Source organism: Durio zibethinus, chromosome 3 (genome assembly GCF_047325235.1).
Source record: "Durio zibethinus cultivar Kanyao isolate XHJ-2024 chromosome 3, ASM4732523v1, whole genome shotgun sequence".
Taxonomy (NCBI): domain Eukaryota; kingdom Viridiplantae; phylum Streptophyta; class Magnoliopsida; order Malvales; family Malvaceae; genus Durio; species Durio zibethinus.
In genome coordinates, this window is record NC_143164.1 from 5,038,965 (window position 1) to 5,169,893 (window position 130,929).

At 33.0% G+C, this 130,929-nt stretch overlaps 10 protein-coding genes, 3 long non-coding RNA genes and 4 pseudogenes across 20 annotated transcripts; 8 read left to right on the forward strand and 9 right to left on the reverse strand.

Moving 5' to 3' along the window:
* Positions 1–1,301: 1,301 nt before the first annotated feature.
* On the forward strand, positions 1,302–3,708 carry LOC111281608 (uncharacterized). Of its 2 annotated transcripts, none has more exons than XR_016340846.1 (4): positions 1,302–1,414; positions 2,022–2,133; positions 2,522–2,607; positions 3,123–3,708. It is a non-coding gene; the product is annotated as an uncharacterized LOC111281608 (long non-coding RNA). The 2 variants fall into 2 exon arrangements; XR_002689133.2 differs by lacking the exon at positions 1,302–1,414 and adding an exon at positions 1,786–1,917.
* On the reverse strand, positions 2,983–6,912 carry LOC111281517 (amino acid permease 6-like). Its single transcript, XM_022869275.2, has 7 exons — positions 6,437–6,912; positions 6,083–6,316; positions 5,726–5,819; positions 5,368–5,582; positions 5,070–5,212; positions 3,664–3,891; positions 2,983–3,568 (listed from the first exon to the last, which is right to left on the reverse strand). Exons 1-7 carry the CDS (start codon positions 6,534–6,536, stop codon positions 3,143–3,145), a joined length of 1,440 nt encoding a protein of 479 aa, XP_022725010.2. The 5' UTR covers positions 6,537–6,912; the 3' UTR covers positions 2,983–3,142.
* Positions 6,913–12,383: 5,471 nt separating this feature from the next.
* LOC111281709 (xylulose kinase 2-like) lies at positions 12,384–17,990 on the forward strand. The gene is made up of 11 exons (XM_022869373.2): positions 12,384–12,660; positions 13,071–13,725; positions 13,879–13,967; positions 14,366–14,430; positions 15,469–15,524; positions 16,309–16,429; positions 16,507–16,581; positions 16,665–16,718; positions 17,043–17,137; positions 17,227–17,401; positions 17,587–17,990. Exons 1-11 carry the CDS (start codon positions 12,602–12,604, stop codon positions 17,814–17,816), a joined length of 1,674 nt encoding a protein of 557 aa, XP_022725108.2. The 5' UTR covers positions 12,384–12,601; the 3' UTR covers positions 17,817–17,990.
* Positions 17,991–18,195: 205 nt separating this feature from the next.
* LOC111281785 (tubulin alpha-1 chain) lies at positions 18,196–20,215 on the reverse strand. Its single transcript, XM_022869493.2, has 3 exons — positions 20,021–20,215; positions 19,125–19,730; positions 18,196–19,021 (listed from the first exon to the last, which is right to left on the reverse strand). Exons 1-3 carry the CDS (start codon positions 20,111–20,113, stop codon positions 18,365–18,367), a joined length of 1,356 nt encoding a protein of 451 aa, XP_022725228.1. The 5' UTR covers positions 20,114–20,215; the 3' UTR covers positions 18,196–18,364.
* Positions 20,216–30,838: 10,623 nt separating this feature from the next.
* LOC149519567 (uncharacterized) lies at positions 30,839–39,602 on the forward strand. Of its 3 annotated transcripts, none has more exons than XR_016340849.1 (7): positions 30,839–31,050; positions 31,699–31,806; positions 34,451–36,994; positions 37,096–37,222; positions 38,341–38,480; positions 38,767–38,841; positions 38,948–39,602. It is a non-coding gene; the product is annotated as an uncharacterized LOC149519567 (long non-coding RNA). The 3 variants fall into 3 exon arrangements; XR_016340850.1 differs by having other exon boundaries at positions 38,777–38,841; XR_016340848.1 differs by lacking the exon at positions 38,767–38,841 and having other exon boundaries at positions 38,948–39,597.
* LOC111281847 (receptor protein-tyrosine kinase CEPR1-like) lies at positions 33,180–36,761 on the reverse strand (annotated as a pseudogene). Its single transcript, XR_016340847.1, has 2 exons — positions 34,295–36,761; positions 33,180–33,848 (listed from the first exon to the last, which is right to left on the reverse strand). The product of XR_016340847.1 is annotated as a receptor protein-tyrosine kinase CEPR1-like (transcript).
* A 794-nt stretch (positions 39,603–40,396) lies between the features above and the next one.
* LOC111281904 (receptor-like protein kinase 7) lies at positions 40,397–43,853 on the reverse strand. Its single transcript, XM_022869735.2, has 2 exons — positions 41,194–43,853; positions 40,397–41,024 (listed from the first exon to the last, which is right to left on the reverse strand). The coding sequence occupies exons 1-2, from the start codon at positions 43,751–43,753 to the stop codon at positions 40,636–40,638; spliced, it is 2,949 nt and encodes a 982-aa protein (XP_022725470.2). The 5' UTR covers positions 43,754–43,853; the 3' UTR covers positions 40,397–40,635.
* An 8,009-nt stretch (positions 43,854–51,862) lies between these two features.
* On the reverse strand, positions 51,863–54,838 carry LOC111299650 (protein ZW2-like; annotated as a pseudogene).
* Positions 54,590–62,644, forward strand: LOC111282037 (sucrose transport protein SUC4-like; annotated as a pseudogene). Its single transcript, XR_016340851.1, has 4 exons — positions 54,590–55,603; positions 56,495–57,241; positions 61,952–62,016; positions 62,125–62,644. The product of XR_016340851.1 is annotated as a sucrose transport protein SUC4-like (transcript).
* A 1,030-nt stretch (positions 62,645–63,674) lies between these two features.
* Positions 63,675–67,251, reverse strand: LOC111299658 (receptor-like protein kinase 7). The gene is made up of 2 exons (XM_022894989.2): positions 64,402–67,251; positions 63,675–64,232 (listed from the first exon to the last, which is right to left on the reverse strand). The coding sequence occupies exons 1-2, from the start codon at positions 66,959–66,961 to the stop codon at positions 63,844–63,846; spliced, it is 2,949 nt and encodes a 982-aa protein (XP_022750724.2). The 5' UTR covers positions 66,962–67,251; the 3' UTR covers positions 63,675–63,843.
* A 9,090-nt stretch (positions 67,252–76,341) lies between these two features.
* Positions 76,342–80,709, forward strand: LOC111281969 (sucrose transport protein SUC4-like). The gene is made up of 5 exons (XM_022869850.2): positions 76,342–77,322; positions 78,305–79,053; positions 79,495–79,558; positions 79,655–79,698; positions 80,386–80,709. The coding sequence occupies exons 1-5, from the start codon at positions 76,803–76,805 to the stop codon at positions 80,542–80,544; spliced, it is 1,536 nt and encodes a 511-aa protein (XP_022725585.2). The 5' UTR covers positions 76,342–76,802; the 3' UTR covers positions 80,545–80,709.
* Positions 80,710–84,474: 3,765 nt separating this feature from the next.
* On the forward strand, positions 84,475–86,818 carry LOC111301356 (protein DETOXIFICATION 48-like). The gene is made up of 2 exons (XM_022896958.2): positions 84,475–84,998; positions 85,134–86,818. Exons 1-2 carry the CDS (start codon positions 84,870–84,872, stop codon positions 86,667–86,669), a joined length of 1,665 nt encoding a protein of 554 aa, XP_022752693.2. The 5' UTR covers positions 84,475–84,869; the 3' UTR covers positions 86,670–86,818.
* A 13,786-nt stretch (positions 86,819–100,604) lies between these two features.
* On the forward strand, positions 100,605–102,860 carry LOC111282106 (putative beta-1,4-xylosyltransferase IRX9H pseudogene; annotated as a pseudogene). Its single transcript, XR_016335862.1, has 3 exons — positions 100,605–100,634; positions 101,190–101,903; positions 102,428–102,860. The product of XR_016335862.1 is annotated as a putative beta-1,4-xylosyltransferase IRX9H pseudogene (transcript).
* A 16,322-nt stretch (positions 102,861–119,182) lies between these two features.
* LOC149519568 (uncharacterized) lies at positions 119,183–120,002 on the reverse strand. 2 transcript variants are annotated; one of them, XR_016340853.1, is made up of 2 exons: positions 119,659–120,002; positions 119,183–119,557 (listed from the first exon to the last, which is right to left on the reverse strand). It is a non-coding gene; the product is annotated as an uncharacterized LOC149519568 (long non-coding RNA). The 2 variants fall into 2 exon arrangements; XR_016340852.1 differs by having other exon boundaries at positions 119,415–119,581; positions 119,659–119,998.
* Positions 120,003–120,140: 138 nt separating this feature from the next.
* On the forward strand, positions 120,141–121,920 carry LOC111282269 (ubiquitin-fold modifier-conjugating enzyme 1). Its single transcript, XM_022870317.2, has 3 exons — positions 120,141–120,612; positions 120,690–120,751; positions 121,618–121,920. The coding sequence occupies exons 1-3, from the start codon at positions 120,280–120,282 to the stop codon at positions 121,745–121,747; spliced, it is 525 nt and encodes a 174-aa protein (XP_022726052.1). The 5' UTR covers positions 120,141–120,279; the 3' UTR covers positions 121,748–121,920.
* Positions 121,921–124,382: 2,462 nt separating this feature from the next.
* Positions 124,383–126,916, reverse strand: LOC149519569 (putative disease resistance protein RGA3). Its single transcript, XM_089758219.1, has 2 exons — positions 126,795–126,916; positions 124,383–126,629 (listed from the first exon to the last, which is right to left on the reverse strand). Exons 1-2 carry the CDS (start codon positions 126,832–126,834, stop codon positions 125,797–125,799), a joined length of 873 nt encoding a protein of 290 aa, XP_089614345.1. The 5' UTR covers positions 126,835–126,916; the 3' UTR covers positions 124,383–125,796.
* A 29-nt stretch (positions 126,917–126,945) lies between these two features.
* Positions 126,946–128,052, reverse strand: LOC111299664 (putative disease resistance protein RGA3). The gene has a single exon (XM_022894997.1). The coding sequence runs from the start codon at positions 128,050–128,052 to the stop codon at positions 126,946–126,948; it is 1,107 nt and encodes a 368-aa protein (XP_022750732.1).
* Positions 128,053–130,929: the final 2,877 nt, after the last annotated feature.

The window sequence follows — 130,929 nt, forward strand, 5'->3', positions numbered from 1 at the left end:
CGATAACTGACAAGTGACCAGCACTGTCACCAAAACAAGGTCAAAGGACGTCAAAGGTATTGCCTGGGGAGTGTCATGACAATCAAATAAACAGAGTATAAACAAACAGGATGAAACAGGAGGTTAAGGGAGACAGGGGAAACATGTAAGCTTGAAGGGAAGTTGGAGTATCGAGTTAAATGTTAAATATGTTACCTGTTCATGTAGGTTTTATCTTTTGTATCTTAAAGGTAGGGTTGGGAACGGTCGGGCAGGGGTGAGATATTATTTTAATATTTGATTATGATTTTATATATGTGTATAATTCAAATTTAATATAAGATTCATAAAATTTTATTTTTTATATAAATTACACCTTTTTTTTTTCTTTATATCCTTGAATCTGGAGCTAAAATAAATGACGTGCATTTGGACACCAAAATCAGAGAAGGGTTAATAGAAATTATATCTTAATTATATAAATATAGTATTTTTATTAAATTAATATCTTAAATTAGGATACTAAATAATAATTTTATTAATATATATGTGTGTATATAGATATAAATTTAAATAAATAATAAAATATATATTTTATATTGGCTTGAGACATAATACCTTAAAATTTGTCTTCAATCCAATCTCAAATTTTATTTTATTTTAATATTTGATCCGTTGTAGGCCTAATATTAGATTTTTAAAAGTTTTTATTAGATTGGAATGGATCAAAATTCATTAGAAATGCACATTCAATTGAATTTGATGTCACTAAAGTTAAGTGATATTAACTCAAATAATGAAATTATTTAAAGACCTAAATAAAGAAGTAACAACATTAATATAAAATTAGAGACAATTAAGTAAGTTTATATTAAAAAAATTATGCACACATCTAACATCATCCAACTTTTTTTTACTCATATAGGGGCTGTGCAGAAGCAAGTATTTATAATGGTAATTACTCAAGCAAGTAACAATTTATTTAATGATTCGAGCAATAATTCAATGTGTATAGTTTGAATTTATATTTCTAAAAAAAAATTTATAGTTTTAAGTTTTAAAATAATTTATAAATTCGTAATCCAATTAAGCAAATATGTGTTTCTAATTGAAATATAAAATCAAAGGCTATCTAAGTAATTCTAGAAGTTTAAAGATTTTGAACCTTTATATTAGTTTTTAAAAAATATTTTTTATTTAAAAAAAATTTCATTGACATGGGCTTGGCTAAGTGAGCTCATAACATCCTTTAAAAGGGGCCCAATAAACCTAGCCCATCCAACGTCACAACAATAAAAACAGTAGTACGGAAACCAATTCCTGGGATTCCGAGAAACTCTTGTTTCTGTTATCATTCTAAATCCTCATTGTCGCCGAAACTGTCAGTAAGTTGATTTTCTTTTTGGGTTTTGCTCCTTGAATTATCGAATAAACGGTGAGTTCTTTTCGTCCTTCAATTGCTTAATTATACTATCGTTTTTAATGTTTGTTATTGTTATGAGTTAGTTGTTAGAGTTTGTTTCTTTGTTCTATACTTTGAACGGGAGCTACATGAATTTTAAGTTTTGAATGTAGTGTTAAAGGGTCCCAAAAGCTCGAATTCCCAGTTATTTTGAGTAAATGATTTGGCCCTAGAATGTCGAACTTAAAGAATCCATGGATTAGAAAGCTATGACTTGCTCTTCACCATTGATATGGTATGTTCTAGATTCATTCCAAAATATGCAATGTGAGTTTTAAGATGAGACAATGGGTTATTGGGAGAGGTGGAATGGAAGTGATACTGGTTTTAAAATCACTTTTGCAGATTTCTGATGCAAAAATTACAATTACTGAACCCACGCCTTCGGCGACTGAAACTGCAATTATAATATCTGGAACACCAGAGCAAACGCATTTGTGATGAGTGAGACAGAATCTGATTGACCTATAATACAAGTAAATTTGGCCATTGAAACTGGTCATATTTGATGCTTGGTACAATTCTGCTTGATATATTTACTACATGTTTTATTACTGATTTTTCTAATTATTATATCAAGGTTTTTGGAGGAACTGATTTGATGTATGATCCTTGTTCTGCTGCTAAAACTCATCAAATGATTTGAAGATCATGCTGCTTGCAGAATGCCAGGATTCTGACTTAACAGTTTTGTGAGCATGCTGAAACTTATTTGAAATTAGCTAGGGAATGATTTCATACTTTGCAGATTAATTAGTCCCATATGTAAAGCCTTCCTCTTCAATCTCACAGCAGGATCTTTACTAGTGATCAATTTGTACTTCGTTCTTTGATGGTTGAGAAGAAAGGAAACTGTTTTTGATTTGCATAAACATTTGGATTCAGTGAGGTTTCAATGACTGTGAATACATAAATACTATTTAATAACATTCTCGCACATTATCAAGCATTGTCACTTGTTTTGTTGCATTTTGATGTCATATAACTGAGGCAATTGTTAGCTATATATACAATAGAGATTAGAGAACATTTGGCATTTTGATTTTACCTTGATAAATACTTATTATTATACTGTTTCAGATGGTGCTGTTTGCCGATGGTACTGCTGTAACAAAAACATGGTTAATGCATCCGAGTCTATAAGAGTTTGATTCCATGTTGACCTGGTACAATCAGCTTTCCCTTGATCATCTGTTGTTGAGTATGAATTCTTTGTTGGAGTTAACTACTTTGTCCTGTATAATAGTAAAAGTACTTATCTATAATTAAAAATGATGTGCATTTTAATCCTTGTATTCTCTAACTTCCTTTCAATTAAGGACAAACTTAAATGCGCTTATATGTTGATGACATGTGGCATTGATCATTGACATATTCTTAATGTGGTAATTCAAATGTTATCTTTATCACATGATGTTGCATATAACCTGAGTTTAAACCTTTGAGAACTATATAGTGCATCGTTGACTTTGCTAGATCTGTCACCCATTTTGAATGGTGCTTTAGAACTGCTTTTGTTATTTACAGTATGGTAGCATCAATAGCAGAAATTTTGTCTTAATATTATCTTTCAGAGGGTAACACAATACAAGCAGTTTTCCATTTGCAATATAGAAGAAAAGAGAACAAATTACAGTTTCCACTAATTCTTTCTTATTGAACAATGTTACATATTTCACAGAGCAAAGCTGTAGGCAAGGATCATTCCTGAATCTGAAAGGGCTTGTATGCTTTGAGGCTTTGAATCAGTCCTTGAACAGATCCAGCGGCAGCAATGAGTGATACTATCAAGCAGACCCAGCTCAGTATTTTCAGCCACATCCACCTGAACGAGTACTTGGGCATTTTCGTTTGTGCAATGTGCATCTCTATTGGAAAGTAGACTGTTAATGGCCAAAACGAGCCTGCTCCAATAAGACCCAAGAAATCGTTGAAGAAAGGAAATATCATGGCCACCACGGCTGTCAAAATAACGTATGCTGTCCTCCATACCAACCTGAATAAGTTGATATAGTAAACACCATACAATGGAACATCAACAGCATGTTCACTTGTAATGAACTTGTTATCAGGCCACTGTCTGGAGCACCAGCCCTCGACGAACCCGAATAATGGTTGGGCAAAAACCTGGATGTATTTCAATCATGTCAGGCCAAGGTCGTCAATGAATTGAACTTGTATCATGCCATATACATATATTTTGTCAGGATTTGAGATTTTACCTGGTATGCACCAATAAGATGAACGGCAATGCAGATGTTGGCAAAGTCGATCAACCAAAAGGGTTCATAGAAACCGAACCCTGTAAGGAAATTTCCTGGTGCATCGTTTCCGAATGCTGCATATCCAACAAGGCCGCAAAGTACATAGAATGTAGTGGTTGTTGAGACACCAATGCCAGTTGCTCTCTTCATCGATTTGTTCTCTGGTGGGCTGGATTTGATCGTGTCCTGAAATCATAAAGTTCCATATTCCTTAGAAAAAAAAAGTGATTCTCTTTTGAGATGGGACAAAACAAATGAAACTCAACCAGATTCGATGTCACAATCCGACGCTAACAGGTTCATGATAATTCATAGCGCATTAAAAAAGGATGGTCGACAAACGAAGATTGATTCAACAGAATACAACTTGAGCTTTCACTTCTTTCTTTTTGACAAAAAGCCAACAGAATCAGTGGCCCAAATTCTGAAAACACTATGGTCCATAGGAATCTTTGTAACTCGTCATCCTACCGTAAGCAAAATCAAAACCCACAAAAAGAAACTGCTCTTTTTCACCAAGCTTCTTTGATTTATTAAATTTGATAATTCTCCCAAGGCCTCCATCTCTGAAAGTTCATGCTGAAAATGCAACTTGCCTCTGGCTTTTGGTCCCCACATTTCAGGACGGCCACCAAAATGCATTGTCAAGTTTTTAAGTCATTGCCCTTGTTATTTCTTTTCAAGATTCTTACACTTGTAATTTCATATGATACGTTCTTGGATAGACGTGGAAGTAGTATATAAATCTAAATCAAAATACCTAAAAAATCATTATGATTTTTAAAGAGTTTTCTTTATGTGTAAGAATCTGGAAAAATGAGAGACAACCCTCCGAGAATTATTTTTGAACTACCACTATTTCTTGCCAACATTTAATCAGGCACACATTCAACTTCCATACATTTTATCACATGAACATGTTCTATTCCATTTTTATTTTAAAGTATTTACCTATGCTAATAGTAACAAGCAAAAAACATGCTCTAATAATGCTACCTACATATACCAGCACAATTTATGCATATATCTACCTACATATTATACAAGCATAAATACATTTTTCAAACTTGATACTTGATTTAGTTGATATATGCAATTGTTCTTAAAAAATAATATTTAATAACTTTAAAATTTAAATCTTAACACTTACAATCTCTATTATCCTTAAATTATGACTTTCTCTATAAAAATATGCATTAATAATGCATATGTATATATACATATATATATGTATATGCATACATAAATATTGTTATGTTATGTGTATACTTTGTTATACAAATATTTGGTTATGACCTCCTCTATAGAATATATGTATGTATACTTGGTTATATGTGTGTGTATACACTCACGCGTATACTTGCCTGAATCTCAACGAGGACGGTGGAGTAAGCGTAGGCAAAGGCAATGTCCCCGATAGCTTGGAATGTCCTCCAAACCTTTTCAGATCCTGACACGTCCACCCCTACTGTCACTCCAGTTAACGTTGTCCTTACATGCTCCCCACCTTGATGTTTGTTCACGGAACAATATTTAGATTTAGATGAAATTCAAGTTACTCAAATCAAATAAATAAAACAGAAACGAAATTAATTAATGATTTTTCTGTTATTTTTTGTGGATATGCGAGCATTTCTGTCTTTCTGGTCAGCTGTTAATTACCTGCAACTTTGGCTATGGAGAGTCCAAGACCGATGGAAGAATAAGTGAAAGACATGATGGCTGCAAGGATTGAGAGCCATGAAAGCTTGTGGAAATTTGGGATTTGGCTGAGAACGATCTGGGTGCAAGCAAAGATGATCATGAATGGATAGTTTGATGTTTGGCACTTCACGTGATGGCCATGCATGTGGAAGCAATTTGACCTTTTGACGGCGCTGATTACGAAGGAGATAGCAGACAACAAAAGAACAATTAATAAAATCATTGTCATGTCACTATAAATTTCAACGATTTAGTCGAAAGGTATGAGAATTTCAAACTTGAAAGTTTCGAATTCCGGTTTGTTGTCCATACTTACACCATGCTAATTGATGCTGTGATAGTGTAACCAACGGTTATTCCAACAAGATTTCCATACTGAGCCAATCCACAGAGCTGGACCTTTCTTCCTCCTGGAAAAACCAAAAACAGGAAACATTGAATTTGATGTTTCATTAATCATCCTGACAGAAACCCTGTTGGATTTTGTGATTGAATTGAATTTGATGTTTCATTAAAATTGAGTTTGTTTGACTCAAAAATTCAATAAAGGAGTGTTTTCTAGGAACTGTAAACAGGCTAAAGAGGTTAGCTGTACGAATCAAAAATGGTAAACAATCACTTATATAGTAGAGAAAGTACTAATGTGAAGATTAACTGCTGATATATTTAGTACCTAAGTAAGCTCTAACAGCATCCATGTAGGTGTAGTTTCTCTTCCCATGGACAGGATCAGGAGCCCTGTAGGAATCAGCAAGGAGGGTAGAGGTGAAGTAGGTGATGAAGGAGAAAGCCATGAGAACAGCTGATCCAGCCACCCAACCCAACTGGGCAATAGCCCATGCAAGAGATAGCACTCCAGAGCCAATCACGGCAGTAATAATATGAGCGCTTGCAGTAAGCCAAGTCCCTTCAAATCAAATTGAAAACCACATCAAAAGAAATTTATAACATAGCCCCATAAAACATGCAAAAGAAGGATAATAATTAATAAGCATTTCAGGGGGGGGGGGGGCGAATAAGTCACTACCAGTTCTTTTGACTCGACCATCATCATCTAAGTTCTTGTGGATATCGCCATTCTCATAATCTCCAGTGTTTTGCTCAATGAACATGCTGGTCTTCTGCATCTCTCTGGCTATCCCTGCCTCTCTTTCTCAAGCTGCCTGAACTGTTCAAGTTGAAATGGTTAGTGAGTAAGAGGAGGAAGTGGGGCAGTAATAAAGAAAGTAGGATGTTGAAGGGAAGGTCAAACGGCAGGGTTGGTTTGTGGCAAATGTCCAAACAGGGTAGAGCTTGGAAATAAATGAAGAGGAAAGAAAAATAAAACTGGCTTTTAAGCTCTATAAGAAATGATAAGGAATTCAGAGATAAAGCCAGCATTTATAAGCTTGGTTGGAGCCTGGGGAGTGGAATTATTTAAAGGGTTTTGGGCACAATCGATGGTCATCGTTTGTGCTTTGTATACCGGCTGTCCCCACACTTTGGTTTTGTAAAATATGCATTACATTGTAACCATCCATTGTGATATTTCAAAGCTAACCACCAAAGAATCTGGTTTTGACCATGCCACTCTTTGGTCTTTTTTTCCATTTTTTTTCTTCTTTGCTAAGTTGGATGCTAGCAACTTTTCCCAAAGACACTGAGGAGCACATGTAATTATAAATTTCATTGACCCCTCCACATGCAATGGTGGTGAGTATCAGATTCAGGCTAACTTCATTTTTTTTATGCGTTAAGTGCTTAAAGTAATGGTCCTAAATCGCAATGTATGCTTCCATGAGGTTTTTGGTGAATCATTGCTGCACATCTTGACTCCCAAGTGATCTAATAATGTTAATAATTATAATATCATCTACAAATTCATTTTTGAACCGACTTGCATTAATAAAACATTCTACCACTACAATGTGAAGATCAGAAGAAACGATTACAATAATAATGGATCCTTATCACAATTATTATTGTACTAGGGAGTCGGCCCCAATGTTGGAGGGAGAGTAAACTATGTTTGCTTTTCATATAAGTTGGATCCAATAGAATTTCTTGCTTTATTTTATTTTATTTTAGTCTAGCTCTTTTCCAAGTATGCTACTCACATTAACCATGGAATTTGGCAACCTTTCAGCACAACCGCGAACCGTGCTTGTAATGGGGGGCTCTCGATAAATCATAAGTTCCATGACTTTGTTTTTTTGATAGGGGCCTGCTTTCACATCTCATAGGAGACAACACATTAAAGCGTGTGGCCTGGTCTTACATCCCCTACAGTGATACCCTTACTTTCTTATTGTAATGGCAAGCTTCCAAATCATGGCCCCTTTTCTGATATTTCTTGATACAGTCCCTAACTGGCTAAATTCCCTAATTCCTAACTCTGGATATATATTTTTTTCTCAATAATATGATTAGGGTTATCCCAAGTTTTATCTGAATCTTAAGAGCGCATGCATTTCGTTTCCATAATCTTACATATTTTGATTAGAAAAAAAAAATTAAAAAGGTCTATACTTGGCTCAGATAATTCATTTAGCTTTGAAAATTTTGTTAATTTGAGACAAGATGTTATTGAAAATTCAGTCCTTGTACTAAGGCAATAACAGTAAAGGAACTTTCATTGCCTGATGATTTGGTTGGCAATTTCAACATTCCAGATAATCAAAGCTGATGAATTAAACAAAGGATATATGCAAGAGAAAAGATACTTTCCCTATCAACGTAACAAGGAGAAAACACATTAAAAACCATACGCTAGAAATTGTAGGCAAGATGTTATAAATCAATGTCTGAATTCTCAAAGTTGCAAATATTCTTCCAAGGGACAATGCTTTGAAACCAGAACATTAAAAATATGATCCGAAACTAATCAGAAAACGACAGGCTGTTATTATTGACTCCAGCTTTGCTTACTTCAAGTTGAGAAGTTAACAGATGGTAATACACTGGAAAATTAGTACTATTGGTTGGAATATATTATGGTGTCACTGGTCGCCTCGTCACTGTTGTCGCTAATTGCAGCCATTTTCAGAGATTGACCTTGGACAAGATCTCTGAAACAGTGCTCTTCCTTTTGTGCTCAGTCCTTTTTCTTTTCCATTCTTCTTTATTTCTTCGTGTTCACACATGTGAGGAACGAACCACTTCTTTGTTTTTAGCATACGTACGGGAGCATGGATCAATTCAAGTTCAATTATTGACATCAGTATTTGAATGAAATGAAAATGGTTGAAACTATAAGTGGAATTTTGGATTCTCAAGGCTGAAATCGGTTGACTTCATTGACTCATTGCTTTGGTCTTGCATTCACAACTAAAAAACGTCTAGTTTTTCACTTGAAGTCTTGACATGTTGGACTTGACCTAAAACTTGCCAGGTGCATGAACAAAATGCATTGGTTTAAACACAAAACATTTCACTAAATAGTGATTTTGTTTCAGTCTTCCTCAATTCAATACCTTCTAGGCATATTCGTTGCCACCTCTATCAACCGCCACTAAGATTGTAATAATTGGGCCTTTTTTGCAAGTCACATTCATTCATCTTAACTGGTACTTTTCACACTTATAGCACGCGCAAGTTGGTTCAATCTTCAATGGAACAATTATCCAAAGACATCTGAAAACCACGATGTCTTCGAAATTTTCAATATTGACAGCTCTCCAAATTGCAAGAATTAGACAAATTTTGAGGTCTCGACAAAGGGTGGGAATCACCAAGGTCAATAAAACCTGATAAAGAAAATAATAAGGGATCTTAAAAAAAAAAAAAAAGAACAGATAGATAGAGCTGGGGTTGTAAAAGGTCAATTAGATGACAAAGAATAATAGCCGGAGCTGAACACTAGTGATGTTCAGTGTACGTTACCATCGGCATTCGGCAGCTTATGGCTTTTGCATAAAGGAATGGCAAAAAAAAGATGGATACCCTTTAACTGACGTGCATTCTTGGATTGTGACTGCAACATTTTGAGGTCACGAGCTAGCTTGCTTCTAACCCCAATCTGACCACCTTGTTTTCTGTCCTAACGATGAACAAAAAAACCTTGCAGGCATATTGAATGTCAAGAAGTGATTTAAAGATTAACCGATTAACATTTTTATTCATATGTTATTAAAGTCCCATTTGGATGAACGAAACAATGTAATTAAATAAAAATTTTAATTTAATTAATTTATATAATTACTTAAAAATTTTATTTAATAAATTTATAATTTAAATTTTAACATAAACAACTTTTTATCTTCACTTTTAAAAAAAAAAATTAGCCGGGACCAGCTTTACAGTGACATGTCTCAGTTGTGTTATCAATTTTCACGTTGTTCACATCAACTTTATGTCATTCTAAGTACCAATTCAATCCACTCAAAGTCCAAGTCACAGCAGGGTGTTTCGTGGATATATATGCATGCACAGGAGCATTCTCAGTTTGTGTGGTGAATCAAAGCCTTTGCTTTTAGATGGATGATTGTGAATGATGAGAGAGACGAAAAGATGCCAAAAGCCTTTTATTATTTTGTATAACCTCACTGACATCAAAATTTTTTAACCGAAAAAATTAAAGATCGATGAATTCTACTCCTTGGAAGCAAGTGCGGAAGAACAAATTCTCATGTCTAGGTCCTCAGACTGAAGCACTGACAAAAAAAAAAAAACACACACACACGCGCGCGCACACGTAAAAAAGAACCTTTTGCGTATACAAGGACTAGTTCGAGATGATTCTAAAATTTGTGTTAGTGTGGGAATAAGATGAAACCCAATCCTTCATATGCTTTTGCTTTAATTTTTTTTTCCTTCCTAAATTGTTTATCACATATCTCCTTGGGTGCTTCTGCTTGTAGACATGATCCTGGATCTCATTGGCATCTTTCCTCTTTTTTTCTTATTAATATTATGTTCTTCAAGAGAGTTAGTGCCAATCAGCTCGAGACCTAATTTTTAAATCAGTATGGAAAATTTTCTTTAAACACTTGGTGTCTAAGTTAGGACAATAACTTAACAGGTAGTAGCAACTTGTTTGAAGAGTCAGGTAACAGAAATTCTGTATATCTTAAACATGAATCTGACAATCTTGGAGATATCATATACTTCCCATGAGCCTAACAAATTTTCGCACATGAAAAGATCAAATCCCTTCGATTTTTCCTATTTGATACATGCAAAATTTAAGTTTGTTAGAGTAAATTTTTTAAAATGCGATTATAGGTATATTATTTTGTCTACGATTTAAAAAGTGAATTCCTTCGTATCAATCTTGTGTACTTATAAATTTAATTTTAAAATATTTCCTAAAAAGATCGAATTTTGTGAATATAAAATTTTTATTCTTAATTTTAAGTTATATAACGAAAGAATATATAAAATTTCACGTTTTCTGAATTATAAATTCAAAATACCTTAAAAATTTTAAAAAAAAAAAAAAAAAAAAACTTTGTTGATCCTTGATTTAAACAAGACTAAATTTCCATCCAAGCTTGAGTTTTTTACCTTATTAGTAGTTAATTTCTAGAGCAGACCTACCAAGCCCATCGATCTTGAGAAAGGGTCCATGGAGACAAAAATAGAATGGCCTCCAATCTCAGCCATAGCTTTGAGCCTACATTTTTTCCAAATAAACCTCAGCCCTCAGTCCCAATTGCCCGCTTTTCTGTTTGGTAGACAAATACCTAGGAAATGTCCCCCAAGTTTGTTACATAAATATATTGACTTGTGAATAATATATCTTCATTTTGGCTCATTGTTAGCCTTTGTTTGAGGAGGATGCTGGATTTTGTTACTTCGGAGTGAAAACTAAAGAGGGATGCAAGATTTGTAGATACTTGATTACATATGTTACGACGTCTTGGGTTGTTAATTGGTTTGAATAATAAAAGTGTACAAGCAAGGAAGTCACCAGATGCAAAGCCACACCGGGCAGAAGTATAGCCGGCGGTCATGTCGGACACTGTCCGGGAGATTGCAATTTACATCCCTAGCTTTCATAATCCTGATCTTGCAGCAAGGGTATGGGCCATTTTTGTATTGTCTGTTTATTTTGAACTGTGCATATCATCCTTCTTATGTTTCTTGTGTACTTTGATGGTATCAACTTGAGATTACTATGAGATGGGACAACAAGGAGCATGCGTCTATAGGAATGCCTGTGAGAGTTGTGCAATATGATGGTAATTTGTTGAAATTATAGTACCATTTTCTTCTAACGCTCATTATCCATTTGCCTCCATTCCATTCTTTAAAATATAATAATTCTCATAAGGTTAGAGATCAAGTTAATGGAATTTTGCAATTTGTTATTGATATGCAAAGGTCGCATGACCCTACTCAAATCGAGGTCCATCACAATATTCAAGGAACTTAATTATTATTTTTTGTTTCAATTTTTTAATAATAAAATAATTATAAAAATTATATTATAAAAATAAATCTTTAAAAGATTAAATCACACGTTTTAATATGAAAGTTTTCCAAGTAAAAGATTTAAAACAATCGATTGCATTTGCCACCCTAACTAGTGAATCCAATCATAGAAAATACCACCTCAAACCACCATTTTCCTAGAGTTACAAAAAATATTGGCCAACATACTATTTATCACAGAAAAAAACATTAACACTGAAACTACTTGTTATTTTTTATAATAGTAATACGTGAACATTAATAATCAACTGATGCAAGAATAGTGTGGCAAATTCCTAAAATGTACAAGTAGTCCATATTTTAATCTTAAGGAGTAATTAAATTTAATTAAACTTAAGCTTAAGGGGTAATTAAATTTAATATCTATAAAAAAATTACTTAATAAACCAATACAGATATGCTGAGGTGGCATAACCTTATCGGCGAGGCGAACTGACAAAGCCTTTCTGGCCGAACCGCATTTAACGTCAACTAGAATTCCGTTATCAATAGGTTTCTGTTTGGTCAAAGTTTGACTAAAATTCAACAGAAAAATTAATTCGTGTTGGATAATGATGATTGGACAAACTTTTCAACTCTCCGAAATCTTTTACACGACAAAAATATCCCGTACCCTTATCTACCATATGGTTGGAAGTGCATTTTGGTGCAAACTTCTTGGAGAGGCTCTTTCCCGTTTTAATTACCTTTTCTATTCAACTAAAACACCAGAGTCAAGCTTGCATTGCCGCTTCCTCTTGATTTCGCTTGACCATTGGGTTGCTTTTTGTTTTCAAATATGGCAGATTTATCTCTTCCTAATGATGCTCTGTTCCTTGGATTTGACAGCTCTACTCAGTAACTCTCTCTTTATCTTCTTTTAGTTTCATGATCCAATGTCACTAAGCAAAAACCAAAAATACCCATTTAGCCTTGTTGTGTTTTCTGCTCTTATAATGTTCAAAAAACCTTTTTTTTTTTTTTTAAATTAAAAGGTTGAACCTTTGAGGCTGTTATGATCAAGGTTTAATCTTAAGCCAAAACTATAAACACCCATTTAACCAAATTGCATATTTGTTCTTTTTATGCTGTAAAGAGACTGATTTTTTGTAAGCTTTTATGATCAGGGTTTAATGCATATGCAATTGATTTTGGTTGATATTTTGTTATTCTTGAGAATTCTGTTATTTAAAAAATTAGAATCTATTTACAATGAATTGAAAATTTGAGATGCGCCTTGATCTTTAATTTTTCCCCCTTGTGTAAAGGTCGTTGAAGGCAACTGTTTTGGACTCCAATCTCGTTATTGTTGCTTCAGAGCTAGTTAACTTTGACTCTGATTTGCCTCATTACAAGACCAGGGATGGAGTTTATAGAGACTCTTCTGTTAATGGAAGAATTGTTTCACCCACCATAATGTGGGTGGAGGCTTTGGATCTCATTCTTCAAAGACTATCTAAATCCAATTTGGATTTTGGGAAAATTGCTGCCGTTTCTGGTAGTGGACAGCAACATGGCAGTGTTTATTGGAAGAATGGCAGTTCTGCATTATTATCATCATTGGACCCCAAGAAGCCATTAGTTGATCAGCTTGGCAATGCCTTTTCTGTTAATGAATCACCTATATGGATGGACTGCAGCACCACAGCTCAGTGTAGGGAAATAGAGAAAGCTGTTGGAGGTGCATTGGAATTGTCTAAAATTACTGGTTCTCGTGCTAACGAGAGATATACAGGACCACAAATTCGGAAGATATTTGAGACACAACCAGTAGTTTATAAGAATACTGAGAGGATCTCTCTTGTTAGCTCTTTCATGGCATGTCTATTTATAGGGGCATACGCTTGTATTGATGAAACTGATGGTGCGGGGATGAATTTGATGGATATAAAGCAAAGGGTTTGGTCTAAAGTTGCATTAGAGGTTTGATTGGCTTGCTATCCAAATGCTTTTTTTTTTGTGGTTTCTTAATCCCTGACTCTTGTTAATTGAATTTCTTATGTTAAGGATGTTATTTTCAGTTTTTTAAGCCCTTTGTGGAATTGATGATATTGTTAAACTTCAACTTTGTTGCAGGCTACAGCTCCGGGTTTGGAGGAAAAGCTTGGAAAGCTAGCTCCTGCTCATGCTGTTGCTGGTTCTATAGCTTCATATTTTGTGGAGAGGTTAGTAGAATATTGCGTGCTAAAAGTTTGCCTTTGTTGACCTGTTGCTAACATTTCAACATGATGTTGGGTTGAATTCCATATTAAATTTATACCATTTGCATCGTCTGCTATACATGCTTCCTTGTAGCGATGAATACCACTCTACTTTTAGATGTATTCAGTACTTCAAATTGTTAGTGCTTAAGTCTGTATATTGGTAAAGCATTTGCATCTATGTATCTAATAGTGGGCAGTGGTTGTGTACTTCATTTAGACAAGCTCTTAACAGTAAATGGTGGCATATGTTCCCCTCAGCATGCTATGATGATAATCAAAATACCTTGTTGTGTGTTGATGCATGTGCATGTGTATCTATAGGTATAGAGACAGCATGACACTCATTAATGTCTTTTCAGGTTTAACTTCAATAAGAATTGTCTGGTGGTTCAGTGGTCTGGAGACAATCCTAACAGTTTAGCAGGTCCATGACTCTCTTGTTCTATTATAAATTGAATTTTTTATAAGATTGTTATCTGGTTACTCAATTATGCTCTGCTTTGCTAATCAATCCCTAATGTTCTAGTACATTAGTGGTACTCCTTCCTAACATGTATTTTTAATTAATTTAAGAACTATTATTCTGTCCTCTCAAAATTTTAATCTATTACTTTAAGGTGAAGACGTGTAAACGAATGTTTGAATACCTCTATTTTGAAAGCTCAGATCTTGTCTTCAATTTACAAACTCTCCATATTGTTTGATGGTCTTTGGAGTGAAAACAGCCAGACAAATGTATGCACATGTACCCAGTATGCACATCTGACTCAATGCAACATCATAGTTCAAAACATTAATATGATGTGTGTAGATAATATGTTTAATTAAGAACTCAGGTAATGGTGGCAGAAAAGTAACAATAGAAGAAAAATAAAAGCTTCCTTTCTTCTCACTTTCCTTCCTTCCAAATGGAACCTTAAAGATTCATCAGGTATAATGGGTGGAGATAATATGATTAATTAAGAATTCAGGTAATGGTGGGAGAAAAATAACAATAGATGAAAAATAAATAGATAATTGTAACAGACTAAATTATCTCATTCTGTTATTGACAATGTAGGAAGGATGGGATCTTATTTTGTAGAGAATTCACTCCAATGCTTGTTTGCCTTAAATGAGCTAGCTTATTCATGACATATGAACTTCAGTTCCAACTTTAACACAAAATCAATATTTTGTGAAAGTAGTCTCTTCCTCATTTGTTGATTGAGTTTTGTTGTCAATTTATGCTAGTTTCTTGGGGTGGAAATGTTGAATCTATTTTATGACAGAATTAAGCATTTTTCTTGTCTTTACAAGTCCTCGAAAGCTCTATCTTGATTTGGTTGCTAATACATTCATTGGTTTATCTCCCCAGCCAACAGAAAATGAAAGGAATTAGCATTTATTGCATAACTTTGTGCAGAACATTGTAGTTCTTTTGGTTGTAGGTTTTCATCAATTAAAAACTTTTGGGTTGCAGGTTTAACCCTAAACACTCCTGGGGATCTTGCAATCAGCTTGGGTACCAGCGACACTGTAAGTGCTCTTTATGCCTCTTTATTTGATCAGTAACAATCTCCATGCTTGCTCTCATTCTTGGAAAAGCCATAAGAAACATCATTGAACCTTTTAGTGCGTTTAAGTCACATGTCTTGTCTACAAAGATTCCTATGTGAAAATTTAAGTTGTGGTTCCTACTTCACAGAGTGCATGTCTCAGTCTTCCTTGAAGTTTTTGCTTGCTTTCGTCTATGATAATACCACTTACTGGGAGTGTTCTTTTGTTGGAAGAGTTTTTCAGGGTTCTGATTGCATGTATTACTGGTAACAATCTTTTCCTTCATGTTTCTTGTGTTTCTTTGTTTTCAGGAAGCTTCTAAAACTTTTCAATATGTTTTGCATTGACATAAATTCTTCCTTTGGAAATTGTCAAATTGTTCTGCACTAAAGAATTTTTTTTCCTTTTTTCCTTGAACAAATTGAACTTTAAGCACTACAAGCTCTTGTTTCTTTTATCACCAAGAACATATTCTGGAACCATCTAACACACGGATCAAATAACATTTAGCACTGGAACTGGTTTTCTCTTTGAGAACTTTGATTTCCTTTTTTGTAATATATTTCAGTTTTCCTCACTAGGTGCATTTTGCAAGGCTTGCAAGTTCTCATTGTTTAGTCTACTGTGCAAATGAATTCAGATGTTATTCTATGCATGTTTGGGACAGCAATTTCCCATTGTTCAACTTGATTCTCATTGCAAATGAACTTGCAAGGTTTGAAAGTTCTCATTGTTTAACTTTATCTGCCCATCCTTGTTTCAGGTCTTTGGGATCACTAAGGACCCTCAACCAAGTTTGGAAGGACATGTTTTCCCAAATCCTGTTGATACAGAAGGCTACATGGTTATGTTGGTCTACAAAAATGGGTCTCTGACACGTGAAGGTCTCAGAAATTCCTTCCTATTTGTTTGAGATTAAGCTGGTTTTTCTTTATCTAACATGGCCTCCATGTTAATTTAGATGTACGGAATCGCTATGCTGAGAAATCTTGGGATGTTTTTAACAAGTATCTGGAGCAAACTCCTCCACTAAATGGTCGGTAAATATGTTCTTCTAATGACGTTTCATGTATATGAAAGTTATTTGTTCTTTATTTCTCATTCTAGTTTCTGCAACAGGTGGGAAGATAGGTTTCTATTACAAGGAGCATGAGATTCTTCCTCCTTTGCCTGGTGGGTTTCAACTTTTTCATTCTTGCATTTTTAAGGTTTCAGTAACGAGATCACCTGTTGAATGAATTGTTTAATTCCATAGTTATTTTGCTACTAATACATGAAGGTTATTAGTTGGCCTGCACTCCAGTCAATTGAATGCTGGAATTCACATGAACAAGATAGGAAATTTTTATGATGGGATAACTTTATATAGTGATCACATGCAACCTGGAATGAAGCATATTTTCATGATAATTTATATTGCTGAGCAATCTTCAACCTGCTCAAGTTTGCATATTTCCCAAGCCAAATAATCATCTAAAAGCTTTTTTGCGGATTCAGTTGGCTTCCATCACTACCTTCTTGAAAATTTCACTGGTGAGACTCTGGATGGCTTGAATGAACAAGAAGTGCTAGAATTTGATCCTCCTTCCGAGGTAATTATTACTCACGAAATAATTTGGTGTTATATACTAATGACTTTCTACTATAGCTCTTTTTTGAAAAGCAATGGATTTATTTGCAGGTCCGTGCCTTGATTGAGGGCCAATTTCTCTCAATGCGTGCTCATGCAGAAAGATTTGGAATGCCATCTCCTCCAAAACGAATCATTGCTACTGGTGGAGCATCAGCAAATCAAAGCATTCTGAGCTCAATTGCATCCATTTTTGGCTGTGATATTTATACTGTCCGGAGACCTGGTATGTCGTTGCAATATTTGTCATCTGCACTTGTTTGCAATAAATTATATCTAGTTTGAACCTTTCTTAAGCCCATGAACTCAGCCATTCTCATTTTTTGTAATATCATGGTTTAGAGCTGTACCGGCTCCGAAATGTATAGCACATAACTTACCTGATTTCCTTGCACTTTGTTACTTTGACAGACTCAGCTTCTCTAGGAGCTGCATTGAGGGCTGCACATGGTTGGCTGTGCAGCAAGAAAGGCAGTTTTGTGCCAATCTCATCTATGTATAAGGACTTGGAGAGGACATCCCTGAGCTGTAAGCTCTCAATGGCTGCTGGAGACCAGAATCTGGTTTCCAAGTATGCCTTACTGATGAAGAAGAGAATCGAAATAGAGAACCGCCTTGTCCAAAAGTTGGGCCGTTATTAGAGTCCAGACGTAAATGAGGTGTGAGAAAAGCTTATGGCAGCTTTGTGTACAAAAGTTGGGCCGTGATTAATAGAAGGTATTTTATCTTTCGGCTTACATGTGTGCCTCAGGGACTTAAGGCTCAGTTTAATATAATACTTAAAAAAAGTCATCCACTATGCATTTTCATTTAAATTGATCCATGTCATAATTTAAATATAATTATTATATTAAGTATGAAATTCATAATTTAAATATTACATTAAATATTTTTAAATTTTATATATCATATTAAATATTTATTATAAATTAGTAATAACTCGTAACATTAACTCTTTCATTTATTATTGAAATTAATTGATCTATGTCTGCAAACTTAAAACAAAGGGAATTTCTCATATAGTAAAGCCTTAACTTTTATTCATTAAAAATACCATGAACTGGATATATAACCCGAAGGTACCAAGAACAATTCCAGTTCCACCACCAAGTCTGATAACAAGCACCCAAAGAAACAAGAAAAAAACATCACAGTAGCAAACATATGAAGGTACTTCTGCCCTCAATACTCAATACTCATCACCCTCATCCCCTTCATCTCCTTCAGCAGACTCTGCACCAACCTCCTCGTAATCTTTTTCCAGTGCGGCTAGATCCTCACGAGCCTCAGAGAACTCTCCTTCCTCCATGCCCTCGCCAACATACCAGTGCACAAAGGCACGTTTGGCATACATGAGATCAAATTTGTGGTCAATGCGGGAAAACACTTCTGCAACGCTGGTTGAGTTGGATATCATGCAGACAGCCCTCTGCACCTTGGCAAGATCTCCTCCTGGAACAACAGTCGGTGGCTGGTAGTTGATACCACACTTAAATCCAGTAGGGCACCAATCGACAAATTGGATTGTGCGCTTGGTCTTGATGGTGGCTACAGCTGCATTCACATCTTTGGGTACCACATCACCTCGGTACATGAGGCAGCAAGCCATGTACTTTCCATGGCGTGGGTCACATTTGGCCATCATGGAAGAGGGCTCAAAAGCACTGTTGGTGATCTCAGCCACTGATAGTTGCTCATGGTAAGCCTTCTCAGCTGAAATAACAGGGGCATAGGAGGAAAGCATGAAATGGATCCTGGGGTAAGGGACAAGGTTAGTCTGGAACTCAGTCACATCCACATTCAGGGCTCCATCAAACCTCAAAGAAGCAGTAAGAGATGAGATAACCTGAAACATACATGCCAAAACACCACGGCTATTAACAATGATCATTTCTTTTGTAATATAAAAGACTAGAATTTTTGTAAGAATTCTTATCATTAGTCCTTACCTGGGAAACAAGGCGGTTAAGATTGGTATAAGTGGGCCTTTCAATATCCAGAGAACGCCGGCAGATGTCATATATGGCTTCATTGTCAAGAAGCACAGCAACATCAGTGTGCTCAAGGAGTGAATGAGTGGACAGAACACTGTTGTAAGGCTCTACAACAGATGTAGAAACCTGAGGTGAAGGATAGACAGTGAAACCAAGCTTTGACTTCTTTCCATAGTCAACAGAGAGACGCTCCAAGAGAAGGGACCCAAGACCAGAACCAGTACCACCTCCAACAGCATTGAAAACCAAGAAACCTTGGAGCCCAGTACAGTTATCAGCAAGCTTTCGGATACGATCCAAGCAGAGATCAACAATCTCTTTTCCAATTGTATAATGTCCACGAGCGAAATTGTTGGCAGCATCTTCTTTGCCACTGATGAGTTGCTCAGGGTGGAAAAGCTGGCGGTACGTTCCAGTCCTCACTTCATCGATAACAGTAGGCTCCAGATCAACAAATATAGCGCGAGGGACATGCTTTCCAGCACCAGTTTCGCTGAAAAAGGTGTTGAAAGCATCGTCTCCTCCACCAACAGTCTTATCACTTGGCATTTGGCCATCAGGCTGAAAATAGAAATTAAAAAAAAAATCTAAATTTAGAATAAAATATTACCACAATAATCCACATTTCAGACCCTAGATCTCTCCTAAATGATCTAACATGAGGGAAACCTTTCGGCTAATATTTCAATTGGTTCAGATCTGTTTACATAATAAGCTCTATTACAATTTACAACAACAGAAATCTAATTACGCAATAAATTCAAATATAATCGAAACAAATCACAATGTTGAAAGATCTAAAACAAAGACGAGGAAATGAAATCAATAATTCCAGAAAAATGAAAACCTACCTGAATACCATGCTCGAGACAGTAAAGTTCCCAGCAAGCATTGCCGACCTGAATACCGGCTTGACCGATGTGAATCGAAATGCACTCTCTCATTTTTCTTTGAGATTCAAAAAACCAAAGCAAATTCTCAGAAAATGAAAGGAAAAGAAAATTTTTGTTAAACGGTGGCGTGTATCAAGACGCCTATTCGGATACGGGAGTCGGAAATCTTTGGAGGGGTTTATATAGTGGGGAAGATGGGAAGATGGCAAAAAAAATTGTGGTTGGACAAACTAGAGTTAGTTAACCGTGATTAATGATGACAGCAAGAAGCGGGTTGTCGTCAATTTTAAGCCAATGCCAGCCTGGTTTCTCTAACCAGCTATTTTTAATCATGGTTAATGTAACTCCCGCTTATTTTGAAATTTGAATTTGGAATCACGAAAAAGGGCTCGGGATTTGTTGAAATCACAGAAGTGGGTTTGATTTTTGTGCCATTGATTACGTACAGGGGAAGGGTGGTTTAGTCAAAAGGGAGGAACATGCGCATGTTGGTGGGTTGGTGGGCTATCTATCAAGCAAGAGTGGATTTAACGTTCCTATCAGTTGCCAAATAGCTCTCATGTCTCGACATTCTTGCCCTCTTTCCTTGCTTTTCCATCTTGCTTAATACTAATAAACTTTAAAAAAGTTGAACTAATTATGATGTGTTACAAATTAGATATTTCAGTAAATCAGGTCAAAGTTGAATTATTTTGAGTTTGAGTTGTTGATTTTTTTAATGAAATGGGCAAAACACAACCAATATGATTTTATTATGCAAACTAATCAGATCAGGTCAAATTTTGATTGTTTCAAGTTTAAGTTAGACTTGTTTTTAATTAGATCGAGCACTAACAAAACACAACCAATAACATTTTATTGTGTAAGAAAATTTCAACTAGTATAAGTATTAATTACATGATTAGGAGTTTAAACAAAGATTAATGGGCAAGATCTTTAATTGCAATAACAGTAATTATTTTTAGGAATAATGATTCAAATCTCATAAGAGATTTGTTTGAGATTAGTTAGATAGTGCTCGATGAATAAGAAAACTTGTAAAAAAAGAATTTTAAGAGAAAAAAGATTCTTAATAGGTAAGTTTGACTTGTAAAAAAAAAATTCTAAAAAGAAATCGTTTTTTAATATGCAAGTTTGTATACTTATAAATAGATGAAGTTTTTACAGAGCTAAGTATGAGAAAAATATATAATAGAGTTATAAGATTTTATAAGATAAAAACCTTATAAGACTACAAGAGATTTACGTCTTATAAGTATGTATGTTTGTAAGTTTATGAGTGGACTATTTGTATGTTTGTGACTGGACTAGAAGAAACTGAGATGATTCACATAAATATGATGTATGGTTGCATATAGATATGTGTTTATTTATGTTAAAAATGTACGAATGAGTTTGTATTTATTTTGATTGAGAATACTGCATATGACTAAAAGAGATTGAGATGATCTATAGGTATTAGTTATGAATGTTTGATTTGATTGTATATTTATAATTCTACATAACTAGTGGATCTTGTTTCTTATCTATGGATGTAGGTTTGTTAGACTGAACCACATTAAATTATTATCTCTTATGTGATTGATTGATTAATTATTTGATTTTACTTTTGCTAGTATGATTAGATTGAGGCTTTTGGCATAACAAGTGATTTAGAGCTGTGGTAATCTCCAACAAGTGATATCAAAGCTGTCGCAATCCTAACAAGTAGTATCATAGGGTTTTAATCGACGGAGCACTCAAAAAAATGTTGATGGATCAAGAAGAAAATCCAAGTCAAGAAACAGAGATTATAATGAAGTAAAATATTATTATTGTTGTGAAAAAAAAAAGACATATCCAAGCACGCTGCAAGAAGCTAAGAAAGGATATAGCTACTTTCAAAAGGGCGAATGATAAAAAAAATTGGATAAAGAAAAAAGTGATAGTGCTACTATTTATGCTTAATGATGATGATATCATTCTGACGACTTGAAGGATATGGCTGCTTTTAAAATGACGAATAGGGAGAAAAAATTAAATGAAGAAAAGAGTGATATTGTTGCTGTTGTATTTGATGATGATGATGATGTTGTTTTGACAACTTATGTGAATGAGACTCGGACTTTGAAAAGTGATAAAAATTGAGTTTTGAATTCAACTACTACAATCCATGTTTGTAATGATAAAAGTTGCTTTGTAAAGTTGAAAGAGAATGAAAAGTATAAGGATATTATGGTTGTCAATAATGAAAAAGGTGTAGATTCAAGGCATTGCAAAGTGTTTACCTTAGATCTCATAATTATATTGTTAAAATGCTTCATCATGTAAGGTATGTATCGAGGTGTAACTACAATTTAATTGTTTTAGGTGAGTTAGCTTCTGAGAGATACACATATTATGGTAGTAATGATTGGTTGAAAGTATATAAGAATGGTAGTATGATTTTACAAAGGAATAGAGTAAAAAAATCACTTGTACATACCTGATAGAGGCCTAGTTGTTAGGATTCCTATGATGAAATAAAAGAAAAAAGGCAAACGTATTAGCTTTGCAGATATTGTTGAAGTGTTTAACGATTTAAGTAAAGAAAAAATTTGTTGAGATTTGTCTTTAATCTCATAATCTCACATCAAAAGTTTAGTAAATGTATAAAGAATTTCACCCTGTTTTAGTTTGATAATCCTAAATAGTTAGACATCAAGAGAATAACTAAGTAAGTAGGCTATTATAAATGTGTAATTGAATTTTGAGTTAAGTTTTGAGTTAGGAGTTTTATGATAACTTTTCTCACTCCAAAAATCTTATAGTTGTAAAGATTTATTTGTTAGTGAATTAAATTTAGAGTAAACCATTTTGAGTTAGACCGAAACAAATATATTTGTATATTTTTATTCTTATTTTGAGCTTATTATTTTGTGTCTGTATGCTGCGTGTACGTGTTGATTTCTTAACAAGTGGTATCCAACAATTGGAATTAAAGTGAAAAGTTTGGGACACGAGAAGAGGTAAAACTAGAGGAGCTCAATTCAAGAAAGAGTTTGAATCTATGCTTTTATCAATCAATTTGTGTGAAACATGAAGACACCTAAGAGAAGATGATCGTGAGACTTCAATTGCAAATGAAGTCAAGCATGTCTAACATGAAAACAAATTATTTGATGAAATTTGAGTGAAAGTAAAGATTATTGAGAATAGTGACTCAAATTTTATAAAAGATTTGTTTGAAATTTGCTATATATTACTTGATGGATAAAAAAACTTGTAGAAAAATAATTATAAAAAAAAAATAATTCTTAATAGGTAATTTTATATGCTTATAAATTGATGGTGTTTCTATAAGATTAGGTACAAAAAAAAGATATAAGAAAATTGTAAAACTACTAAAGATTTATGTCTTATGGATATGCATATCTGTATGTTTGTGAGTTGATTAAAAAATACTAAGATAATCCATATAAGTATGGTGCATAAGAACATATGAGTATGTGTTTGTTTGAGTTGAGAATAATCTATAAGAATAAAAAAATTAAAAAAATCTATGGATATTAATTAAAAGTGTTTAATTTGATTATATATTTATAATTCTCTACAACTAATAAATCTTATTATCATCTGTTGATGTAAATCTGTTAAACCAAATCACATTAACTTGTTATCTCTTGTGTGATTGATTGATTAATTATTTAATTTTACTTCTTCTAATGTGATTGGATTCAAGTTTTTGGCCTAATAATTATAATGTTTGGTTTGAAGAGAATGTAAGAAAAGGTAAACGATCAAAAGGCAGCTGCAGCTCGCCCATCACTCCAATAATTCCATTTCTCATAAATAGTTTTCAGACAATTTCTCTTTGTTCCCTGTACAAAATGCATGCCGAACAACAGACAACATCATGTTATTCAAAGTTTTGCCGCCTTCTCTGAAGTACATTCATGTCCTACATATGAAGATGTTATCCCATTGGCCAAAAGCTAAGCATCTAATCCAGCAAACTCAGGCTACATCCAAAATACATGTGTATAATGGAAGAAATCTTTGAATTTGAATAAGCAACAAAGCTAAGCTTCGAGACAATGGCATTAAAAAGATTCTGACCATGTCAAGACTGAAATGATAACAGGCAGTAGAAAAGTACATAGCAATCCATTAACAAGACGCTGAATAGAAGGCGATGTTGCTAAATGTAATCAAAGTCTAGGCAAGAAACGTAATCGGTATAAATTTCCCCAGGGAAAATTCTTTAAGGATAAAACTAAGTATCATTAATGTTATAGCAGTAAGTAAACTTGGTAAAAATGAGAAAAGGTTGGGACAAGAAGTTCAGACAAAGTCCCGGGGTTAGGGTTTTACAGACTACAGAATCACATTAGTGCACTTGGTTAGGCTTGATAACAGGAAAACATTTAGGTCCATTAGCTGAGATTTAAGTCTACCAGAATGATCTCAGTGCAAACTTGATAAGGAAAAGTCAATAATGATTTCAAGCTGCATATAGGGCAAGGAAAGAGTAGTATTGGCTTCTAACTTAAGAAGTAATCGCCAGTAAATTGTTAACGTATATAAGTGGCAAAACAATACTTATGCATGATACTACATGACTTCGAACTTCACCCAGTTTGAAATCTAACTTCCAATCAAAATGCACATGCCTAACATGCCAGGAAAATGAGAATGCTAGACTAAGATCATGCAACTGAAAGCCTGCAAAAGAAACAATATCAGAAGAAGTTCAAACCTAGATAACAAATCTAAATAATAAGAGAAACCAATCAAATATTTGCATAAGCAAGAGTATAAACAAGCCATTAAGTATAATCATAGGATATTGGAGTAAATTACTTCCCAAAGTGAAAGCATTACAAGTTTGGATGCTACATTGTTTAGCAGACAGATTAACTCAACATGTTGTTAGATCCAGAGATGGCTGAAGGTACATGCATTAAAAAACATTCACCAGAGTGTCTTATTCCAACAGAACTCAAGGAATTATCAAGTAATAAGCAAAATAGGAGATATTCATGACATGAAGGACAAAGGCAAACGTATATTAAGTTGATAATTACATTGGAAAGGGGAATTTTTTAGGGGAACTACTGCAGATTTACTTTGATTAGTTACAGGAAACAATATACATGTATCTTTTGATTAATAAGAAACAAATGCAATCGTGAGTTAACATAAAGTAGCATGGGGACACATCACATGACCAAATCCATGATTTAATTAAAGAACCGTCCTCATTCAGCAGACATGGTTCTCCAAGCCTTTTGTCATTAGATCTTTATATAAAGCCAGCATGAAAAATTGCTCTAAGGAAGCATTGTTGCACATGGTTTCTAAAAGAGAAGTTTGGAACGAGTTCCGACTTCCAACCTATGTACCGATATATCTCAAACAAAATCTAACTATGAATGAGGAAAACATTCAGTTATTGCAATAAGTAGACTTGTTCACAGGATTTTCTGGAAACCTAGGTAAGTTGGTTTCATATCCAAATGCCAAACTTGGTTTCATATACAATCGCCAAACATCCATCGGTCCATGAGTGTGTAAAGAGTATGTTGCACAGTTTGATAGTAAAAGACAGTATTCCGTATACCAACAACATACTGCATTGAGAGATGAATATGTTATGTTTGATACAATATAAATAGGATTGTCAAATCTGAAAGCATACATAACTTGAGAAGATTGATCAGATTCACTCATGTCATTTGCAGAAATCAACCAATGCAAATCTTATCTCAACATTATTTACTTAAGATGGTAACATGAATTAGGGAGGAAGCTCACTTACATATCTTTTCATCTTTTCTTGACACAAAACCTTGTCAAATCTATCATATATATAATGTGACAAGGGAACTGGCAAGCCAGCCAGCATCTCCATAGTTTTCATTTATCAAATCATTATTGCATTGTAAAACAACAAGGAAGGCACTCAAATTTTAAATCCCAATAATGCTTCAATATAAAATCAACACATTAAAACGGATCACATTAGTATCCTAAAACTCATAATTGATAAACTAATTGTTCCCCTTTTGCTAATAGAGAATCCAACATGAAGACACACCAATAATATACATATCAAAGACTAAAAGAAATGTTTAAAATAGCCAGGCTTATTACAAGCATTCCAGTTGCCCCCCCCCCCCCCCCCCTTCCACTCCTCTGTAATTAATTTTCCATAGACCAATGAAATACTGAAAGAATGAAGTCAAATGCAGCAATGAAACTAAAGATACGAACAAATTTCTAAATGCCATTAAAGGCAAAATGGAATCATTCCATCCTGGAGCGGCTTCCGCATTTCAAAGACCCTTACCACTTTTTCTTCACTGAAAATCTAGAAAAATACATTGGAATCACCTACATTTCCCATATAGTTCATCTAGCAAGTAAATACTTGAAAAATAAAATATAAAATGCAAGAAATAGAATTAAAAAAATGTTGGCATAATAAAAATAGATAAACTATAACTCTATATTTATAGAAGCAAAGTCAATCTACGGGAAAACGGGAAAAACATACATCATCACCATCATGGCCATTAAATACATTAAAACAAAGGATAAAATTTCACAAACATGTGAAAAAAAAAAAACAATAATAACAATGTCATGAAAAATTCTTCTCAATCCCACCGTCCTCTTCCTCTGCAATACAATGTATGATAATGAATGCCGATGATTGATGATGAACCATATGCTCCTCCAACATTTAAGTCTCATCAGAAAAAAACCTCAAAAAAAAAAAAAACTAAAAAGGGATGTGAGGTTTTTTTTTTTTTTAGCAAGAAAGAAACTATGTACAAAAATATTTACATATATTTATATTTGCCTGGCTCCATCCTGTCTGCCTTTTTGCACGCAATAGGGAAAGGAGTTGTTTTACACAGGGAGAAACAGAGTTACATTGCACTCTCTCTCATCTGTGAATGCACGAAAATGACCTTCGATTTACAAAGGTGTGGAGAGAAGGTGCCTCGTGAAGACCAAGTGTAGCTTGGTCATTGAAGCTCTCAACAGCCATTACAATAACAGGTTTAAGGTTTTCCTGCTGGGTTTAAGGAAAAAAAACAAAAAAAAAAAAAGAAAGAAAGAAACAGCTCTTTCCTCGCTTTGAGGTTGTCTGTTTTTTTTTTTTCCAGAGAGAGACGTGAAAGGAGGATGAAGGCTAATATGAATGGAAAGAAAGTGGGGCTCATGTCTAAAATGGGAACTTCAATGTAGCTTAAAAGAAAAGGGCAGGCATTTTTTGGGGTTCTAAAAATGCCGGTGAAAAGCCATTTTCAACTTTATCTTTGTTCTTCTTCTGGTAAGACTCACCGTTTTGTCTCTCAAACATTTTCCTCTCTCTTTCTGATGTAATAATATTAACCTTTTTTTTCTTTTAGAAGGAAAAACTTTGAAACCTTTGTATAAAATTCATGAAAAATGTAAATTATAGCAAAAAGAAATGAAAAATAGGAAGAAATGGTACGCCACAGCAGCTGATTGGTGGGGATGATGATGATAAAGATGAACGAAGCCAAGCATCAGTGATGCAGTCACAGTTACAGCCTCTCTAGTAGGGCAGAGGGGCACATAGCAAGGCAGCACCGGTTGTGTTTTTTCACTGCAAAGTGACGTACCCTGTTTTTCTTTTAAGGGTGTCAGCAAATTAGGGGGTCTGTTCGGCCATGCACTTATTATCTTCCGTCCTCCATTTACAGTGTATCTGCAAAATGCAAAAGAAACAGTAATGAAACTTTGTACCAGAGCATTTCAATTTGCACAACAGTTGATAATAATATAAAATATTACACTTTTTCTCTTACTTATTTTTCATTTTTTTCTACGACACCATATGAACTCAATGGGCAGTTTTAAACGAAAATATGATATGAAAATAAAAATATTATATAAAATTATATATAAATTTAACACATGTTAAATCAAGTGATATATAAAATTCAAAGTCATGTCATAAAATTTTTTTTTAATGAAATGATTTTTATTATATTAAAAATTAAATTCAAATTTTGTTGATAATTATTTTTAGAATCATTTTGAATATATAATTTATAATCATTTATTTTAAGTTATTAAATATGATATTTTATTTTAATTTAAAAATTAAATAATATATCTATTTTAAATTTTTTCTTAAAAAAAATTAAAGATAAAATTCACATATACATTTATATCTGAAATGAAAAACGATACAAATATAATAATTATTAAACAAATAAATTAATATAAGAACTATTTTTTAGTAATATTTAAAATTTGAATTTAAAGTTAAACAACAAATTATACATTAAAAAAAAAAGGATTTTCCTATGGATTTTTTTGGGAAATCAATCTTACAAGAGACAAAGAGAAGAAAAACGTGTGGGGGCCATCAAAGATCCCCCCCGCAGAATTATTGTCCAAAGTTGCAGATTTGGTCTGTTTGTTGTCTGTTTGAAATATTAAGAAATGACAAAGCTGTATGTCAGAAAAAACAATTTGTGAACGTTGTATTTGTCACCAAAACTACTTCACCATGAAAAAAATTTTGCATACATTCAAAGAAACAAGGATGACAAGAGGAAAGGGAAAGAGTAGATTGTAGTTAATTAAAGTGTTAACTGAAAACGTAGTAAATGTTGGGTATTGAGCAGTGAGAAAGTGAAGAGTGGAATGGGGAAAGGAAAGGAAAAGAAAGGAGAGGAAAAGCTGTTCTGCCTCCAACGTCACTGATGTGTGACCTTAAAAGAAGTCCAGTTAGTCATCCTCGTCTTCTTCTTCTTCTTCTTCTTCTTCTCCCAGCCAAAGGGGAGGCCGGTCCTAATCAACCAAAAACCAGACAGCAACTTTTTCTAGATATATTCCAACGGTTTAAGGCTTCAAAAAGAATGGGAACATGTAATCCGACAAAAGAATTCCTGCGTCACAAGTGCCCACCATTTCTCTAATTGCCAAAGGCTTTTTCACAAGAAAAGTTTAACTTTCCTTGGTTTGTTTGTTTCTGAGTTAATATGTGAGATATGGTTTTTATAACAAAAAAATTCAAAAATAGGTATTGGAATTTTAATTTTTTAAATATTTTGTAGTAAAAATAATTATGTGATAAATAATGATCAATAAAATATATCATATTTCATAATATTATTAATTTTTTTTTGTCACATTAACTTATCATTAATAAAATTAATAAGTGGGACAAAATGTTTTATGAATATGAAATTCTGATATTTAATATTGAAAATTTTAATATATGTATTAAATTGTGAAAATGGCATTGTTTCAAGGACTAAATCATACATTAACCCTTTGTTTATTTTTTTCTTTTATAATTTTTCAATTGCTAGCATGATAATAATAATAACAATAATAATAATAAAAAGAGCTAAAGTGTTTTCAATTCCTTAAAGTTATGCTGTTTTTGGATGAGACTTTGATTGTTCTTGTAGGTTTTTTTTTTTTTTTTTTAATATGAACAACGTAAAAAATTATATATGAAAATGGATTTTTGCTAATAAGTGTGAGGTTATTTCATTTTAATATATAATTTAAGATAATATTTTTCAATAAACATGGTAGTTTTTTTAATAAAAAAAATTAAAATTTAAGTTTACTGATTAAAAATGATTATATGAATTAATCTATTTAAGTTATAAGTGTAATAAATATAATAATTAAAGTTAATAATTTGATTTTTAATGATTTGAAAAAATAATTACTTACAATAATAATCTTAAAGAGTGCTAATCCAAAAACTTATAAACTAAATTTCCTTTCATTTTCCTTTTTTTTTTTTTTTTCTTTCCCCAATAATTTATTTACATTCGAAATTGTTCTAATGGAGACTTCAACAATTTGTATTTGTTTTACTTGTATGTCCAAACCGCAAGGATACATGGGTGTCTGTTTTTCAATTTTTTTTTTCTATTTTCCTTTTTACCACCGAATTTCATTAGAAAAATAGGTTATTGGATTTTATTAATGCCCAATCAATTTAATTTTGCAACAAGAGAAATAATTTACTAACTTAATTGTGTTCTTAAATATTTTTTACATATAAAGAAAAAAAAAACAAAATTACTTCTCCAAAATAATAATAACAAAAAGGGTGTTCATCACAAGATGTTTAAAATAATGAAATTCAAGAACTCGAAATTTAATCAAGTTGGTTCGTGAATTATGTAATCATTTTTAAGAGATTATATTTAGTAATTTTAATATTTAAATTTTAATATTTGTAATTTTTTTTTTATCTTAAACTATCATCTCACTGGTTAAAAAAAAAGCTAAAAGATAAAAAAAAAAATTTTCAAACAAAAATTAAATAATCATTTGAGTTTTTATATTTTATTGTAACCAATTAAGCTCTTATTTTATTTATTTTCATTAATTGAATTCTTATTAAATGAAAATTAATTAGTTGTTAATATCAACTTTCATCTAATCGATAGTTTAATTAAGGTGAAAATAAATATTTAAGTATTCACTTAGATAAAAATATATATGTTTAAAAATTTAACTGATCAAAAATAAAAAATTCAAAACTTGAGAAATTATAATAAAAATATTAAAAACTTAAATAATTATTAAAATTTTATTACAGGTTTTTTTTTTTTTTTACGCTTTCGCCAAAATAATGAAACTTAAAGAAATTCATTTTCCAATCCATCAAAGTAGTTCGAAACTTGGGCTTAGGCCATAAATTTATAACTTTTGGGCCTTTCAACTTCAGGCTCAGCTTCTGGCCCAAAAATCTTCAGGCTTCTCACATATAATACGTTGAAAAGAAACCTAGAAATCGGCAAAAATGAAAAAGCAAAGCCGATTAAAGTTGGATCCATTCATGATCTTATTGTTATGCTATCCAACCAAGAAGAAAATCCAACATCCCTTCAATTTGGACAAACGAAACCCCTTCAATTCTCAAAAAACCCATCAAACATACCTCAGGAAAATTTCCTATTAAATGGTTGATTGCTTGTCCTCCAAGGTTCTTCGTTGATATTTACCAGGTCTGATTTTCTTTTTCCCCTTTTGTCTCATTTTATCTGGTTTTAAATGTAATTGAGTATTTGATAATATGTATCATGTTTTACTTTTCATGTTTCTTATCAAACCCATGATTTCTTTTTCTTTTCTTTTTGTGATTGCTAAACTGGAACATGTGAGATTGCACTTCCACATTTTGTAGCATGCCATTGACACCTCCATAGAAGTTAATACTACAATAACATGACCCAGTTACATTGCCATCATGCCATGGATGTACCTGGATCAAATGTAATATCTTATTTCAACTGTTTGGGACACTGCTTGAAAGGAACCTCAACCCCTTTCAAATGTGAACTCTATTACTCTTTCAACGGAGGGAAAGTAAATGTCACTTTGTCAGTCTATCTCTTCCTTTTTTTCATGAAAAACATTGTAAAGTGCCCAGCCCTGTTAAGCCACTTCAACACCACCATTTCTACACCATGGAGCACATTCACTGCACGATCAGATTACTACTAGCACGTTGTCAAGTTTGCTTTATGTAATTAGTGCCTTTGTTTTTGTGTTGCAATCAATCATTTCCGTCATCATCTACCTTTTTTTTTCTTTTGCTATTGTCAATTGTTTACCCAACTTACCAATTTACTTTCGCTAATTTATCATTTCAGGCACAGAGTGGCAACTCAACTCAGCAATCCATCATTGTGAAAACAGGCATCGTCTCATAGTTGCTGATAATTTTATTCGCTACTTGATTCAGTAAAAGTCATCATTAGGTACTTTTCCCCCCCTTTTTTTGTGGGATAAAACCTTTCTAGAATCTGTATTTTTTAGAAGAATTCATGTAGTTTTTGACTTCAAAGATCCTTGATTTGAATGAATATGCACTGTTTTGTATGACTGGTGTTTATCTTTTGCTTCCTGTATTGTACTGAAGGAGAGGATATCTCTTTCCTGGAAAGCAGCTTCTTATACCATGGCCTAGCTTTGCTTCTTTTTTATCCTTTTCTTTGATTGGAATAACCAAACTTGCTTTGATACCCTGTCTTTTTGGTCGAGTACAATTCCATTGATCATAGCTTTCCACTTTTCTATATGGACTCTCCACCATGCTCAAAAGAAAATATTTTACTCCAATGAATCTCATTCTTCTTTGGGGACCCCGCAAACCACTCACAAAGTTGATACAACACAACTCAATTGCCAAGTACATACACACGCATTTTTGCATTCATTGATGCAAATAACTCAATGATTTCTAGGACATGATCTAATTACTATAGCAGTGTACTATTACTTTTTCATGATGTTTCTTTAATTGGTTTTTTTTTTTTTTTGGGTGAGGGATAATTTGTACTCTAGAAGTTAGATCTTTATCTTTGAATGTAGAGGTATGATTATCGTTTAGGATATGTTTGAATCACAATATTCATGAACTATTAGAAATCGATTTTCAAACTAAAGACAAGAACCCTATTTTTCTGTAGGCAAACGGATTGATGCTTGTTATACAAGAAAATTAATCAAGTTATTTTTTTCTCAAAGAATATTGATAAATTATTATAGGTTGAAACTTGAATCTAAAGTTGCCTAGCAGCTGAGAAACTTGTTATTAAGATATTAAGATGATCTTTCATAGAAAAATGGAGAAATCCTGTTTCTCCATCAAAATACCTTTAATAAATAAAGGATTCTCCAACTTGGGATGGATGTTAATGGTTTACTATCTATGGTGAAGCAAGCATGGAGTCTTTGAATTCTTAATGCATTATGCTTCAACTAAATAATGAAAACTTGCAAAGAAAAATCAGAAACAGTAAAAAAGCAAAAAAATTGTAAGGGCTTCTGTGTCTTGTCTGTCTTTTAGTTGCATGTAGAGACAAAGATGCTCCTCAATCAATCAAGCTAATCCATCTTCTCTCAATGGATAGCTTGGAGGGAGTGGACCTGACCAGGAGAATCATGCCTACATTTTTATAATCAGAATCAGGAACCCCACTTCAGAGCAAAAAAGAAAGCCTACTAGAAATCACATCTTCGCATCCTTCACGTTGCACCTTTTCTTTTGAAGTGTTCTTTTCTCTAGATCACTCTCAAGCAAAAAAAAAAAGGAAAAAGGAAACCAAAGATAAAGAGGAGAAAACAAAGCTATGCAATGATTCCATACAGATGCTGTGCGTTACCATAAAGCAGTTACACTTATTGAACTCCTTAGGTCATTACATGAGCTAAAAACAAAACAAAAAAGAAGAAAAAGAGAGACAGAGAATCTACGAGCCACTTATCAGCAAAATTTAAGAAAAAGAAAAAACAAAGAGCTTAAATTGTTCTTTATGATTGGTCTCTCAATATTTTTGGAGACCCTACTGCTCTGTAGAAGCTTTGTTACCTCACCTAAAACTCTATCATATACCACTGATCTAATCATACTTCTGATTGGCTCTTTATTTTTGTGACATTGATGCTTCTTTGGTCTTATTTGAGCACTTGCAAGAATCTAATCTGCAAGGGTCTGCCTCAATCAACAGCTGAACGACCTCATTCATGGTTGGACGTTGGGATGGATTCCTGCATGTACAACGCAAGGCAATTCTAAGAACCTGAATCATCTCATCCCTAAATGACCATGACAACTGCTTGTCTAAGGCCTCCATAACCCCTTGCTTTGTATTCAGCTTTGTTGAAACCCAATATACAATATCCTTGTTCTCTCCAAAATCTGCCTCCACCGGTTTCTTCCCAGTTATTAGTTCCATCAACACCACTCCAAAACTGTAGACATCACACTTGGTTGTTGCTTTATTTGAATATGCATATTCTGTCAAAGCCATCAATTACATTTAGTTAAACATTTTAAGCAAACAAAAAACTAGATTTATATCACTTAAAAAAAAAAAAAACTAGATTTATATGAACTAACAAGATGTACATGATAGCTCACAGCTTTTCTATTTAACATGCATATATATGACTATTTATTGGATAAATAGTCACCCTATATTTAGGATAGTTATTAATTTGTAGGGTCTCTACTGGATAAATTAATCAGAAGCCACCCTACTTAGGAAGTTAATATGGCAATCTAGTACTAATATTAAACTACAGACATAAAATGTTAAATAGAACTCATATTGGACCTAGCAAAGAGCAGTAATATAATCAGCATGTAAACTCAAAGTCAAAACAGAATAAAGTTTTAAGGAAGAGTGTTTGTTTTGTAAATGAAAATATTTTAATTGAAATCAAATTGAATCAGAATATTACCAGGGGCCAAGTAACCATAGGTGCCTGCTATGACAGTAGTGGTAGAATCTTTCCCTCTAGTTTGCAAAACCTTGGCTATGCCAAAATCTGCAACTTTGGGTTGGTAATTGACATCCAGTAGGATGTTTGTTGACTTGATGTCTCTGTGAATAATAGGTGGCAGCAGATCATGGTGAAGGTATACCAAGCCCTGTGCAACTCCAAGTGCAATCTGATGTCTAATTGGCCAATCCAGATGGAGTGGTCCCCTGTGAAGAGCATTCCAAAGGTTTCCATTCGGCATGTACTCATAAACCAACAGTTTACAATCAAAATTTGAGAAGTAGCTATATAGCTTGACTATGTTCTTGTGCCTTATGCTTCCAAGGGTCTCAACCTCAGTCTTCAAGCCTTTGTCAAAAATCAACTGATCTTCTGTAGCTGCGTGTTTTGCTGTTCTGCTCCACAGCTTCTTCACTGCAACAACCTCTCCACTTCGCAATTCAATTCTATACACCGTGCCAGATCCTCCATGGCCCACAATGTTCTTATCAACCATTGCTTCAAGGATCTCATGTTGGTCAAAGCATATTCTATGGAAGCTCTTCATGGCATATGAAAGGAATGATGAAGACAAGGTCTCATCATGTTCCATTACAGCTCTTTGTTTACTAAAATGCCTTTTCAAAAACAGGAGAGCTCCAATAGTAATGACAATGACTGAAATTATGATTGCCCACACAGAATTTAGCTTCTTTTGGTTGTAAGTGTGTGAGCATATGGGGAAATTTTGAACATAGACTGGAACACAAAGACCTGGATTGCCTGAAAAGCTTTCCATCAACCCTCCTTTAATCAATGAGAGAGGAATTGGCCCAGAAAGTTCATTGTTTGAAAAGTTGATGGAGTTAGGCAACAAGTCACTGAGACTCTCAGGGATATTCCCAGTCAAGCTATTGTTGGAAAGATCAAGAACATTGAGAGATTTCAGCGAAGAAAGTGAGCTGGGTATAGAAGAACTGAGCTTGTTAGCTTGCAACATCAGTAAATTTAGATTCTTTAGATTGCCAATCTCTGAAGGTATTGAACCGGACAAGAGATTGTTACTGAGATCAATCTTCACCAGGTTGATAGCTCGAGAGATTTCAGGGGGTAGAACACCTGACATCTTATTGTTTTGCATGAACAGTTCGGATAAGTTCCTAGCATTTTCAACTGAATTTGGAAAAGGACCCGTAAAATTATTGTCAGCCAAGTCAATGATTGAAACATGAGGAAGACCTAGAAGTCCTTCTGGTATCGAGCCCTCCAAATAGTTATTACTAACTCGAAACCGTATAAGAGACTTGCAGTTTGCATAACTTTCAGGTAACTTCCCAGAGAACTTGTTATCTAAGAGAAGCAAATACAGCAATTTACCTCCTCGACAAACCTCTGTTGGCAATGAACCAGATAGATTGTTCTCTGACAAGTCCATACCAACCATAGGTGATGACTGCCCCATATTTTGTGGAAGTTGTCCTGATAGGAAATTTCCATAGAGTGAGAGCATGGTTAAGGTTGTTGAGTCTGCAATAACACCTGGGATTTCTCCTGCAAGACTGTTATTATAAAGCTGCAGGACTCCAAGTTTGGGAAGTCGACATATAGAGTCTGGAATGCTCCCACTCAACTGATTGACTGACATGTCCAAGTCTCTGAGCTCTGTCAGGTTTCCTAGTTCCTCTGGTATTGTGCCCGATAAGTGCTGGTTGTAATATAGCTCAAGCTGCTGCAAGTTTTTAAGCAAACCAAGCTCCTTAGGAATCTGACCTGAAAGGAAATTTCCACTCAATTCTAGATCAACAAGTGATGTCATGTTTCCTATAGATGCTGGGATTCGACCATACAACATGCAAGTCGTGAAGACCATAACTTTGAGCTTTGTGAGCCTGGAGATGTTCTTCGGAAGTTGCCATAAGTTTAATTGATCATTTTCATTGAAGTAGAACTCCTCAAGATTGGTAAGATTAGTTATCGACATGGGGAAGTCACCTGTAAAGAGGTTGTATGACAAGTCAAGTACACATAAAGATGTCATTTTTGAGAAATCCGGAACTGTTGCTCTTAGGTATATAGAACTCATATTGAACTCTTCCAAAAGAGAGCAGTTAACGATGCCGTTAAGAAAGTTGCCACGGAGATTGTTGCGGCTGATATCAAGAACACGCAACTCTGGCAGATAAGAGCATACATCAACTGGAAAATTGCCGGAGAGTGACCAGCCTGAGATGTTAATAGTTTCAACACACCCTTGATTGTTGCAAGCAACTCCTGTGAAATTGCAATAAGTTTTCCCTCCACTCACATCCCAATCAGACAAGGCCTTTCCCGATAGAGAGGCTTTCATGATGGTGAAGAACTGCGACTGATCGTGTCTTACAGCTTGACAAGAATAGAACACAAAAATAAGCAACACTAGAAAGAGAAAATTAGCTTTTGGTGCCATTTCATAGAAAAGGAAACAGAAAACGGGGGAAAAAAAGAGAAAAGGCTTATGTTAAAAAGATAAAAAGAGGTGGTAGTTAAGGGGTTGTTGAGAGAAGAAGGTGGAGAAGAGAGAATATAAATGAGTTGATTGAGGGGATCATTGACTGCAGCAGTAATAAGCCTCGACTATAAAAAAAAGAAAAAAGAAAAAAAAGCAGGTTCTCGCTGTATTTCTTAGAGTTATGGAAAGAGGTGTGTTGTGTGCATATCTTTTCCATAAAGAGGCTTTTTTCTATGTTTATACCCCACTAGCTCACATAGAGGAATAACATCCATGTTTCTACTTTATACAGATTAGATGTTAGAATAATCTGCTACAGGATCCTGATCACCACATGTCCTCTCGATCAGAACGCTCTTGATGTGATCTGTCCTGCTTTCTCTTGGATGGTCATAGCCCAAAAGTTCTACAAGCTGCAGGTATGTTACCAATATTGCCACTTACATCAGCACACTAATTTTATTTAAGCATGACCATGGGTACAATGTTTCCGATGTATTTTTGTAATCAAAAGCAAATTGCATTTCTGGCATTACATGACAGATATCATGATTCCCCTATGCTGTCCGTGGTTCAATAATATAGAAACATAAATTATTTTATAGGGTCCTATATACATGCCGTCAGCTCTTTGCTTGCGGAAGATAATGTTAATGTCATGGTTTCATCTCATGAAACAAGGGGCATTTGCTCTCAGCCTCTGACGTGTGAGATTCATATATACATATAGTTTGCATCATCTTGATACGTATAGGAGTTTGGAAATATACTTAAAGATATACAAAATATATTTGAACCTAATTTGATCATGATTTGTTATCAGTTATCTGACCTGGACTTGGATTTGATTCTGGTCTTCCTTCCAATACCTTGTATATGTTCCTGCTGCACATTTTTATCAATTACTTATAGACTTCCACCTTGTCATAGAACCGAATTCTAATGAATAAAAAGATATCTACTGTTTTTCTTTATCCATGATTCCTTTTGGTTTCTGACCTGACTATGACACAAGTTTACACTTACCCAATTGGCTAAGCATCCTCATTTTCTTCTCTGAACCAAAGCTGTCAAAAAAGTATACTTCGAATCTTAATTGCAGCTCAACCCATCAGCTGTACCATGGTTGACTACCAATTTTCATCAACCAGATTATCCTGGTTTCTGTATGGAAAAAAAAAAAAAGCCAAGAATCATTTGTTTTCAAATGAAATATTGTTCGGTTGACCTTGTTGAGCCAATGGAATGTTGGCATCCAACTTTGGACTTAAACCTGCCACCAAGTGCATCAAAATTGTTTATATTTTACTCATTTCCTTATTTTTCATTCCTCCTGGTAAAAGCACAGAGAATTAGAAAATTCTTTTCCGGGATAAAGGTGGATAAGTTGGGGAATAATCTATTCTATTATATAATCTTGTTGGAGAATTTGCATTATACAAGGCAGGACCATGTTAGAAATTAATTGTTTAAGTGATATTTATTAGACTTAATTAAGGTATAGAAGGAGTACAGTAATGCAATTTTTGCTTGCCAGGGGACCACCATTACTGAAACTTGTCTGGATCGGATCAAGTTAAAGTACCAAAGAATTTCAAGTACGCTTCCACTTGCATTTCAATATTTCATGAAAATGTGAATGAAAGGATTCAAAGGAAAAGGGAAAGCTGGAAAATGGTATGAGAATGAGAACTATGCAAGATCCTTTTAACCTTTTATAGTTATTTTTTTTTCTTGGCCTGATTCGAACCTCCAGGAACCATTGTTGTGGAAAGCTAAACATGGGATCAAGCTGAGAAACAACAAAAATATTCCCTCATTAGATGAAACTTATGTCTAACTAAAAAAAATCTATGGATGATAATCTTTCTTAATAAAAATTGGGGTTTGGATTAGATATCTTGTCTTCAACTTAACTAGAAAAGTAGTACAGTTACCAATAGTTTAATTAGGTTAATTTCAGTTTTTTGCAGGTAGGTGATATAAAGTTACCTTGATAGTCACTCAACCCTTACAAGATGACAAAATATTTGCAAATGTATGGAAATTAAGTTGGACTCTTGACAAGCTTATAAATCATGTTAGTGGGAAACTTTTTGGATGAGCTTAGGATTTTTATTCATTTTTTTTTTCTCATTTTTCAGAGCCAGGATGTGAGAATAAACTAATGTGCTGACTTCCTTGAAGTCCATATTTGGTTGAGCAGCATTTGTGAATCTGTGTTGGATAGACTAAGAGATGTGCTCTATGATGAAGAGCAAAAGCAAAAGATGTCCACTCTCCAGTCCTCAAAATGTATTTGCTGCAATCTGACTTGGCAATTCCTCTTAAGCTGCTTTTCTCTCCTTTCTTTTTTTTCTTTTCTTTTCTTTGATCACATTTTCTTTTGGAGAAGCAAACATTGGTAATTGGTAACTGCAAAATTAAATTCCTATCCTATTTGTATAATCATCTCCTTTATTAAAGAGGGGAGAATAAGATTATTCCTTGGAAGGTCAATTCTTTTCTCAATTTTCAGGCATTATCATTTGTTAATTTCCATAGTATAGAATAGGTTTCTGGTTTGCCCTATGAGTCGATTTATAATCATTGTCATGTTTTATTAAATTGAACAAGTGTCTGCCATTAATGTAATTCAAAGCTTTTATGTGAATCAACACATTCATGTGTTATTAGACAATTATTATTGGTTCAGCCACTTTACTATTTTTTTTATAAAATATATTTTGGTTAGTGGTCAAGGGTGATATAAGATGTAGTGAAGTTCTGACTGTGAATTTTTTTGGTTAGTATCTAGGCCCATATCCTTTTTTAGATTATTATTGTAGCCCATAATAACCATAAATTAGTGACTTTGTTTGTGTCCAGCAAATGACAATTGAAAATCTTGTCTAAATGGGCTGAAGTCTGGCTGTTTTTTTCTTGAACATGGGGGGCTTCAACTTATCCAAAACCCAATCCTGGCCTACCTATTTTTCTTTTTCATTTTCCCCTTTTTCCAGATTGCTTGGGGGTAAAAGGGTTTCTAATTGCAAGTTGAAACTATCTGTTAGAAAATGGTGATGGCAACGAGACTAGTTCAGTAGGATGTCCAATCCATCCTAATTTTATTAAGAATCATTTATTATTATAAGGGTTTAGGATGATTTTGGTCTTTTGGAGTTTTAACACTATGGCCAGAACCTATTTAAATAACTTTGAACAAACAAGTATGGTTGGGCCTTTGATAAATCAAGCTAAGGCTTCAAGAATAATTACGTTTGCTCTTGCTTGATCGGTCAGCCAAAAGTTCTTGCCATCCGACATTGCTTTCTGTTGACTTCACAACAATTTTCAGATATTTGAACTCCTTATGAATTAGCGTTCTTTAGATTGTGTTCATGGCATTGTCACTGGCTTCTAATAATTGGATTAAATCTCCCATCTATGGATAGCTAGAGCAAAAATTGATCTTGACGAAATTTAACAAATCTTGCTCAGCTTCAAGATCTGATGAATCAAATTGTTTCAGAGCAGAACAAGGATCAATTTCCATTTCCAGGGTTGATCAGACCAATGGTATGTTATTATCTCATTTCCCGGGCAAGATTAAGTTGAAGAAACTGGCATTTCCTGCCTCATATTTTTATTTCTAAACGAGGTAGGCACCTATAAATTTTCCTTTGCGGATTAGCCGCCATTGTGAAGGTCAAAGATCACAAAGCATAACAGCTTACAGGCTCTGGCTAATAACTTTACAACTGATCACAAGCTGATCAAAATACCTAATATGTTACAAAAATGCTACTACAATGTTACAATATTACAAGGTTTATAACTGTAGATTGAATTTCTATGCAGAATCCATTCCTGCTGCTTCCTTTTTCTTCTGGTCACCGTCCTTACTGATAACAATGCCGACCAATTTGCATGGTTCAGCCTCTTCCAGCATTTGAACCACGGTTCTCATGGTGGGTCTAAGGGCCGGCAGCGTGGTCGTGCACGAAATGGCAATTCTCAACACCTTGACAGCATCTTCTTTGAAAGCATCTGGAATTCTTGGGTCCACTATACCTAAAACACTCTGTTTCTTCTTTATTTTGCTGCAGACCCAAGTCACTATGTCATTATTGTCTCCATACTCTGGTTCAATTGGTCTCTTTCCACTCACTAGCTCCATTAATACCACTCCAAAGCTGTATACATCGCTTTTCTCGTTAACTTTGTAGGTGTAACCATATTCTGCAGAATTAACATTTTATTATTAACAAACAGAATCTATAAAAATAATCTCCTAATCAATGCTTCATTTGGATGCTTAAAGACAGATTCCACCATAATTTGGTTAATATTTCTTAATTCTCATAAATCAAAGGGAACCTGAAAGAATAAACAGTAAAAAGCAACTTACCAGGAGCTATGTAGCCGTGGGTGCCTGCAATGACATGGGTGGAGTCTTTAACACCATTGGCCTGAACAATCTTGGCGAGTCCAAAATCAGCAATCCTAGGCTTCAAAAACTCATCCAGCAATATGTTACTAGATTTGACATCCCGGTGGATCACCGGCCTCTCGCATCCATGATGAAGGTATTCTAGTCCTTTAGCTGCCCCAACGGCAATCTCATACCTAGTATCCCAATCAAGCTCCATTTTCTTACTCGAATGCAACAGATCCCACAAGCTCCCGTTAGGCAAGTACTCGTACACCAACAAGCTTGAGTCTTCACTAGTAATGCTGCAGTAAAGCTTCACCACGTTGACATGTCTTATTGAGCTCAATGTCTGCACCTCCGCGTCAAATTCCTTTGCCTTACCATCACGATTGCTTAGGATTGGAGTACTACTCCGGCTTTTTCTGCGGCCATGAGAATCTGTATTCCATATATGTTTCACAGCAAGTTCTACACCATTAGAAAGCATTACTTTATATACATTTCCGGACCCTCCTTTTCCAATCAGATTCTCTTGCTTGACGGAATCAAGAATCTCATCTTCAGTGAAAGATAGCACATGGAAAGACTTAAAATCCCAAGATTCTTTCTTCAAAGAACGGTCGTGGTCTTTTTCTGTTCTCCTTAAATATAAGAAATATCCAAGCGAAGCAAGCAAGATCGTTGCACCTAGAGCGAAACAAATTATAAGCGTACGTACATCTTTAGACATGCCAGAATCTGTTGGACATTGCTTGAAAGATCTGATAGTTGAACTGCAAAGGCCAGGGTTTCCGGTCAAGCTACCATTATATGCTTCAATGGAGAGAGACTGTGGTATAGGACCAGTTAACTGATTATAGGATAGATCAAAAAGGTTCAGCTTGAGGGACGACAAGCTCTCTGGAATTTTACCAGAAAGTTCATTTCGAGACAAATTTAGAGAGTTCAATGTCGGCAAAGATCCCAAAGATGAAGGAATTTCGCCAGAAAGAGAATTGTTAGCCATGTTTATGTTACTGATGGAAGTACAAGAACCTAATGACTCTGATATAGAACCAGATAATCTGTTGTTGTTCAATTTAAGACTGTTCAATCTTTTGAGTTCCCCAATTCCCTGAGGGATTTTCCCAGAAATCTGATTGTTATTTAGCTCAATTCTAACCAAAGATGTAGCTTCTGAAATCTCTTCTGGCAACTCACCTGATAACCGATTGCTTTCTGCGGACATTATTCCAATCTCTTTTGCATTCTTGATATCAGATGTAATTGGACCTTCAAATTGATTGAAAGAAATGTCAATAATATCCACTTTCGGTAATCCCCATAATCCAGCAGGAACTATGCCTGAAAGCGAGTTGTTACTGACTCTAAACCGCTTTAAAGTGGTACAACTTGCGTAAGTCATCGGAATTGCACCGGTGAGCCTGTTCTGAAGCATAAGAAGCCCTCTCATGGTTCCTTTCTTGCACATGTCTGGAGGAATTGGACCAGTTAAAAAGTTTTCTGATACATCGATGTAGTCGAAATCAGCCCAAGAACCTAGCTTTTGAGGCAGAGGACCGGTCAACATGTTGTTGTAGAGAGACAGATTCGCCAGTTTTTTGAATTGACCCAACTCGGGTGGTACTTCTCCTGTAAACTTGTTCCCAAAGAGTTGCAGACTTACCAGGTTGGTCAAATACCTCACTTCTGAGATATCTCCTTCAAGATGGTTGGTTGAGGCATCGAAATACTCTAGTTTTGACAGATTTCTCAATCCAACTGGAAGTTTTCCTGTTAATTCATTGAAGTAAAGCTCAAGCTGCCAGAGATTGTGAAGCTTTCCAATCTCCACCGGAATTTCTCCAGATAAATAATTGTGTTGGAGCTCTAAATCTCTAAGCTCAGTGAGATCGCCAATTGCTGGAGGAATCTTCCCTTCAATGCTGCAATTCGCCAAATAAAGCCAATTCAGTTTCTTTAGCTTCAAAATCTGATTAGGAAACGCAGTTCGGTCGAAAAGGTTGTCCCCGAGGCTCAAAACAGCAAGATTGGTCATGTTTTCAAGTGATTTCCATGGAAAAGGACCAGAAAATCCGCTGCCATTTAAATAAAGGAATTGTAATTCGTTGAGTGCAGATATATCAGGAAATGAACCCGTAAAAAGATTGCTCCGAAGATCCAAATATTGAAGCTTTACACAATTACTCAAATCTTCAGTGATTGCACCATACAATAAATTGTACCCCAAGGAAAGCTTATCCAAGGATTGAAGCTGGCAAATTGAATCCAAAGGAAGAACACCCGTCAGCTTCTGACTTGAAAGCTCGATTTCCTTAACCGACCCCTCTGCGTTGCAAGTGATTCCGTTGAAGCCGCAAACAGAATTGGCAGCCTTCCATGAATCAAAAACATTGGTACTGCTTGATTTATCAAGAGCTGATTTCAGGCTCAGCAATATCTGAAGTTCATCAGATTTTACGAAACAAGGTAAGCAAAAACAGAACAGGAGATATAAAGAGAGCAAGATTCGCCGTCGTAAGCAGGCGTTTGACATGCCGGAAGTTAACAGACGAGAAAGGGGTAACTTTTCTTGAAAGGGTTCTCTTCTAATTAAGTGGACTCAAAGTAGCGAAGACTTTAAGAAAGATTGTGGAGGATAAGGACCGAAATCCCTGGTCGCTAGAAAGGAAAATTGACTTTTTACAAGGATGGCATTTCTTTTTTTTTTTTGTGTTACAAAAGTCATTGTTTTGCAGTAAAATTCTAAAAACAATGGCAAAATCCCATTTGTTTGGAACAGGAAAAGTTGTGTCTGATCGCTGTTCATTTATTCATATCATGTTACCTTTTTATTTTTCCTGCTATCTATTCATGTTACCTTCAACCATGTAAAGGTTTTTTTTTTCAACATGAGGTCAGGAGTCACCCGCCCGTTTCTTTATATTTTCAAACTCAAAGCAACTTTATTTATTTGCATTTAAGATTCTGGTCATGTGTCCCCGGCACCAATGGGGATTGCCCTTAGCAAAACATGTAGTGTCAATATTATTATTATGACGTGGTAGACCTGGAGACAGGAGAGTGGACGAAGCACGGAAATTCATCAGGCTGCCGACGTTGACTTTCTTTTTTAAAAAGTGGCAGGGTCTACCAAAAAAACCACGTCGATAATGTTTAGTTGGGGAGTTTTCTGAGACTCTTATCATGCGCGTGGGCATACGTCCTATCATTACTGCCTGTCCTGCCTCCTGACCGGATATCTCATTGACAAGACAACGCTTCTATCCATTTTCGACGAAGATTTGATACATTGAATCTCTCTCTTTCGCTGCTGATTGATGGACTCGTTTTTCTAGAGGGCGGTGTGTTTTAATATTTTACATGTGCCGTCGTCTAAATAAAAACAAAATAAAAATTATCGCTGTCTATTAATTTTATATAATTCATGTATTAAAATATTTTAAATATTTCATTTAAATTTCCTTTAGTTAATATTTTTTAGTATTTATTTTTTATTTTATAGTAATAAGTTCACTTTACATGAGTTTTACTGTTGAGTGATGAAAAATGAATAATTTGATATCAGCACGAATTGGAATAATTGTGGTGCTAATTTTATATTAAATTGGATAAATTATGAATTTTTATTATATTTACATCACATCTACTTATTTTGTAATAAATATTTAAAATATAAAAAATTTTTATTTTACATTCATATTATTATGTAAAACACAAAATATAATTTATAATTTTTATTAAATTTATTTATAATTTATATAAAATTTTAAATTATATCATTATATTTTTTTATCATATTTTAATTATATTTAAAATTATTATATTTTATATTTATATGTTATTATTTTTATCGTGTTTACATTCTAATAAAGTAAACGAAGCGCAGACCATGACCATGAGAAATTGAGAATCTAAAAATTCAGTGTCTTCCCGAGCGCAACGAAGATGCTTAGATAATTTGTATTATTGTATTATATTTTATATTAAATTTAATTTTAAATATAATATAAATAATTTTAATTTAAATACGATATGAACATATGAATCATATAAATAATATAAATATAAATATAATATATTTATTATATATATTACACATAAAATCATATAATTAATATATTTTAAATTAATTAATATTCAACTAATATAATACGATATAATATAATTAATACGATTATATATAAATAATAAATTAAAATTATTTATTTATTTAAATAATATAAAATAATATGATACAATTAACATGATTATATATAAATAATATGATTGATACGATTGTTTTATTTATTTAAATAAAAAATATTATTAAAATTAGTATTTAAATAAAAATTATTTAAAAATTAAATATTTATAACATATTTAAACATCAAAATATTATGATAAATATGATTATTAAATTATTTTTTGAAATAAATTAAAATAAAATTTAAAATTTTTTATGTTATAAATAATATCATATTTTAAACATATTATTATAATTTAACATAAAATATAATATAAATAATATCATATTTTAATTACTTTGACACAGTTAAAATATAAAATATAATTACATTAAATTTATATATAATTTTTTTCATATAATTTCTATATAATATCGTGAGATCTCATTGTTCATCTTTAATTAGGGTGACAGTCAAAGCGCCCTGAGGCCGCTTCCACAAAAACTGGGATGCCCTCACTTCTACGCACAGGAGGGGAACAGGATTCTTAATTCTACCAATATTAAGGGATTAAAGTGATAATTAAGATTGAAACTTCCTTTTTACCTACTTTCGTTTCTCTTTAATCGGTCTCAATTTTTACTGCAATTTAAAGATTTAAACAGCTTGATATATTTATATTTGAAATTTTATTAAGTTAATTTTTATTATTAGTTTTAAAAGATGGTATTTAATAATTTTAAATTTTAATATTTATAACTTTTTTCAAGTTATAAATTTTTTTGTAAAAATAAACTAAATATATTTCTAACTTAAAAAAAAAAAAAGCTCTGATACAAAAATATTTTAAGATATTATGTGAACAAATTGCTTTTTTTTTTTTTTATAGAAAAAAGGTTAGGAAGCTGAACTCGAGCTAAGGCCTGACGCAGACCAGAGAATTTAATAAGTAGAAGCACCAAATTTCCATGCAATTAAACATTATAATATTGGGTTGTAAGAAGACTAGCTAATTAAATTTCTTGGGTTTAGGATTTATTTAATCTCAAAATAGCATGTCATTGCCATAGCCAGTTACTATTTCTGAAGAGGCAATGCTGTTCAAAGAGTTTATATGATTAACCCTCCTCTCTTTATTCTCATGGCAGATGGTGGAATCATGGTTGGTCCCAAAATGACATGTATATTAAATACAATAAGATAAATGAGACAAAAATAATCTGCTATCAAATAAATAATTAATATTTTACTTGAATATTATCGAATTTCAAATAAATAATTATCAATAAAAGAATGATGCAATTGATAAATTTATTTATTTTTATAATAAATAATTTTAAATTTAAATTTAATCGATATGTATTAACATAAATTTTAAATACATAAATTTTATAATTTATGATACATTTTATTTTAACAAGAAAAATTGAACAAACTTTTATATGAAGTTTTTTATATCAAAATAAATAAATAAAAATGACATCAGTGATAAGTCAGGTATCTTCGTGATCTCATTCACATTAGGACCACTTAATAAGATTGATGATAAAATGCAGGTAACTGTCAGCCTGTCACTTTTAATTTTGTCTATATCAAGAATCACGAGATTAATATCAAAATTAAAATTAATTTCTAATTTACTGCTTCTGTTTCTTTGCTAAAAATTGAGGCAGCATAAATTTCTGGTGCAAAGGTTTCTCTAATTGTCACTAATATTGTTGATCCCTCTAATGATAACATCTGCTATCCACATGTAGGCCTCGATAGTTGTTACCCCATTTTGATTCAGATTGATTCTGGTGGGTATTCTCTGAACTTGATCAATCTCAATCCTGAAATTACCTTCGTTTTTCACTTTCCATTCCTGCTTTCTTTCATGTGTTCAAGACACAAAATGATGCTACAATCCTAAAGATGGCAACCGGGATTTTTCCCTTCGTTTCGATTCCTATGGTTTAGGGTTTCATCAGAGTTGAAACTCAATCGAATACAACAAAAAATTCAACAAGGGCTCATGAATGTGACTCATGTATTTATAAACAGATATGATAATTTAAAATATGATACAGTAATACGATATAAATATAATATAAAAATATAAAAATAATATAATTTAAAATTTTTATAATAATTATATATAAATTTAATAAATATATATTTATATCGACATGAATTATAATACATATTTTTTATTAAAAAAATTTTAAATTTTAATATTTTATATGATAAATACACAAATTATTGGATTTATTTATAAGAAGAGAAGAAATCCAAGTTTCATTTTTCATCGGTAATTGCCATGATGATCATGTTCGACGTGGGCTCAGCCATTGAAACCGGTAAGAAACTACCAAAATTTGAATATAATTGATCATCGATATTCCTTCCTAGCTAACCTTGTTTCCTATGTCTTCTGCTGCTTTTTCTTCTTTGCTAGTCAACTTTGCATCACTCTTCGTGCAGGCCTTTTAGCCAAACAAATGTCCTTGGGTACTTGATTTTGTTTGAATCAATTGGCACCACAAGGCCCGATTTTGTTTCCTAGCTTGCGAAACTGAATCATCAAAGTAGCACCTTTTGATTACTTTATGCAACTCGTTTTTTGTCTTACCTTGCTATTACTTTGGAATATATGATTTAATTCCATTGTCGGTTGCTTTAAACGTGCCAATTTAAAACAATTATTTTTTAAAGTCATCGTCAAATTGCCCTTTTTTTTTTTTTTTGAAAAATGTTAATCGGTGCCTAATAGCACACTAGTTAAAGTGATAATTAGAGAAAAAAAAGTGTATGCAAAATTCTTTCTTTAAATAGTGTTTTAATTATAAGCATTCATTAATCGGATTTTTTTTAATTTTCCATTATTCTCTAATTATTAACAAAGTTAATTAATCATTGGAAAGTAATTAATCAAGAGCGAGTGAAAATTGGAAATGAAAATAGTTTTTTCTGTAAGTAATCAATGTTTCTGGGTTTGTTTAGTTCGTAGGACGAAGAGATGACTGATTCAATTGGTCAGTCTGTTTTGTAGGAGACCCAAGATGTCAATGCCTCTATGACTTGCGAACAGGGACCTTTGAATAGTAGAGGAGACAGCATTCAAGCTCTCAAGGAAAATCTTTAAAATAAAATAAAAAAAAAAGCATTCAACCTACTAATGCATAATTGACAATTATACGAATTTTTTATTATTAAAACACTTAGCAGCAGTGCTTTATATTTTGCATAAAGTTTCCCAATTGCCGATACAAAAAAGCTTCAATCGAGATTTAATTTAAATGAATAATGAGATTGATTTTAATAAAATTAAAAAAAATAATAAAAATATTATAATTATGATTTAAAAAAATTAATATTAAATAAAATTTATTAAAATTAATATTTAAATTTAATTAATGATACAATAAATTCAATTATATCATATTTACATACGTGTGGAATCAAACTAAAGCTTAGAAAAAAGCATTGAAACCTTAAAGAATACATATGATCATCAGATTTTCTAGTCTTGATCAAAGCCAAAATATGCCAGCAAAGCCAAGGATATCTACAATTAAAGAAGAAAAAGAGAAGAAAGGGACAGCACAAAATACCAGGATGATCATTCTGAATATCCAGGATATATTTAATCTGTTATCCTTATAAAGAGAAACACAAACATCAATGATCTCAAATCAAACGAAAGGTCGGTACAATTTTCCATTCTTTTTCACATTTTGCCTACACTTTCACCTGTCTCCCATCCATAAGATCACAGTCAGATGGGCTTCCACTTCCAACACTTTTTCTACCGACTACAAGGAGAGGGAAAAAAAAAGGTGTTCCTGAGTCGTGACCTGGCCATTGATTGTGGCCTGATAAATGGGTCTTTTTTTTTCTTTTTTTTTTTTTTGACACCATGCAATCTATAAACTATAAGCAATAATTCAAGTGCATGTTACTGAACTGTTTCCAACTTTTACCTCTACTTTGGCCTATTTTTTTCTTTCTTTTTGCAGATATTTAAAGGAGCTTTAATATATCCAAATGTTCTACAAAATAACTCTATAATTGTTGCTCTAACAACTAATTTTAAAACAGTCAATTCGGTGTCGAGCTGTTTCTTTAATGATTTAAATATCTTTTTTTCCACTTTTTTTTCCTGTCATTTTCATGTTGATTAGAGTAGCCTCAGGAATTATGGCAGCAAATAGTTAAAATACTACAATCCTTCCACATTTGTGAGAGATCATCTGTGAAGAACTTTATCCAAGGCCACTGGGACCGTTTTTTCGTCAAGAGACGTCATCAATATCCAAACGATGAACTATTCATCAACAGTTTGAGCGTTGAAGTTTGATACATGGCTCATAATTCACCATAAAATTTGCCAGAAGCCCATAACCCTCATGTGGCTCATTTATGATATATCCATACACTATTGACTTCTTATTTAGTTTCTTGCATCTCTAAAACATTTTAAAAACGTCATAATAATTCCACATTGATCACTCATCTCTCATGCATTTATTAGAATCCATTTATCTTATCTGGATTGAGAATTTTTTTCCATTGAAGACTGATTATTTTAGATTCATTTGGTCAAGAAAATGTTGAAATATACTCTAGCGAGAGGATAGAGAAGGAATTTATTTATATAGTCTAAAATTAATTTAATTTTATACAATTTTATATTTTTTTATCAGATTTATATTTTATTAATTTGACTGTTGAATTTTATATTTTATTCACATAAATCATGTATGTTAAATTTAAAGTTAATTAAAAATGTTTAAATATTTGTTTGATAATAATAAAATTTTAATAGTTAATATATATAAAAAATACTATTCTAAAAGGAAATTATAAAAATATCGAATCAAATGTGCAGGACAAATACAAATAAATTATTAAATTTGTAAAAATTTTAATCGTACATGAAATTACACAAAAAAATGTAAAACTGTTTGTTTTATAACGGTGTAATTACATCGTCTCTCATTTAAGGATATAATCGAGTCGAGTCGATACAGTAAGAAGCTCCAGTTTGAGTTCGACTCACAACTCAAAGTTCGATACTCGCCTTGAACTCGATTGAATTTTATTTTTCAAATTCGAGCTCGATTCGTAATAAAATTCGAGTTACTCGAGCTCGTTCGATTAAGCTCGATTAATATGTGAAAATAAGCTCGATTCATATACTCGACAATAATTCGATTATTTATGTTGAGTTCGAATTCGAATTTGAACTCGAAATATTTTATTAATTAAAATAATAAAAATATATGTAAATATAAAAGCTCGATTAGGTTCGTTAGTTATTCGAGTCGGATATAAAAATATTTGAATTCAGTTCGATCGATAAATCGAGCAACTCGAGCTCGAGCTCAACTCGATAATAATCGAACCGAATTCAAGTTTTCTTCGAATTGAACCTGAATAATTTACGAGTACTAATTTATAATTTATACCCCTACTTTCATCTAATTAATATATAAAAATATAAAAATGTCAATATATATATAATATTATATAGTCACCATCCAAAATTGACTACAAAATCCATATCATTGGTGCAAACATTCTGCAATAGTAACTTAGTCAACATTCAGTGTTTCATTATAATAGCAGCTGTTATATAGTCACCATCGAAATTTGACTATAACATTCATATAATTAGTGCAAATGCACAATAACAATTTAATCACCATTCAATGTTCCATTATAAGAGTAGCAGAAACATGCAAAATTCTTTCGAAAATGACTTGAATATCACAAAATAATTATGTAAACTAAAAAACTTTTAATACCAAAAAAAAAAAAAAAAAAAACAGAGGATATCACGTGATCTATTGATATATTATTTAATTTTTACTTTTAATGATTAAGATTTAAATTTTAACAATTTCAAATAAATATAACAGAAGTATCATTAATTATGTTAAAAAATGCAAGGCTTTGGATGTTAGAGTTAATTTAGAACTCTACCTTTGGCAATAGTTTGGAATATATTAATAAGTTGAAAGGCATTTTAATGCTAATAGAATTGTTATAATTCAATTATTCAAATTTAAGATCAATTCGATCTTGATTGAAACGAAACTTTATAAAAAAGAAAAATATTAACTTACTTTTTTAACTTTTAATAACTTAATTGTTTTATTCAACTATTAAACAGTTTATATTTGATATATTGTTAATGTATAACTTTTTTACATTATTAATAAATTAAATTATGATAATTCAATAATGAAACATATAAGATAATAATATCTTATTAATAAGTATTTTTTTCAAAATACGGAGGAGTGCCGTTTTGAAGGCATCTATGCAGATCGGGCTGCAGTGATCGGGCTCCCAAATGAGCTATATGACTGCTTGGTGCTTGCATTTTGGTAAAGATCAATCTTACATCAAGCAAGGGACAAGGAGATCAGGACATACAATCTTTGTAAGTGGGCTCAAATCTTGGAGCTGAAAATAAATTCGCTCTGAGTCCTAAATGAGGTATGACTACCAACCAGCAGAGATCCCATGGGCTTTGTTCACACTTCTTTAAGCCCACAAGTATTACTGTCGAGGACATCGGCCGAGAGTTTGTGATTCCTGTGGGTTTGTGATGATTGTTTGTTAACTATGTGAACCAAAATAGGAGGGGAAAATGGAAACAAAGTTGATGTAAAATCCTAGTCCAAACAAACAGAAGCCATTGTCATAATATAGCAAATCACAAGTAAACAGAGCACAAACTTGCACCCCATATTATCATTTTGGCAGCAGTCTTTGATTTCAGGACAGTAGTCCTGATCCATACTTATTCAACCACTGCAAGACGAAAAAAAGGCTTTAAAATTCATTATTACAAATACTGACAAAGTAAATGAAGGCAGACTCTAGAAATAACAGAGTAATTAAATAGAAAGTTCCAGGACTCCCTGCAGGCTGATCATTCCAATCCTGTTGCTCTCTGTTGGTCTTTTTGTAAACCCCAGTTTCTTACTTTAAGCTGAAACTCAGCTGAAGCAGCTGGAAACTTCACTGTCTGGATTGGACTCAGTATCTCAATTACCTTCCTTACAGTGGAGCCTCGGAGTTTATCAGCTCTCTCCAGTGTCCTTAGCATCCTGCCCTTAAGTGTCTCCATTGCCGACTCAAGCTCTAACGCCTCGCCATCTTTCAGACTCCCAAAACGCCTAGCCAGGTTCAACAGCGGAGGAATTACCACGCTCTCTTGAATCGTCGTCATTGCTTCTGTCAACTTTCGTTCTCTCTTCTTTTCTCGTATTTAGCTCGCTCGATGTTTTCTTCTCGTTCAGGGGTTAAGTCCATTACTGAGTTGGCCAGTATTTTAAAGAGTAAGAATGGTTTGATTTTGAACCCACCAACCCAGAGGAGAGGCTTCTCGAAAGAACTCAACCATGGAGGAGAGTCGAAGAGAAACACCTCTTCTTTCGATGCCCTGGATTTCTCTTCTAAGTACTGTTCGTAGTGAGACAAGACTTCTTGAACCAAGCTTCCCTGCTGTTCGATTTCGTGCCCGTCCTGGGATGTGAGTGCTTGGACAAGCTGTTCAAGGAAGTTTTCCTGACGAATGGGCCAACCATTGAAGACAACAAGAAGAGTAAGAAAATTTTGGATTTTCTCCAGGACTAAGCATTTGGAACGCTTAGTGGAACAAAAAAAATTGTGAAATTGTAATATCTTATTAATGGAACAATTTCTTTGCCTCTTGTTGTGCCTACGAAACGCGAGGCAACAAGAGTGGCCTTTTTCCAGGAAAGGCCGGAAGGGTCTGTGGGAACAAATGAGGTCTCAAAAGGTTTCATTTACTTCTTAAGTACTGGGCTACAATGAAAGAAATCAAAGAACAAATGAAAATGAAGGTCTAGGCTCCAAAATGGGCCTTGCTATTGGACAATACCAAAGAAGTAAATGTCAGGCCACCAGCAAATCAATGGATAAATTAGTCAAATAATACAAAAAAAAATTAATTATGTTAATAATTATATTGAAATTTAAAATATCAAAAAATAAAAATATTAAATATTAATAAAATAATATACAAAAACTTGGCTATTTCCCTTTGGACAAAACCACAAATAAGAACCTACTTATCCTTAATTAATGAACTTAAGTAAATAATAATAATAATTATTATTATTTAATTAACTTGATGTAACGAGTTAATTATTAATTAATTAATTAATTAAAGTAATTACCTTTGAGTGTGTTGAAGAGAAAGACAGTGACCAAAAGTAGGGACCCCAGGACTAATTATACCGACAGGAAAGATACAAGCCAAAAGGCAGCCTCAAATCATGTTGCCATATCAAAACGTTTATTAATGTATTAAAAAAGCAATGATTAATATTAGTAGTACCACATAGCTTTATAATTCATGAACAGACAAAGGCAGATAGAAATGGAAGGGAAAGTTAGAATTATAGGCCATTCTAAAACGACAAACCGAATAACAAGAAAAATGAAGCAATCCTTTGGGTGTGCTTGGGAAATAAGCATGAGCACTTTATTTTAACTTTAACAATTAAAGACGTAAGCGATTTATGATTTATTTATTTTAAAATATTATTTATTAAAATTTAATATATAATATAGACAAATAAATATTAATTATGTTCGTAAATTATTTGTGTTTATATTTTAAATCTAAAAGCACTAAATATGAATACATTTTATTATATTTGTGATTTAGTTAATTAATTAATTATAAAATATTATTTGTAATCATTTTATTAAATTTAATAAATAAATATAAGACAAAAGAGTTAAAAAGTTATCAAATAAAAATTAAATAATTATCTAAATTTTTTATATTTTATTAAAATTTTATTTTTAATCAATTAAAGTCTTAAATATTTATTTTTATTCAATTAAATTTTTTATTAAATAAAAATAACTAATTATTTTTTCTTTACTAAAAATAAATATTTTAAAACTTAATTGATTGCAAAAAAAAATGAATGATTATTAAATTTTAATTCAAAAAATATTTTTTTCTTTTTACCAAAATATAAAGGAACAGAAATAAAACATGTCGACGTACTGTTTGTTCCCTCTACACCGCCGATAACAACCCGAAAGCCAAAATAGAATGAGCTATTTAAAAATAATAATAATAAATTAAGAACACATGCTAAAAGAGCAAAAGTGACCCGACCTATGGGGAGTGGGGGACACCTAACCAAACCTCCCAACTCAAACGACCTTGCATGAAAGGGAAATCATTAATTATTGAAATTTGCTTCCGTTTTTCTCTAAAATGACCATGTTGTTTTGCATTTTTAAAGGGATAAATGAGTACTGACCGACACCTTATTATACCAGAGAACTTGGCAGTTGCTTCATGGTACCGTCCAAAACAACATAAATACGTGATCCGATAGTTGCCCTCCAAATGTACTTAAAATTTCCAATTCAGGCAATCTCCTAATATCTAGTTTCTGTTCATCATTCATGCGTGGCTTTCTTTGTAATTTTCTTCAATTCTAATGTCGTTTTTATTTCTTCGTTGATTTTTTCGTCACACTGTCTAACATGCCAGTCTTCTTTTCCACTCTCTCAACGGGAACCGCCACCTCTCTCGATGGAAAACTCAAATTTTCAACGATCGGATAGCCAAATAATCCGGTTTTAGAGAGAGAAACAGGAACGGTTATAGAGAGAGAAAGAAAGAAAGAATCGTGAAATTCAAAGGGAAGGGATGGCGATTTCCGAAGCAGACCGCCAACGAGCGAGAGGGAGACCTCCAGGGTCGTCTGCAACTCGACCGGCTACTCGACTGCCTGTTCGAGCTAGAGTTACACTCCGGCAGCTGCTTCGAGTCGCCTCCGTGGCTTGTGGGATACAATTCGGGTGGGCCTTACAGCTCTCTCTCTTGATACCTTACGTTCAAGAGCTAGGAATACCTGACAAGTGGGCCAGCATCATATGGCTTTGCGGCCCGCTTTCGGGCCTCCTGGTGCAGCTTCTGGTGGGCCACATGAGCGACCGATGCACCAGCCGGTTCGGTCGTTGCCGACCTTTTATCGTATCTGGTGCAGTTTCGATTATCGTTGCCGTTTTGATCATCGGTCACTCCTCCGATCTCGGGTGGCTGTTCGGAGATAGAGGAGGCTATCGGCCGAGAGCTATCTTGGCGTTTGTTTTCGGGTTCTGGATTCTTGATGTTGCTAATAACATGACTCAAGGTCCTTGTAGAGCTCTTCTTGCTGATCTTACTGGTTAGTTTTTTCCCCCTTTTTTTGCATTTTTTATAGAATCATATAAAACCCTAGATGACATGATCGTTCAGTTTGTTGGACCATTTGATTGGTTCAATTGAGTTTTGGTAGGTTTTCAAATGCAATGTTACCAATCTAGGGTCTTATTAAATTGAGCTTGATCAGATCATTTAACTATAATTTTTATCACTCCATTTCCTTAATGAATGAATAACCTTCCCAGATTGTTTAGCATTTATATGATATTTATGCTAATCCGATTGTTTCCACTCCACATTTTTGGCAATCATAGGTAATGCATTGTAAGTGCCTAAGGTTTATTAGATGATAAAGATACCCACTACTAATTACAACTCCTGCAATTTCATGAAGTAGTTTGCAAATTTTTTTTGAACTATGCATAAAAGATTCATCTATTAGTTTTTGTTTATTCCTTTATGACATAGTAATTATCACAAAATTACCATTTTAAGAGATAAATCTTTACATTTAAAATTTCTTATGTAATATTTCTTAGAATGTGATTGTCTGATCACGGAGTCAAACTTCTCTGTCAAAAAGTTTTCCATAGGTTATCCTTGTAATTGGCACCTGAGATTATACTGCAAAATTTCATGATAATAATACCTAAGGTTCCTTCACATAGAATAAATAAAGAAACTTGATACTGTGCTTGCCAGTTTGCAATTCTAATCTGAAAGCACGTGAAATTATTTCTTTACATGTTTTGCCATGTAAATCAACACACAAACGAATTAAAATTACAATGGTGGGGTTTTTTCTATTGTCAAATAACAGTAAAAAATTGTGTCTACAACTGTTTGATGTATAAATATAAAAATCATGAAACCAGCTTCAAATTGACATTATCTTCTTTCACTCTTATGTTAGGAAAGGATCATCGAAGAACCCGAGTGGCAAATGCTTACTTCTCTCTATTCATGGCTGTCGGCAATGTTCTTGGCTTTGCAACAGGATCGTACAGTGGTTGGTTTAAGGTTCTTCCATTACCATGACAGCGGCCTGTGATGTTGACTGTGCAAATCTCAAGTCTGCTTTCTTTCTAGATATTATTTTTATTGCAATTACAACATATCTAAGCGTTTTAGCTGCTAAGGAAGTGCCACTAGGTTCATGTGTTAGATCTACACCCTTTCACGAAGAGGGGCCTGAACAGTCAGGTGGCCATGCTGAAGAAGCTTTTCTATAGGAATTATTTGGAACATTTAGATATTTCTCAGGGCCTATATGGATAATCTTGTCTGTTACTGCACTGAATTGGATTGGATGGTTCCCTTTTCTTCTCTTTGATACTGACTGGATGGGTCGAGAGATCTATGGTGGTCAGCCAAATGAAGGGGGGAATTATAATGCTGGGGTCAGAATGGGCGCATTGGATTGATGTTGAATTCAGTTGTTCTGGGAATTACATCAGTGCTTATGGAGAAGCTTTGTAGCAAATGGGGAGCTGGTTTTGTCTGGGGAGTTTCAAACATTCTCATGGCGCTGTGCATTCTCTCAATGCTTATTCTATCATATGTGGCAAATCATATGAATTATATTGGCCATGATCTACCCCCAGATGACATTTTGATTGCTGCACTAGTGATTTTTTCCATCCTTGGTGTTCCATTGGCGGTAAGCTGCTCTCTTTCTCCTACAGAAAATTATTTGATCTTTTAATTGAATTTGTCGAGAATAAAAGGCATGGAGATAGTAGTTATTTTCTCCACCTGGACTATATGTAATCAACATCTGGCTACTCTGCATCGGCATTCGGAAGATTACTGTTTAACCAATCTTAACTTGGTGATCTTCTTGGTTCAAAGCATAAAACATCATCAATCTAGTCGCATGAAAGTACTAAAACATTGATCCTATTGACTGTAATTTAATGATCAATTTTATTTGCTAGACAGTCAGATCTTAAAACAGGCCCAAACTGTGGCAGGGCCTGAGGTTAGCCTGGTTCTGCTAATGTTCCAATCAATCTTCCCTCTAGAACTAACCCTGAATTTCTTTTGAATAAGATACCTCTCCTAGGATTGGCCTTCAAATAGTGCAATATACGGTAGATAGCCTGTAGGTGCACTTCTTTAGGACCATGCATAAATTGACTTACCACACTCACAGCATATGCTATATCAGGTCTAGTATGTGAGAGATAAATGAGTCTTCCAACTAATCTTTGGTACATCTCTCTATTTACAGCAGCATCTTCATTAGCTTCTCCAATTTTATGATTAGGATCTATAGGGGTATTTGTAGGTTTACATGCAAGCTTCCCAGTTTCCTTCAGAAGATCCATCACATATTTCTGTTGTGAGATGAAAATACTATACCGTGAGTGAGCTACTTCAATTCCTAGGAAGTACTTCAATCTCCCTAGCTCTTTTATCTCAAATTCTCTAGCCAAACACTGTTTTAGAGATTCTCGCTCTTTTTCATCATCTTTAGTTACAATTATATCATCAACATACACTAATAGAACTGTGACTCTCCCTGAATCAGAGTGCTTGATAAACAATGTGTGATCTCCTTGACTCTGTTTATATCCCATTGCTAGCATCACTTTGGCAAATCTCTTGAACCAAGCTTTAGGAGACTGTTTAAGGCCATATAAAGCTTTTTTTAACCTGCATACTTTGTTTGCTTCTAGATGACCTCCAAATCCCGGTGGAACCTTCATATATATTTCTTCTTCCAAATCACCATGTAGAAAAGCATTCTTTACATCAAATTGTTGAAGCTGCAAACAAAATCCTAACTGTATTCATCTTGGCAACTGGAGCAAAGGTTTCTTGGTAATCCACTCCATAAGTTTGAGTGTAGCCCTTAGCCACTAACCTGGCTTTATACCTTTCAACAGTACCATTTGCCTTGTATTTTACAGTGAAAACCCATTTACATCCCACTGGATTTTTTTCTTTAGGCAACTCTACCAGTTCTCATGTCTGATTTTTCTCTAAGGCCTCCATTTCTATTTTCATGGCTTGCCTCTATTTCTCATTGGATAATGCCTCGGATAATGTAGTTGGAATAGAAATAGTGTTTAGGCTCACAAGAAAATTTTTGTGGGATGGTGAGAATTTTTCAAATGACACAAAATGAGAGATTGGGTATAGTGGATGCTTGGTACATTCTCTGGTTCCTTTCCTAATGGCAATAGGCAGATCATAATCACTAGTTATAGTTTTAAAAGATTCATGCTCACTAGTTATAGGGTGTAAATGTTGAAGAAGGGGGCAAATCAAGCAAAAAGAAGTCTTTATCTTTATCTTCTATGAATGAAATCCCCCTTGAAGATAAGGTTGAGTAAAGAACGGTTTATTTTCTTCAAAAGTGACGTCTGCAAGCACTTAAAATTTTTTGTTAGGAGGATGATAGCACTTATATCCTTTTTGAGTTGAAGAATACCTTACAAAAATATACTTAATCGCTCTTGGATCCAACTTTCCCCTGTTATGACTGTGAACATGAACAAATGATGTACAACCAAATATCCTAGGTGTGAGATTGTTTGTGGTATTGAGGTTGGGATAAAATTGTGAGAGTAGTTCCATAGGAGTTTTAAATCCCAAAACCCTTGAAGGTAATCTATTTATAATATGTGTGGCAGTGAGAACAGCTTTCCCCCAGTAAAATTTAGGTACATTTGCTTGAAAAAGAAAGGCTCAGGTTGTGGCTAGTAAATGGCTGTTTTTCCTCTCTGTCACTCCATTCTGCTGTGGAGTATTAACACGATAACTCATGGATAATCCCCTCTTTTTGGAAATTGGTAGATAGACTCTGGTTGAAGTAGTCTCTTGCATTATCAGACCTAAATCTCTTGATTCTCACTCCAAATTGATTTTGCATCATGTTTTGGAAACTTAAAAATACACTATTCACATCTGATTTGGATTTAAGTAAAAAACCCAAGAGATCCTGGTACAATCATCTATGAATGAAACAAACCATCTCGCATCAGAAATATTAGGAATTGTAGAGGGACCTCAAATGTCACTATGAATCAAGTAAAAGGGAGTAGAACTTCTTTTGTTACTGATTGGAAAAGACACATGTCTATGCTTTGCAAGTTCGCAAACATCACAATGAAAATTTTCGACATTTAATCCTTTGAACAAGGAAGGAAACATGTTTCTCAAGGTTCCAAAAGAAGGATGTCCAAGACAAAAATGATAAAGCTAGATTTTGTCTTTATTGGAAGATTTTTCAGAAAGAAATGACAAAGATAAACTATTCTTGATACTACTTGTGTTATCTAATGTCTTAAGATAGTATAGTCCATCCTTCCCCTTAGCAAGTCCAATCATCTTTCCCGAACTCTGGTCCTGAAATTCACAATAAGAGTGATAAAAAGTTACTTTGCAATTCATATCTCTGGTAAGTTTTTGTATAGATATCAGATTAGTAGACAATCCAGGAACATGAAGAACATTTTTTTGAACAAACGAAGGATTAACTTGAACATCTCCTAATCCTGCCACTGTGGTAAGTGAACCATCTGCAACAACAATTTTCTTATTACTAGGACACAGGTTATATGTACTAAACTTTTGTGAGGAATGTGTCATGTGGTCTGTGGCTCCTGAGTCAATGACCCAAAAACTCCGAATAGGCTTAGCCGAGACATTTAATCGATGAGAACTGGAAGCTTTACCTGAACTAAAAACCTTACCCAAAGAGCATACCACAGTAGGCTTTTCAAGGATTTTCAATAAGTTTCTCAGCTTTTCAATCTCTTTCCTATCAAACTCTCCTTGTTTCTGAGACATCTGTAGTACTTTAGTGATTTTTTCAGTTAACATTTTCTCAAATTGGGTGGTAGTGATATCTTTTTTTGAAAGGGTTCGGCAATGAAGGCCTAAAAAAGTCAGCAATAAAGGCTGAAAATTTTGCTTCCCAAGAAGAGCCTAAAGCTCTGATACCATGTGGAAAAACTAATAAATAAATCAGTGTGAAAACTGAATGTATGTTGGAAAACTGTTTATTGAGAATTATACAAAAATCTTAGGTTTATATACAACTAACTAGGGGAAACTAAATCTTCCTAAAAAACTAATCTTATAATTGAGGGATTGTCTATTCTAATTTTAGGGATACAAATACTTAATTTTAGAAATACAAATATAAATATACAGATTACAATATTACAACCAGCTGTAAATAAGCGTTTTCCCACAATTTGTTATCAGTTATCTGACCTGGACTTGGATTTGATTCTGGTCTTCCTTCCAATACCTGGTATATGTTCCTGCTGCACATTTTTATCAATTACTTACAGACTTCCACCTTGTCATAGAACCGAATTCTAATGAATAAAAAGATATCTATTGTTTTTCTTTATCCCTGATTCCTTTTGGTTTCTGACCTGACTATGACACAAGTTGACACTTACCCAATTGGCCAAGCATCCTCATTTTCTTCTCTGAACCAAAGCTGTCAAAAAAGTATACTTCGAATCTTAATTGCAACTCAACCCATCAGCAGTACCATGGTTGACTACCAATTTTCATCAACCAGATTGTTCTGGTTTCTATATGAAAAAAAAAAAAAAAAAAGTCCAAGAATCATTTGTTTTCAAATGAAATATTGTTCGGTTGACCTTGTTGAGCCAATGGAATGTTGGCATCCAACTTTGGACTTAAACCTGCCACCAAGTGCATCAAAATTGTTTATATTTTACTCATTTCCTTATTTTTCATTCCTCCTGGTAAAAGCACGGAGGATTAGAAAATTCTTTTCCCGGATAAAGGTGGATAAGTTGGGGAATAATCTATTCTATTATATAATCTTGTTGGAGAATTTGCATTATACAAGGTAGGACCATGTTAGAAATTAATTGTTTAAGTGATATTTATTAGAGTTAACTAAGGTATAGAAGGAGTACAGTAATGCAATTTTTGCTTGCCAGGGGACCACCATTACTGAAACTTGTCTGGATCGGATCAAGTTAAAGTACCAAAGAATTTCAAGTATGCTTCCACTTGCATTTCAATATTTCATGAAAATGTGAATGAAAGGATTCAAAGGAAAAAGGAAATGCTGGAAAATGGTATGAGAACCATGCAAGATCCTTTTAACCTTTTATAGTTATTTTTTTTTCTTGGCCTGATTTGAACCTCCAGGAACCATTGTTGTGGAAAGCTAAACATGGAATCAAACTGAGAAACAACAAAAATATTCCCTCATCAGATGAAACTTATGGCTAATAAAAAAAAATCTATGGATGATAATCTTTCTTAATAAAAATTGGGGTTTGGATTAGATATCTTGTCTTCAACTTAACTAGAAAAGTAGTACAGTTACCAATGGTTTAATTAGGTTAATTTCAGTTTTTTGCAGGTAGGTGATATAAAGTTACCTTGATAGTCACTCAACCCTTACAAGATGACAAAATATTTGCAAATGTATGGAAATTAAGTTGGGACTCTTGACAAGCTTATAAATCATGTTAGTGGGAAATTTTTTGGATGAGCTTAGGATTTTTATTCAGTATTTTTTTTCTCATTTTTCAGAGCCAGGATCTGAGAATAAACTAATGTGCTGAGTTCCTTGGAAGTCCATATGTGGTTGAGCAGCATTTGTGAATCTGTGTCGGATAGACTAAGAGATGTGCTCAATGATGAAGAGCAAAAGCAAAAGACGTCCACTCTCTACTCCCCAAAATGTATTTGCTGCAATCTGGCTTGGCAAATCCTCTTAAGCTGCTTTTCTCTCCTTTCTTTTTTTCTTGTCTTTTCATTTATCACATTTTCTTTTGAAGAAGCAAACATAGATAATTGGTAACTGCAAAATTAAATTCCTATCCTATTTGTATAATCATCTTCTTTATTAAAGAGGGGAGAATAAGATTATTTCTTGGAAGGTCAATTCTTTTCTCAATTTTCAGGCATTATCATTTGTTAATTTCCATAGTATAAAATAGGGTTTTGGTTTGCCCTATGAGTCAATTTATAATCATTTTCATGTTTTATTAAATTGAACAAGTGTCTGCCATTAATGTAATTAAAAGCTTTTATGTGCATCAACACATTCATGTTTTATTAGACAATTATTATTGGTTCAGCCACTTTACTATTTTCTTATAAAATATATTTTGGTTAGTGGTCAAGGGTGATGGCAAATCCTTCTAGATATAAGATATAGTGAAGTTCTGACTGAATTTTTTCGGTTAATATCTAGGCCCATAACCTTTTTTAGATAATTATTGTAGCCCATAATAACCATAAATTAGTGACTTTGTTTGTGTCCAGCAAATAACAATTGAAAATCTTGTCTAAATGGGCTGAAGTCTGGCTGTCTTTTTTCTTGAACATGGGGGGCTTCAACTTTTCCAAAACCCAATCCTGGCCTACCTATTTTTCATTTTCATTTTCCGCCTTTTCAGATTGCTTGGGGTAAAAGGGTTTCTGATTGCAAGTTGAAAACTATCTGTTAGAAAATGGTGATGGCAACGAGACTAGTTCAGTAGGATGTCCAATTCATCCTAATTTTATTAAGAATCATTTATTATTGTAAGGGTTTAGGATGATTTTGGTCTTTTGGAGTTTTAACACTATGGCCAGAACCTATTTAAATAACCTTGAACAAACAAGTATGGTTGAGCCTTTGATAAATCAAGCTAAGGCTTCAAGAATAATTACGTTTGCTCTTGCTTGATTGGTCAGCCAAAAGTTCTTGCCATCCGAAATTGCTTTCTGTTGACTTCACAACATTTTTCAGATATTTGGACTCCTTAAGAATTAGTGTTCTTTAGATTGTGTTCAAGGCATTGTTACTGGCTTCTAATAAGTGGATTAAATCTCCCATATATGGATAGCTAGAGCAAAAATTGATCTTGACGAAATTTAACAAATCTTGCTCTGCTTCAAGATCTGATGAATCAAATTGTTTCAGAGCACAAGAAGGATCAATTTCCATTTCCAGGGTTGATCAGACCAATAGTATGTTATTATCTCATTTCCCTGGCAAGATTTAGTTGAAGAAATTGGCATTTTCTTGCCTCATATTTCTATTTCTAAACGAGATAGGCACCTATAAATTTTTCCTTGCAGATTAGCCGCCATTATGGAAAAATTTTTTTGCTATAGTCAAAGATTAAAAAGCATAACAGCTTACAGGCTCTGGCTAATAACTTTACAACTGATCACAAGCTGATCAAAACAGCTAATATGTTACAAAAATGCTACTACAATGTTACAATATTTCAAGGTTTATAACTGTAGATTGAATTTCTACGCAGAATCCATTGCTGCTGCTTCCTTTTTCTTCTGGTCACCGTCCTTACAGATAACAATGCCGACCAATTTGCATGGTTCAGCCTCTTCCAGCATTTGAACCACGGTTCTCATGGTGGGTCTAAGGGCAGGCAGCTTGGTCGTGCACGAAATGGCAATTCTCAACACTTTGACAGCATCTTCTTTGAAAGCATCTGGAATTCTTGGGTCCACTATACCTAAAACACTCTGTTTCTTCTTTATTTTGCTGCAGACCCAAGTCACCATGTCATTACTGTCTCCATACTCTGGTTCAATTGGTCTCTTTCCACTCACTAGCTCCATTAATACCACTCCAAAGCTGTACACATCGCTTTTCTCGTTGACTTTGTAGGTGTAACCATATTCTGCAGAATTAACATTTTATTATTAACAAACAGAATCTATAAAAATAATCTCCTAATCAATGCTTCATTTGGATGCTTAAAGACAGATTCCACCAGAATTTGGTTAATATTTCTTAATTCTCATCAATCAAAGGGAACCTGAAAGAATAAACAGTAAAAAGTAACTTACCAGGAGCTATGTAGCCGTGGGTGCCTGCAATGACATGGGTGGAGTCTTTAAAACCATTGGCCTGAACAATCTTGGCGAGTCCAAAATCAGCAATCCTAGGCTTCAAAAACTCATCCAGCAATATGTTACTAGATTTGACATCCCGGTGGATCACCGGCCTCTCGCATCCATGATGAAGGTACTCTAGTCCCTTAGCTGCCCCAACGGCAATCTCATACCTAGAATCCCAATCAAGCTCCATTTTCTTACTCGTATGCAACAGATCCCACAAGCTCCCGTTAGGCAAGTACTCGTACACCAACAAGCTTGAGTCTTCACTAGTAATGCTGCAGTAAAGCTTCACCACGTTGACATGTCTTATTGAGCTCAATGTCTGCACCTCCGCGTCAAATTCCTTTGCCTTACCATCACGATTGCTTAGGATTGGAGTACTACTCCGGCTTTTTCCGCGGCCATGAGAATCTGTATTCCATATATGTTTCACAGCAAGTTCTACACCATTAGAAAGCATTACTTTATATACATTTCCAGACCCTCCTTTTCCAATCAGATTCTCTTGCTTGACGGAATCAAGAATCTCATCTTCAGTGAAAGATAGCATATGGAAAGACTTAAAATCCCAAGATTCTTTCTTCAAAGAACGGTCGTGGTCTTTTTCTCTTCTCCTTAAATATAAGAAATATCCAAGCGAAGCAAGCAAGATCGTTGCACCTAGAGCGAAACAAATTATAAGCGTACGGGCATCTTTAGACATGCCAGAATCTGGTGAACATTGCTTGAAAGATCTGATAGTTGAACTGCAAAGGCCAGGGTTTCCGGTCAAGCTACCATTATATGCTTCAATGGAGAGAGACTGTGGTATAGGACCAGTTAACTGATTACAGGATAGATCAAAAAGGTTCAGCTTGAGGGACGACAAGCTCTCTGGAATTTTACCAGAAAGTTCATTTCGAGACAAATTTAGAGAGTTCAATGTCGGCAAAGATCCCAAAGATGAAGGAATTTCGCCAGAAAGAGAATTGTTAGCCATGTTTATGTTACTGATGGAAGTAAAAGAACCTAATGACTCTGGTATAGAACCAGATAATCTGTTGTTGTTCAATTTAAGACTGTTCAATCTTTTCAGTTCCCCAATTCCCTGAGGGATTTTTCCAGAAATCAGATTGTTATTTAGCTCAATTCTAACCAAAGATGTAGCTTCTGAAATCTCTTCTGGCAACTCACCTGATAACCGATTGCATTCTGCGGACATTATTGCAATCTCTTTTGCATTCTTGATATCAGAAGTAATTGAACCTTCAAATTGATTGAAAGAAATGTCAATAATATCCACTTTCGGTAATCCCCATATTCCAGCAGGAACTATGCCTGAAAGCGAGTTGTTACCAACTCTAAACCGCTTTAAAGTGGTACAACTTGCGTAAGTCGTCGGAATTGCACCGGTAAGCCTGTTCTGACGCATAAGAAGCCCTCTCATGGTTCCTTTCTTGCACATGTCTGGAGGAATTGGACCAGTTAAAAAGTTTTCTGATACATCGATGTAGTCGAAATCAGCCCAAGAACCTAGCTTTTGAGGCAGAGGACCAGTCAACATGTTGTTGTAGAGAGACAGATTCGCCAGTTTTTTTAATTGACCCAACTCGGGTGGTACTTCTCCTGTAAACTTGTTCCCAAAGAGGTGCAGACTTACCAGGTTGGTCAAATACCTCACTTCTGAGATATCTCCTTCAAGATGGTTGGTTGAGGCATCGAAATACTCTAGTTTTGACAGATTTCTCAATCCAACTGGAAGTTTTCCTGTTAATTCATTTAAGTAAAGCTCAAGCTGCCAGAGATTGTGAAGCTTTCCAATCTCCACCGGAATTTCTCCAGATAAATAATTGTATTGGAGCTCTAAATCTCTAAGCTCAGTGAGATCGCCAATTGCTGGAGGAATCTTCCCCTCAATGCTGCAATTCGCCAAATAAAGCCAATTCAGTTTCTTTAGCTTCAAAATCTGATTAGGAAACGGAGTTCGGTCGAAAAGGTTGTCCCCGAGGCTCAAAACAGCAAGATTGGTCATGTTTTCAAGTGATTTCCATGGAAAAGGGCCAGAAAATCCGCTGCCATTTAAATAAAGGTATTGTAATTCGCTGAGAGCAGATATATCAGGAAATGAACCCGTAAAAAGATTGCTCCGAAGATCCAAATATTGAAGCTTTACACAATTACTCAAATCTTCAGTGATTGCACCATACAATAAATTGTACCCCAAGGAAAGCTTATCTAAGGATTGAAGCTGGCAAATTAAATCCAAAGGAAGAACACCCGTCAGCTTCTGACTTGAAAACTTGATTTCCTTAACCGACCCCTCTGCGTTGCAAGTGATTCCGTTGAAGCCGCAAACAGAATTGGCAGCCTTCCATGAATCAAAAACATTGTTACTGCTTGATTTATCAAGAGCTGATTTCAGGCTCAGCAATATTTGAAGTTCATCAGATTTTACGAAACAAGGTAAGCATAAACAGAACAGGAGATATAAAGAGAGCAAGATTTGCCGTCGAAAGCAGGCGTTTGACATGCCGGAGGTTTGAAACAGACGAGAAAAGGGTAACTTTTCCTGAAAGGGTTCTCTTCTAATTAAGTGGACTCAAAGTAGCGAAGACTCTTAAGAAAGATTGTGGAGGATAAGGACCGAAATCCCTGGTAGCTAGAAAGGAAAATTGACTGTTTACAAGGGTGGCATTTATTTTTTAATTTTCTGTTACAAAAGTCATTGTTTTGCAGTAAAATTCTAAAAACAATGGCAAAATCCCATTTGTTTGGAACAGGAAAAGTTCTGTCTGATCGCTGTTCATTTATTCACATCATGTTACCTTTTTATTTTTCCTGCTATTTATTCATGTTACCTTCAACCATGTAAAGATTTTTTTTTTCAACATGAGGTCAGGAGTCACCCGCCCGTTTCTTTATATTTTCAACCTCAAAGCAACTTTCTTTATTTGCATTTAAGATTCTGGTCACGTGTCCCCGGCACCAATGGGGATTGCACTTAGCAAAACATGTAGTGTCAATATTATAATTGTGACGTGGTAGAGCTGGAGACAGGAGAGTCGAAGAAGCACGGAAATTCACCAGGCTGCCGACGTTGACTTTCTTTTTTAAAAAGTATCAGGGTCTACAAAAAAACCACGTGGACAAAGTTTAGTTGGGGAGTTATCTGAGACTCTTATCATGCGCGTGGGCATACGTCCTATCATTACTGCCTGTCTGCGTCCTGACCAGATATCTCATTGACAAGCCAACGCTTCTATCCATTTTCGACGAAGATTTGATACATTGAATCTCTCTTTCGCTGCTGATTGATGGACTCGTTTTCTAGAGGGAGGTGTGTTCTAATATTTTACATGTGCCGTCCTCTAAATAAAAACAAAATAAAAATTATCGATGTCTATTAATTTTATATAATTCATGTATTAAAATATTATAAATATTTCATTTAAATTTCCCTTAGTTAATATTTTTTAGTATTTATTTTTTATTTTATAGTAATCAGTTCACTTTACATGAGTTTTACTTTTGAGTGATGAAAAATGAATAATTTGATATCAGCACGAATTGGAATAATTGTGGTGCTAATTTTATATTAAATTGGATAAATTATGAATTTTTATTATATTTATATCACATCTACTTATTTTGTAATAAATATATAAAATATAAAAAATTATTATTTTACATTCATATTATTATGTAAAACACAAAATATAATTTATAATTTATATTAAATTTATTTATAATTTATATAAAATTTTAAATTATATCATTATATTTTTTTGTCATATTTTAATTATATTTAAAATTATTATATTTTATATTTATATGTTATTATTTTTATCATGTTTACATTCTAATAAAGTAAACGAAGTGTAGACCATGACGATGAGAAATTGAGAATCTAAAAATTCAGCGTCTTCCCGAGCGCAACGAAGATGCTTAGATAATTTGTATTATTATATTATATTTTATATTAAATATAATTTTAAATATAATATAAATAATTTTAATTTAAATGTGATACGAACAAATGAATCATATAAATAATTTAAATATAAATATAATATATTTATTATATATATTATACATAAAATCATATGATAAATATATTTAAAATTAATTAATATTTAACTAACATAACACGATATAATACAATTAATATAATTATATATAAATAATAAATTAAAAATAATTAATTATTCAAATAATATAATATAATATGATATAATTAATATGATTATATATAAATAACATGATTAGATATGATTATTTTATTTATTTAAACAAAAAATATTATTAAAATTAATATTTAAATAAAAATTATTTAAAAATTAAATATTTATAATATATTTAAACATCAAAATATTATAATAAATATAATTATTAAATTATTTTTTAAAATAAATTTTAAAGTTTTTTATGTTATAAATAATATCATATTTTAAATATATTATTATAATTTAACATAAAATATAATATAAATAATATCATATTTTAATTACTTTGACACAATTAAAATATAAAATATAATGACATTAAATTTATATATAATTTTTTCAAATATTTCTATATAATATCGTGAGATTTCATTGTTCATCTTTAATTGGGGTGACAGTCAAAGCTCCCTGAGGCCGCTTCCACAAAAACTGGGATGCCCTCACTTCTACTCACAGGAGGGGAACAGGATTCTGACTTCTGCCAATATTAAGGGATTAAAGTGATAATTAAGATTGAAACTTCATTTTTACCAACTTTCGTTTCTCTTTAACTGGTCTCAATTTTTACTGCAAATTAAAGATTAAAACAGCTTGATATATTTAAATTTAAAATTTTATTTAATTAATTTTTATTATTAGTTTTAAAAGATGGTATTTAATAATTTTAAAATTTAATATTTATAATTTTTTTCAAGTTACAAATTTTTTTGTAAAAGTAAACTAAATATATTTCTAACTTAGAATTTAAAAAAAAAAAGCTCTGATACAAAAATATTTTAAGATATTATGTGAACAAATTGCTTTTTTTTTTTTTTTTTATAGAAAAAGGGTTAGGATGCTGGACTCGAGCTAAGGCCTGACGAAGACCAGAGAATTTAATAAGTAGAAACACCAAATTTCCATGCAATTAAACATTATAATATTGGGTTGTAAGAAGACTAGCTTATTAAATTACTTGGGTTTAGGATTTATTTAATCTCAAAATAGCATGTCATTGCCATAAACAGTTACTATTTCTGAAGAGACAATGCTGTTCAAAGAGTTTATATGATTAACCCTCCTCTCTTTATTCTTATGGCAGATGGTGGAATCATGGTTCGTCCCCAAAATGACATGTATATTAAATACAATAAGATAAATGAGACAAAAATAATTTGTTATCAAATAAATAATTAATATCTTACTTGAATATTATCGAATTTCAAATAAATAATTATCAATAAAAAAATGATGCAATTGATAAATTTATTTATTTTTATAATAAATAATTTTAAATTTAAATTTAATCAATATGTATTGACATAAATTTTAATATAATTTTTATAATTTATGATACATTTTGTTTTAATACGGAAGATTGAACAAACTTTTATATGAAGTTTTTTATATCAAAATAAATAAATAAAAATGACATGAGTGATAAGGCAGGTATCTTTGTGCCCTCATTCACACTCAGGACCACTTAATAAGCCGTCAGCCTGTCACTTTTAGTTTTGTCTATATCAAGAATCACGAGATTAACATTAAAATTAAAATTAATTTCTAATTTACTGCTTCTGTTTCTTTGCTAAAAATTGAGGCAGCATAAATTTCTGATGCAAAGGTTTCTCTAATTGTCACTAATATTGTTGATGATAACATCTGCTATCCACATGTAGGCTTCGATAGTTGTTACCCCATTTTGATTCAGATTGATTCTGGTGGGTATTCTCTGGACTTGATCAATCTTAATTCTGAAATTACCTTCGTTTTTCACTTTCCATTCCTGCCTTCTTTCATGTGATCAAACAATCCTAAAGATGGCAACCGGGATTTTTCCCTTCATTTTGATTCCGATGGTTTAGGTTTCGTCAGAGTTGAAAATCAATCGAATACAATAAAAAGTTTAACAAGAGATCATGAACGTGATTCGTGTATCTATAAGTAGATATGATATAAAATTTTTACAATAATTATATATAAATTTAATAAAATAAAAAATATATTTTTTATTTTTATATCGACATAAATTATAATACAGAATTTTTATATAAATTATAATAAAAATATATAAATTTTAATATTTTATATGATAAATAAATAAATTATTGAATTTATTTATAAGAAGAGAATAAATCCAAGTTTCATTTTTCATCGGTAATTGCCATGATGCTCATGTTCGACGTGGGCTCAGCCATTGAAACCGGTAAGAAACTACCAGATTATTGAATATAATTGATCATCGATATTCCTTCCTAGCTAACCTTGTTTCCTTTGTCTTCTGCTGCTTTTTCTTCTTTGCTAGTCAACTTTGCATCACTCTACGTGCAGGCCTTTTAGCCAAACAAATGTCTTTGGGTACCTGATTTTGTTTTAATCAATTGGCACCACAAGGCTCGATTTTGTTTCCTAGCTTGCCAAACTGAATCATCAAAGTAGCACCTTTTGATTACTTTATGCAACTTGTTTTTTGTCTTACCTTGCTATTACTTTGGAATATATGATTTAATTCCATTGTCGGTTGCTTTAAACATGCCAATTTGAAACAATTATTTTTTACAGTCATCGTCAAATTGCACTTTTTTAAAAAAAAAAAAAATGTTAATCGGTGCCTAATAGCACACTAGTTAAAGTGATAATTAGGGAAAAAAAGTGTATGCAAAATTCTTTCTTTAAATAGTGTTTTAATTACTTTTAAATATTTGTTATAAGCATTCATTAATCGGATTTTTTTTTTTTAAATTCCATTATTCTCTAATTATTAACACAGTTAATTAATCATTGGAAAGTAATTAATCAAGAGCGAGTGAAAATTGGAAATGAAAATAGTTTTTCTGTAAGTAATCAATGTTTCTGGGTTTGTTTAGTTCGTAGGACGAAGAGATGACTAATTCAATTGGTCAGACTGTTTGTAGGAGACCCTAGATGTCAATGCCTCTATGACTTGCGAACAGGGACCTTTGAATAGTAGAGGAGACAGCATTCAAGCTTTCAAGGAAAATCTTTGAAATAAAAAAAAAGCATTCAACCTACTAATGCATAATTGACAATTATACGAATTTTTTATTATTAAAACAGTTAGCAGCAGTGCTTTATATTTTGCATAAAGTTTCCCAATTGCTGATACAAAAAAGCTTCAATCGAGATTTAATTTAAATGAATAATGAGAATGATTTTAATAAAATTAAAAAAATATATATTATAATTATGATTTTAAAAAATATATTATTAAATAAATTTTATTAAAATTAATATTTAAATTTAATTAATGATATAATAAATCTAATTATATCATATTACATATGTGTGGAATCAAACTAAAGCTTAGAAAAGAGCATTGAAACCTTCAAGAATACATATGATCATCAGATTCTCTAGTCTTGATCAAAGCCAAAATATGCCAGCAAAGCCAAGGATATCTACAATTAAAGAAGAAAAAGAGAAGAAAGGGACAGCACAAAATACCAGGACGATCATTCTGAATATCCAGGATATATTTAATCTTTTGTCCTTATAAAGAGATACACAAACATCAATGATCTCAAATCAAAAGAAAGGTTGGAACAATTTTTCATTCTTTTTCACATTTTGCCCACACTTTCACCAATCTCCCATCCATAAAATCACAATCAGATGGGCTTCCACTTCCAACACTTTTTCTACCGACTACAAGGAGAAGAAAAAAAAATGGTGTTCCTGAGTCGTGACCTGGCCATTGATTGTGTCCTGTTAAATGGGTCTTTTTTTTTTTTTTTTGACACCTTGCAATCTATAAACTATAAGCAATAATTCAAGTGCATGTTACTGAACTGTTTCCAACTTTTACCTCTACTTTGGCCTATTTTTTTCTTTTTTTTGCAGATATTTAAAGGAGCTTTAATCTATCCAAATGTTCTACAAAATAACTCTATAATCGTTGCTCTAACAACTAATTTCAAAACAGTCAATTCAGTGTCAAGCTGTTTCTTTAATGATTTAAATATCTTTTTTTCCACTTTTTTTTTCCTGTCATTTCCATGTTGATTAGAGCAGCCTCAGGAATTATGGCAGCAAAATTATAGAGCATTAGTTAAAATACTACAATCCTTCCACATTTATGAGAGATCATCTGTGAAGAACTTTATCCAAGGCCACTGGGACCCTTTTTCGTCAAGAGACGTCATCAATATTCAAACGATGAACTATTCATCAACAGTTTGAGCGTTGAAGTTTGATACAGGGCTCATAATTCACCGTAAAATTTGCCAGAAGCCCATAACCCTGATGTGGCTCATTTATGATATGACTTCTTATTTAGTTTCTTGCATCTCCAAAACATTTTGAAAACATCACAATAAATCCACATTGGTCACTCATCTCTCATGCATTTATTAGAATCCATTTATCTTATCTGGATGGGGAATTTTTTTCCATTGAAGATTGATTATTTTAGATTCATTTGGTCAAGAAAATGTTGAAATATACTCTAGTGAGAGGATAGAGAAGGAATTTACTTATATAGGGGTAAAATTAATTTAATTTTACATAATTTTTTATTGTTTTATTAATTCGACTGTTGAATTTTATATTTTATTCACATAAATCATGTATGTTAAATTTAGAGTTAATTAAGAATGTTTAAATATTAGTTTGATAATAATAAAATTTTAATAGTTAATATATATAAAAAATACTATTCTAAAAGGAAATTATAAAAATATCGAATCAAATGTGCAGGACAAATACAAATAAATTATTAAATTTGTAAAAATTTTAGTCGTACATGAAATTACACAAAAAAATGTAAAACTATTTGTTTTATAACGATGTAATTAGATCGTTTCTCATCTAATTAATATATAAAATTATAAATGTTAAAATATATAATATTATATAGTCACCATCCAAAATTGACTACAAAATCCATATCATTGGTGCAAACATTCTGCAATAGTAACTTAGTCAACATTCAGTGTTTCATTATAATAGCAGCTGTTATATAGTCACCATCGAAATTTGACTATAACATTCATATAATTAGTGCAAATGCACAATAACAATTTAATCACCATTCAATGTTCCATTATAAGAGTAGCAAAATTCTTTCGAAAATGACTTGAATATCACAAAATAATTATGTAAACTAAAAAACTTTTAATACCAAAATAATAAAAACGGATGATATCATATTATTTAATTTTTACTTTTAATGATTAAGAGTTAAATTTTAACAATTTCAAATAAATATAACAGAAGTATCATTGATTATCTTAAAAAATGCAAGGCTTTAGGATGTTAATTTAAAACTCTACTTTTGGCAATAATTTGGAATATATTAATAAGTTGAAAGATATTTTAATGTTAATAGAATTGTTATAATTCAATTATTCAAATTTAAAATCAATTCGATATTGATTGAAACGAAACTTTATGAAAAAGAAAAATATTAACTTATTTTTTTTACTTTTAATGATTTAATTGTTTTATTCATCTATTAAATAGCTTATATTTGATATATTGTTAATGTATAACTTTTGTACATTATTAATAAATTAAATTATGATAATTCAATAATGAAATATATAAGATAATAATATCTTATTAATAACTATTTTTTTTCAAAATACGGAGGAGTGCCGTTTTGAAGGCATCTATGCAGATCGGGCTGCAGTGATCGGGCTCCCAAATGAGCTATATGACTGCTTGGTGCTTGCATTTTGGTAAAGATCGATCTTACATCAAGCAAGGGACAAGGAGATCAGGACATACAATCTTTGTAAGTGGGCTCAAATCTTGGAGTTGAAAACACATGGGCTGAAAATAAATTCGCTCAGAGTCCTAAATAAGGTATGACTACCAACCAGCAGAGATCCCATGGGCTTTGTTCACACTTTAAGCCCAAAAGTATTACTGTCGAGGACATCGGCCGAGAGTTTGTGATTCCTGTGGGTTTGTGATGATTGTTTGCTAACTATGTGACCCAAAATAGGAGGGGGAAATGGAAACAAAGTTGATGTAAAATCCTAGTCCAAACAAACAGAAGCCATTGTCATAATATAGCAAATTACAAGTAAACAGAGCACAAACTTGCACCCCATATTATCATTTTGGCAGCAGTCTTTGATTTCAGGACAGTAGTCCTGATCCATACTTATTCAACAACTGCAAGACGAAAAAAAGGCTTTAAAATTCATTATTACAAATACTGACAAAGTAAATGAAGGCAGACTCTAGAAATAACAGATAGTAATTAAATAGAAAGTTCTAGGACTCGCTGCAGGCTGATCATTCCAATCCTGTTGCTCTCTGTTGGTCTTTTTGTAAACCCCAGTTTCTTACTTTAAGCTGAAACTCAGCTGAAGCAGCTGGAAACTTCACTGTCTGGATTGGACTCAGTATCTCAATTACCTTCCTTACAGTGGAGCCTCGGAGTTTATCAGCTCTCTCCAGTGTCCTTAGCATCCTGCCCTTAAGTGTCTCCATTGCCGACTCAAGCTCTAACGCCTCGCCATCTTTCAGACTCCCAAAACGCCTAGCCAGGTTCAACAGCGGAGGAATTGCCACGCTCTCTTGAATCGTCGTCAGTGCTTCTGTCAACTCTCGTTCTCTCTTCTTTTCTCGTATTTAGCTCGTATTTAGGTCCTGGGCTAGAATGAGAAATCAACGAACAAATGAAAATGAAGGTCTAGGCTCCAAAATGGGCCTTGCTGTTGGACTTTGGGTACTTCCAACCCAAAAAAGTAAATGTCAGGCCACCAGCAAATCAATGGATGAATTTGCGCAAATAACACAAGAAAAATTAATTATGTTAATAATTAAATTGAAACTTAAAATATCAAAAAATAAAAAGATTAAATTTTAATAAAATAATATACAAATCTTGGCTATTTCCCCTTGGACAAAACCACAAATAAGAACCTACTTATCCTTAATTAATGAACGTAAGTAAATAATAATAATAATAATTTAATTAACTTGATGTAACGAGTTAATTATTAATTGAAAAGAAAGACGGTGACCGAAAGTAGTGACACCAGGAAAGATACAAGCCAAAACGCAGCCTCAAATCAAATCATGTTGCCATATAAAAACGTTTATTAATGTATTAAAAAAGCAATGATTAATATTAGTATTACCACATAACTTTATAATTCATTAACAGACAAAGGGCGATAGAAATGGAAAGAAAAGTTAGAATTATAGGCCATTTTAAAACGACAATCCCAATAACAAGAAAAATGAAGCAATCCTTTGGGTATGCTTGGGAAATAAGCATGGGCTCTTTATTTTAACTTTAACAATTAAAGTCGTAAAGGAGTAAACGATTTATGATTTATTTATTTTAAATTTTTTATATTTTACTATCAATTAAAATATTAAATATTTATTTTCATTCAATTAAATTTTTTATTAAATGAAAACAACAAATTATTTTTTCTTTAATAAAAATAAATATTTTAAAATTTAATTCAAAAAATAGTTTTTTCTTTTTACCAAAATATAAGAGAACAGAAATAAAACATGTCAACGTACTGTATGTTCCCTCTACACCGCTGATAACAACCCAAAAGCTAAAAAAGAATGAGCTATTTAAAAAAATAAATAAATTAAGAACACATGCTAAAAGAGCAAAAGCGACCCGACCTTTGGAGAGTGGGGGACACCTAACCAAACGTCCCAACTCAAACGACCATTTGCACAAAAGGGCAATCTTTAATTATTGAAATTTGCTTCCGTTTTCTCTAAAATGACCATGTTGTTTTGCATTTTTAAAGGGATAAATGAGTACTAACTGAAACCTTGTTGTACCGGAAAACTTTCCATTTGCTTTATGGTACTGTCCAAAACAACATAAATATGTGATCCGATATTTGCCCTCCGAATATACTTAAAATTTCCAATTCAGGCAATCTAATAATATCTAGTTTCTGTTCATCATTCATGCGTGGCTTTCTTTGTAATTTTCTTCAATTCTAATGTCGTTTTTATTTCTTCGTTGATTCTTTCGTCACACTGTCTAACCTGCCAGTCTTCTTTTCCACTCTCTCAACGGGAACCGCCACCTCTTCTCAATGGAAAACTCCAATTTTCAACTACCGGATACCAAGATAATCCGGTTTTAGAGAGAGAAACAGAAGCGGTTATAGAGAGAGAAAGAAAGAATCGTGAAATTCAAAGGGAAGGGAAGGGATGGCGATTTCCGAAGCAGACCGCCAACGGGCCAGAGGGAGACCTCCAGGGTCGTCTTCAACTCGACCGGCGACTCGACCGCCGGTTCGAGCTAGAGTTCCACTACGGCAGCTGCTTCGAGTCGCCTCCGTGGCTTGCGGGATACAATTCGGGTGGGCCTTACAGCTTTCTCTCTTGACACCTTACGTTCAAGAGCTAGGAATACCTCACAAGTGGGCCAGCATCATATGGCTTTGCGGCCCGCTTTCGGGCCTCCTGGTGCAGCCTCTGGTGGGCCACATGAGCGACCGATGCACCAGCCGGTTCGGTCGTCGCCGACCTTTTATCGTATCTGGTGCAGTTTCGATTATCGTTGCCGTTTTGATCATCGGTCACTCCGCCGATATCGGATGGTTGTTCGGGGATAGAGGAAGCTATCGGCCGAGAGCTATCGTGGCGTTTGTTTTCGGGTTTTGGATTCTTGATGTTGCTAATAACATGACTCAAGGTCCTTGTAGAGCTCTTCTTGCTGATCTTACTGGTTAGTTTTTTCCCCCATTTTTTGCATTTTTTTTTAGAATCATATAAGACCCTAGATGACACTGTTAGCTTTTTTTTTTTTTTAATAATAGGGAAATAATAAATATTATTATTTCGTTTTCTTTGGCATCTTTTTAAAGAGTAAAATTTTGGTTCCGTACAGTTTGTTGGACCATTTGATTGGTTCAATTGAGTTTTGGTAGGTTTTCAAATGCAATGTTACCAATCTAGGGTCTTATTTAATTGAGCTTGATCATATCATTTAACTATAATTTTAATCACTCCATTTCCTTAATGAATGAATAACCTTCCCAGATTGTTTAGCATTTATATGATATTTATGCTAATCAGATTGTTTCCACACCACATTTTTGGCAATCATAGGTAATGCATTGTAAGTGCCTAAGGTTTATTAGATGTTAAAGATACCTACTACTAATTACAACTCCTGCAATTTCATTAGGTAGTTTGCAAATTTTTTTGAACTATGCATAAAAGATTCATCTCATAGTTTTTATTTATTCCTTTATCACATAGTAATTATCACAAAATTACCATTTTAAGAGATAAATTTTTACATTTAAAATTTCTTATGTAATACTTCTTAGAATGTGATTGTCTGATCATGAAGCCAAACTTCCATGTCAAAAAGTTTTCCATAGGTTATCCTTGTAATTGGCACCTGAGATTATACTGCAAGATTTCATGATAATAATACCTAAAGTTCCTTCACATAGAATAAATAAAGAAACTTGATACTGTGCTTGCCGGTTTGCAATTCTAATCTGAAAGCAAGTGAAATTATTTCTGTACATGTTTTGCCATGTAAATAGACACACAAACAAATTAAAATTACAATGGTGGGGTTTTTTCTATTGTCAAATACCAGTAAAAAATGGTGTCTGCAACTGTTTGATGTATAAAATATAAAAATCAAGAAACCAGCTTCAAATTGACATTATCTTCTTTCACTCTTATGTTAGGAAAGGATCATCGAAGAACCCGAGTGGCTAATGCTTACTTCTCTCTATTCATGGCTGTCGGCAATGTTCTTGGCTTTGCAACAGGATCGTACAGTGGATGGTTTAAGGTTCTTCCATTTACCATGACAGCTGCCTGTGATGTTGACTGTGCAAATCTCAAGTCTGCTTTCTTTCTAGACATTATTTTTATTGCAATTACAACATATCTAAGCGTTTTAGCTGCTAAGGAAGTGCCACTAGGTTCATGTGTTAGATCTACACCCTTTCACGAAGAGGGGCCTGAACAGTCAGGTGGCCATGCTGAAGAAGCTTTTCTATGGGAATTATTTGGAACATTTAGATATTTCTCAGGGCCTATATGGATAATCTTGTCTGTTACTGCACTGAATTGGATTGGATGGTTCCCTTTTCTTCTCTTTGATACTGACTGGATGGGTCGAGAGATCTATGGTGGTCAGCCAAATGAAGGGGGGAATTATAATGCTGGGGTCAGAATGGGTGCATTGGGATTGATGTTGAATTCAGTTGTTCTGGGAATTACATCAGTGCTTATGGAGAAGCTTTGTAGCAAATGGGGCGCGGGTTTTTTCTGGGGAGTTTCAAACATTCTCATGGCGCTGTGCTTTCTCTCAATGCTTATTCTATCATATGTGGCAAAACACATGAATTATATTGGCCATGGGCTACCCCCAGATGGCATTGTGATTGCTGCACTAGTGATTTTTTCCATCCTTGGTGTTCCATTGGCGGTAAGTTGCTCTTTTTCTCCCACAGAAAATTATGTGATCTTTTAATTGAATTTGTCAAGAATAGAAGGCATGGAGATAGTAGGTATTTTCTCCACCTGGACTATGTGTAATCAACCTCTGGCTACTCTGCATAGGCATTCAGAAGATTACTGTTTAACCAATCTCAACTTGGTGATCTTCTTGTTTCAAAGCATAAAACATCATCAATCTAGTCGCATGAAAGTACTAAAACATTGATCCTATTGACTGTAATTTAATGATCAATTTTATTTGCTAGACAGTCAGATCTTAAAGCAGGCCCAAACTGTGACAGGGCCTGAGGTTAGCCTGGTTCTGCTAATGTCCCAATCAATCTTCCTTTTTAGAAAAGAAAAGAAAGGGATAAATATTGGGAGCATTCAGTTTGTGCATTTAACTAATGCTACTGGTATTTCATTTCAGATTACTTATAGTGTTCCATATGCCTTGATATCCACACGTATTGAGTCTTTGGGACTTGGCCAAGGTAGGCAATATTTTAATTTTTGCATCCAGAATTTTGCTCTGTTTTACCTTTTGGAAAAGTGGTTAAGACACTGATTCACTTGGTTGTTTTCTCCAGGATTATCAATGGGTGTCCTAAATCTTGCTATTGTTATTCCTCAGGTATTGCTTTGCATGTGAACTCATTTTACTGCCATCTATCTTCTCGTTTCTTCCTTTTTTGTTGTTGTTGGGGGGAGGGGGCTAAATGAACTTGATTGGTTTTTACTAATCCTCGCAGTCTCTGTCCCTAACTTCAATTGACATCCCCTCCCTGGCCCCTGTCCCTGTGGATTCATGATGGGACAGGACCCCTGAATTGATTGTGATTTTCTTTTTTTTTTTCAAAAAGAACTATGAAGTTGTAACATTCACTTGCTTAATTGGCACCTATTACGCATACATAAGCTAATTAAATAAGAATTGACATCAATTGAAATGATGGTCACTCCTCAAGAAAGTTGACCCAAAAATTTTCTAAATTAATCATATAACAAATTAAAATATTGATGTCCAGGCAGGGCAGGGAATAGCTTACTTGACTCTGTCCTCATATCCATGAATAAAGCCCCTGATACCAAGCTGATCAGGGTGGGAGGCGGAGTCCTTGATGCGGCAGGGAATTTTTACTTGTTCATTATAAAGGGCAGGGTCCATAATGCCTTCCATCGTTGGGGCTTAGCATTAATCAAATATATGTTCCTCAAAGTGTTCCTCAATGTCCATAATAGTATCTTTTATGTGATGGAAAATCTTTTATTATCTTTCTTCAAGCAATTTAAAATTTGAAACTTTGGCTTTTAACAACAGGTTGTTGTGTCTCTGGGAAGTGGACCATGGGATCAACTATTTGGTGGTGGAAACTCACCAGCTTTCGCTGTAGCAGGTGTTGCTGCCCTTACCAGTGGACTGATAGCAATCTTGGCTATCCCTCGAAGTAGTTCTCAGAAACCCAGGGCCCTCCCATGAGGAATTTTGTTGTACCTTATTTTTTGTATACCATCACCATGAATATTAAATTTTTCAGAGAGTAAGAATTTGTATATAGCTATTGTTACTTTATTGATCAATACAATCATTCTGATCTGAGGTTTTGTTTGCCAATATGTTAATTTCGTTTAATATTTGAAACACTGAATTACTTACCTTATATATGTTGCGAGAGTGAGTTAGTAGTCAACATCAAATTTTGAAGCTTTTACATCTTTTAGGACAACTAATATTGAGAATCCTGAAACCTAAAACAAGATTGTTTCTAAAACAGTAACTAATTTTCCAGAATTACTCATTGAGACTGGCCTTCAAAATGGAAGTGGTGGAAACCACATGGAAGGCATGATGGAAAATGAAATACTAATGGGGGGCATCATTTTGTATACATATTATAGCAACTTAAATGTAATGATAACAAATATTGTAGCTTTCAATGAAATTTGTTAAAAAAAAAAAAGAGGTATATTGTAGCTTTGATTAAATTCTGGACGAGACAAGTTATCTAAAATCAATGGAGAATTTTTTTTGATAAAAAATCTGTCCACCTGCTGGAAATGTTGGTGAAAGCCTCGAGTGTTTGATTCGAGAATTAGTCCCAAGACTACTACTTAGAACCAAGATAAGTTGCTCCTGATTGGGATCTATTCCTAGCAAAAGCATAAACTTTTTTTGTTCTTTTTTATAATTTTTTTTGGTTGAAAGGAAACCTAGCAATTGTCCAATTGTGGTTCAATCACGATGTATTGGAATCTCATGCATTTTGTGCTCGAATTCGTTGTATGAAGGTGGTTCATTGTGCTTTATGACCAACAGTATGTGAGTTGTGCTGATTGAAACTTTGACGGAGACAAGTCTTTCGCTCTCTGATTTTTTTTTGAAAAAGCTTCATCGATTTTTATGGAAGGTTGTTCTTTATGATTGTTCTGTTCTTTTATCATAATTTGACATATTTTCCTCTCCATTTGCTTCTTGCTTGCCATCTGAACGTTGGAATAAATTCTCGTGTTTGTCGCACTTTTTTATCACTACCCATGAAAAGCTGTTTTGCATTCAATGCTCCCCCATAACACGTACAAATTTTGATCCACCATGTTATAATCATGATTCATGCACAAAGAAAATCGTAGTCAAGTGGCTGATTAACAATATAAAATTATTAGCTTTTTCTGAACCCCCTGATTGAAGAACTGTTTACGCATATTACGTACCCTCAAATGTGCCTGAAATGCATTGAATTTGGTGCCATTTGCATATATCATCAGAGAGACAGCTGTGGCATTGGAATGGAACATTGAAACAGGAAAACAGTAGTAGTAATGGAATATTTGTGACATTTTCCCTTACATTAAAAAAAAAAAGAAGAAGAAATCAATTAAAACATTGCATTCTTGTACATTCAAGTTCCATCAAGCTGAATTTGTTGACATATGAACTTCTAGTAAGCTTTTGGCCAAAAAAAAAGAACTTGTAGTAAGGCTGCTTATTAAGATTAAGCAAGCATCAAAGCTTTTTTGGGGAAAAAAAATTAAGGGCAGCGAGAGAGGCATGGATCAATGAATTTGTTCGAGTTTCTAGATAAAGTATAATCTATGTTAACGTCAAACCCTGAAAAGGTCTTTTCACTGTCGCGTATCGGTTTTCGATATTGTACGAAGCTCTCTGAGATGCCAATAAAATTCTGTTTGAACTCCACTTCAACAACGATCTGATCCAAAAGGTTTTTTTTTATTAAACGCTAGAAGCGAATAACATCTTCATCGTTTCATTTTTTTTTTAAATTTATTCTGATATAAATAAAATAAAAATTGATTTGAAATTAAATCTTTAATATTTTTTAAACGTCTTTAATTATTAATAAAAAATTTAAAAATATTTTCATCGTTTCATTCACTCTCATATTAAATTTAAATTTTATTATAGCATCGATTAAAATTATTATAAAATTTAAATATTAATTTTAATATAATTTATTATTAAAAAATTTACATAATTAAAATAAAATTTTTAATAATAATAATTATTATTATTATTATTTTTAATTTTATTAAAATTAATCTTACCGTCCGCTAAAAGAATTTCAATCTTGTGATCCTAGAACTTGTCAATCTCTATTTGTACAATCTGGTGAACAGCGCCTCCCCAGTAGAAATGCTAAATTCGATATTGGGTTCACAGTTTTTTTTTATTTGATACGAACATTTGTCCGATTGGGTTGAGTTGCATGACACATTGCTCTCATCTACAGCAACTTATCTAGCTGGAAGACACATGAGTCTGACAATGGGGTAGAAGTACGGATTTCATGGAAATAGTAGTATCATGTATGATATCTTCATTAAAATAAGAAACAAAGCAAAAACTGATTCTTTTCTTGAAGCAGCCCGGTGGCGCAGACTTTGCAAAATGAGAACACAGAAAACAAAAATAAAAAAAAGGAGGTTAAGCTGCTCGAGTTGATTTGGAAGGGTGGCGGTGATCTGTTGTGAGAAAAGGGTTGCAAATTACATGGTTGCAATTGGAGCACGTAATTTTCTGTCAGTGTTCCCTTTCTTCCATCTGCCGGTTTTCCAATGTCCAGTCATTTACTGTCATCTCCATTAATAGACTTGGTGGTCCCATTCTCGACACAGTACCTACCTCCACATATACCCATGAAGATAACCTTTTTAAACAACAATACCCTTTTTTTTTTCTTTTCTTTTTTGCAAGAAAAAAAAAAGAAAAAGATCCACTGGCACTATGGTCAATTGAATCCCTAAATCCCCACATGTTTTTTACTTTCATTTCCTTAAGCTCTCAACTTTCATTTTCTTTGCCCATCTCATCTCTCAAATCTTGCAATCTTTTGAACCCAGCAGCATTCCCGACACCTGGGAATGAGCAACTTGGATGATCCGGAAACTGAACTCATTAGCTTTATATACATACACCAGGCTGCCACCCTTGATTTTTATTTTTATTAGTACTATATATAACCCACCAGCTTATAATATAAACTTTAAAAGAGGCTTCCCTCCAAGACTGATCAATAGTAATATATTATTGCCACGATCTTAGCATATCTATTGATGGAGCTAGCAGCAAGCAATTCATTTTTTTTATTACCCATGGAGTTGGAGCAAACTTATTAGCCATATATATTAGAGAAAGAAACTCCACCACAAGTTTTTGTAGCAGTATTAAGTATATTTTATTGTTTTAACGCCAAGCTAGTGTCGGCTGCTTCACTCTCTCTTACTCATTTCCCTCAAAAAGAATGAAGTGAACATCAGCAAAAGACAGAAAAAATGGGGCCTGCAACACAGATATCAACAAAGGCATTGTCACCTGTTATATTGGGCAAGGAGTCAAGAGATCGATGCTCGGTTTGGTTGCAGAAAATGGGACATGGAACATGCATGGCTGCCTTGGAACAAGCAAACAAATTTATCAGCCTACAAAGTTACATATGTAGCAAGCATTAGCAGCAATTGTCAATATATATTCCGATATGCTCCTGTCATTTCGCCAAGCATAGGACCGAAATTAATTTGCTTGTCAATCCACTCCCACTTGACAAATTCAAGGTAAAGCTTCTTTATCTCTTTTTATTTAGTACTAATACAAATATTACAATAACCTAAAGATAGATGAGAGAATGGTTTTCAAGATTATCCACTTTAATAAAAAAGGTAATTTATTTAACACTCAAGATTAAACCCACCACATATCAATCCAAAATGCCAAAAAAGGGCCCCCCACACACCGCATGATCATTATGCCAAACAATTTCGTGGGTTTCACCACGTCTTTCTAATACTATTAATTGTTTATTATTTTATAAAGAAAAGATGAGAACACGGCTGTCTGGATCCTTTCCACACTGAAAACTTGCGTTTCTCTTGCTCTCTTTCTCTCAAAGTACTCTCTACCTCAGTTGTTGAACAGAGGGAATACAAATTCGAAGTGACTAACCTTCACTGCATCACATTCAGAGAGAGAGAGAGAACAAAAAGGCTAAAAAAAGGATCGGATGGGCGGCCCCGCCTCTTCCAACTTCTAATGCATTTTTTAGCAGACGCTTTTCCAGCATTGGCTTCAATATATTGTAATATTGACACACACGTTCACCCAAAACAGTAGGGCCCAATCCTCTGTATAAATATCCACATTCTTCCTCTCCAAACCCCTCAAAACAAACAAACCGCATAAGCACAAACAAGCTCGTTCTTTTCCCTTGCAATCAGTCTCATTTAACATACCCATCCCTTCCTTTCTTTTCTTTTCCCGTAACTTCTTTTGTCTAGAAATTAACTCTAGCTATGTATAACCCAAAGCCATCTTCTCCAACGACTTCATTTCTCCCTTCTAGCCAAACCCATTTCAACAAAACCGTGGATCTTCTCAATGATGATGAAGAAAAACTACATAGATTTCCAACTCTCTATGAGGTATAAAAACAGCTTAAATTATATAAACCAAACAAGTACTTGGCTCTGTATTGTTTTTCTGTAGCCATTTAGAAAAAGAGTACTTTTTATTTATCAGCCAACGGCTTATTATATTCTTGCTTTGTGTGCATTCAGGCCCTGGAAGAAATCAAAGCCATAGGGAAGATCTCAGGCCCTACAGCGATCAGTAGTTTACTTCTATATTCAAGAGCCATGATCTCCATGGTCTTTCTTGGCTATCTTGGTGAGCTTGAGCTCGCTGGTGGCTCTCTCGCCATTGGTTTTGCAAACATTACTGGCTACTCTGTCATCTCTGGTTTAGCCATGGGAATGGAACCCATTTGTGGACAAGCTTTTGGTGCCAAACAATGTATACTTGTTGGCCTAACCCTACAGAGAACGGTGCTTCTCCTCCTCTCCGCTTCTATCCCTATTTCTTTCATGTGGGTCAACATGAAAACTATCCTTCTTTGGTGTGGTCAAGACCAAGAAATATCATCCGTGGCTCATACATTTATTCTTTTCTCCATTCCTGACCTATTTTTCCTTTCACTTCTTCACCCACTTCGCATCTACCTCAGGACCCAAAGCATTACATTACCTGTAACTTATTGTTCAGCCATTTCAGTGCTTATCCACGTCCCACTGAATTTCCTTCTTGTTTTCCACTTCAAGTTTGGTGTTGAAGGGGTGGCTATAGCTATGATTTGGACTAATCTCAACCTCTTCCTCTTGCTTTCTTCATTCGTATACTTCTCAGGTGTATATAAAGATTCTTGGGTAACTCCAAGCATTGACTGTCTTAGGGGCTGGTCCTCTCTGCTTGCTCTAGCAGTGCCAACTTGTGCCTCAGTTTGCCTTGAATGGTGGTGGTATGAATTCATGATATTGCTGTGTGGCCTACTTACTAACCCCAAGGCTACCATTGCTTCCATGGGGATCCTTATTCAGACAACCTCTCTAGTCTATTGCTTCCCTTCAGCATTAAGTGTTGGAGTATCCACAAGAGTTGGGAATGAACTTGGCGCAAACAGGCCTGGAAAAGCTCGCATTTCCATGATCGTTTCTCTCTTCTGCTCCGTAGCTGTAGGCCTGTCGGCGATGTTGTTCACAACCTTGATGAGACACCAATGGGGCAAGTTTTTCACCAGTGACGCTGAAATCCTTGAGCTTACAGCAGTTGCATTGCCAATTGCTGGGCTTTGTGAGCTTGGAAATTGCCCTCAAACAACCGGTTGTGGGGTGTTAAGAGGTAGCGCCAGGCCAACCATCGGAGCAAACATAAATTTGGGGTCATTTTACCTGGTAGGGATGCCAGTATCTATCCTAATGGCGTTCGTGATCAAAATGGGGTTTGCCGGGCTTTGGCTTGGCTTGTTTGCAGCTCAAGCATCCTGTGCATTTCTCATGCTATTAGTTCTTTGTAGAACAGATTGGATGGTTCAAGTAGAAAGAGCAAGAGTGCTCACAGAAGCCAGTAATTGTAGCAAACCTTCTCCATTGCCAATATCACAAAAACAAGAAGAGTACTCCAACCTTATGGAAACTAACAACAAGAACAAGGCTGATCTTGAAGGGATACTTTGCATTACTGATGAACTTGTGAAGTCTGCTTCACTGCTTGAAACAGACCCTCTCCTATCTAACTCACACGCTGATGCTGAGCATTAATTAGAGTTCAGTCACCCCATTTTTACCCCCACCTCATAAAAGAGTTTTTCAAGACTTTTTCCACTCTAATTTCTATTGTACAAGAGCCCCTTTTCTCGTCTTTTGTCTTTTTGTAATCCCATGTTGTATTAATAACAGACATACTAAATTGTGACAAAAAATTAAACATGTTTTTTTTTAAAAAAAAAATCAGTTACAGAAATATTGAAATTTAACTTTTAAATTTATTGAATGTTAATTTGTAAAGATAAGTTTGGACTTATATATAGTTGGATTAAGAAGTGAAAGAAAGAGAAGAAAAAAAATGGTTTAAGCTGTCGGTTGTTTTAAGGACTTGTGGAAAAGGATTCTCCCTGCCTTTCTCGTTGTTACCTTCCTATTAAGGCAACAACCTATAGCTTGAGCACTACCTAAAATGGAAAATTAGCATAATACCTTTTGGCCTAAACCTCCTCATTTCATAATATGTACTTAATTTTCAAATTGAAGTCCACCTTTTTATATATTCTTTTTTTCCTCATATCCCCAAAGCTTTCCTCTTCTTTAAAACTGGACCAATTTTCCTTTTGATGATCTCTTTCATTTTTATTTTTTTATAATACATAGTAGTATGTATTAAATACACATGCAGTAATATATATATATATAACAGTATCCTTTTTTTTATTATTTTCTTTGAATTACTCAATGGGTTAGTATGGAAAATATTGCCTATATTAATGGGAAACAGTGATCATTCCATGGTTATGATGGGATTTATGTCATATGTAGCAAACCAGCTATTATTACCTCTGTCGACTTCTCAGATGACAAAAATTGGAGCAGTGCCTCTGCTTTTGGCAGTTTCTCCCACCACCTTCTCCTTCACTTGTTGCTACAACTCTAACAGTACTAAACCCCCCATAACAAGCAAACAAACAAAAAAAAAAAAAATTCAATACTTAACAATTGAATACATACAAGTTTTATCTATGTAAATTTTGCGAAGTAAATACTAAGTAGGAGAAGAATTTAAGATTTAATTTAATTAATTTATAAAATTATTTATAAAAAAATAACATTTAAGTAATCTGATATTTAAATGCTACGTGACCCTTTTATATAAAAAAAATTACTTCAATTGACATTTGAAACCTTTGAGGCGAATGTGTTAGTGTTGTTGAGGGGATTGCTTTGGTAATGATTATATTTGTTTAAGAGCCGGGATTATATATCTAAGCTCGAAAATCTATCCAAATTTTAAGAAAGCTTAAATAAAAAATTGAAATCCGTTAAATGGAGTTTGGTAATAATTTTTAAATTTGTTTAAATTTTAGATTAGGTCTTATATAAAAAAAATTAAAGCTCAAACCGGACCTGGTTTAGTTTGAATAAAACATATAATTAAAATATTATAATTATATAAATATATATGTGAATTTTTATTTTTATATATTATTTTTTTAAAATTTTTTAATTTTTTTATATAAATTAAATTTAATAAATGAATTTAAGATTTATTTTTTCAATATGAGTTTGTTTTGAAAAAATTTTGAAATCTAAATTATCAAATCTAAACAAATATATAACAATTAATATCAAATATAAATTTAATGTACCTTTTAGTTTTGGATAGAATTAGAAAGTTGATCCCCATCAAAGTCCCACTCCAAGTAGGACTTAACCAAATCAACCAACCAACCCATCTCCTTCCAAAATTCACTAATTGTACCGAAAATTGTCTCATAATAGCCAGGTTAGGTTAGGTCTAGATTGAATTTGGACCCTCCCATCCTATTAAATCCTTGAGAAGTACATATATCCCTAAGCTACCTCTACTAGTACTTCTTTTCTAGCTCTTTTTCAATTATCAGGAATTCCCTAGATGTTTTTGTCTATATCAATTAATTAATACTCATATGCATACAAAATTTCTGGTTTTTCAATTATGATTAAAAAAAAAAAATCATACCATACTCTCAAACTTATCCTCAAATATCCTGAAAATGCAAATTAAAATAATGTACCATAACTAATATTTAGATGCATCACTACTCGAAGTAAAAATTTTTTTTAAGTATGGTTAATTGGTCAAAAATAGTTAAAATTTTTGCATTTAATGTATTATTTAATTCAATTAAAAGATAACAATATAAATTAATTAAATTAAAATTTAAAATTATTTAATTTGATTATTAAAATTAAATATTTAATATTATATTAATACTCTATTAATATATCATATATTTCAGATTTTTTGTTGTTCTATGTGACACTTTTAACTATATCACTTATTTACAATTTTATTTAATTGTTGAGTTCCACCATTCATAAAATAGATTTTTTTTTTTACAAGAAAAAGAGATAATTGGATAAATTAAAATTTGCATTGCAATTTTATGCCTAAATGAAACTTGAAGAAAAGAATAATAATACTTATTATTATATAAAGTTTATGATGTGGGGAATCTGTTCACAATGCCAGGTACATCAATGAAGCCATCATTTTCCAGCACATTGTTCTCAACTTTGTATCGAATATTTTTAAGACACGTGTTATTAATCATTTTCAGTGTTTTATTGGACTAGTGGCCCTTTAAGAGTGACACGTGTCTCGCATCTCAACCCACTTTTTGCTTTAGTAGTCCACCGATGGCATCGTTTTGGTGCGCCACAACAAACCCATTTCACCAATCACAAAACCCTAAAAAATAAAAAACCCCAACAAATGAATGAAACCGCCCCAATTGCTTGAAATAGTGGTGTAGTGTGTTAATGCACCAAAGAATTTGGCAAAAAAGAAATCTATAAAGAGTACGTAGGATAACATTTCACGCACCCACGAAAAATATTAATGTTTAAAATTTTAGTATTCCACAAAAATTTTGTAATAAAAATTAATAAATGAATGAATCATTTGACTATGATATTTTAGGATTCATATCACTTAAAATTTTTTTCTTACAATACTATAATCAATCAATTATAATAAATTTTTTTTTTGAAAATTTATCATTTAAAAATATGAGTTTTATATAATTTTTTTGATAAATTCCACACAATATTAAAATATAATTGAATAATTATATTCTAATAATTATAAGTGATATGCTTTTGATATTTTAATGCGCGTAATATATTGTTCGATTTAAAAATCTTAACCAATTAATATATAAAAAGAATGGATGAAAGGCACATCAATACATAAAACTGACAATTGGCAAAGGTATTTGTGCTGTTCAGCCTATTTTTCCCTTGTAAAACGTCTTTTCAAAGAACCCACTCTCCCTCTTTGGGAGGAAGTTGTGGTGAGTGGTCGGCCCTTATCTTCTGTTGTTTTTTCAGTGAATAAATAAGAGGGAAGGAAGCTAAGGTATGCCGCAGTGGCAGGTGGTCACTAACTTTTAAACCATAACTAGTGTTTTGAGGACCTTGATTTTATGTCAAACGTTAATCCAACCAGCCCCTGGCCGAAAGCCACCCCTGCTGGGCTAAAAAAGCCTTCAGAAATCAGTATTCTTCCCCTCAATGGTGACCCCCATTATTGATATATGCCTTTGCCTATTGTCCAGCAAGCTATACAGTCGCAAGTTGCAAAATTCCTGAAGTGCTAATAGTTTTGCATCGTCTAGTCCAGATAGATGCCCCTGCAGCTGCAGCCATTGGCACCTTGGGATTGCATGGCAGCCGAACCTATCATCCTTTTGGTCTATGCATGCATGATTCCTTCTTGATGCATATGGACAAATGCAAAGCCGTACATATTGATCACAACGCATTTCATTTAGTCAACCAAGTTGATAAATGAATATGTTTTTCACTTGACCATTTTTTTTTTTTAAATATGCAACAATATTTGAATCAAAATTATGATAAAATACACATTCGAGATATATTCGGGGAAATAGGTTTTTCTTTCTGAGAAAAACAAAAATCATGAATTCAAACATATCTTACCTAGAATCTATCTATAAGATTGCGAATAATGGACGTGATGAAGAAGAAGTTGTCACAGAATTCATTAGAGGAGAGGAATGTGTGAAAAGCTAAAAGGTTAATAAGGGTTTGATTCTATTTTGTAGTGCATGAACAGAGCTTTCAAAAAAAGTATAGCCGTGCTGACCTAATGAATGAAGTTAGAAACGAAAGCATAGCTAGGGCTATGAATTTGGATCATGTTATTACTCTTTCAAAGATGCCGATCGTGTGGCATTAGGATGGTCATACCTAAGGACAGCAGAAAGGCGCAGAAGTGAGCAGTTGGGGCATTGGCTTTTTCACAAAAGAGGGTCCCCAGTAGATAGGACAAGTATTGTATGCTGCAAATGTTTGGACCATTTTGCTTACCTTTTTTTTTTTTTTTTCCTGTAGGGAACATGCACTAAAGTTCTACTTAGCAAAGATGAAAAGAAATGAAGATGTAAAATTTATTAATTTAATGATTAAAATTGATAATTATTTTCATATTTTGTGATTGAACTATTAAATTAATAAAGTTTTTGTCTTACCTCTTTTTATTTTTTCTAACAAAAAAAACCTAAGGGATTGATACGTGCCAACGGACTTTTTATTTCGTGTGGGGTGCCACTAGGAGAAAACAAGAATTCGTTTGTTTGGCAGGGTTGTTTAGTTTTGGTGGTCCTTTTTTTTTTTTTTTTTTTAAGGTTTGACAAATTAATTGTATTTCTTGTCTCTTTGTGGATAGCCATATTTTTCAGTTCCTCCAAATAAGAACCGACCATTTCATCTCTTTGGGAATGTCCCAAAAAAAAAACTCTCAAAAATATAATTTTTGAATGGATTTATATTTGATATATTGTGAAAAAAATTAAATGATTTTATTTCATTAATAAAATAAATTAGATGATATATCTTATTAATATGTAAGTTTTATAAAAAAATATTAATTTATATATATTTTAAGAATTCCTATTTATTTATTAATATGATATTATTTTATTTATTGATAATATATAAAATATATTGACAATACATTAAATATAAATTTTATTACATGCTGCTCACATTTTATATTTTCTCAATCACCCAATGAACCCTTTCTCTTTCCTTTTTAATATTTTCTTCGTCTAGTAGCTCCCCACAACAAAGCCAATTACAAAGCAATCACCGTGATCGAATATAAGCCACGCCTTTTGCCACTAAGAGAGCAGGGCTTTAGGATAATGATTTGTGGTTATTTGGCAAAAGAAAGTAAGGAAATTTTATAAACTCTTGAGTTAAAAACACGTGGACGATTGGGCTAAAAGGGGTAGGAGAAATATGTTTTCATGTGAGCTTGATTATTGCAAAGTATTTTTGCTTTCAGGTGAAAGCGATGGCAAGAGATGCCAATCGTTAAAAAGATTGTTTTGATCAGTCAAAAAGGCTCAGTCAAATTTTTTAAAAAATGACAAATATTTGGGCCTTTTGTGCAATACGAAAACATGCGCATTCCAATCACACCAAAGACCAATTAATCCTTGAAGTGCATCAGGCTCAACTTCATATGTAGTTATACTAAAGACAAGAACTTCCTTTAAGTACCATGACTTGGGTTTTGTCTTTAGACTCTTAGGCGATGGTCTTGGCAATGAGTAGCATAAAGCATGCGCACAATCCAATTGTTATCAAACAAATTATAGGCGGCAAGACAAGTCCAAATTCGCAGCTTAGAAACCAAGAAACATATACAATTGAGCATGATAAAAGAGGATTCTCTAAATTTATAAAGATTAGCAAAATCTCTTAGTTACAATCATCATAGTTACATTTTTGCATAAAACAATGACATTTTGCTAATAAATGCAGATTTCTTCTGTCAGGACTCAGGAAGTTCTCTGCATATTTTCACCCCAAGAGTCAGCAAATCTTACCTTGAAAACTAGAATAATGTATATATCATAAATTCAATATAAACTGAAAGATGGAAGATGTCTGCAAGACGCTGAAATGTTTGTTTCGAAGCCAAAGAGCTCTTTCCTAAAATCTCACAAAAGTCTAATTGACTGGACCATTTTATAATAGGACAAAGAGTAAGAGCAAAACCAACTTCAAAGTTCAAAAAATGAGCATCACAGCCATCACTTTCTTTCTTTCTTTCCCTCGGTCCAAATCAAATGCGATCTCCCTGCTGTTTAGATATATGACGAGATCAACTATGTCCACGGAAATAGACAAAACATCCCAGATTAATTAATCTACAAATCAAAGACCTATTACTATTAGAATTGATGAAGCCCATAGCTAAGATAAAATGGAAACTTGAGAGAAAAGTTGTCATGATGCTTACTTAGAGTTCAGGTTTTCTCTCAAATTTACCTAGTAATCTCTACAAGCATTTTAGAAAAAAACTCATGGTATAGGGCATCAATGCCTGGAATAATTGCAGCAACTGTGGTGCCAGATCCCAGAGAGATGAGAAAAGAGAGAAGGGGGGAGCTGGTGAGGAGCAGACAAGAGGCAGAGACTAAAAAAAACATGTCTGCAATGTACAGCAATAAAAACAGCTGAGTCAAAGTGATTTATTTACCACAATTTACATGCTGACTACAGAAACTCAGATACATATATATGTATCGGTCATCGATTAACCATTTAAATTTCATTGACAATCTTAGTAGGAACAAACATGTTTGAGACTAGAAAACACAGTAGACAGCGGCTACAAGCTTATTATTCAATTGACATATTTGGCCTATGAAGAAGTAACCAGTAACATAACACTTTCTCAAAATTTTAATCAATATTTTTTTTTATGTATATCAAATCTTATAACGTTATTTTTTAATAATTTAATTTTTAATAATCACATTTTATTAAAATCATGACATGGAAAAGCACCAAACACAATCTTATATTTCATTTTCCATCCTTAAGCCTAAATCAACATCCATCTAAATTTAGCTTCTTTTTTTTTAATACAATTTCAAAAGCAAAAATAAGTATGTAGGTATATTTGATAAGGGCAATTAAACTCAAATGATTACAATTTGATGTATTTGGAAAGATTACCCAATGATTAGAAGAATGCCACATCACCCGACAATAACAACTATACAAGAAGCCAACAAAGCATTTTCACACCTTCACTCGTCACGTGTCTTTTTTTGTTTAAAAATAAAAGGTTAAATACTTAAATCAAGATCAAATGTTTGAGTGGTTATTCAATTCATGATCAAATGTTTTAATTTATTTAAATAAGGATCAAACGTTATCAATTTATAATAATATATAATTTATTTCAATAAAAAATAAAATGTACATGTTACATGTCATTAAATTGCCCACATATAAAAGCTATCACAAGCAAACATGACATAGAATATTACGTGAAATTAACTTATCCACTTGTAACGACAGCCTAGCTAAGATTTTGACTATTGTTCTAAGCTTATTATGCTTTTATATTGTTCTTTTTTATCTTTTCTATCTGTAATAACGTAAAAGAGCTTCAGTTTAGGGTTTTCTCATTTCTAAGCAAGTCTTCTCTTTGTTTCTTCTCATTTTTCATTGTAAATTGAAAAAATTTTTTTGTTTAAATAATATCTGAATACAATTTTTTCTTCAAATATTAGTTCATCTAGCAGCGTAAATTCAAGGTTGGTATAAATTTTATATTTTTCTTATGCTCTGATTTTCTCTAAATTTGTTATTCAAAATATTAAAATTGTAGGGTTTTTAAGAAATGGTCTTATGATATAAATACGTATAAGTTAATTTCAATTTGTTATCCTATAGAATGGGACTTTGAAGAAGAACTCATTTTCTATTACTGTAATATGAAGGTAGCTAGATGGATTTCATGGACGAATCACAATCTTGGTAGAAGATTTTATGAATGCTCATATTATATGGTAAATTTACTAGTATTTCTTTGGTGTTTTTATTTATATTTATTTCCTAATATTTTCTTGGTGTGATTGTTGGAATTTATTGGTTGATATTTATTTGGTGTGATTGTAGGGCATTGTTTATGAATTTCATTTATGGTATAATCCTAAAATTTTTGAAAGAGCAGAAGAGATTATTTTGGAGCTAGAAATTTTTTTTTATATAATCATGTTCAAAATTTAAAATATGAAGCTTCAAAATTGAAGAAAAATGTTGGTGAAGCTAATGTTATTACAAAGAATATGCAGTTGGGGAGATAAGTTAGTTTTTTTAGGTTGAAATTGAAAGAAAGTAATAAAATTGCTAAAGGCGGACATAGTAGAGATGGCAACTGAAAAATAATTTGACTTATCTCATTTTTTTTATACTTGTGTTTTGTGTAATCTTTTTCAATACCAAAAATATTCTAGAAACTTAACTTGTATGCTTGATAGTGGGTTAGGATTGTTATGAAAGTTTGTAAATGTTTGTTAAAACTTTTATTATGTTAATGGCAATTGAATTAATATTATTAGCTATTTTGTTGCTTTATATTATTAGCTATGAAAATGTGGTTTAGTGAAAGATATTCAACTTGCAATATGCAACTAGAAAGTAATTTGTAGCAATCTAATAATAGAAGGACTCTTATAATAAAGAAATCTGATGAATGTTAACAAAAAGTGTCCTTAGATAACATTCAGTACAAAAAACATTTAGCCAATAGAAAGCTGAATAGAAAATGTTCTTATAACATTAAAAAAAAATAGTTAACATCAGCAGCTAGTAGCAATAGTCAACAAAATAGAACATCAATTTCTTAGATTTTTTGTTTCCTTTTATTTCTTTTAGAAGCAAGAACTTGACTTTCTTGAGTATCAATTACATATTTAATAATCTTTCTCTTGCCTCTTCTTGTCTTAACTGTTATCACTTTCTCATTTCTCAACCTAGGCTATTGAATAACATTTCTCAAGTTATAATGGTAATATTTAAGGAAATAAAATAAATATATATTTAGTAAATAATCACTCACATTTTGGATTTGTCTCCCTATTTCTAAGTTTGTATATAATTCATAATCTTACATGCCTTTTGTCTTGCTTTTAATGGCAGCTCTAACAGTGTACTTGTCATTATGACTTTTAATGTTGTTTGCTAAAATTGCTCTCTTTTCAATGGTTGTTATAGAATAATTGAACCTTGATAAATGGCTTATTTTTTCACCAATCATCCCATAAAATCTTCTATCTTTATCTATAAAACATCTTCTAACAAATCTTATTAGCCTTTTAGACTTTAGTTTTACATTTTCAATAGCAATAAAAGCAGCAGCATTGATTGGATTTGAAACTTTTCTTGAATTTGGAATGAAAACTGGATCTGAAACTGGATTTGAAGCTAAATTTGAAATTATAGTGGAAACTGAATTTTTTAAAAATATATTTGAAACTGGATTTAGAGTTTCTGTAGATGCAGTTGTAGTTATAGTTGTAGTTGCAAATGCATAACCAATGATATTAGTTAAAGCAGATATAAATACACAACTAGATTTGGATTCAGAAGCAAAAGCTAATACAAAAGTACCATAAGTAATAGCAAAAGTAGAAGCATGGTTGTTTGGACTATTTGCAGCTTTAATATGATCTATAGTACTTGATGCACCTTGGTCCATATTTTGGTCTTCGGATTTGATCCCATGATAATCTTGCTATCATAGATAGAAGAATAAAATTGAGTTGATAGGTTATAACACTTTAACAAGAGATGATCTATAATAGTACAATGTTTATAATAATAAATAAAAACAAAATAGAATAAAATTACCTAATTGCTTATCACAAGACAACCTCTTTTGTTGTAACTTGGTTGATGACATAGTTTACATATCATTATCATTTCTTTCCTGGATAGATTTATTAAATTGTTAAGCTTTTTCTTTTTTTAAGTTTATCATGATCCTTTCTTCTATCGGTTTTAGGCCTGCTGGGCATTTTTTTAAACTCTAGAGGTAGAACATTATCTTCTGTTCTTGGTTTGGCTTAATTCTTTCTCCTTGGCATAGGTTGTAAAGCATTACTATAAGATTGTAAATACACCTTCTTCTAATACCAATTGGACACAAAATCTTTAATACTTTCACCTAAATCTCTAATTACACATATGGCATGTGCATAAATGATACCAAAAAATTGGTATATTCTATAACTACATATTTTCTTATTAAGCTAGATAATGAACCTATCTATACCTACATCTATTTCATATTCACCATCTTTATTAAATGCAACTATATATTATGATGTTATAACTGTATTTTTTTTATAATTTTACAATGTTAGGACCAATCACACCTTTCCACTTAGAGCTTTCTTTTTTTTTTTTTTCTTAATTCTTACCATCGAAAACCTTTTTATGTCTTCAAATAAAGAAATCACTAATTTTTTTCCTTGCATCTAGTAATGTTTTATTGAATGCTTCACATAAGTTGTTGTTAATAAACTCAAATCTAGAGTTTGTGTTGAAGAAAGCTCTATACTATTACTGAAGTGAGGCTTTTATTATGTCTATAGATGTAGTCTCATTTTTTTCCTACAATTTTCTTATGTTTTCTTCAAATTGTCTCACTGTTGAAGACTTAATAATTATCCAAAAAGCTCTTTTCATCTTCTCACCCCTATATCATTTCTTAGCCTAATTAACATATACATACCTAACATATAATTTATGTTCAGCATCTAGAAGCAATTCTATGATGGCATTATCAAGGCCCTGCACTATTTAATTAGTTAAAGTATTCAGTAAATAATTTAATTTGATTTTAACAATTCAGTACATCTGAAAATGATTAATAATTAGTTAAAATATTCAGTACATAATTTAAATTAAATCAACATATAAATATTTATCTTTTGTTGATCTGTCATGATTGTCATTTTATATGATTTCCAAAAGACACCGAGTGTGATTTCAACAAATCAAGAAACTATTTTCGTGAAGCTATGCATTCCACTTCCACCAATGCTTAAGTTACTAGAAACATTTGATTATTTTCATCTCTATCAACAGTACATAGCAACTTACCTTTTGTTAAACTTTTAAGTCAATAACCATCTAGTCCCAAAAAAGGTCCACAACGACTATTTAAATTTTTTTTAAATGCCTCAAAACATATGTAATACCTTTTAAATACAAGTGGAGAACTTGGTAATGGCCTATGAACTTGTATCTTCACTGTATTACCTTTATTAGTTTCTTTGATCACATAAATATAATCTCATAAAAATCCAAGCTCATCCTTATAATTGGTAATAATTTTATTAGTCACATCTTTTTTAGCCTTTCTTATCTGCTAATATCCACTAATGTATCAAACTCTTTTCTAACTAACTCTTGAACTTTTACATTTCTAATAAAATGATCTTTTATAAATCTGTTTGTGTACAGTTAAGCCAAAACAGCTTGACTCATCCTTGGGTTTTTAAAAATCTTATTGCTTTCATGATTGTTATTGTAAGTCTTCACTTGAAAATGATTGTAACTTTTTGTTATATGCTGCATAAATTACGTAAGGACATTGTTTTGCAACACACTTACCTCTAACAAAATTCTTGTTGTTATTTACCCAAATGATACCTCAATTTGTCCTAATAGACAGTAAAGACACAACACATTTAAATTATTTTGAATTCTCAAACAACATACCTAACTCAATGTAAGAGAATTTTGCATTAGGATCATATACTGGGAACTTACTTCTCATCCTAGTAGCATCATCAACCATTTTCTCATCACTAACAGGCTCACCATACTCATTAGAGTTATAGTACTAACTCTGATATCCTTTATCAATATATTCATTGACTAGTGAAGTTGAATCTGGTTCTATTCTAGGCTCATCGCCTTTACTGTTATTTTTATCAATTGTATATTCAACTTTTACCCTTTTTCATTTTCTATCCTTGCTGCCATTTCTGCCTCAATCACATCTTCATTTCCTACCCTTATTGCCTCAACATCATCTTTAGTTCTTACTCATGCTGCTTTAGCTACATCTTCATTTTTTACCCTTACTTCCTCAACCACCTTTTAAATTTTTATCATTTCATTCCTTACTGCCTCACCTATATGTTAATTTTCTATCCTTTCATTCCTTACTACATCAATTACATATTGATTTTTTATCTTTTCATTCCTTATTACTTTGTCTATATCTTTCACTTCAGGTCCTATTAACAACTTAGGAGCTAAAATAGCTTCTTCTATATCATGTACTATATACATATCAACTACACTTAGATCTATCATATACCTAATCATATCAAGAGTACTTTTATCATCATTTACTACTATTAAGCCATCAACTAGTGTTTTTCTAAGTTTTAAATACAATATCTCACTAATATTCATGTACCAAACCTCATTAAAAATGTCTAACAACTCAAAGTAAGATATCTTATTAGGATCAATTATCAATTCCTCTACTATCTTATTTATATACATTAAATTATGATCATTACCAACAAAAGCTCTAGTATAGTGAAATTGTAAAATATAATAATCAAAACTCATATTACAAAACCAAGAAAATTAAATTCTATCACAATAGTTGATAAGTGCTATAAGAATTATTTTCAGCAAAAAATTATGTTGTAAGTGTTATAAGAAACCTTAAATCCCTGACAATGAAAATTGTAATTAGTTTAAGTGTACGTGTCCTATACCTTGTTATCTAATTTTTGTTATAAGCTTTTACTTTGTTATAACCAATGGTTTTTCTTTGAAATGCAATTTTCTTTTACAATAGATCTTTTATATACATATCTTGACTCAAGAGTTTAACATGTTTTTCTTTTGTTATTTTGTTCTTAGAATTAGAATTCACATGATTAACTTGATGCTATTATTTGGTAATGTTTTTAGCAAGATAATTTATAAAATGGATTAGAGGTTGTGATCATACTTATACTTAAGCTTGATTATCTTTTTGGTGATTTTGTGGTTGGTTCTGTAGCTATCCTTATCATAATTTTGTTCTTAAATTGCTATAGTTGACAATTATATTGGACTTAGCTAAAATTTTAGGAGATGCTTGAAAAGTTAGTGTATATTTTTGGCATTTTTTTGGTCAGGTAGTGAGGTGGAGATTTAATTCCAATATTTTGACACAACAACTTAATTACTAAACAAAATTTAGGTTGTAAGTGTCTTTAGTCCTAAATTTAACCTTATTTATAATCCTAGCTACCATGAATTGTTGTTGTTGTTTTTTTTTTTTAATGAAATAACATTTATTTTTTATGCTAATTAATTGGCTTCACTTATGCTATAAATTAAAGTAATAATGATGGGTGATCACTTATGCTAGCATCAGTGAAGGCCTAAATGATGGGCAAGAATTGAAAGACTATATAAACAATTAAACAATTACGATCAACCACATATCAGAATATGCCTAAATAGCAAAAAACCTTAACTATAAATTTAAGTAATTAAGAATAATAACAAAAAATCCTGACTATAATTTCAAGCAATTAAGAACAATAGCAAAAAACCTTAAATATAAATTTGAGCAATTAATAATAATAGTTTAAAATCCTAACTATAAATTCGAGCAATTTAAGTAATTAAGAACAACAATAGAAAATCTTAAATATAAATTTAAATAATTAAAAATAACAATAAAAAACTTTAATTATAAATTTGAGCAATTAAGAATAACAAAAGAAAATAGAAAATCATAAATCAGAATATGCTTAAGAATAGAAAACAGCATAAAACCTTAAAATAGAATATGTTTAACTTTGAAGAATAACAAAAAAAAAAAATCTTCAACCACAAAATAACTAACTATGAAAAACAATAAAACCTAAAATATTTTTCATCTTGCATAAATTTAACAAAAAAAAAAAAAACAAACCTTTCAAATTTTCGAGACCCAATTGATTAAACCCTAAACAAAATCAATTTTTGAAGTGTAATTGATTAAACAGAATATTAGTTAGTTTAAAATAGGGTTTAAAAAAATACTTACCTCACAAAAATTAACAAATAAAATTGAATCAATAATTGAACTAACTTATCTTGATGATTAGAGTTAAAGAATATCTATTCTGGGTTTGAAAATTTTTTACTTTTTCTAATTAAACATGGGTTTTTTTTTCCTAAAAGCCATTTCATTTCTTTTTTTTAAATAATAATAAAAAAATCTAAATTAATATAAATTTATCTAATTTGTTGATTCCTATTTTTTATGCATTATAACTACATGTAACATACACATTTTATTTTTTATTAAAATATATTTTATATTATTATAAATCGATAATATTTTATTTTTATTTATATAAATTAAAATATTTGATTCTGAGTAATCATCTAAATGATTTATACTAATTTAAGTATTTAGCTAAAATAAAAATACGCGCAAACTTAAAAAAAATAAAATAAAAATTAAACAAAATTAAACCCACCCCGCAAGAGTCCAGAAGAAGAGCTCCGTCCCGTCTCCGCCTCCGCGCTCAAAAAGCAAATTCCAGCTCTACCCCTCACTTCACTAGCCCTCCGCCTTTCTTAAAGATCCGATATGTAATTTTCTTTCTTTTCTTTTTTTCTACCAGTCAGATGGCTTCGATCCGTCGAACTCTCTCGCACGCATATCACGAGCGTTAGTACCGCAACAGCGCTGGATTCTCCTCGCCGTTTCACAAGTTTTTACCAAACGGTAACAGTAAACATTTTCCCTCGTCTTCGTCATCAACGCATTTACAGTTGTTATTCTCCGCCGTAAATTTAGTGTACCCCAAAGGATGGCGGCGATCTTTTTGCAGGTCTCTTCTTTTTCCTAATTGGGTTTGTTTTCGGAATCACTCCGTTTGGACACATCGATACCGATTTCCAAGCCAAGGATTTCACTTTCCCAGAACTCATACCGCCACCTGTCAACCGCCAATTGGACGATCAGATTGTTACTTCTGTTTCATGGGGCCTTAGTGAGAGACTGCAATAACAAAAGGGTGTTCCCGATTTAATCGAGCCGTTAAAGCAGTAAGTCGTCCTTACGCCCACTTATAATCGGGGATTTCAAGCGTATTTCTTGAACAGGTTAGGGCAAATTTAGAGGTTAGTGAAGCCGCCGTTGGTTTGGATAGTGGTGGAGAAGAAAGCGGCGTCGTTTGAGACGGCCGAGATTTTGAGGAAAACCGGGGTCATGAATGGGCACGTGGTGTGCACGCGCAATTCTAGTAACGTAATGGACGAAGGGGTCCATCAAAGAAACACCGCTTTGGAACATATCGAACGGCATAAGCTAGACGGAATCGTGTTTTTCGCCGACGACGACAATGTCTACACGCTGGGCTTGTTTGAAAGCTTGAGAACTATAAGGTAATTTTTAACTTAAATTTTATTTATTTATTTTTGGGTTATTGTTGTTTTTAAGAAAGTTAATGAAGATTATAAATTCGGGTAAAAGTGGGTTTTTGTAATGCGTGTATTGGGGTGTTACTAATTGTCGAATTGTCTTCATTAACATCTTGTTTTGGTGGGCAGTTGAAAATGGAAGTGATTTTGATTTTGTAGTTGTTGATTCACTATCTTAAAATTAGTGCCATTGCCTAGGGTATTAATACTTTTTTTGTTTGCAGATCAAATCAGCCTGTTACCTCTGTATTGCTGGAGCAACTAGATCTAGTTTCATTTTCATATCACATCTGACTCGCATAGGCCATCTTCTGTTCATTGTAGTCTTGGTCGCTTATGAAAGTCATTTTACCAGTTTGTCTTGTTCATCAGTATGTTAGAGATTGCAGTGAGCTGTTCAATGGTGTAAAAGTAATTACTATTAATTCTCCTTCTCCTAATCTTGCTATCATGGATAGATTCATGATAGTTATCTTATTCTGTTGTAGCCGTTTTGGAACTTGGCCTGTCGCCATGCTTGCAAAGTAAAAACAAGGCAATTCTGGAAGGTCCAGTTTGCAATGCAAGTCAAGTGATTGGATGGCACACAAATGAGAAAAGTAAAGGACTTCGTAGGTTTCATGTTGATATGTCGGGATTTGCTTTCAACAGCACCATCTTGTGGGACTCTAAGAGATGGCGACGCCCTTTCTCAAGCCCAATTCGACAGTTGGACACAGCGAAGGAGGGTTTTCAATTATGTGTCATACTGTTGCATTTAATACTATCACATTGAAGCTGTTTTGTAATTTCTCTCGAAATGTCACAGCACGATTCTTGTCGTTGCTCACTGTTTCTTTTATGCGGGAAACTACATTTATAGAGCAAGTGGTAGAATATGAAAGTCAAATGGAAAGTATACTACCTGGTTGTTCAAGGATTATGAGCTAGCATCTCCATTTGGATACCTGCAATCTTGTATATCCCAAAGGCTGGCTAATTGAAAAGAACCTAGAGGTTACCTTGCCTATTTAGTGACGGAAGCTCATTTATACAATTTTTTTGATGCTGAGGGCATAAATTGGTATGAGATTTAATTATGCATTTAATTTAAGTTGTCTCTCTTTGTAAGTTTGACTTTGGTTATAAGAAATATTAACCATGGGAAAACAGAAATACACATGAATGGATGGTAAAGATGGAACTAATGAAAAACAAGTGGCGATCAGTTATCTCTGAAACTGTTGCTTTGTTCTGAAGTTTATGTTAATCATATTTTTTTGCCTTTGATTTTAGTATAGATATCTAAATAATCTTATGCTGACTGGTGAAGAGTTTCTGACCGTAGCTACTTTCCTGTCACAGTTCTGCCCATATCTTGTGCTGCGGGCTCATTAGTTCAACCTCCCTCAGCAAATTTCCTGCAATTGGCCTGTAGCAGGGCCCGCAGATAATCAGCAAACGGAAGCTTTATGATTTTTTTTGTTTCTAGAAATTTTTTCTTACAGAACAAATTCTTGTAGAGTTCCAGTGCGTTGGTGTTTTAGGGGGATGAAATTTGTTATTTTTCAGGAGCACTTTACATTCCCCCTCTCCCCCACTCACAAAATTGGTGGTGTTTGATGGGGTTTGTTGTCCGTCGATGTTGTATCGAATCAAAGGCGATTTGTAACCTGTCCGAGCATTTTCCCTTTTGTTGTTTTGCTCGCGCAACTTAAGAATCTTTGGAAATTGGTATGGTTAAACAGTATCGTAATGATTGTGGGACTATCATACGTGACGAATTTTAAAAATTGAGAAAAATAAAAAGAATTGTCATCAATTTAAAAAAAAAAAATGATTGATCATCTAAAAATTTATTTTTTTAATAAAATTATAAAAGTGGATTTAAAGATTATTAAAAAAAATAAATTTTGATCTACAAAAAATTAGATTGGATTCGAAAGTCGATTATGCGTGAGAAATGATTAGCATCCTCACAATGTCCATAAATTGGTAACATTTAATCATGTATTATTTTCGATATTGGATAAAATAGTTTTAATTTAAAATTTAATAATAATCCCTTTCATAAAATATAAAATTTTGCTAAAACTCTTTATTTAAGAATATTGAAATAATCTTTAAGTTAAAAAATTATCTTAAAATTTTTCAACATCTAGACAGAATTTAAAATAATTATTTTCACTTAAGATTTAATAAAACAATTCTTAAAATGAAATAACATTCTTTATAGAAGATAATTATTGGTGACTTTCTAATGTCTAAGCAGAGTATCAAGAATTATTTTTTTCAGAATGTTATTTTTGTTTTATTTTATAATATCACAATTTTTTTTTAAAAAGATGTATTGTTTCTTTTTTATTATAAATTTTATCATCAAATAGTAAATGAAAATTAAAGACAGAAGAATGCAAGTGATTGCCAACAATAATATGCTAATGTATGTGTGTGATTAAATGTTATGTAAGATGAAATACAATTTTAAAGTTAGGCTTTTAAGTATAATGAGAACATCCCAACTCTCTAATATCTAGACGAAGCTTAAGTGCGACTGTTTATTTTTAAGATCCAATTTTATTATTATACATTTTTATTAATCAGTTATAAACCCCATTATTAAAGTGAATTAAGGACTCATGAGAAAAACTTAATGGAATAAGATTTTTTTAAATACCTTATCATCTAGGCGACATTCAAGAACAAATTACTCCACTTGAGATTTTCGCACGTATCCTTAAAAGTTTTGAAATGATTTTGAATATAGGTTTAGGTCAAGGTTTTAAGACTTTGTGACTTTCAGGCAATGATTCAAGATTTCGTACCAAATTTAGGTTTCTCAAAATTTTGTATTTTAAAGTTTTGAATTTTAGGGTTCAAGGTTTTAGTTTTAAGGTTTTGATGGTTTGGGGTTTCAATTTTGGGGTTTAGAGGTTTTAGGGTTTAGTTTTAGGGTTTTGACGATTTAGGGTTTCAATTTCAAGGTTTAAGGATTTTAGGGTTTGAAAGGTTTAGGGTTTCAATTTCGAGGTTTAGAGTGTTTTAGGATTTAGTTTTAAAGTTTTGAGGGTTTAGGGTTTCAATTTTGGGATTTTAAATGTTTTAAGACTTAGTTTTAAAATTTAGAGGGTTTTGGTTTTAATTTTTTTTGAATTTTAAAAAAGCGAACATCTCTCAAAATTCTCAACATCTAGGCAAACTTTCAAAGCAAGTTCGATTTTTATGATTTTTGAAAATTAATTTTAAAAAATCTTTTTTATGAAAATTTATTATTAATAATATTATTAATTTATTAGTATTTATTATTTATTATCTTTTTATACTTTTTAAGTTTTTTATAATAATTCCCTAACATCTAAGAGAAATTATTTTTAGAAGTATATTTTTATTCCTTCCAACATCTAGGCAGGAAAAAATATTATTCAATTCTTATTATTTTTTAGATTATTATGTTATCATCTTACTTTATTTTTATTTTATTATTATTAAAAACAAACAAATATTTATTTTAACAAATTTAAAAATTTATCATGCATGATTATTAAAAAATAAAATATAAATATAAAAAAAAAACTTGAACCAGACAGGTCAATGGTCTGGTCAACATTAGTTTGGCCAATTCGGATGGTTCAATGGTTCGATCGGTTAAACAGGATAAGGAGCGGTTCAGTTAAACCGGTTCAGGGCTAGCTGAAGGATTGGTCATCAGGTTGGGTCACTTGGATCTCAAGTCAGATCAAGGTTGATGCGCGGATTTTCCTTGCCCAAAACAGCATCATTTTGGGATTTAATCTTTTATATAAAACCAAATTTTTTTTTACTTCATTTCAAACCCCCTTAAAAAAAAAAAAACATTCTAGAGCTCCAGGGAGAGCTCAATAGCTTTCCCACCCTTCGACCTTCTGACACTTGCGTCGATCGCCGCTGGGGTCACCACTGATAATCGTTGCCGTTGGTCGAAAAATGCCAAAATACTCCAACAAACTCTCCTTGATGCCCTCTTTCTAGATATGGTGTCCTTTCACCAAAAATAGCCCCGATAGTTATAGATCGAGGTTTAAGGTTTCGATCTCCCTTTTTTTTAAAAAAAAAAAACTAAAACTGATGTATTTTTTCTTTTTTTTACAGGTAGCTTTTTGGCACTAATCAGCAAGGATTGTGGTTTTTTGTTGATTTTTTTTTGTGTTTTGGCTGGGGTGTCTGTGTAGGTGAAAACAGAAAGGCTCTAGCTCTCTGGGTGCTAGGTGAGGGTGAAGGGTTTTGGTTCTAGTAACAAACTGTAGGGAGAACAGGTTGTGGGTTTTTGGAGCTGGGTCTTTGAGGGTTAGGTGTGTGCGAATGTTTGGGTACGAGAGAGAGTTTGGGTGCTTCTGTGTACGAGTCAAGGAAAAAGGGAGATCGATGCTTGGAGGTAAAACATATAGGCTTCAGGGGATCAAGGGTAGCCTAGTGGGAGATGTCTGATGCTTAAAGAGGCTGACTTTTTGAATGTCTAAGGCTTTGACTCTTGTAAACAGGAGGTGAACAAGGTTTGTAGGGTATGGTGAGAGAACAAGACAGGGGTGGCAGTGCTGACAGGGTATGGGTAAACAAAAGGGTGGGTGGCCAGTGGTGCCATGCAAGGCACCACTGTCACCCCAGTTTTCTATTTTTTTCTGTTTTTGTTTTTTGTTTGTTTTGTTTATTTTTATTGTTTTTATTAATATTAAACCAATGTTAATATTTTATTATTAATATTTTTTCTATTATTATTATAGTTTAATATTAATAAACAAAAACCAAAAACGTAATTTAAAGCATCAATAGACCTGAACAAAATTTGGTGTTTACAGTTGCCCCTCTTTACACATTACTGAGAATAAGGAATAGAGTAAAGACAAAGACAACAATTTTGTTTGGAGGCAAATTAAGAATTTTCTAAGAGTTTTTTTTCGTTTTCATTTTTTTTTTTGGTAAACCACAAGTCAAGTGATAAAGAAAATAACTAGGACGATATCGTGAGTCAAAAAATAAAGAATCGATTGGGTTAACATCGTAAATCGAAAAATAAAGAATCGATCGAGACAGCACTGTAAGTCAAATGATAAAAAATCGATCAAGACAACATTGAAAGTTAAAATTAAAGAATTGAACGGGATAACATCGTATGTTGAAAAGTAAAGAATCGATTGGGACAACATCGCGAGTCAAAATTATGCTCGAAGGTCTTAAAGATTATGCCCGGAGATCTTAGAAATCATGCCCGAAGGTCTTACAGAATTAACTGAGATAACATCGTAAGTCAAATTAAAGAATCAATTGGAATAATATCGCGAATCAAAATTATACCCGGAGGTCTTAGAAATCATGCCCAGAGGTCTTATAGAATCGACCGGGACAACATCATAAGTTGAAATAAAAAATCAATCGAGATAACACCGTAAATCAAAATTATGTTCGGAGGTCTTACAGAATCAACCAGGATAACACTGCAAGTTAAAATTAAAGAATCGATTGAGATAACACCACGAATTGAAATTATGCCTATAGGTTTTAAAGATTATATCCAGAGGTCTTAGAAATTATGGCCGAAAGTTTTATAAAATCGACCAAGACAACACCGCAAGTCAAAATTAAAAAATCAATTGGGATAACATAACGAATCGAAATTATACCCGAAAGTCTTAAAGATTATGTCGGAGGTCTTGAAAATCATACTCGAAGATCTTATAAAATCAATCAGGACAACACTATAAGTCAAAATAAAGAATCAATCGGCATAACACCATAAATCAAAATTATGCCTGGAGGTCTTAAAGATTATGCTCGAAGGTCTTATAAATCATGCTCGAAGGTCTTATAAATCATGCTCGAAAGTTTTATAGAATCGATCGGGAGAACACCGTAAATCAAAATTAAAGAATTGATCAAAATAATACTGTAAATAAAAATTATATCCGGATGTCTTAAAGATTTTACCCGTAGATCTTACAAAATTAATCGGGACAACACCGTAACTAAAAATTAAAGGATCGATCGGGGATAACACAGTAAATCAAAATTATGCCCGAGGTCTTAAAAGTTATGTTCGAAGGTCTTAGAAATCATACTTGGAGGTCTTATAGAATCGACTAGGATAACACCGTAAGTCAAAATAAAGAATCGATCGAGATAACACCGTAAATCAAAATTATGTTCGAAGGTCTTAAAGATTATGTCTGAAGGTCTTATAAATCATGTCCAGAAGTCTTACAGAATTGACCGAGACAACATCGTAAGTTAAAAAATAAAGAATTAATTGAGATAATACTACGAATCTAAATTATGCCTGAAGACCTTAGAAATTACGAAATCTTTGAATGCTCTTCTAATCAGAGGTCATGAAACTTTAAAATATTTAAAATTGAAAGTGGCCTCTGTAATCAAAGTTGATAAATGCAATCATGATATAAAAGTCTATTCTCATCAAATGATGCTAATAAAAATGTCAATGTGAATACAAATGTCAATGCAAATGCTAAAATGCGAATGATTTATGCAAATACATTTGACAATGACAATGTTCTTTTCATGTAAATGCTCATACAAATACCTTTTCTTAGGATGCAGATGCCATGATGCAAATGTAAATTTTTCTTATGGTGCAAATGCAAGTGTTCTATACAAGTGCAAATGCAAGTGATGCAAATGTGGATGTCTTTCTTATGATGCAAATGCAAGTGATGCTAATACAAATGTCTCTTTTAGGATGCACAAGCAAGTGATGCAACTACGAATGTCTTTTTATTTTATTTTTCATTTGTAAGTCAAATGTCTTTCTTATAATGCAAGCGATATAAATGCAAATACTTTATTTTACCATTTTTTTTTAAAGATCTTTATTCAAATTTTCAATGTACAATTTTTACCAAAAAAATGATCTTAGTATTATGTACAAAATGCTTAAATAATCTTTAAAATTTTCAAAAGTGATAAAAAAATTACCCCACATAAAGCATCTTTGCAAAAATTTAAAATTCAAGACTTTCGAATCTCTTAAAAATTGATGACTACTATTTGGAAAGCTTATAGGTGGGAGAATTAACAATTCAGTTCTTTTTATTAGTGGGCATATCTCATGGAAAGCTCAACGAAGGTTGTAAAGATTTTTCTTGGATTCACGAAATAGATAATTTTTTAAAATACTTTTCTTTTATTGAAAACATGATACTTCAATGTATGTCAAAACTAGTCATTACTTTTCAAACAAGATATGTGAAGAGGATAAGGCTATTTTTTTTTTTTAAATGTAAGGTCTTTAATGGGTATTGATCTTTCAAGAGGTTTTGCATCAAAAATTTTTATTTTAGATAGAACCTTGAAACTCTAAAATTTAATTTAGGACCTCAAAAATGACTTTAGCTCTAAACTGTCATTTTGGGGTTTCATCTTAGAGCTATATTTTCTATCAATAAAGAATTCAACTAATATACAAATTCAAGGATATTACTCTTAAATTCAAATGTCCACATTTGATCAAAATGGACTTTTCAAGGTGTGTAACATCGACCGAGGTTTAGGGTTCTAAAAAAATAAATAAATAGGCTCAAAATATATTATTTAGGGTAATTAGGCCAATGATCCTAAGGAGCATTCTCTGACTTTCTTTCTTTGCTTTTTTTTTTTTAAACATCTGGCTTTAAATTTAGTAACTTTATTCACTTTTTTTCTTTTTTTATTTTTTATTTTATTTTTTTATTATTTTTTTATTATTTTTTTTAAGCTTTAGATTCCTATCTCCAAGGTTTCTTTTGCTCTTTCTTGAAAATGCCTAACTTCATATTTAGCTATTTACTCCCTTGAATTCTTGGAATTTCAATCGAAGCTTTATTTACTTTTTATCCCAGACTCTCTTCTTCAAAGGGCATGTTAGATACTTTCAATATCAAACACTTACATTGAAGTTGGCCTCTTGAAGGTATCCTTATTTTGCCCTCTAATGCGAAAATGATCCTTGGTCAGGGTTCAATTTAGAACAAAAAAATTTAATAGGTTCAAATTGGTAGTAAGTGGATAATTTTTATCCATGAGAAGGATAGAGAAAGATGGCCATTCATCATTTCAAACATGATCAATTGGTTAAAAGAGCAAATCATTGAAGATGTCTTTTTATTTTTTTTTATTTTTTTTACTTTTTTTGCTTTTTTTTGTTTTTATTTTTTTTTTTGTGATGTCCCATCTTGTTTTTCACTTAAGGTTCTGATGATGATCAAGTCATTTAGGATCGATCTTATAATTCAAAAAGGCTCTTTGGGTTTAAAAATTATTTTATTTTCTTGGTGAAAGAAGGAAAAATGTATAAAAATATGAAACAAATTATCTTAGGCAAGAAGGGATTTTGCTTTTTTAATCAATGTGCCTTAAAACGTGAAACAAGGGTCACCTAAGAGAAAAAATTCATGTATTTTTGTGTCTATGGTCATAGCAAAATCTTGACACACATTGAATTACCAATTAAAATTTTGAAAGAGTATTTGATTTTTGAAATTAACAATGAACTTTCAAAATTAACCTCTTTTGTTCTTTGCTTAAAAAAAATTATCGATCGTTTAAAGTATGAATTCAAACTCACATTTTTTGAGGGATTAGGGTGGATGAGTCAAATCATTTGTGTGATTAGGAGCATGAAAGTATTCAAAAGGTGTGGAGGTATTTGATGAAATCTTTTCTAATAGTAATCAACATTTCCTTCAAGAATTCTTCCATCTTTATTACAGAAAAAAAACTTTTTTTCCTTCTTTTTTTTAATCTTATTTTTTCTTTATTTTAAAAGTTACTTATGTGGGACTTTTTATTCAAACAAATGCATAAAGAGAAAATTTCATAAAAAAAGATCCAAAGCATTCAATTCTTCTAAAATAAGTTAGATAACTCCTAAGGACACCATGCATATGTCATACAATCACAGTAAAAAGATTAAAAAAAAACCATCCTATCTTGATTTTCAAAACTTGAGACCTCTTTCTTCACTCAACTTCTTATATTTGGTAATTGGACAGAGTCAACTTTCATTGTTTTATCACCTCTGGAGTCAGAATACCCCAATTGATAAGATCTTCAATAATTTTTTTCAACTGTCTATATTTTTTAGTTGAGTGACCAATTGCCCTCATATGATAATCACACTTGTATTAGGATCATAACTTCTTGCTGATAGATTTGGTGTTATTTTTAAAGACACAAGAGTGAGATATTGACCTTTTATTAGTAAAGGTAAAAAGTGAAAAATAGGGATAGGTAATTTCTCTTGATCATTTCTTGGTTTTTTTTTATTCTTTGTTGGTCGGGTGGTGGGTTCAAATATAGAAACAAGATTATGAATGGCCATTTGAGGATGAAAATTTGCTAGAAAGCCCAAATACTGGCTTGGTTGGCAAAGATATGAGTTTTGAGAGATATTGCTTGTAACAGGATAATGAGGTTGATAAAAAAGATATGGATTGTATGGGATGAAGCTATTGGGTAGATGCCCCTCTATTGTGATTGCTTATATTTTCCTTTTATTATTTTTTGATGTACTTTTCTTTTCAACATCTGTTACATCTTTCAACTTAATTCTGTCATTCTTGATTGTATTCTCTATAATCTCATCAGAATCACCATGTTAAAAAAGTTTTTGGAGACATTCTCGATCATTCTTTCATAATAAAGAGTGTTTAAGGAATTGATAAATAGAACAACGATTTCTTTCTCTAACAAGGGTGGTTTGACTTGAGCTGCTATGTCTCTCCATCTATGTGCATATTCTTTAAAAATTTTAGTTGACTTTTTCTTCATGTTTTGTAAGAACATCCTATCTGATGTCATATATTCAACATGCTTATATTGTGATAGGAATGTCCTAGCCAAGTCATTCCAAGAACAAATCTTATTTCTGTCCAACTGAGCATACCATCTTACTACAGACTCAGTGAAACTATCTTAAAAATAATGGATCAATAATTTATCATCATAAGTGTGGCCTATCATCTTTTGATAGTACATGATGATGTGTGTTAAAAAGGTATTTCGTTCCGACATACTTTTTGAAATCTAAGACTTTGAATTTTGATAGAATAATAAGATCAGGCACTAGACTAAGTTCACTGGCATCAATATTCTCGTACACATCATGGCTTTCATTTGCTTTCAATCTCCATTCCAACAGGTCATACTTATTTTTCATCATTATATCTTTCGATGGATCCGACACTCTTTTTAATTTCTTTGATTCTTTAGAATCATCCACATTAGGCACAGCAGTGGAGTCGTTAAAAGTGCATCTGAGATTGACATTTGTCTAAACTGAGGGTAACTTGACAAGAGTGTCAATAAAAGGCTGATGAGTTGTTAAAGGTGTTTGAGGCATATGAGGGCCTTGAACATATGTGAACATAGATGGATACAATAGTGTCTTAAAAACTGTTTCCTCATTTACCCTGTGGTTTCAACAACTCATTTTCCTTTTGTCAACTTTGTTAATATTTGTTTTAATTCTACTAATTATTTGTCCATGTTCTGTTACATTCTCGTGACTATTTCCCTAATTTCTTCTTTTGCCTTTTTTACTGTATCTATTTAACTTGCATCTTTATTTTTCATGATTTTGATACCAGTTTGAGTGCTACAAGTATGCAGTCTTAACTGATCTCGTTCATAGGATAGCTATCCTTGAACCTTTTATTAATTATCAGAAGTTATAAATGCATGGCATGAATTTTATTATAAAAAATCTTTTGGTTTTAAAGGTTTAACAAAAGCATATTCATAATCATTATTCTTTATCCTTAACTAGCATGAAAAATAATGAATTTAAACAGATGATGCAGGATGTGCAAGTCAAATTTTATTATTAAAGAGGAAAAACTTGAGTTCCATCTTATATTTTGACTGAGTTATTTAAAGATATTCTTTTCTCTTTAAAAGTTTAGTGAACACATACTAACAACCATCATTTTTTTTCACAGGCTTCTTTAGACATACAATTATTAAAAATGGACAGAGACATCAATTCATAAAAAATTCAAGTCAAAAGAAGTTTCTATTCATTTCTAAAAGTATCAAGTTTACACCTCATGAACCATTTTAAGGTTGGACCCAAAAAGTGCTAGACCTACTCTCACCCCATGTCTCGCTTAACAAATCCAAAAATAGTTTACTATAATTAATAGAGAGGACAACCTTTTTTTTAAAAAATTATACATTTTATTCATCATCATGGCCAACCTTACTATTGCCTACAGCACTACCTGCTATCTCGACATGGATCAATGAAAGGTTTTTATGAATAACTGGTTTCATTTTAATGTCAAAACCCAGATATTTAGCTTTTATCAATCCTTGTACCCTATGTTTCAAAATCGTACAATTTTTCAGAGAATGACCTGTGATGCCAAAGTGATATTCACATCGGGCACCGAGGTCATACCATTCGAGGAAAGGTGTTTTGCGGGGTTTAGCAGAGATAGGGTCAATGAGGTAGTTTTCTAAGAGCAATGAGTATAACTCTGTGTAGGACATGTGTATTGGATTGATAGACACTTTTTCTTTGGTGTTGCTTGAGTTTTTCTGTTCTATGATTAGTTTGCTTTGTTGAAAAGATGGTGGTATAGTTGGTCTTGAAGTGGATTGAAAAATTTCGGGTCGAATATTGGGTTAAAAAAATAGTGATAGGATAGCATACTAAATAAGTGCTTGTGAAATATGAGATAGTAGATGTGGTGAAATTATCAGAGGTTGTATGAAATTTGGAGGCCTAATCCTCGGTGCTTAGAAAGGAGGTTAGAAGTAGTCATAAGAAGGATTTAGGTGTGAGTTTAGACTCGAGATAATTAGTGATGGTTGTTTAACACTAAGTGACTCTTTCTTGGAAATCAAACTTTTAAGCTCAATTATTTGCGTGGCTAGTTCACCTATTTCTCTCTTAAGTTCGCCAAAACCTTGATCACTGTTCAAATCATCCAATGCCTTAGTATGCTCTGAAAAAGTGTTGGAACTAATAGGAGTTGATTAATCTTGACTTGATGAAAGTGACAAGATCCTTGAAGAGCAATAAACTCAATCGTATCGTTATTTTTAACTATTTTTATTAATTGAGCCATCTGTTATTTCATTTTTCAAAGTTTAAGCCATAATTCATCTTGAATCAACTCCAAAGCACTAATTCTTGCTTTCAATTGATCTATCATTTTTGTCACTTTAATTTCCATCAAAACAGATATTTGATTCCGGGACTTAGACTAAAAGTTCTAAATTACTACCCTTATTGAATGAATGCCACAAAAATAATTTTTAACTTACATGACACATATAGCATGTTCATAAATGTGACAATAATGCCTAATGAATGTCATATAATGAAGATATGCCTATGATAATGACTTTTTATATGTATAAGGACTCAAATGATAATTTTTATCAATCATGAATGTGTATGCAAGGAATGTAATGTTATGTTACAAGGATGGTGAGATATGAAAGGCAATGTATATTCCATATGACCTTACTATTCATGAATCCATATACATGAAATGCGATGACATACTTACATGAGTGATGATATGTATTCCTATAACTAATGCAACATACTTGTATAAAATGCTTGAACTTATCAAGTGCACATTATTTTTTTTACATGGAATGCAATACTTGTGTTATGTCAACCTAATGAAATCGACACTACCTTAAAATATGTAATGAAATGGAATGTGTACACTACCTATTAAGATGCATATGAAAGACATGTATCATTTATCAATATGTGCATAACATGGGATGCATGTACTATCCATTAATAAGTGGGATGAAATGCTTATATTATCTTATTATGATGCGCATGAGATGGGATACACGTATTATTTATTATAATGTATGAAATGCAAAAGATGAAACAAAGTACAAAAAAAAAAAAATTTAGAAGGAAAAACAAAATAACTAGGACTTGAATTTGGCCAATAAACAAAGAATTTGAGAAAAATCTTTAATTTTTTTTTAAAACTTTTTTTTTTTTGCTTGTTGGATAATGCCACAAAAAAATCATTTTATTTTAAAATATTTTATGAAAATGTAAAATTTGGACAATTCCCAAATGAATGAACTACATGTTAAGAGAAATTTTATTTTTTTTAGAGAAAACGCTTTTCTTTTATTATCTATTTTTCAAATTTTTAGGTTATTTCTATGAGTTGGTTGGTGAGGCTCTACCCTAGACAAGCTTCCTATGGCTCATAATATGCAGGGTTAAGGTTTATATGTCTAAAGGTTCTCAGACAATCCTTCACATAATCATCTGTTATAGACTAGTAAAATTCTCTGATCCTCACCTATCACAGGTTACTAACGAAAATGGTTCAATCTGAGTGAAAGTATTTCGCTAGTAAATACGAAGGTTATGAGAACGTAACTACTTTACTTCCTCGTAAAAAGAAAAGAGCATGGGTTTGTAACTCATACACGCTGGTGAATATGCAAAGTGTGTGCAAATAGATATATTAATTAAAATAACATAAATAAATCATAAACACAAAATCAAAATAAAGTAGTAACTAACATGCAATTTATTTTATTCATTAACTTCTATATTTTTGAAAAATAAAGAAAAGAATTAAATTAAATATCAAATAAACCAATTAAATCCAACCATTGTCAATAGTGCATAATTAAAATTTTGGCCTAACTCTCATATAATCCCCAATAGAGTTGCCAAACTGTCGTAACAGTTTTGAGACCGTCAGACGTAAAAAATTTTAAAAATTGAGAAAAATGGGATGAGTCACCACCAATCTTTTTTAGAGTGTGATTGGTCACCTAAAAGTTTATCTTTTTAATAAAACTATAAAAGTGGGTTTAAAATTTATTAAAAAGATAAATTTTGATCTATGAAAAATCATATTGGGCTCGAAAGTTAGTTACATATGGGGAAGGATTAGCACCCTCACAACGCCCATAAATTGGTACCATTTAATCATGCGCTATTTTCGGTGTTAGATAAAATAGTTTTAATTTGAAATTTAATAATAATCTCTTTTGTAAAAAATAAAATTTTGCTAAAACTCTTTATTTAAGAATATTGAGAAAATCTTTAAATTAAAGAATTATCTTAAAATTTTTTAATATCTAGGCATAATTTAAAATAATTTTTTTCGCTTAAGATTTAATACAACAATCCTTAAAATGAAATAACACTCTTTATAAAAGATAATTGTTGGTGACTCCTCAACATCTAGACATAGTATCAAGAATTATTTCGTTTGAAATGTTATTTTTATTTTATTTTATAATATCACAAATTTTTTTTTAAAAAATGTGTTGTCCCTTTTTTTATTATAAACATTTTATCATCAAATAGTAAATGAAAATTAAAGACAGAATAATGCAAACGATTGCCAATGATAACATGCTAATGTATGTATGCCAATGAATGTTATGTAAAATGAAATGCAATTTTAAAGTTGGGCTTTTAAGTATAATAAGATCACCCCGACTCTCCAACATCTAAGCAGAGCTTAGGTGTAACTATTTATATTTAAGATCCCATTTTATTATTATATTTTTTTATTAATCAGTTATTAACCCCATTGTTAAAGCGAATTAAGAACTCATGAGAAAAACTTAATGGAATAAGATTTTTTTAAATACCCCATCATCTAGGCGGCATTCAAAATAAATTACTCCACTTGAGATTTTTGCACGTATCCTTAAAGTTTTGAAATGGTTTTGAATATAAGTTTAGGTTAATGTTTTAAGACCTAGTGACTTTTGAGCAATGATTCAAGATTTGTACCAAATTTGAGGTTTTCAAAATTTTAGATTTTAGGGTTCAAGGTTTTAGTTTTAGGGTTTTGAGGGTTCGGGGTTTCAATTTCAGAGTTTAGAGGTTTTAGGGTTTAGTTTAGGGTTTGGATGGGTTAGGGTTTAAATTTTAAGGTTTAAGGCTTTTAGGGTTTAGTTTTAGGGTTTGGTGGGTTTATGGTTTCAATTTCGAGGTTTAGAGTATTTTAAGATTTAGTTTTAAAGTTATGAGGGTTTAGGGTTTCAATTTCGGGATTTATAGTGTTTTAGGGCTTAGTTTTAGGGTTTTGGTTTTAATTTTTTTTTAATTTTAAAAACGCAAACATTTCTAAAAATCCTCAACATCTAGTGGACTTTCGGAGCAAGTTCAATTTTTATGATTTTTGAAAATTAATTTTGAAAAAATCTTTTTTATAAAAATTTATTATGAATAATTTTATTAATTTATTATTTATTATCTTTTATACTTTTTAATTTTAATTTTAATTTTCTTTACAATAATTCTCCAACATTTAGGCGAAATTATTTTTAGAAGTATATTTTATTCCCTCAAACATCTAGGCAGAAAAAAAAATTTATTCAATTCTTGTTATTTCTTATATTATTATTATTATTTAAGCCTTTTTTGTTTTTTGTTTAGTTATCATCTTACTTTATTTTCATTTTATTATTCTTAAAAATAAACAAAATTTATTTTACAAATTTAAAAATTTATCATGCATGACTATTAAAAAATAAAACTAAAAATAATAAAAAAAAAGAAAAAAATACCTAAACCGGATCGATCAATGGTCTGATCAACACTGGTTCGATCGGTTCGGATGATTCAGCAGTTTAATCCGGTTGAACCAGATGAGAGGCGGTTCGGTTGAACCAGTTTAAGGCTAGCTGAAGGATGGGTCACCGAGTTAGGTTGCACGGATCCTGGGTCGGATCCTGGTTGATGCACGGATCCTCCCTGTCAAAAACGGTGTCGTTTTAGGATTTAATCTTCTATATAAACTAATTTTTTTACTTCATTTCAAACCCTCTTAAAAAAAAAAAAGACATTCCAAAGCTCCAGAGAGAGCTCCAGAGCTCTCCCACCGTCCAACTTCAGGACAATCGCGTAAGCCACCACCTGGGTCATCGTCAGAGGTCATTGTCGGTGGTCGTCGATGGTCAAAAAATGCCAAAATGCTCCAACAAACTCTCTTTAATGCCCTTTTTCCATATATGGTGTCTTTTTCACCAGAAATAACCTCGATCATCGTAGATCAGGGTTTAAGGATTCAGTCTCCATTTAAAAAAAAAAAAAAACTAAAACTAATGTATTTTTGCTTTTTTTACATGTAGCTTCTTGGCTTTGGGTTCACGCCTAATCAGCGAGGACTGTGGTTTTTTGTTGTATTTTTTTGTGTTTTGGTTGGAGTGTCTGTGTAAGTGACAACAAAAGGGCTCTTGCTCTTTGGGTGCCAGATAAGGGTGAAGGGCTCTGGTTTTAAGAACACACTGTAAGAAAAACAGGTTATGGGTTTTCGGAGCTGGGTCTTTGAGGGTTGGGTGTATGCAAATGTTTGGGCGCGATAGAGAGTTTGGGTTCTTCTATGCACAAGTCAAGGGAAAAGGGAGATCGGTGCTTGGGGGTAGAACACAGAGGCTCCAGAGGATCAAGGGTAGTCTAGTGGAAGAGGTTTGATGCCTTAAAAGGGTTGGCCTTCTGAGTGTCTAAGGCTTTGGCTCTAGTAAATAGGAGGTGAATAGGGTTTGCAGGGTATAGTGAAGGGACAGGACATGAGTGACAGTGCTGGCAGAGTATGAGTGATTATAAAGGTGGGTGGCTAGTGGTATCGTGCACAGCTCCACTGCCACCTCAATTTTTTGTTTTTTTTTGTTTTTGTTTTTTGTTTGTTTTGCTTTTTTTTTTTTGTTTTTATTAATATTAAACCAATGTTAATATTTTATTATTAATATTTTTTCTATTATTATTATTATTATTATTAGTTTAATATTAATAAACAAAAACAAAAAATGCGATTTAAAACATCAATAGACACAAATAAAATTCGGTATCTACGAATAGGTCTTATATGTTGACAATTGCTTCACCATTCTGGAGAATGAAACCGAACCATTCTTTCCATTATGTGCACTGCAGACACGGCTGCATTAATGTTGTAGCAGATGTTCCAGATATAAACTGGCATTTCGATATTTCTATATGCTTTACTAATATGGGTCAAAAGTTGCAACTGAGATTCCTGTCCCCTTGATCACTTGTTGAATCTTTTATAAAGACCGCAATAGAATGGGTAATTAGATGTTCCAAACAAAAGGAATATTCACAGCTCATCCCTCATATTATTAGGTTTTAGGCAATTGATACGTTCACATTCATTTTTCCTTTATAAAATCGAACTGTCCCTTGACCACTCAATGTTCTTGAGAATACAGGATCCCTACGCCAAGACAGGGGAGCCATTGATAACCTTGTGCGCTTTGGGGGGCTATCAACCTAGTATTATACACTTTAATTACATATGCCAGAAAATTGGCAATAAGTTATTCTCAAATTTTCAAAAAAAAAAAAAAAAAAAAGGAAGAAGAAATAATGTGAAGGGAACTATGGTACAATCTTCGAAGCAACTAAAGGGAATGGATAGATCCTCTTGAATGGTGACCCCTTGCTAGAAATGCTATTTCATGAGCAACTAGTCATCGGAGTTCTCATACCGGATTGAGCAATGGCGTACGAAAGGCCCCTTCTTACATTCCTCCCTCGGTGAATGAAAACCTTGCATGGGGTCTTACTTGGTGATCAGATCCACATAACGGCTTGAGATGCAGTTGATCATTCACAATATTACGACAAACTGTAAAAATGCAATGACAGAATTCTAAAAAAGAAAACAAAATCGTAAAGAATTAATACATAAAAAGGAAAGAAAGAGCAGAAATACGGTTTGAAACTCACACGACAAGAAATTTCCTAAATAGGCTGTGATGAGAACGCTGGAGGTCGGCAAGGTTAGGGAAAACCTCAGCAGCGGACCAAGAATCGAGAGAGGAAAGAATATCTTTGGGCTGTTTGAGAGACGAAAGCTTCACCACCAAATCGGCATGGTTGTTCGCAGCGGTGAGGAGTGAGAGGGCTAGGTCTCTAGAATCTGCAATGGCCATGGCTTCGGCTTCCCCCCGGAGAATTTTGATCGATTTTGGGCGGGGATTGTTGGAAAGGGGGGGAAAGGGTTAGGGTTTTGAGGAGAGAGGGGTTTGGATTGGAGGGAGCATAAACATAAATTTCTTGGTAGGCCTGGTAGTTGATTAATTATATTAATTGTAGGTGATATGCTGTCAGTCGCTGAGTGCAAAAATAACTGAACTTTGTATTTTCCACACTAAAAGCGAATTTCCAACGATACCCTCCTTGATCCGATATAATAACATACTTTTTTTTTTCCGGAGAAACTAGCTGAACCTTTTAACGGATAACAGTTACAAACTGCAACGGGCAGTTGTACTTCAATTTTCAATCTTCAATCAATATCAAATCTAGGATCAGGGTTAGGGTTAGCAAAAGAGGGGAAACCAGAAAATGGAAGGCTGGGACCCGAACACAAAGTCGACGTTGACTCAGATCCCGTTACTGACGACGAAGGCCGGTCCCAGAGACGGAGCGGCATGGACTCAGAGGCTGAAAGAGGAGTACAGGGCTCTGATTGCCTACACGCAGATGAACAAGTCCAACGACAATGATTGGTTCCGAATATCCGCTGCCAATTCCGAAGGGACACGTTGGACCGGCAAGTGTTGGTACGTCCATAACCTCCTCAAGTACGAGTTCGATCTCCAGTTTGATATCCCCGTTACTTATCCGGCCACTGCTCCCGAGCTCGAGTTGCCGGAACTCGATGGCAAGACTCAGAAGGTGAAATTTGATTTTGATTTTGCTTTTTCTTTTTCGTTAATTGCTTGGTTTGCTAATTACTTTTGTTTTTTTGGCAGATGTATAGAGGAGGGAAGATTTGTTTGACCGTGCATTTCAAGCCACTTTGGGCAAAAAATTGGTATGCTGAATTTTAGGTTTTCTTTTTTTTTAAAGTTAGTTGTTTTAATTCGTCGATTTTTATGTTCTCATGATTTATTTCGGTATGAAGGAAATTAGGGATATAGAAAGTAGAAGAATTCAACTTGGTATTTATGTGCTTGTAGTGTACAATTACTAATCTAGCTGTTAGGTTTTGATGGGAAATGGAATCCAAAATCTAAAATGGAAGTGACTTGAATTAAGTAGTTGTTAATGTACTTATGAGCAAAATGTGACCTTTGATCAAGTAGAGGATGTTTACTTGATTCTGTCTGTATTTATAATCATTGTGGGAAAATTTCTATTTTAAATACACCAATCATTCTTGAGCTATTTTCCCATGTTCAATTTCATAGTTGAATGATTATTTATCCTTTCAAGAACTTGATACATTCAATGTTTGTCCAATTCAGGCAAATGATTTGAAGTGTTAGTTCTTTCTGATGGAGTCTAATAGGTAGCTGCAAAACTAGGTTGATTTTGATTGAAAAGTAGAGGAAATAGAATCTGAAGTTTTATATGTAAAGGTTGAGGAAGATATAGAGGGCAATTCTGAGAGGCGTAAGAGTTGAAAAAGAGATTTTAATGTGTTAGTATTATGCAATCCTGTTTAAAAGTGCAGTATGTTTCATCATCGTACTTGTTTTAACTCCATTAATATGTGGCATACATCGAATGAGAAATGAAGTTCAATTATCTGATTGCTCAATCCTTTGTTACTGGATTAACTGGAATTCAGCCATAGTTTTAAGGATAACTTGTGTTATAACCCTTTTGAACTTATTCATATTGTTTCTGCTGGAAATGTTACTCAATAGTTCTATCTTCTCTGATCTTGTTGCACAGTCCTAGGTTTGGTATAGCACATGCACTTTGTTTGGGTCTTGCTCCATGGCTTGCTGCAGAGATTCCCATTCTTGTCGATTCTGGTATGATCAAGCATAAGGATGACGCAGCCTCATCTAATGAGTCTTAGCATTTCTGATGTTAAAGGTGTACCTTGAGTTTCAGAAATAAACTCTCAGGCATGATTATACATTTTTACCGAGTGGCTTTTGATAGTGTCAAATTTCTGTTATGATCAGATAGATAATGTTGAAACTTCTTATTACTTTTGGAATGCAAATAGGATCTAATATTATTATCGAATGCATTTGTCAAGATTGATTTATGTTAAGTCTGTCAAAATTTAACTCTTTCCTTTAACGGGTGGGTGCTTCTCCACTCCTTGAATCAAATCCTGGTGCTGCATCTCCTCTTTATTATGATCCTATTCCTTGAGTTTTTTTCTTAAACTAGTATATTTCTAAATCTTAATTCCATAATAAGAGTAGTTTTAAACTTTATTACAAAATAAAGATACTTTCACTCAAATAAAATTCCACATCAGCTTTTATTCCACGTCATTATTTTCTTGCTTCAATATTCCTCCTTCATAACCAGAGGAATGGTTAGATGTCGATGCCGCCATATAACTAGCGTCATAGCAACCAGTTCCCTCAGAGATAAAATGAAATGGAAGGTACATGGAGTCCTGCTTACTATTTTCTTAGGCACCATGGACATCATAATCCCAAAACACTATGTCACTATCAGAGTTTCCACCTTCACCATCTTCTGCTCATTACCGAGTACCGTTTCCAGAATTACCAAACAAATGCTTCGATGGAATGCATGAAGAATATTTGTCGCTGTAATTAAATCATCATCCCCAATATGAACACCAGCCACAGTTTTGAGATAATGTAGTATGGATGTCAACTGGAGCTATTTCTGGTGATAAGGTTTGGTTACTAATCCATGTGCTAAATGCCCCCGAAACCAGGAAGCTTTCGTACTGAATGCAGATGGAAAATTGCTTTTTGAGTTTTATTCCAAAGATCAAACTGATCCCTCTTCTACGGTGAAACACTCGGTCATGAAAGAGGATGGATTTTGCAGCACCAATCGAACCGTCGTGTTCAGGAAGCGAGAAATCATGTACATGAGCCGGAAGAAGGAATGGCCGGTATGTTCCAGATGGTGCTGGCATGAATTTACCTCATGGGCATACAAGTTTAGTTGATGGCCATAATCTCCCAAAAATTATGCTCAACACCGAACTGGATATGAATAGGGGAATGAAGTTTTTCATCATCAAATTGTGATTCCTTCACCCCACGTCCACATTGCTCTTAAAGAACATAGAGTCCGTTGTGGGAATTATTCTTACCCTTCTAAAGGAGATAATATTTTTCAAACGTCACGTGAACATGTATATGCACAATCTTTATGGAGAAATGTTCAGAATCCATCTTATGATACAGTGGCATAGATAACCAACTCCACACTCTGTCATTATGAAACCAGTTCGATCTCCTCAAGACATGCTAAATTTTGCCATTTCCATAACTCGTTTGGTTGCCCGATCAACCTTCAACTTTAATCTATGATAAATCTATTTCCAGTAACAATCCCAAATCACGAGATGATTTTAATGTCATCGGAGCATTAAAGACAAAATTGTTCCCATAGAATAACGAAGCAAATCATGTAGTGAAGATGGAAAAGTCTGATATTTCAAGCATTTGCTGTTCGAAGCACCAAAAAAAAAAAGAGAGAGAGAGAGAGAGAGAGGAAGATGGCTGATGGCAATGGGCTGCACAGGAGAATGCGAATGCAGAGGATAGAAGAAAACACTGCTGACGTGAATAAAAAAATCTGATATGGAAGTCCACTGAGTCAAAGTATCTCTATTTTAGAATAAAGTTTAAAAACATTCTAACTAGGGAATTAAGATTTGAAAGAACCTTAGTGTGAGAAAAAACTCCCTATTCCTTACCCCACCGAAGAAAAGAAAAAAAAAAAAAGGGAAAATGTGCATGAGACAGAGTCGTGGCTCCGTGGCTGTGTTTTAGACTTTCACTATTATACTATCCTTTATTGGCACAAGAAAAATGCCACTACCTTCGTGGTCTAAAAGATGGCCCATAACCAGATTTGGAAATTGATTACTCATGGTGCTAAACAAGTTTTACAAATAACCTAATACAAGTTTGCAGCCGGATGGCCCAAAACAAGGAAAATTGTTCCGCACACAAGACTACTACTACAAATACTGTAATAACCTAATAAGAACCTGCACAACGCAGAGTGAAACCCATTAATGTCTAGCAAACTAGCAAACCCAGTGGAACCAAAATCCATAAAATATAAAATTTAGCCTCCTCCTCTTTTGTATGCTATAGTCCAAGTAAATCGCAGAAGCAGATAAATAATGGAAATGAATGACATTCCAAACAGATACTACTGTATCTTCTTGCCGCCCTGGTGTTACCTGCAGTAAGGGCCAAGAGTTATTTTGCGAGTAGCAATTTTATGGTTCTGCTTTTGCATTAAGAAAAAATTTTCAAATGCGGAATTCCACCAACTTTATGCAGGATTAATATTATCCACAGTTATGTCCAACAACACCTACTTACCAATTCCCATCGTCATTGGCTTAAATGGTACAACTTAGATCAGTTAGTTCCGTGATTTACCAAAACTATGTAAAGAAATAACAGTACGAAGATTCAAGCATGACTAAAAATCAATTATGAAAAACCAAAAAATGAAAAAAGAGAATGAACTAAATACAAAATCAAATCTAATATCATCAGGTAATGTTTACAGGTGAAATGAAAAGAAGTAATAAGAAAGAGTCTTACCTATGAACTTGAGGAGCTGGCTCCAGTGTCCTGTCTGTTTCCAGGTATTGATGTTCCCACATAAACATATGGGATGTGAGATATCTTCTGCCAATCCTCTCCTTCCCCTCTCTTGCAGCGTTTTTCAAGTTCAGGACAATCTTTAATGGAAAGGTGTTGAAGTTGTTTGAGCTGCTGAATGCCTTCTGGAAGAGAATTTATATTTTGACAGTCTGAAATTGCCAAAGATTTTAGTGAAACGAGGTTGTTTACCTTTGGCAGTGCCATGAGTTTTGGACAGATACGAATTTCCAGATTTTGTAGCATCTTCATATGTTCAACTCCTTCTGGCAGAGATGCTAATTGTTGGCAACTTAAAATGGTCAAGCTCTTAAGTGCCAAGAGATTTTGCAGACCATCTGGTAGAGAAGCCAGATTCGAACAAAACATAATTGTTAGGCGCTCAAGGGCCGTGGCATGTTGCATTCCTGTTGGCAAAGAAGTCAAGCCCGCACAGTTTTCAATAGAAAGTGATCGGAGTGAGCTCAATCTTTCTAAGCTTTGCTCTGGCAGTGTACTTAATCTAGGACACTCGATAATATCCAGTGTCTCTAGAGAGATGAGATTTGTGAATCCATCAGGCAAACTTTCTAGCATCTCGCAAAAAGCAATTTTCAATGACTTCAGACCTCTGATTTTCCCCAAATTAGCTGGCAATGTTTCAAGGCTGGGACAAGAGGTAACTGTCAAAGAAATAAGAAAGCAACAGTTTTCCAGCAGTACTTTTGGTATGAAGAAACCGAACTCTCGAAAAGAGTCAATAACAAGTGTCGAAAGTGTTCTCAGCTCTGCTGCTGATCTAAGCAACAATGGATCACAGTCCTGCACCACTAAGCGTTGAAGAGTTGGAAACCATGGCATTGTTTTTAATAATGGACATTTCATGATGGATAGTCGCTTGAGGCGAGGGAAAGCTTCTGTTGAACCCATGCTTTCCCAAGTTCTAAGTTCAGGAAAGTCTCGAAGGATTAGTTCATTCAATGGTGGAAATGGCCTCATTCCTCCACCAGAGAACTCATCATTGATTTTCACCACTTTGTCCATCCCTTGGATGTTGAGACACTTAAGTTTTGGAAGTTGGCCAAGCTTGGGGAGAGTTTCACATCTTTTGCAGTTGATTAACTCAAGTTCTCTCAAGTTGCCGATATCAAAGTGATTCATCCAGTGTGGGAATTGGCGTCCTACATATCCATTTATTGACAACCTTCTTATATTGTAGTTAGGCTGAAGGCTTTCCATCAACTTTTCATCTAGTTCTTCGGTTTGTCTGATTTGTCTTGATGTGCTTTGGTTTAACTTATTTACCTTCATCACCATCACCCCTAAACAATCCCAATGTGTGAAGTTGCATACGTTTCAGATGCATATGGGTCCAGTCCTTAACATTCTCGAGGTGTTTAATTTTCAACTCACCTCGAAGATTGTTTAGATGGTCGAGGAATAAATACTCGCCAGCAATAACTATTGGTAAAGTCTGAAGCCTCTCTAGAAAACCAATAGAATAATAAGACAAGCGAGCAAGCCTTCCACAATCCCTTATGTTTAAATGTATCAGCTTTACTAACTTTATTATTTCTTTGGGCAACTCTAGCAGATCAGTGCAGCCTGAGAGTTCAAGTGTTCGCAAATTGCACAGATGACCAATTGTCTCTGGTAATACTTCAAGAAGAGTGTTTGAGAGGTCAAGATATCTCAAATATATCAAATCACCAATGGATCTAGGCATCTTTTTTATGCCACTTCCACTCAAATTCAGAATTTTAAGGTGCCTAAAATGTGAAACTAGGTTTCTCAGGGATTCCATTGATATTTCTCCAGAAGCCAAGAGGTTGAGGGTACACAATTTATGTGCTTTGTACAAGACTTCTGGTAGCATATTGGACCTGTAATCACTCTCAATCAATGCATGTCGAGTTTCTGCAAGATGGCCACCACCAACTCCTTGTGCTTGATCACTGTTTTCTATTGTCAAGAACTCATTTCCAGCAACAGATTTTGCAAGATCATACATCAGATTAGGTACTTTAAATTCTACCACATTGCTATTGCTTGAGAGTTGGAAAAATGACATCTTCAGTAAATCGTTGAAGCACTTATTGCCAATGTCCTCAAGCGTGTTAGGATAATCACCTGCAGATAATTGAACTAAGCCTTCCGCAATCCAATGTTGGATTAACTTTTCCTTATTCAAATGATAATTTCTAGGAAATATGGCACAGTATGCAAAGCATCGCTTTAAATGTGATGGCAAATGATTGAAACTCAACCTCAGGACAGATAATATTCTTTTCTCACCTGCATCAAGGTTCCATAGGTCACTATTTTGCACACGCATCCATTCAGCTTCCTCTCTTTCGGACCGTAACGCGCGACTGAGAACTTTAGCTGCTAAAGGCACACCATGGCACTTCTCTACAATCTTCTGAGCGATAGGCAATAGATTTGACTAGGAATCTTCTTCCCCATATGCAAAGGCATGGAGCTTGAATAGGGTCCAACAGTCATCTTTGGTTAGGGCTTCCAAATGGTGGGGAGGAGTACTACTCATTGCAGAAGCAACTTCTTCACTCCTGGTGGTGACTATAATTTTGCTTCCTTCAGCTCCACATCTTAACAGGTTCCGTACTTTATCCCACTCTTCTTGAACATCATTCCACACGTCATCCATCACAAGTAGATATCTCTTGCCGTATAATGAGTCTCGGAATTGGGATTGCAGAACACTCATCACGGAGGATTCACACCTCTGCTCAGTCACACACTCCAAAATTTCACTAAGAAGCTTCTTTGTGTTGAAATTGTCATACAAAGAAACCCAAATTTTCTTATCAAAGTGTCCATCCAGACTCTGATCATTGTAAATCAATTGAGCGAGTGTCGTCTTCCCAATTCCCCCAATCCCGACTATTGGAATCACCCAACTATCAGCATCGGATGATAACAACAAATCAACAATCTTCTTCACGTCTTCTGTTCGACCAAAAACTTCTAATTCCTCCAAGTACGATCCAGTTTCCCGCTTCTCCATAGTATCTGATCTTTTATAAGCTACAGCTTCCTTGAAATGGAAGGTAGACATCTCTCTAGCTATTTCGTCCAATCTTTCAACAATCTCTGTCAGCCTACGTGACATTTCAAAGCTACTTAAGATTGACTTAAGAGTGAAAGAAGTGACCCGAACCTGCTTTCGAGTTTCTTCATATATCGATGCCCCAATTCTTCTAAACTTGTTTTTTACTGGATTTTCCATCACCATCTTTCCTTTTCCCTTTACCAACTGTCTCCGCAAAACTTGAGTGGTGATTTCATCCAGGAGATTATCCGCATCGTAAGCCACATCCCTAAGCTTTGATAGCCAAATCTTCACGTTCTTATCCTTCAGTTGTCTCTCCTCTGCATCTTCGATTACAGCTTGAATGATTAGCAGCTTTTCTTGTAACTTCTTGATATTCTTCTTTTGATCTTTAGAAGTTTCCACGGTGCTGAGATAAGAAGCCATATTCTCATAGATCACCTGCAGAAGAGGGGATACAATTAAGGAAGCGACTTCCATTCCTCAAGTGGGGGTTTAGTTTTGACCCAAAGTTGTGGCAAATTCAGGGATGGCCTTAGATTTCTAACAATAGCGATGGGTGAAGGATGGTCAAAGATAAGAGCAGAAGCTAAGAGAGAGGGAAGACAGATGCAGACGGAACAGAGAAGAGTATGACAGGGAGATGACCAATGGCTGACGTCAAGATCAGTTGTTAGGATGAGTCGAACTATGTAAAAAGATCCAATTTTTATGAAAAAATATTTTTTTAAGAAAAAATGTCATTTTTCAAAACTATATAAAAAGTAATTTTGACAAATAATAAGTTAGTGACCATCTTTAATAGTAAGTATATATTTTATAAATTAAGTTAATACTAAAATCATCTTACTAAGTATAATTTTTTGTACACTTAATTTAATAATAAAAATTATTATCATACTAAAATAATAATATCAACAGTTAATAATTTATTTTAACCGATGAATTAATTCATCTTAGATAATATTAAATATATAAAATGACTTATTTATAACAAACTGCTAAAGTTATAAAAATAGAAAGTGATTAGTGTTCACATCTCGAGCACTGTCGTGGATTTTTTTTAATTATTTTAATATTGAAATGTAAGAAAATATGTTAAATTATAACAATAAATCATACTTTTTAAATTGATAATATAAAAATTTATGTTTAAATAAGTATTATAATATAAAAAAATTAGGTATATGATTGACTTATAGTTTACTTTTTTTAAAAATTATTTAAGGAATAAGTTAGAGATAATGTAACTTGTGTTATTGAGTCAAATAAGTTATAATGAACATTTTATTTAATAAATATGTTAAATTTAGATTACATTAAACACTAAGTATATTTATCTATAATTAATCGAATTCATAAATATTATAGATTCATAAATGATAAAATTTATAAATAATTAGATTTATTAATTTTGAATTTAATTTATAATTAATTAATAATAAATATGAATCTAGACTTAAAATTTTAAATAACACGAAACACTAAATACATTTATTTATAATTAATTGAATTTATGAATATTATACATTCATGAATACCTAAATTCATAAACAATCAATGTATTTTTTAATATTAGATTAAATGTTATTAAATAAAATTTGATGACATGTAAAAAAAAACTAAAATAATAATTAAAATTATCCAAACATGATAAAAATAAAGCTGATATGATTGTATCTATGTGTCATAAAGATAGACAACATAGAATAAAAACATATTTATATTATATTTTAAAATTTAAGATTAAAAGAATGTGGTTTAATGGACTTCTATGATTTATTAATTTCTAAAATAGTTTTATACGTGAAAAACTTCATTGATTTAAAAAAAAAATCAAAATGATATTAATTTGTATATAGGATTTCTACTACTTTTTAATTTTTATATTTTCATAATTTCAAAAAGGGATTTTAAAAAATAGAAAATTAGTTATCAATTTTGTAAGTTTTCGGTTGACAAACACCAACTCCAACCAAGAACTCCTTTGAAAAGGAGTTATGGGCTAAATCTTGGGCCATCTGGTTGGACTCAGCTGAAGTTAGGTTCATATCTAGTCTACTGCTAAGTTGGGTTGGGTAGTAATTAATTAGATTACTTGAACAGCCCATTTAAAGGCCCATGATGTGAAAAATGTGGTACTATAATTTTATTACTTTTTGTTTGCGCATTTCAACCAAATGTATTAAATTTTTCTTTTTATTACTTATGGGCATTGAAGCCAATTACCGCATATCTTATCACTGTTCACTAGCTAGGGATTATACACAACCGTTTGGGGATATATATTATAATTAATTAATTCATGTAATTATTTTTAAAAAATAATATTCTACAAGTTTAAATTTTTTTTTTTTTTTCAGATTATAATTTTTTTAAAAAATACGATGTGGTATGAAACACGGTATATATAATCACGTGTAGGCTGTAGCCAATAGCTTTGGCATCAAGTCAAGATTGTTGAGTTTGATTAATAATTTGGTCTTACCTTATTCGGTTTGGTGATTAATCAACTGTTGAACTTACTTTCCCCACCTACGCTTCCTGGTATAACAAATATTTTGTTCTATATCTGATATAGAGAAAACCAAAACCAGTTGGAATATTAAACTATCAAAGTTAAAGTTAACCTAGTAACAAGTAGACTACATTAGTTTTCATCAATATAATTGTTTAACACTCAATCAGGATCATGCAAACGTAACCACTTGTCATTTTGCTTTTAGTCGAAGTATGCAGCTGAAGTACTGATAATATTAAAGTATTTGATCATTCCTTGAACTGGCCAGCTTCTAGCTGGGAAGAATCAAACTTTGTTGAAGAGAGGAATCGCGTTGGAATGTCGAATCCGTATCCAAATGATCTATAGCATGCACAGATAATTCCGGGCAAAAAGCTGCTACCTAATTTGTTTGTCTTGAACAGTGTTGCGAAACGACAGCTCAAGAATTAATCTATGAGCGACAACTTGTGAAGGATTCTTGGAATGCACTACAATCATTCATGTACTAAAATGAAAACAAAGAAAACTTTCAAGCTAAAGCTTCCCTAGTTGGAAAACCTCAATTTTCACTCTAAGAAAAATTTCTGAGAATCATTAAGCACGACTCCAAGTACTAAGTAGACATCTGTTATTGCTTTTGTAAAACACAATGTTGCAGGTACTTGTCCCATGGATTTTTAAGAGAAAAAAAATGAAAAAATTTGCAAATTAAAGTCTATTATATACCCTATTGAGCAACAAGGTTAGATTGTCGGATTAGATTTAGATATGGTAGGTCTTGAAATTAGGTCGAAAGTATTATATCTCTTCTAGAGTTGTGATAATTTGCCTTTAAACATTCTTTTGATGTGATG

Coding starts and splice junctions, on each gene's coding strand:
- LOC111281709 (XM_022869373.2), top strand. CDS start 12,602: ATGGCAGATTTATCTCTTCCTAATGATGCTCTGTTCCTTGGATTTGAC. Junction 16,582..16,664: donor GCAAACTCCTCCACTAAATG/GTCGGTAAATAT, acceptor TTTCTGCAACAG/GTGGGAAGATAGGTTTCTAT. Junction 17,402..17,586: donor TTATACTGTCCGGAGACCTG/GTATGTCGTTGC, acceptor TTACTTTGACAG/ACTCAGCTTCTCTAGGAGCT.
- LOC111301356 (XM_022896958.2), top strand. CDS start 84,870: ATGTATAACCCAAAGCCATCTTCTCCAACGACTTCATTTCTCCCTTCT. Junction 84,999..85,133: donor GATTTCCAACTCTCTATGAG/GTATAAAAACAG, acceptor GTGTGCATTCAG/GCCCTGGAAGAAATCAAAGC.
- LOC111299664 (XM_022894997.1), bottom strand. CDS start 128,052: ATGGAAGTCGCTTCCTTAATTGTATCCCCTCTTCTGCAGGTGATCTAT.
- LOC111281904 (XM_022869735.2), bottom strand. CDS start 43,753: ATGTCAAACGCCTGCTTACGACGGCGAATCTTGCTCTCTTTATATCTC. Junction 41,025..41,193: donor CCACGGCTACATAGCTCCTG/GTAAGTTGCTTT, acceptor TTAATTCTGCAG/AATATGGTTACACCTACAAA.
- LOC111282269 (XM_022870317.2), top strand. CDS start 120,280: ATGGAAGGCTGGGACCCGAACACAAAGTCGACGTTGACTCAGATCCCG. Junction 120,613..120,689: donor TCGATGGCAAGACTCAGAAG/GTGAAATTTGAT, acceptor TTTTTTTGGCAG/ATGTATAGAGGAGGGAAGAT. Junction 120,752..121,617: donor CCACTTTGGGCAAAAAATTG/GTATGCTGAATT, acceptor CTTGTTGCACAG/TCCTAGGTTTGGTATAGCAC.
- LOC111281517 (XM_022869275.2), bottom strand. CDS start 6,536: ATGCAGAAGACCAGCATGTTCATTGAGCAAAACACTGGAGATTATGAG. Junction 5,820..6,082: donor TGCTGTTAGAGCTTACTTAG/GTACTAAATATA, acceptor TGGTTTTTCCAG/GAGGAAGAAAGGTCCAGCTC. Junction 5,213..5,367: donor CTCCATAGCCAAAGTTGCAG/GTAATTAACAGC, acceptor ACAAACATCAAG/GTGGGGAGCATGTAAGGACA.
- LOC111299658 (XM_022894989.2), bottom strand. CDS start 66,961: ATGTCAAACGCCTGCTTTCGACGGCAAATCTTGCTCTCTTTATATCTC. Junction 64,233..64,401: donor CCACGGCTACATAGCTCCTG/GTAAGTTACTTT, acceptor TTAATTCTGCAG/AATATGGTTACACCTACAAA.
- LOC111281969 (XM_022869850.2), top strand. CDS start 76,803: ATGGCGATTTCCGAAGCAGACCGCCAACGGGCCAGAGGGAGACCTCCA. Junction 77,323..78,304: donor TCTTCTTGCTGATCTTACTG/GTTAGTTTTTTC, acceptor CTCTTATGTTAG/GAAAGGATCATCGAAGAACC. Junction 79,559..79,654: donor GTCTTTGGGACTTGGCCAAG/GTAGGCAATATT, acceptor TGTTTTCTCCAG/GATTATCAATGGGTGTCCTA.
- LOC111281785 (XM_022869493.2), bottom strand. CDS start 20,113: ATGAGAGAGTGCATTTCGATTCACATCGGTCAAGCCGGTATTCAGGTC. Junction 19,731..20,020: donor GTCTCGAGCATGGTATTCAG/GTAGGTTTTCAT, acceptor TTCTATTTTCAG/CCTGATGGCCAAATGCCAAG. Junction 19,022..19,124: donor TTAACCGCCTTGTTTCCCAG/GTAAGGACTAAT, acceptor TGTATGTTTCAG/GTTATCTCATCTCTTACTGC.
- LOC149519569 (XM_089758219.1), bottom strand. CDS start 126,834: ATGCGTGTGCAAAATAGTGACCTATGGAACCTTGATGCAG. Junction 126,630..126,794: donor CCTATGGAACCTTGATGCAG/GTGAGAAAAGAA, acceptor AATTATCTGCAG/GTGATTATCCTAACACGCTT.